The sequence below is a fragment of the Anastrepha ludens genome, chromosome 2 (genome assembly GCF_028408465.1).
Source record: "Anastrepha ludens isolate Willacy chromosome 2, idAnaLude1.1, whole genome shotgun sequence".
Classification (NCBI taxonomy): domain Eukaryota; kingdom Metazoa; phylum Arthropoda; class Insecta; order Diptera; family Tephritidae; genus Anastrepha; species Anastrepha ludens.
Window position 1 is genome coordinate 74,098,040 of NC_071498.1, and position 136,458 is coordinate 74,234,497.

General features: G+C 37.5%; 3 protein-coding genes and 1 long non-coding RNA gene across 7 annotated transcripts; 1 reads left to right on the top strand and 3 right to left on the bottom strand.

Moving 5' to 3' along the window:
* Window positions 1–11,609: 11,609 nt before the first annotated feature.
* On the top strand, window positions 11,610–49,043 carry LOC128858067 (homeobox protein Hox-B7-A). 2 transcript variants are annotated; one of them, XM_054094003.1, is made up of 2 exons: window positions 11,610–12,144; window positions 48,336–49,043. In XM_054094003.1, the coding sequence occupies exons 1-2, from the start codon at window positions 11,610–11,612 to the stop codon at window positions 48,806–48,808; spliced, it is 1,008 nt and encodes a 335-aa protein (XP_053949978.1). In that variant the 3' UTR covers window positions 48,809–49,043. The 2 variants fall into 2 exon arrangements, 1 of the variants encoding a protein (XP_053949978.1); XR_008453978.1 differs by lacking the exon at window positions 11,610–12,144 and adding an exon at window positions 37,821–37,970 and having other exon boundaries at window positions 48,336–48,413.
* Window positions 49,044–59,314: 10,271 nt separating this feature from the next.
* Window positions 59,315–117,043, bottom strand: LOC128871849 (filaggrin-2). 3 transcript variants are annotated; one of them, XM_054113966.1, is made up of 19 exons: window positions 116,165–116,409; window positions 101,247–101,337; window positions 90,118–90,623; window positions 88,270–88,334; window positions 79,126–79,273; window positions 78,478–78,926; window positions 78,335–78,421; window positions 78,096–78,247; window positions 77,564–78,034; window positions 74,060–74,218; window positions 73,682–73,980; window positions 72,908–73,610; window positions 71,740–71,945; window positions 71,395–71,538; window positions 71,131–71,311; window positions 63,444–63,560; window positions 63,237–63,360; window positions 61,339–61,493; window positions 59,315–61,167 (listed from the first exon to the last, which is right to left on the bottom strand). In XM_054113966.1, exons 1-19 carry the CDS (start codon window positions 116,209–116,211, stop codon window positions 60,943–60,945), a joined length of 4,329 nt encoding a protein of 1,442 aa, XP_053969941.1. In that variant the 5' UTR covers window positions 116,212–116,409; the 3' UTR covers window positions 59,315–60,942. The 3 variants fall into 3 exon arrangements, with proteins under 3 accessions (XP_053969941.1, XP_053969940.1, XP_053969939.1); XM_054113965.1 differs by lacking the exon at window positions 116,165–116,409 and adding an exon at window positions 116,417–117,043 and having other exon boundaries at window positions 78,096–78,421; XM_054113964.1 differs by having other exon boundaries at window positions 78,096–78,421.
* A 1,382-nt stretch (window positions 117,044–118,425) lies between these two features.
* Window positions 118,426–119,180, bottom strand: LOC128871851 (uncharacterized). The gene is made up of 2 exons (XR_008456067.1): window positions 118,963–119,180; window positions 118,426–118,891 (listed from the first exon to the last, which is right to left on the bottom strand). It is a non-coding gene; the product is annotated as an uncharacterized LOC128871851 (long non-coding RNA).
* A 10,111-nt stretch (window positions 119,181–129,291) lies between these two features.
* Window positions 129,292–133,171, bottom strand: LOC128871850 (uncharacterized). The gene is made up of 6 exons (XM_054113967.1): window positions 132,862–133,171; window positions 132,512–132,695; window positions 131,156–132,446; window positions 130,894–131,098; window positions 130,652–130,824; window positions 129,292–130,582 (listed from the first exon to the last, which is right to left on the bottom strand). Exons 1-6 carry the CDS (start codon window positions 132,983–132,985, stop codon window positions 129,539–129,541), a joined length of 3,021 nt encoding a protein of 1,006 aa, XP_053969942.1. The 5' UTR covers window positions 132,986–133,171; the 3' UTR covers window positions 129,292–129,538.
* Between the last annotated feature and the right edge of the window lie 3,287 nt (window positions 133,172–136,458).

Genomic DNA, 136,458 nt, shown 5'->3' on the forward strand with positions numbered 1-136,458 from the left:
ACAACATTAATAGCAACATTGCCCACGGGCGTATCTCACGTCAAACAGACGCGGCATAATGCATGGATACTATTAATTGTTAACAATGAAATGGAATAAAGTAACGCAAAAATGATCAATTTGCTGACAAAGTAAATCTACAAGGTGATATAAGCAGAACAGCTGAATGCATACATATATTGGTTGGTTTGAAACTCCAAAAAAATGATTGAAAATTGCGTTGATACAGTTGTTGAAACCTTTTTCTAATCACAATAAACTAAAAAAAACATTCTTTAACATAAAATAACATAGTTAGCGGGGAGAAACCCAAAAACAAAGCTGAAAAAAGTCTACAGCTCTGTTTTTGGGTGATAGTACTTGTGACAAAGAAGGATGGTACCAAACGGTTATGCTGCGAATACCGGGGGTTGTCGTGACCCATTTGCTAACCGTGACTTTGATGGCTGCAGAAGGGACTGGCAAAACAGGCTCTGGGCCAGAGAAGTTGGCCTCAGAGCCCATCCTAGCTAAGGAGTCAGAGATCTCGTTAGCCATGATAGCCACATGGCCCGGGACCCATGTTAACATCAGGCTATTATGTTTAGCGACACAGTTCAGCCTGGATTGACAGGATTCGACTACCCCTGATGTGGTTGGGCGGTTGTCTAAGGCCATGAGCGCAGCTTAGCTGCCGCTGTAGACACATATAGATCTGCCTCTCCATCCGTTTTCCACAACAAAGTTCATCGCTTCTTGAACAGTATACACCTCCGCTTCAAACATAAATGCATACATTCCAAGAGCAAAGTGCAGTTTTGTCCTGCTGGATTCCACGTAGACCCCAAAACCGGAGCCGTGCTTGGTCCTGGAGCCATCCGGGAAAATGGGAAAACAGTGTTTGCCGGGCTCATTTCCAGAGTTTCACCACAACTGAGCCTCTGGCAACACTACACTGTATCTCTTATCAATCACGACTCTGGATGGCATAGAGGCAAGGATCATTGGATCGAAGTCCATGCCTTCTCTATTTTCCAATGCCGGACAGAGGCCATACCAATTCCCATTATGTTTCAACCTGCAGATGGTCTTCAAGGCCTGTCCTTGGATGAAAGCGTTAAGGTGTGGTAAACCAATTAGAGCATCTAATGCCGGGCCTGAAGTAGCGGAAAAGCTCCGGTGCAACAGATAGCCACAGTGCACTTTAGTCTCGATAAGGTCCTACTATGCATAGTACTGATGCATAGGTGATAATAGGTCTTATCATAGCCGTGTAGATCCATAGGCTGGGAGAAAGGCCCCACGTTTTCTCAAATACCTTTGCACTGCCAGAAAGCTGTCAGTGCTTTGGATTGCTTTGTTTTAACGCATGTCTTCCAAGAAGTTTACTATCGAGGATTGCACCAAGATATTTGATTTATTTGGATAGCTGGAGTGTGGCTCATTTTAGCTTAGGCAGAACGAGTCCATCAAGCTTCCTCCTTCTGGTAAAGAGGACAATACCAGTTTTGGTGGGGTTTGCCGATAGCCCATTCACACGGCACCAAGTGTCAATCATATTCAGAGTTTTCTGCACTTTTCTACAGATTTTCATAAGCAAACACTCAACAATTGAATAAATTCCCAGAATTACTCGTATCATCAAGAATACACTGGAAGAAAAAAAGTCTGTTCTGCCATATTTCTCCATGTCTCTAAAGCTTTCGATAAAATATGTCATAGAAAATAAAAAAATTACTCCCATTAAAATTTTTTAATATCTTGAAACCCACCTGTCCGAGCGCTATTTTCGCGTCAGATAGCAAGATGAGTTCTCTGAACTGAAAGAAATAAAAGCTGGTGTGCCGCAAGGAAGTGTGCTTGGCCCCCTTCTTTATCTAATTTTTACTTACGACCTGCCGAAAAGCAACAATTGCTTAACAGCAATACAGGCATACTAACTGCCGAAAAGACAGAAATAGAGTCTACTACACAATTGCAGCTTGCTATTAATGACATACATATGTAGGTATATGTATGTAAATTTCGACATTCGAAGCTACTAAAATTCATAACAAGCTGAAAATGGATGAAATTGTTCGAAATATATGTAAAAATAAAATTTTAAAGCTCCCAATCGTTCCGACCGGGGGAAAAAATTGACTCGAAGTCGAAGGTTAAAAAAATGGGTCACAAAATAAACTCAGACAAAAATTGTAGATCATAAAATTATACCTAAATACCACCGTTTCTAAGATATAACAAAGTAAAGAGTTGCAAGTGTCATAATATACACATATTTCCACGCCACCTCGGAGGTAGTATACTTAAAGCTTTTTTTTAACGTGGCTTCCCCAGTAGGCCTATTCCACGGGTCTGTTGTTATTAAAACAAAAGAACGGAAGTAAAAAATTAATTTACCGGATTTAAAACGGAATTAAAATTAAAAAATCGTAGGTAAAAAATTTATTATTCCGGGTTACAGTCATATATGTTACAATCTTCTTCTTCTTCCTCTTCTTCTCGATCTTCTTTTTCTTCTTCATCCTGCCTGCAAGTAAATTGCGTCAACAAGGAAGTATCGCATGCCAGTTCGTCGGAACCGAACGAATATTCAGCTGTTGGTGATTCAACATTAGAACAACTAAATCATATTGAAATTCTATTCGCGCGGCAACAGCTTCTGCTATAGCATCGGCACGATTCCGAGCTATTTCCAGAATTGAATCTTTGAATTGAAGTGTACTTACATGGCTAATTCAACGCCGACGTCCCACTTCTTTTTTCATCTCGCGCTACTCGTTCGTTTCCAGACCACAAAATATGCATAATTTTTTAAAACAAAATTCGGATGCACGTGATCTAGTACGAGGAGGAATTTCTTCAGTGGTATTAGCTTCTTGTTCTTCACGTTGTCTTTTTTAGCTGACGCAATAGAAGATTTTCGAGTATAATTTTTACAAGTATCGTGTAGTGTCACTGATTTTTGTTTTTTATGATATTCCAAATATTCATCTGCTCATTCAATGCTTGCATTGATTAATGTCGTCATACCACGTTCGACAGTAACAGTTGCACTTTCAGTTAAAAGTTTAGCATAAATAAAACAATATTCCGACATGTTTATAATAAAAATTAAGCAACATAAAATAGGTTGGAATAAACACGTTTTTTCACTACGGAGTGACGCTGAAGATTAACGGTAGCTCATTTAGGGGGAATTCTCACACAAAGCAGGTATACGACCGTAGCCACGCACACAATTGAACAGATGGGGAGCTGTCGTTTCAAGGTTACACTAGCATATAAAATAAGGGACTGGGTTTCATTATACCTAATATTCTGAGAATTATACTTATGTGTATGTTTTATATTTTAAATCTCAGTTAAAATCACCGATAGAAAAGGATGTTTACTTATATTACAGCTACAAAAATGTATGTACATATATACGTGGCGTGCTTATGCATATTATTACACTTCAACTTTTTACTTCGTTATATCTTAGAGACAGTGGTGTTTACCTTTTTTGTAGATAATTTTATGATCTACAATTTTTGTCTGAGTTAACTTTGTGATAAAACTGACCGTTTTCGAGAAATTCACGAAAACCCCATGTTTTTAACTTTTGTCAACTCGAGTCAATTTTTCACCCCCGATCGGATGGATTAGGAGCTTTAAAATTTTATTTTTCAGCTTGTTATGAATCCAAATAGTTTCACCCTTACGTTTTGGCCTAATTTGACCGGACTAGGAAGGAGTTCTTAGGTTGCAGTTGTTGACCGTTGCTAATAGTACGTTTCCTTAGGAAAAATAGAATTATCATGATTGTTTTAATTGCTGCCATTATTAGGCTTCCAACAAAGAATGTAGCCTTTTTAATATAATTGATTTGGTCAGCATTTTCGATATGTAGATCTATCAATGCTTCTAAGGAAAGGAGACCTATGTGGTCTTTTTCTAGTGGGATTGGTTTAAGTATTGCGAGATGGTTTCGATCGGACTTGCTTCAATATTGCTGAAATAGTATCAACGATTGAACTATTAAAATAAATAGTCAACAACTATTTATTTTAATAGTTCAATCGTTGATACTATTACATGTATGTCACCAATTATTTGGGATATTTCGTAAGCTTCTAATTCCCCGTAAAACTGATTTAGCAATATTACTCCTGGTTTTATTTCTTCTTTATTCCGAAAATTGCATATTTTCCTTTCAATATTTCTTTACAACATAGTTTTAATTACAATATTATCTCACCTTTTTACAGGTCTTATAATTATTCCTTTAAATGTTTCTTTTAGATTAAGATCTTCATGATCGGAAGATCCAGCTACGTATTTCCATACCGTTCCCAATATATCAATTGATCTTTTTATTTTATTGGATTCGGAAGGTTTTAGTGCGTGTAGGAATTCAGGATGCGATATAGGAAGTGATCGTTAGGGCTTTGGTTTGTCTCCGTCAAAAATTGTTCGCATTTCTCTAAATCGTTAAGATGAATAAATTTGAAAGTACCGTCCTGTATTTTCACTTGTCCATTATCTATCATTACTGGCTGGGATTTGCTATAGTCTAAAAATTGTACGTCCGAAGAGGAAGTTGTAATAATAATACAAAGGATAAATAATGTGTGGTGGGCCATTTTAACCTAAACGAAAAGGGGAGAAAAGACTTATTAGAGACTTGTGAATTGCTCGTCCCGATACTGTTTTAACCGTTGCTCTGTGATTTTAGAACCCGTCTCCTTTTTATACTTTGGAGTTATCTTGGAACCTAGTCTTTTATTTATTTAACGTAAATGACTATTTTTGTTATGTTATATGAGATCCAGTTCTTGCTTTTTCTTAAGTAAGGCAATGTTATCCTGTCTTTGTTGTTCTAACTGTTGTGAGTCACTATAAACTCTATTTCCAAAAAATGTATTTATTAGTTTATTCTTTGTCATTGAATGTATTGAGGAATTGTATTCTTGTACTGATTTGAATAGAAGTTCTTCAAATGTTATCGCCGTTTGATTTGCTTTCAGGCATCTCATGATTTCGTTGTCAATTATTTCAAGTTCTGGTATTCTGGATTGGGTCTTTAATGTAAACCACATTGCTCTGGAAGGTATCACTTTCCCCTGGGCATATTTAGAAAATTTGTCAATGACGGTAGGAATTAATTTTTTTTTTTCGTGGAATATATGTCGATATGAACTATTTCGCCTAGATACTGTGAAAAGGGGGTCGGCTGAATCTGTGTTTTTGTTGGATGTCTATTGTATTTCTGTGCACGACAAGTTCAAATTTTTTTTACAAATTGTTCAATTTTCGCATGCATTCTTGGGAAGTAGAATTTGGGCTTTATTTGCACGGCTATTTCTATGATGTTCTTGGATGTTAATTTGTTCCTTTTCAGTATCTTAAGTAGAGCTTGAGTATAACGAATTTTAATATTACTAAAGTGGAATGGTAATATTTCTTTGATTTTCCCCATCAGTCTTTCTGTGGTGTACAGTCCGTTGAGGAGTGCTGGGACGAGGTAACGTTTGAAAATATATGTGGTGCCTTGGTGAGAATAACTTTGTTTTGAAATAGTGTGCCTGTGAAAGCTTGGAAATAGTAGCTGGAACATAGCCTTCGTCCCCAATCATTAAGAACAGTTGGTTCTTGAAAGCTTTTATGGGGGCTTCAGTGGCAGGAATAAGAAGGTGAGAGGAGCTTTCGTTGCTGTGATATTTAGTTGTAAGATTATTAATATTAGTTTGTGGAGGTCTGGAGGTCAAGACGCACACCACAAATAGGAGGAGGAGCTCGGCCAAACACCTAACAGAAGTGTACGCGCCAATTATTTATTTATTTTTTTTTTGTGGAGGTCTGGATAGCGCGTTTGCGACGACATTTGTTCTGCCGGGCTTTTACTTCATCTCGTAGTTGTATTCCTCTAGGATGCTCTTCCACCTTTTCATTTTTCCATTGTGGTTTTTGTTACTTAGTGCAAAGGTGAATGGTTGGTGATCTGTGAAGATTACAACTTTAACGGATCCATATAGGTAGTTTCTTAAGGAGTTGAAAGCCCAAATTATTGCCAGCATTTCTTTTTCATTTGCAGCATAATTCTCCTCTGTTTTATTGAGTAATCTGGATATGAATGTTATAGGTTTTCCAGATTGCTCAAGTACGGCACATAGGGCATAGTTTGAAGCGTCTGTGGTAAGATGAAACTCTTACTTGAAATTGGATGTCAGTGCGGATCTGATATTATTGATAGCAAATGGCTTTATGCTGGATGAATTTTTTGACACGTGTCCATCTTCCCCTCTCAAAAGCGAGGTCAGGGGTTTTGCTGGCTTAGTATAATGGCCAGGGAGGCCAAGGAAAGATCTTATGTCCTTCAAAGTTTTTGGTCAAGGGAATTCCTGAATTGCCTTTACTTTCACAGGATTAGTTATTATTCCTATTATTCCTGTGGGGGAGACAATGAAACGTAGAAATCCCACTTCTTTCTTGAAAAACTCACATTTGCCCAGCTGGTCCTTCATGCTTACATTTTCGAGCGTATGTAAAATCTTAGTTACATTCTGAAGGTGGCTTTGTTCTTATAATTATATATTTCATCTATGTCTACACAAATTTTAATTTAATTTTAGTTAAATAATTTATATGTTCTACATGTATGGCTGTCATATGGTCAGTTCTGATGTCTATTTTATTAACTGTAGGGGAGAACTCCTGCCTAATTTTAATTCGAATGCCATTGCCTATTGTCAGGGTGTCGTCATGTATGTTAATAGTAGGACGAAGCTCTGCAAGACTGTCGTTCTCTATAATACCGTCAAATGATTTCAATGTAGGAAGTACGAAACATTTTAAAAAAGATTGATAATTGTATGATGAGTAATTTGGATTTGTCCTCTAATGGAATTTTACAAAAAATGTTTCGTCATTAGAATTTTTTTTTGTGATATGGCAGGGTTGGACATAATTTATGCTTAACCCAGTATCGATAAGCATTTTAAGAATTTTACAGTTCTTCGTTTTGCATTGTACGTAAGGCAACAAAGAATGATGAACTATGAATGTCGATATGACCTTGGGTTTCAGGAAGTGAATTTCCTTCAGCGTATATCTGAGCTGATTGTCCGTTTTCTTGAGCTGTCAATGCGGTTTCATACTCCTGAGGATTTGGAGTTTAATCTTGTTCATAGATAGTTATCGGTGTTATACTGTGGGTCCTGCTGATAAACTTGGTAATCACCCGTTTCTATGTGAAAGTTTCGCTGTTGTTTTAGCGGCACTTGTGAAAAATTTTATGGTATTTTTATTTATTTATTCATCCGTTCATATAATTAACCGCTCTTGAATGTAAGGACATATCGACGTCCATTGGTTCTGGACGAGAGAGTTGCGGTTTAGTAGGAGGTTGTCCTAGTGATCTACAAGGTTGGTAATTGCGGTAATTATTAATCGGAGTCTGAGGGCGGTAATAATTCGAAATGCTGTACTTGCAAGTCGTCGAAAGTCGTGAGGCTTCTTGTTTTGGCTATTACTAGCCAGCGCGTAGTGTGAACGGAAGTTTTGGTTCTCTAATTTTAGACAAAGGAAGATCTACTGGCTCTCTCATACCCAGAAGTCTAGGTAGGTCGCCTTTCAGTCCTCGTATGAAAGTATAGAGGTCTTTATCACAGTATGTTCGGCTAAGTAATGCATAGATTCTACACCAACTTCCATGCATCTAAGCTTGTTTAGAATAAGGGAGAGATGGGAATAAACGCGTTGGTAGAACTCTTGAATAGTGAGGTTTCCCTGCAGTAAGGAGAGCATTTGCTAGTCCCGGATAGTTAGATTTCGCTTATCGGCGTAATAGAGTGTAAGGTCCCTTGAAATAGCCTTCCAGTCCAATGGTGTATTATAGGATTCGAGGCAATTTCGGCGTTGCCTACTACTTTATTTCTTATAACATTAGGGATGGAGAATGCGATTTACGCTTTTTTTCCAAGAGCTGTATTCTCCTGGTTTTCCGGAAAATTCCCGCAAGCATCTAACTACGTCTGGTAATCTGTCGAATTCACCGCCGTATCCCCCAGACATTGCACCTTCGGATTACCATCTGTTCCAATCAATGCAGTCAGCCCTTATTGGAGAGCGGTTTACTTCATACGAGAGCATCGCAAACTGGCTCAATGAATGAATCAAGTCAAAAGAACTCGACTTTTTCGAGAGAGGACTCCCTATGCTGCCTGAAGGTTGGAGTAAAGTTGTAGCTTCATACTTAACATAATATCATGTATTATTTAATTGTTTAAATAAATCGTAACTGAAAGTTAAGAAAGGGCGGAAACTTATTCCCATGCCCAATAATACTCGTATACTGACAAATTGCATACCAACAATTTTTCTCAAAATTCTAATAAAAATTCATGGAATTGTGATCAAAACTTTGTGGATTTTTTCTTATTCTTGGGTAAAGATTTAAACTTGAATCTATATAGTTTTGTTAGACAATGAGACATACTTTTATAAAAAAAAACGATGAACATTAAAAAAAAAATGCAAAATAGTCAAAATATTGATTTAGAACTCCTTTCGTTTTGTCGCGGGGTGTTCATGTATTGTGATCGTACAACTTGGAATAGTGTTTTTGAGAGTCTAAATGGTGATCTCTCATCTGTATAAATAGGAATAGCTTCACTTCGTCAATCACCTAATTTCCCTTTGGACTACATTTTCACACTTTAAGACGAATTCCCTCTCAATGATACCAAAGAAATAAAAGTTAGTTGCAGAGTGCTATCATCAGAAGGGGAGATTAAATATTTAATTAATTTGCCACTTAGACCACGAAATGGGTAGGTGTGAGCAATTTTTTTCCTAAATATAATAATAATTTTTCCTAAATATTTCTATATTTATGCTATTAAAAATTATTCCCAAACAATGAAATCATTGAACACAAGAAAAAAAAATAACCGCGTCGGACACTATACGTGATCGTATGGTATTCTCCGAATCCCCTGGTGGAAATAAGTTGTAAGATGGTATTTTTAACTTTAAGTACTTTATTTTAGATGGTAAGTTCTTGAAAATATATATACGTGTCTGAAATTAAGCGAAGTACTTTTATTATATACATTGCAACAAAACTAATCAACCACTCTGCATAATTTTGTTGATATTTGTTTTGGTTAAGAAGTCATACTCAGTTAAAAGGTGTTGTGATCAATCGTTCATAATAAACCAATACACATAGATATATGTCTACATATTCATAAACGTAAATAACTATATATGTACATACACTCATACATACATATATTGTAATAAATACCTATAAAGTGTGTATTCACTGTATTTATTCAATTCTCAATTTTTGGGTAGGCGGCATTCTGACAAATTTGTAGTACCCCACCGAATAAGTGAATGTGAACGCAACGTTTTTGTGTCGGTTTATCGCCTGTACAAAATTCCAAAACAAAAAAAAACATTCTAATATACATTTACGCATGTGTTGGTGATATTTGGGTAAGTGGATACAAATTAAACCACATTTCTTCTTGGCTTACAGTGAAACTAAATATGCAAATTTAAAGTTAAATAACCGAGCAAAAGCGAAAGGTAGTTGATTTGATAAAAAATAATTGTATTACGGTGCATAAATTTGCCTCCGCCGTTTTTTCCTCAATTATATAGACGAAAAATATTATATAAATGCAATGACAATCATTTTAGTGAAAAGCCTTAAAGCGAAACCTTTTTCATGATTTAGTTAAAAAGTTGAAGTAATTCAAAAGTGTGATAAGGTTTGAAATCTTGGGCTAAGAAAGAATTTATTTGTAAGCTATTGATAATTTATTTAATCTCTAATCTTAACTGAAGGCAGAATTATACAATTGATTTTTTAGCCCGTCCAATATACAAAAGATATCCGATGCTAACTTCTAGGCTTAGAGCTCTCCTGTTTCACTTTTAAAACTATAATAATCCTCCAAGAGAAGAATTCGGCGTAAAAAACCGCGTCGATGAAAACGAGCAGGCTATTAAGATGGAAGTGTTGCATGATTAGATTTACATGATATCAGATTTACAAATATCAGAATGAAACTTTAAGTACTCTTAAGAAAATCAAAGAGATTGACCTAATATTGGCTGCATATAAAAAAATAAATCATATTATTTAAAAAACGATAATTCAGCTCTTTATATAAAAGAAGTAGAGAACAATTTTTAATAGTGGGAAATGAAATAAGAACTTAAGGAAGTAAGCCAAAGCAATGCATTTATTTGGATTAAGATTTTTTATTACGAATTAAATTTTTAATATAGTTTTTTGTATTGTGAACTGAGCTTTTTCTGACATTTAATGTTTTTTTTTTAAGTTTACACAACGAATGTGTTATTACAATAATTTAATAAACAATTAAGAAAACGTGTACCCGAAGCAACGAAAATGTTTTACGAGTATGCATTTAAATAACAACGTATATTAAAATTACATTCCAATGTAAGTATAACAGCATATTTTTTCGTATCTCTTCCGCAGGTTGCCGCATAGGAATAGCTTCATTGGTAGTACTCTCTTCTACACATTCCCAGTTCCCTTCCTGACTTGTTGTAACTTCGACCTCGGTAGGGTTCAGCCACTATGGCTGCAAATATTGTATAAGCGGCACAATCATTTTTCATGTTTACTTTTAATTTTTTTTGTCATTTATGGAATTTGTTTCAATATTCAAGTATAAATTTTACTGCTTAGAAAATATTAATATTTTAGCTAGAAAACACTGTCATTCACAATCGAGCGTGTGAAATCCATAATCCGAAAATAAATTTGAAACGGATCGAGTTAAATCAGATCACGAACATGATTGGTTGAAATGCCATATTTACATACATACATACAAGTCTATTTGATTCATAATCAGCGCACCAACCTGACCTCATTTGGTTAAGTAACCGCCGGTAATATTGAAATCGGAAAAATATCGCTTATGGGTTAAAAAAGATTCGAGAACCCCTAATGTTAGACTTGTTTACTTTTCGATTCGACAGACCCGAGATATTTTACTTTTTATATTAATTATATTTCGAAGTAAACCAGTTGTCTCTTAAGACCTGTTAGCAATACGTTGATAGATTTTGCCTTCATATAAAATCATTTAATGTTACCCTTTTAGCTGTAATTTTAAAACACTGTATGCTGTTAGCTCCTACGGTTGTCAGGAGCGTCAGCGTAGCGCGCGCTTTATCAGTAACTCACTTCGGACACTACCATAATTGGTGCGATACACTCGACCATCATGACAACTAATATTATTAATAAAGATATCTATTACTGCACATTATCATTATTGTATTTTATGGAAATCTGATTTAGCACAATTTATTAGTCGTCAACAACTCGTTGTGTGCGTTGGTTAATTTCGTCTATTTTAGGCATTCGGCTAAACTTCTCTGCAGTTAGCATAGGCGATTAAAAGAAAGCGAAACTCTCTGATCGGCAGTGATTGTAGCATGAAATTGTGATAAGGTTTTAAGTGCGCGTATATTTATGCAAATTGCAAAATTAATTTTTTTTTTTTTCAAATTGTACTCTCATTAAACAAAACAACTTCAAGCGATTAGGTATTTTTATTCAATTCCAAAGCCACTTTGCTATTTGCATTATGGAAATTACGAGTACAAAGTCCGCCAACAAATCATTATTTTCAATTGCCCACATACTAGAGGATAAAACGCGTAGTGTTAAGATTCCCACACTGCCTTTGGCGCACAGTAAGATGACAACAGGCACAGAACACTTGACTGCGCATTCGAAAATAATCAGCTCAACCATCTCAGCCAGTGCCAATTCTGTTGCGACCACAATGCAACTACCCAACTGTGAACCAAAACTCGTTACACACTCAAACCCCATTGTGTCAAGCGATTATTCAGCGTCTTCGCCCGATGAGCAATACGCCTTCAAGAATCTATTACTCAAGACTGGTCATGGCGCAGCGGGTGGTTCCTTGACGGCGCCACCTGGAGCATTGCGCTTTGAACCTCTTTATGATCCCGCTTCGCTGCTTTACCAACAGGTTCTGAATATGCAGAAAAGCTCGGCATTATTTATGCCACATTTTCAGGCGGCGGCAGCAGCAGGCGTACTAGCACCGCCGGTATATTGCGAACAATATAATCCATTTCTGGAATGTGAAGGTAAGTAATCAACTTATGCATGGCGAAGTTGTAATAGATTTAAAAACTATTTCTAATTAATATAATATTACATTAAGCAAGTGTGGAATTATTTTTGTGAAGTCAGCACTCAGAAGCTTGAGGTATAGATATTTTTCAGAAAATTTTTTTTAAGAAAATAAAATGCGATCGTTTTGATTATAACATACTATTATTATTGGCATCAAATAGTATATAAAAACAATTTTTTTCACATATTTTTTTGTAGTAGTGTGGCACCAAACTTAGCGTAAGTAAGTAAGTAAAAAAAGATATGTGGCTTGTCAACAGGATTTTGGCTCTTCAGGACATCTGAAACGAAAAAGTTTAAATGATACCATACTACATACAGTCCGAAAACATACCTTTTTTCAAAAGTCCGCCATTTTGTTATTTTTCAAAAACAAATTTCCATTGTAGCACCTGCCAGAATGAAGGAGTACAGAAATATTTAGACACAAGCTGCTTTTACTATAATCGCTAGAATGCAGAAGAATATATTCTGCTTCGCTTTATTATATTCGACTATTCGAAGAATCAGCCAGGGCCGTAGAGAGCATATCCAGGCCCCGGGGGAAAATTGCAAATTCGGGCCCTTTCCAATTGTGTCTAATTCATATAATTCGAATTACTCTCGAGCCCGGGCTCCTCTGAGAACTCCGGGCACGGGGTAAAAGGTCCCCGATCCCCTCCCCACTCGTCGGGCCTGGTCAGCACATGATCGACATTATGTCTTTAATGAACTGATAACAAGATATATCCGGTTGAGTAACAATTATTCTACTTTCAAAGATTTTAATATCGCTTTTGCTAAATTAAAGCTTAATATTTTTAGAATTTTTAATAAATCACTTATCCTTAGTCTGTACGAATTTAACTGTTCAATAGACTACAAAATTGAAAAAAAAATTAATGAAATAGCTAGATATCATTGATTTTAAAAAATTAGCGGATTAGGAAAAACTACTTATATGTCATTGTCGACGGCTTTACATTTATTTTGTAAAATTTCAAAACAAAAAAGCAAGACATGCTGAAAGAGTAAAATTGTTGAATAATTTGCACTTGTCTCGGTAGAAGTTCTAGAATACAAGTGAAGTATTAATGTATATACCTATGTAGGAGCGATAGATTTAAGGATTGTCAATGTCAGAAGCTACAGAAAGGTTGCAATGAAGAGTTACGTTTAAGATACCCCACACGTCATCTTGATTTTGGGTGGTATACTAGTTTCTCCACGTTAGTTCTATATTCCATTGAGTGTTCTTCAGCTGCAAACGCTGAATCGGTAGATGTTGACATTGACGTCTTTTCCCCGGATTTTTATTTTAAAGAACTTTTCATTGCGGTCGATTGCTGTGAACGGTCCCTCATATGAAGGTTGCAAAGGCTGTCGAACGGCATCGTTATGCACGAAAACTGCTGATGTAGAATATATAATTTTTTTGATGAAAAATGAACTAGCAGAGTGGTTTGATTTTTCGTTGGTCTCAGCGCTCGTATGTGCTCTCAAAGATTCCTCACAAATTCACATTCGGTAGTATTTTCCTCCGCAAAAAACTGAACCGAAATACGCACGGTGTTACCATAATCCATTTCGGCGGGCGTAAAATCCGTATTCCACAACGAACGAATTCCCATTAGTATGAACGGTACAACACACTTCCCCGTCATGTAACATTTTTCCGCGGATTTTAGAGATATGTGCCAAGGTCCGATAAGTCCGTTAGATATTGCGGTTGTCCGTAAGTGCTTAATCCACCGAAGTCGGGTTAGTTCGCGAAAGAAAGCGAACTTAAACTGTCGGACTTGATCAGTTGTCACTTTATAAGGTACACAAAATCTTGCCACCCAGTTCGTGTAAAACGCAAACGAAATTGTTTTCGTTGTTATATCTTCGAGTGGATATGTTTCCAACCACCTCGAATAGCGGTCTAAGATAGTGAGCCAATACCAGAAACCTTTATATGTATAGTGATACTAAACTAAATCCAAATTATGGAATCTGTTGTTGGGCAAAGGGATTGATTCCAGTGCGGCACGATTATGTCGTTGTGTTTTTGCTCGTGAAAAAGGAATAACCTGGAACGGCCAAAACGTTACTAGTTTTGTTCTTCTTGCAGGTCCAGTGTGAGAAATATTGCAAATGCTATTGTTAATCCAAGGAAGTTTGCTTCAGGCTACCTTAGAAAGCATTCTGATGAGTTGATGGTTAGACCATACTGGAGTATTTTATTAAAGATTAGCTGCAAGTGGTCGCGATGCTGGTTAAGATCCTTTAATGTGATTAAAATGCCTTGAAGGTATGTCCCTTCAAAATCGAATTCGCCTAACACATGGTCCACAAATCATTGGAAAGTTTGTATGTATGTATATAAACTTATAGGTGCATGCCAAGTGGTGTGGTAATTGCTGTCTTCGGAATGTCAGCAGGCTCGAACGGTATTTGGTATGCCCGGCTTAAATCAAGTGTTGAAAAATTATGCATACCTGTAAGACGAGAATGTAGTCATGCAAATGTGATAAAGGATATACGGAAATCACCACAGATTCTCAATTCTCCATTCGTTTTTTTTTTTTATCATGTGGAGTGGACTTGCTCATGGACTCCGAGACGGACGGCACATGTCAGTGCTCAACAAAAATTGTATTTCTGTTTTAGCAGCTTTTAGCTTTTCAGGTGACATGCGCTTTGTTTGAAAAAAAAAACGGCGGTCCTTTTGTGACAATGTGTTATGTTACGTTAAGAAAGTGGTTTTTATTAGCGCGATTTTCCATGCTTATTTCTTTGAAGTCGTTTCTTGATTTCTGGAAAGGTTGATTTCCGTTAATAGCTGACAAATTTAATATTAATTCTTTGTTTGTAGAACGTCCGCCGATTTTAGCTAGACTTGTAGTAACGTTAATCAGTTTGCGTTGCTTCAAATTCACCGATAAGTTGAAGTGAGATAGAAAATCAGCGCCTAAAATAGGTCGCGACACATCAGTGACAATGAAGCTCCAACGGAAAGGCCGGCGCGGTCCTAGGTTAACAGAGAGAAGGACATCTCCAAATTTCTTGATTGTCGATTTGTTTGTAGCATATAAGAAACAAATTCCATCGGGGTACTTACGTTGCGATTGAGTTGGAGGAATTTTTTTTTTTTTTATTTCCCTTTTTAAATTATAATCTGTTAAATTTAAACAATAAGTAATTATTTTTAAAGTAGTATTGGAATTCTTTGTTCTCCAATCAATGCTAGATAAACATTCAATTTTGCTTCAGATAATGCTACGTTATATTATATTTGCAAGTGTTATGATTATTATTGTTTTTTGTTTTTCCTTTTTTTGTTTTGTTATATTGTGAGTTCGGTTGTAGTTAATCGTTTTCCCAATTTCTCCGATTGTGGTAGTTTGCGCATTTGTTCACTTTGATGATTTGTTAGTCGTTGTATATGCTTGATGCTGTATTTTCTAATTGTGTCATATATTGTGTCGACATTGACGTCGCTGTGGATCACGTCGTTTGGTATATACCAGCCTGCTTTTGTTATTGTTCGAAGTATTTTAGATTGCGTCCTTTTAATTATTTTGATATTTGAGTTGGTGGAATACCGCTGACTTCTGCTCCTGTGTCTACCAAAATTGTATTATTATCGGATACAATTAGACGGCTCTTTTCTTGAGTTAAGGCGCTTTTTTTGAATTAAGGTTTACCGCCATTGACGATAGCATGTTTTGTTTAAATATTTGGAGCACGGTTTACGGCACTTCTTTGCCTCGATTCTAAAACTGCATGTGATACCAGCACAGGTTCTCTGCATTGTGTCCAGATGATAATCGTTCTGTCGAAAGTCCCCTGCTGCGGCCCCTGGAACGGTAGCCATGGTTTGCTTTTAAACCAGCATGCTGGCGTTCGAAGTTGGAAAACGTTTGCGTAACTGCAGATTAGGTTTCATTCGCACATTAGAGGGATAGATTTAAGCATACCGTCGTTAATTTCGTTGCCTGATAGACTATGTATTCCGAGCTGAAGATGTGATTGGTGCAAGTCGCCTTACCCTAGCTCTCGCAGTAGCTTTTTGATACGGATTCGTTCTAAACTAGCACACTGTGTGATCGGACGTTCTTTGAAGTTGAGAATAATATCACTAATTTGTGCATGGACGTTACTTTCCATGGCCGCCCAAACTGTGTGATATTTTGTCTTGTCATTAGTAATGCCTTCAGCAATGGATTGCCTTCCGAATTTCTGGCTTTGCGTGCCAAAATGCTGGAATGTTCACTGAAACTTTTGCAAACTCCGTCACGTCCCTTGGCGCCGTAGTTGTTATACGCATTAGAGGTTCAGGAAGTTGTTCTTTAGCGGTACGGTTTGAATCGCTTATCATCTTGAGACGTCGGGATCACCAATTTGTAGCGGTGCGAATAAATAAATTCATGACTGATGTGTGAAAGATTAACTTTATACTTAATTTTATTAGGTTAAATCTGTTGAATACTTTTCACTTGTCTCGGTAGAAATTCTAAATTACAAGTGATGTAATAATGTACATATGTATGAGCGATCAAAATAACGGTTCCCAATGTCAGAAGCTAAAAAGGGCTGTAATGAAGATTTACTTTTGTGATACCCAAACAATATAAAAGATGGGGGTACTGGAAGAGGAATATTCGGACCAAGGAACAAGAAAACCTTTCCATGATCACTTATCCAACAATTTTCACAAATCGCTTTTGTTAACAACTTTTTTCGATTTTTTTTACCAATGTCGATCACGCTTGTCAATAAGCAACCCAGTTTCTCTTACTTTTTTCGCAAAGTAACGCACATACGCTTCATTCGGTGCTTTTCTTCTTCCCATTGCCGTGCGTATTTTTCGTACACATTCTGCAACATTACCATGATTTTCAAAGTAATGTCGCAATATTTCCCAGCGTTCTTTGAGCGTATATACAACAATTTTCGTTCAGCGGAAGAATAAAACTAATTTTCTGCCAAATCAGATGACAGCTAAGTGTTACCATTCTTTAAATAATACCTAGTTTAAATTCGTAACGATAGATGGGGGTCCCTATATAATTGGGACGTACCCCGTTTTTGGGTATTTGCCCGAGCTGCTATTTGTGGTGTGCGTCTTGATGTTGTTCCACAAATGCACTTAATTTATGTTATATCACGTTATGTTGTGGTATGACGTTCCTCATAAGATAGTGCGCTCTCCTTCGTTTTCACTGAACACGTTCACTAGAGCTCTGGTTTGCTCCCCAAGATTGCCAACGGAAACTTGCTTTTTAGGATCGTTTTTCTTCCCAGATTTGGTAGTGGGTGAGCCAATATCCGATATGCTCTGTGTGTAACATATGTATCATTTGTAATGCAGTTTTGGCCAGGTACCCTTCTATTTTTTAAAGTTTTTATCGCATATTATATTTCAATAGATGTCATAATTTCATTATCAGTTTTATATTTAAATCGAGGACTATTTGATGTGATATTGAGGATGGTTTTATATAACTCCTTGAAATACCTTTCCCGTTTGTCAAAATGAATTTTATAGTATGTATATATTTCATTTATTTTTAAATTTCTATTCTTAACATCTTCCATATTTCTTTTTGTAGCTTACTATCTTCAATATTCTTATTATCTTATGTCAATTCTTTTACTTTTCTATTTTTATTTACGTTTATTACTTTTTATTACCTGTCTTCTTCATTCAAGCATCCTTTTCTCCATATTGTTTGATAACCTATTAGATAGTAAAGCCTTTATACTGTCTTGTTCAAGTAGTTCCACATTGAATTTTTCTTTCCTATCAATTATAGCCGGCTTGAAATGATTGCTGTAGCTCATTCCTAATTTATATATAACAGCAATGACTGTTATGTTATAACAGCAATGACTGTCACTTCCAATATTGTCAAGTCCTCCATTATCATAATATGTTTATTAATTTTTATCAAGTCCAATTTCTTTTGGAATATTACATTGAATTCAAGTCGTTCAAGTCTGACGTGAAGCAAATGTTGATTTATGTAATCTGCTCAATAGATTACACAGGCCGACAGCATCTCAGACCCAGAAACCGGACTATATATTTTCGAAGGATTTTGATGCGATGAATCGAAATCTGGCCTCAAAATTGCTCTATCAGCTCTGGTTTTCGATATATCCTAACCTAAAAGTGCAAAAAACACCGTTTTTGCCCATATTTGAGGTTATATAGCCTTGCAGATGTTTTCTTTCACCAAAAAAATAGGCTGGCATCTTTAAGTACAAGTCTTCTTCTTTCAAATGGCGTTTTGTTTGCTCAAATATCATTTTTTTTCGCAGAGATATCGCATTTTGAAATTTTCATGTTTCGAAATTTTCCTACACCTGAAAATCGATTCTGATAACATAGACATGATATAGTCGATTACTAATTTTCTTGAATTGAGTCTTATTTTTCTCAAAATTTTGCCTCACACCATACTCACCACACCCCTACATTATCTAACCCACGGGTACCGAGTCACACACAGCCCTAACCCCTAGAAACCACCCCTACCATACCGCAAGCAGGCTAACCCACTTAACCCAGGAGACAGTGAGTTTAGTCACATATCTTTCTTGAAAAAAATCTTATTTTTCTTGATGTCTCATAACACAAGTAGGCTTAACCACTTAACTCCTAATTCACCAACCCCCACGTATCTCCTAATCCCTAGAAACTATCCCTACCAAGCCACAAACAATTTAAGCCACCTGACCCTAGGGAAAGCGAGTTAAGCCGCATATTTTTCTTGGAATGAGTGTTATTTTACCTATAATCTCACACCAGAAGCGGTCGAACTTATTAAACTTCTAACTCACCGATCCCCACCTACCCTCTAAACTCCAAATACCACATCTACCAAACCACAAGCAGGCTATACCTATAACCCAACCAGAGCTGATAGAGCAATTCTGAGGCCAGATTTGGATTCAGCGCATCATAAACCTTCGGAAATATATAGTCTGGTTTCTGGGTCTGAATGTTGGTTAAATTTTGTCGGCCTGTGTTATTATTATTGGGTTTTAGCATTTTATGCAGCAGCAATCCTACGCCAACTGTTGGTCTAAGTAGGGGTATCCCCCTATCCTTAACCCGGGGATTAACCCCCCACATATCGATTTGTGTGCCATTAATATTGTTAATCCAACTTTTCCCTCTAATCGATTTATATGCCATGAATACAAGGGCTCCCAGTTCTATCGGTTAGTGATGGAGTAATAAGTTACGGTCTCTTCCTCCTTACAATGTAGGTCTTCCACAAGGATGAGCTATCGCAGGTTCAGTCAGGCAACTACTGGCGTGATTCCAGAAAGTACTCTGATAATTTCCATATTTCGTTTGAACTCCCTTTGAGAGCCCCCACCCCCCCATTTACAGAAATAGAAGGATGACTGACTGAGCAAATATAAAGGCAGTTAAAGATTGGCTAAAGCCAAGAAATGTGACCGAAGAGATATTGTTCCTGGATCCGCAAATGTTTCCCGGAGTCTCCAAAATCTCTTTAAGAAGAATTGCGCTTCCGTGTGACACAAAGAACAAGAGAAATCATTCCAGTATCTGAAAGAGCCTAGGGAAAACTTCGTTGTGAATACAGACTCTGGCGCATACGAAATAGGCGGAATACTGTCACAGATCATCAATGGACAAGAAAAAGTGATCACATACTATAGCAGAGTTTTCGGAAAGCCAAAAATGAATTAATGCCTAACCAGATACTGCTAGCTGTGGTTGAGTGCGTAAAACATATTCACAAATAACTGTATGTACAACGATTCCAGTTAAGAACAAACCAAGCAGCGTTGAGATGGTTACTTGAGTTCAAGCATTCAGAAGACAAATTGACTCCAGATGTAGCTTCGTAAAGGGGAAGAACATGGAAATATTGATGCACTATCTTGACGATCTTGATAGTGAGTATAAAGTATATGCTTTGTTCCAAGGTCGAGAGACCCGAGGAGATAGTTAACATCAGATTAATGCAATTGCAACCCAATTAGCCGAATGGGTTGGTGCGTGACTTCCATTCAGAATTCAGAACATAGGTTCCAATCTCGGCGAAATACCAAAATGAACAAAAAGTGTTTTCTAAAAGCGGTCGGCAGGCAATAGCAAACCTCCGAGTGTATTTCTGCCATGAAAAAGCTCCTCATAAAAAATATCTGCCATTCGGAGTCGGCTTGAAACTGTAGGTCCCTCCATTTGTGGAACAATATCAAGACGCATGACACAAATAAGAGGAGGAACTCGGCCAAACATCCAAAAAGGGTGTGCGCGCGAATTACATATACCGGGTGATTTTTTAGCTATTACCCTTTTAAACAGTAGGTTTACACAGCTTACGCACGTTTCGTGTTTTGTTTCACTGTCAAACATCTTTAGTTTGGTCTATAATTTAACCATGAATCGTCTTACAAACGAACAACGCTTGCAATTCATTGAATTTTATTATAAAAATGCTTGTTCTTCCATTTTATGGAATGACTATTGTGACTAAATTTAGAACCAAATTTAGATTATTAGACATCAAACCACCAACACGCTTACGTAGAGAGCGAGCTGAAGAAATTATCGCAGCTGTATCGGCCAGTCTTAATGATGGCCATCAATTATCGATTCGCCGCCGTTCGCAGCGATTGGGCCTCTGTTACTCAACAACGTGGAAAATTTTGCAAAAGGATTTAGGTGTGAAGCCTTTCAAAATACAGCTGGTTGAAGAATTGAAGCCGAACGACCTACCGCAACGCAGAATTTTTGGTGAATGGGCTCTTGGAAAGTTGGCCGAAGATCCACTTTTTTATCGAAAAAATGTGTTCAGCGGCGAAGCTCAGTTTTGGATCAATGAGTACGTAAATGAGCAGAATTGTCGATTTTGGAGTGAAGATCAGCCAGAAGAATTGCAAGAGCTACCAATGTATCCAGAAAAGGTCACAGTTTGGTGCGGTTTATGGGCTGGAGGTATCATTGGGCCGTACTTCTTCAAAGATGCTGCGAATCGTAACGTAACTGTGAATGTTGAGAGCCGAGTTCGACGAACACTTTATTTCACGTTCGGGACCTGTCAATTGGCCACCCAGATCGCGCCTTTAGATTATTTTTTGGGGGGCTATCTTAAAGCTCATGTCTATTCAAACAAGCCTGCTTCAATTAACGCATTGGAAGACAACATTAAAGCATTTATATGTGAGATACCGGCCGAAACATTGGAAGCAGTATGCCAAAATTGGACTAAGCGGATGGACCACTTGAAGCGCAGTCGCGGTCAACATTTGCAACCCAATTAGCCGAATGGGTTGGTGCGTGACTACCATTCAGAATTTAAAGAGAACGTAGGTTCGAATCTCGGTGAAAGACCAAAATGAACAAAAAGTTTTTTCTGAAAGCGGTCGCCCCTCGGCAGGCAATAGCAAAGCTCCGAGTGTATTTCTGCCATGAAAAAGCTCCTCATACAATAAAAAATATCTGCCGTTCGGAGTCGGCTTGAAACTGTAGGCCCCTCCATTTTGTGCAACAACATCAAGACGCACACCACAAATAGGAGGAAGAGCTCGGCCAAACACCCAAAATGGGTGTACGCGCCAATTATATATATACATATATATAACCCAATGGTGAGTGGAAACGTATTGCAATAAGAAGAATTCACTTGAATGATGCTATAGAGAGAACATCTAAAACTGGAATGGCGTGCCGAAAGCATATTGGATGCAGTGGAGTAGTCTTAAAATTATTGATGAAATTGTGTGCTGCGTATGGGAAAGCGAAGACGGAAATCAGAATATCTGGATATCACTAAACGTTGGTTAGAAGATTAAGCAGCTTTTTTTGGGTATATTGCAGGGTGAGTTGCCGAATGGACTCGAAATTGCATGCAGTGTATGGCTATGAAAGGTCCAAAGCCATAAGTCGTGGGTAACTCCCAAAATTTTGGGGTTGTTTACAGTCGGTATTGGTGTGTCGTCGACTTTGACCTTGAGCTGTAGTTTGAACTCCTTTGTAAAGGTGGTAAAGAGGGTTGCCGTAGACTTAGTGGGGAAAGTTGTAGATTTCTCGCAGTGAAAAAGTGAGAAAGACTGATGAGGTATTGACATTGTCCGACGCCATTAGCATCAACCGTCAGCATAGGAGACCAGTGAGACCCCCTCTGGTGGCTGCGATATGTAAAAGTGGAAAAGCAAGGCTCACCACCCTGCGGAACACCTTACTTTCCGCGGCTCGTGTTTGACTTAAACTAATTGTCTCTCCCGCGGAACCGAATCCCTTTTTCCAACAAAGCCGCGTCCGGCGGGGAATTGAAAAAAACTTAAACATTCGTTGCTTGTGCTCACAATTTAGAACCGCGTACTTTATTTAGATTAAAATATGTATTTTGATTTGAAAAATTCCACTCGTAACATGAAATAACTCACTTTCGTGTATTCGTTTTCACCTTATTCGTAAACAAACCGCTGACATGATATGAGCATTGGCTGTGTCGATGTTTTCATATTACCAACACAATCTTAGTTTTTTTGCTGAAATTTTGCTAAAAATGTTGCCTTTATTGAAAAACAATGGAAAATTTTCATTAAAACTTCGATTATGGCCACTGAAAGATTGTTTGTAACTTTAAGGTAGATATCCAAATGGGAAATATTTACTTATTTGCCCACTGCTCTTGAGGTAGAAGGTGCTGAGGGGAAGAGGTGTGATACCTTAAACAACATAAAAGTACAATCCAAACTTTATGAAAAGCAACCGCTCTGGAAACCCATTTGAGAATGAGGCAAAAACACATTCGCAGAATTTTTTTAAGCAAGGTAGTTTATTTTAATTAATTAAATTGTCATTAAACTCGCGTTTATTTCACAGTTCCAAACAATTAGATGAAATGTAAATAATTACCTACAGCAATCGGTTCGTCTTTGAAAAATGTACTGCACAGTTTCAAGCTGACCGCTTCGCTTGCACTGTGAGCACTTTGCTACTACATTGTTTTTCGTCTTCGGCTGCGTTTCCACTCTATTGTTGTTGTAATAGCATTCCCCATACATGCACGGGGCATGCTGCTGGAGTGGCAGTCCTTGCCCGGATTTAAATGCGGGGCCTGCTGTCTTCAACTTTAGTGTATGAATGTTGCTTGCGAACTCTTGAGCATTCTTTGCGAATCTTAAAAAGTTTGCTTTAGCAAGAGCGCGCAGCCTCATGTGTATGTAGGTTTATATGTATATACATGTATTGGTTGAGGAATAAGTTCATAGCGAATTGCCGAAGCGAACCGAAACATTTGCGACGTGTATGGAGAAGGTGTCATAGGCGGAAATGGTTTGAAAGCTCAAAAATTCCGACATTGACGTCGATGACACGTCCCGCCTTCTGAATTCGATGAAGAACGTCTCAAATCACTTTTGAAGGAGAACGATTGGCAAACCAGTAAGTAGTTGGTGGAAAAAATGGACTGCGATTATAAAACGATTGTCAATCACCTTCATTCACCTAGATGCCTCACGAGCTCAACGAAAAAAACAAAGAAAGCGAGATGCTGAGAAGCAATCCCCGCCCGCCATCGAACTACACGCGGTAATAAACAGCGCTTTTTATACCGAATCGTCATAGGGGATGAGAAATGGTGTATATATATCAATATGAATCAAAGAAAGGAGTGGGTGGCTCCAGGAGATACGCCAAAGCTGAGAGTGTTTGGTGGGACTAAGAGGGATGATGCACTGGAAAATGCCTCGAAAAGAATGTCACGGCCAACAAGGAGCTCTACATTGCCCAGCTACATCACGTGAATGAGGATATGCGACTGAAAATACCTGATCGACATAGTCAAACATACTCCTTCACGACAACACCAGGCGCCATGTAGCACAAATCGTCACAGCCGCCCTTCGAAAACTCGAATGGGAGGACCTTCAGCATCCGTCGTATGCTCCGGACCTTGCACCGACCGATTACCATTTTTCCGCTCCCTATTAAACCATATGAAGAGCGTTACCTTCGATAACAAAGAGGCCCTTAAAACTGGCTCAACAACTTCTTTGACACCGGACCAGGCGAGTTTTGGTGGAGTTGCATCAACAAATTGTATGATTTTTCATATGCAGATATTAATTTTATTTGGTAAAGAAATTAAGTACCTAAAATGTTTGTTTAGCGAAATATGGACAAATGACAGAGAAATTTGCTGTCGGATTGGAGCAGCGAGGGAAGCTTTCTTCAAATACAGGAAATTTCTTTTCAATAGAATCTTGAGCATGAAATTATACCTTCGGTACCTTAAATGTTACATTTGGTCTGTTTTGTTGTACAGTGTGAAGGCATGGACCCTAAAGGTTACGAATATGAATAAATTAGAGGCGTTTCAGATGTGGTGCTATCGGCGGATGATGAAAATATCGTGGGTAGACAAAGTTAGTAACGAAAAAGTCTTAACGAAACTTCGAAGGGATAGAGAGCTGTTACTAACGATACAGTGCCACAAAACCGCATATTTGAATCATATTATGCATGATCCTAAATATGAATTGTTGCAACTGATTGTGCAACGTTAAATCGAAGACAAACGAGGAATCGGAAAAAAGCAAATGGCTTGGCTACGTAACGTAAGAGAAAGAACAGGATTAAGGATTATTGGGCAGTTGGTTGAAGCAGCACAAAGCAGAGACAATTACTATAATATTATATCTACTATTTTATAGTTTTGTTAAATGTAAAAAAGAAGAAAAAACTATTTATCATATTTGTATTAAAATTAACCCTATTATTATTATTAGAAGGCCATTACGCACTGCAACCAGAGTTGATCTATTAGAGTTTCAGGCTTTTTACAAATTTTAGCAGAATTTTGGGTATATTGTTCCAAAGATTGTATGGAGATACTACGGACCCACCAATGTAAGACATTCACAAAGCACATGTTCTGAGCTTTCTATGTCCATTTCGCAAAAGCGGAAGAAATTGGTCTCAGATAGACCAATATTATTTAAATGATACCCCAGACTGCAGTGACCTGTAAGATATCCTGTTAAAAGACGCATATCTACTCTGCTCAGTGAGAGTAGCTTGCCAGATATTGCTTTGCTGGGACTTACAAATTGTTTGGCTTGACGTTAGCCGCACAGTCTAGCCAGGGTGCAGGAAATTTCCTTTCCTACCATTTTCTAAGAAATTCATTAATGTGGCCTTTTGTGAGTCCAAAGAAAGGCTCAGGACCAGTAAGTTGCATATTTGCTCCTCGTTTTGCAAGGTTATCAGCCATTTCATTTCCCTCATGCCCCTCATGTCCCGGAATCCAGCCTAGTATTACAGTGTTAAGATTTAAAAAAATTGACCCTAAATCCATGTCGCTCCATTAATGCCGCGTCCGTCGCTTATTTCTACTATACAACGCCAACAGGAAATTAGAAAAATGCATAAGGTAAGTCTTAAGCTTTAACTAAACATATCTGAAGAGATCTTTTCAAACTTTTTATTTTAATAAAATTTTATCAACAAACAAATGGTATGAAACATGCACCGTGCAGTAGTTTCATAAAAAATTCATGATTTCTGAACGAATAGACAAAATTAGAAAACTTTAGCGCTAAGTAAAAGTTAAAAGAACATAGATTATGAGAAAATTATGAGATAGAAATATTTTTTATTGCAATGCTTAATTACGCAAACCGATGTAAACCAATTGTCTGTGACTTTTCCTATATACGGAATGGCATTGCATAAGTAAAAGTTTTGGTGTCGTTTATCGTCACAATTTTTATGGCATAACGATCGGGCTTGGATTTAATGAAAACTTTCGCGTTAAATCTCCACGAAATCCCAAAAGTTGTTCATCGATGGTACACTGTTCTGATGGAATATAATTATTTCGACAATTTTCTATGAAAATATCCCAAATTTCTCTGAGATTCTGCTTCTTCTTCATCTGAACTGGATTCAGATAATTCTTCTATATTAAAATCTTCAGCGTCTTCTTTACTACACGACTCTTCTCGTTCTTCATCATCATTTGAATCGCTTCCGAAATAAAATAAAATAAAATAAAAATATTTATGTTTGGTAACGAAAATTAGACAATATAAGTTAAAATAGCTTCAAATGGCATATTTTTCACTTACCTACCGAATCCTATATCGATGGGTCGTAGGCGTCCGTTTGTAAATTTCTTGCTCTGGCTGTTCAACACAAACTGTACTACGAATTCGAAATTTTGACTAGAGTATCCTTGTGACGAATTCTTTTTTTTAGGAGTAGAGGGGTTATCCCAACATGCTTAGTTCTCTCGGGGAAAACCCAAAAAGTAACTGGCCGGACACGAACGACCCATGGACATGGGATTAGGGTTAATGAACAATTTATCACTTTTATTTGCCGTATTCTTCTTTTAATTTTCGTATTATTTAGTATTGTTTGCTGTATTTCCTAAACAGGTTCTATTCTTCTCTAAAATGAAGAACGGGCCAGCTGCTATAACTTAATGAAAAATTGGATGTCGTTTTCACAGAAAAATTATATATAGCTAATAGTCAACTTGCACAAGTGTGAGTGTATTGGTAAAAGAAGTGAGAGTGCACAACCGAATTTGCAACAAATAAAATTGTCTGAAAACTTATCCATGTAAACCTCAAGTAAATAACAGGGATTTGACCAGCAATTCAGCAAATAAGAAAAATACCGTCAGTAATATGATTCGTTCCAAAAAGAAGGGTTCTTCTCCTATGAGTTGCGAAACTGACGTTGACCTGGGCTTCACAATCGGTTTCTAAGGCCAAAGAGTAATATTGATAAAAAAAATGTCCCTAACTTCACCACACAGCCTAAAACACAGCAAATGTTTAAACTCTATTGCAAACAATATATAAACCATTGCTATCATATTTCGACAATACTCGCTCAGTTTTTTAAATTATCTACGTTATTTAGTTCTGAAAAGTATTATTTCCATTCAACTCTGAGACAAGCAAAATCAAATGCGTTATCACCCCCTAATACCAAACTTCCGTCACTCGATTTAATGAGCGATTATAAATGTTATTTTTAATAGCTGGAAATATAACGAATTACTGCTCGCTTTTTGTAAAATATTTAAGAAGTGTAGCTCTCTGCAAAATCGAAAATTCAAACAATACGAGTATAAAGGGGGAAAATTATCATAATTTAAAATATACGAAAAAAGAACTGCATGTGTTCATATTATTTATTAAAAGATATTTCGGTCAAGTGTGCAGATATGTAAGTTGGCAATAAAAAGTTATTGAAAATATCAAATACGCATTTAATGCATCAAACATTTTAGTATTTAGTATTTATTTATTAATCAAACACACAACCGTAAGCTATTTTACAATGTTTGAATTTAATTGTAAAAGATTAAAAATAGAGGTGTTTTAGGGGAAAAGATTTGACAAGGGGAAATAAAGGGTGATTTTTTAAGAGCTATAGAAAAGTTTTTCAAAAACACACACGTAAAATTCCGAAAAATGCATGTAATTTTTATTTAAATCGGTAGTACAGTCCATATAATTTAATCAATCATTTGCAAGCGTTGTTCGTTTGTAAGAAGATTCACGCCACATTTTACAACATGGGGATCTGATGACACTAAAGCATCCTGATATTCGTTGACTTGCTTGCTTGGACTTCATTGCGTAGTTGTTGTACATACTATCGCGCATTCTTTGTCCCGTCTTTCAACTTTCACTTAAAGGTTTTTTACAGACTTATTTCAGTTTGCTAACCCCGCCGTGAACTCACCAATCCTCTGCATAACACGTTCTTCAGATTGAGATAAACGAGCTGTTAGCTCAGAGATGATGCTCTCCTTTTGTACTTCCATCTTTGCTTCTAGCCATGAGAGCCAGCTCGGTGTCGGTAGACTGTTACACTTTGCGGATTTATTCTGCATATTTGGTATTTGAAGCAGATATGGAACTGCTTGGCGGGATGATTTAAGTCTTGTAATCACGCAATAACTGTTCATTTCGCACAAATACGTGATAGGTATTTAAAACCTTGCTTTTATTTATGATTATGGAGAATTATGAAAATAGTGGTAGCGAGAAAACCACGGAAGTTTATCATAGCACGAGATCGTTCACCATTCACTGTTACATTGGCACCAGCCTATCCGTTGAGAAAATATGGGCCGATGATTACTGCAGCTCATAGGCTGCACAAAACGGTTGTTTACAATGGATGTAATGCTGTTTTTGAATAGCTTCGGGTTGCTCTTTAACCCAAATACGGCAATTTTACATATTGACATAGCCATTAACCATAAGTTGGCAAGAGCGTGCGATGAACACTTTTCACAGAGCGTCGATTTTCGTAATACAATTGAAGGATTTGCAAACCTTGTTGAGGCGTAGGTTTTCCATTATGAAATATCAATGAAGACTAAAAAAATTATGTATTTAGTTTTACAGTAGTCACGCGTAACAGCAGCGCGGCACGATTTTTCAATGCGGAAAATGTAAGAGAATAAACAAAACGAAAAACGTTAAAAGTGCTACGTAACCAACTTTTCCCTCAAATATATATGTATATATTACGCTTATTACGTGATCTGTAGTAATTCGGGGCATTTTGTCGACAACGCCAAATCAAATCTATTTCTAATTTGGCCAGCGTAAATGAGCGGCGATGATTTTTGAATAGTAAATCAATTTATTTTATTTTTTACCGAAAAATATCAATATGTTTATTATGCTGCCACAGTGAAAATATTAAAAAAAGGGGCTTTAAGACGACATTTGAGGCAAACGAATTTTTTCTTCGTTACGTCGAAGTACTGTTCATAATGCTTTAGCATGTTTGTTCTGTTTACCGACTATGGTGGCCCCAACTGATGATTAATCGCTGCAATTAATAGCACTTTTTATGTGCCGAATGGGTTTGTGCTTGACTATTCGGAGTACATAGGGTCGCAAGAAACACCAAAACGAAAAAAACGTTTTATCTAATAGCGGTCGCCCTCGGCAGGCAATGGCAAACCTCCCATGTATTTCTGCCATGAAAAAGCTTCTCATAAAAAATATTTGCCGTTCGGAGTCGGCTTAAAATGACTCCTCCATTTGTCACCCATACGCATATCACAAATAGGAGGAGAAGTTCAGCCAAGCACCTAAAAGAAGTGTAGGCGCCAATTATCATATGTATTTATTTTTTATGTGTATTTAAGAAATAAAGAAACTCAAAGTATTATATTTTTATGCTTTGCTTAGATTTTGTTTACTTTTTTGTGTTTGAGTTGCAGTTGCTTGTTTCAAGTTATTTAGATATACATATAAGATAAGTCAAGTGCATATATAAGATATAATATGTAGAGATAAATAAGATATTAAAGTCATAAGTCAACAATTGATGGCCATAACTCAACCATCATCACATGGAGAATGTATATTAATATAATATAATGTTTTCTACAAAACAAATTAATTGACAATTCACATGCCTGGACAGCACATACTAGAGGATTCTGCTTTGATGATGCCACTCACTAAAGCTTTGAAAGAGTAAGCAGCGATATGTAACCATATGTCCATGCTTAGTTTTTCTGAAGCACCAGCTGTTTGCTGATTTAATTACAGGAAACCATAAAAGGGCGAATGTATGATGGCGTCATATGCAGCACCGCTGATGATTTCACTCACGTTAGAATAGGAAGAAATGAGCAACGAAGAAAATTTGTGTTTCAACAGTGTAGATTCACATTGCTACAAGAATGTAAATAACTCGAGAATTGAAAGCAATGCCATCCTTGATGAGAAAACTTCAATGAAGGAATAATGAATTTGAGGAATAATACGACATAAACAAAATTGTAAGTGCAACAACTGCGGAAAAAATATCTCCTCATGGATCTACCACCAAGATCACACGGGTTCAAACAATTAGATGTACAGAGAAAACAAGTTATATACGAACAAAGCATGAGAACATTGATGAGTTATTATAAAGCATTTTATAATATATTAATTTAAATTTTTTTTTTGATTATTATTTATCCTTATTACCAATCAATGATTCATCATATCCAAAACTGTGACTTAAGCATGTACTGTGTCATAAATTTACAAGCAAGTTATATCATCAGACTGCAACAAAAGTTGGAACCCCATCCTAATAAGGTAAAGTTGGTTGATGATTGGCTTCAGCCTTTCACACAATACGCTCACAGGACTTTATACGCGATATTTAGGGGACCAATCCGGCGGTAATTGGCACAGATTACAGTATTACCCAATTGTGGGTTGGGCAGAGCACACCTAAATTACAATCGGCAGGCAGGCTTTCATCCGACCATATTCTTCATAAGAGCTGGTGCACGAATCTTATCAGCTAATTGAAAAGAAAAATGTGACGCGCTTTTGGTATTCCATAAAGTTGCATTGATATGAAGTGATCGGAATCGAATGTCTTGTGTCTCACCCATATCTATTTCTAGTTTCCCCTTTGTATTGTATTGAATATGCGCTGCATCTCTGTTATTCGGTTTATTGTCGGCATTTTTATACTTCTTGTGAAATAGAAGCATATCCCCGAAAAGAGCATTTAATTCGTGCGGGTAGAGTGTCATTTGGCGCCAACACTTGACTTGAATCAACAGATAAGTAAATAATCAAAGTAACGGGCAGGCAAACAGAACGAATGAAAATCAAGCGAATAAATAAACATAGGCGCTAAGGCGCAACATAGTTTCGGTGGGATTGGAGCCACTGCCGACAGGAGTGCAAACAAACAATGCTCATTAATCAATTATAGCCGGTGTAAGTTGACAAAGTCTGCTACCTAATAATGCATGTGTTAGTCAGTTGGAGTGTGTACACATGTGTGTAGATATTTAGAAAAAGAAATTCTACATTTTTAAATATATACATTTGTACATACATATATATATGTGGAAGTATATAAATTGGGTATTTATTGCATTTGCTGTATTTATGGAGGAAAAAATTTAGTGAAGAAAAATTTATTAATTCATTGCTTTGCACATAAAATATCACTCACCTCGCCCCGTTCTGGTTGGTTCTGTAAGCGCCTAGTCTTCCTTCACTTCTTATCAATCGATAACTCCCAAACAAGGCAATTATTAGACAATTCATGTACTTGGGTTGCATTCAGTAGCAATTAAACTTCAACTATTATTTTTTTTTTTACTAACATGTTTTGTTGGGATATATTATTTTTATAAGTTTAGTCTTTATAGGAGAAATTGAGAATTTCATTGTATGATTTTGGGGAGAAACACTCTAATAATGAGTAAAATGACATAAAGAGGATTGTATACACGGGGAGCCGAATTGGTGATCAATTTTTCATAGTTTCATGCGGTATAAATTACATACATATATCGTTTATATATATTATATAATAGTGTTTAACAACAGCCGAACGAAATCACGACGGACATCTTGACACACATATAATACACTCGGCGGCCTAGGGCCCATTGTGATACCCGCTTTTAATTTCCATGCCCTAACTAAGTTGCTTAAACCACCTAGATCTTTTTAAGAAGGTAACTAGTCCCTCCAGTGAGACGTTTGCAAATTTTCCAGGTCTTCAAAGAAATTATCGCGAAGATATTTGGCACGGCTTCTTTGAAGAGCAGGACACTCACAGATAAAATGTTGTACCGACTCAATTTCTTCTTCAACTCCTGCAGTCATTGTGAGGTTCGCCTATTCTACTGGCTAGGGTGCCAAAAGTGCAGTGATGTGTTTAATATCTGTGAGGACGCTGGTAGTTGATCTGTTGAAACTGAGCAGATATTTTGCCCTTTTACGATTTAGTTTTGGCCAGAGCGTTTTGTAGACCCATGGAGGTAGTAGTCAGAGAGCCCCTTCTATTGGTTTCCGCGATTAGTCTCAAGTCATTCGTAGTGTTTTTGAGGAACGTTTATGCCTTCTACCACTCGCTGACGGCCAAGCTCAGAGCCTTTCCTTCACTCATTATGCCAAGATACTTGGCTTCATTCGATAAGGTTAGTGTTACTCCATCTATAAACGGTAACTGAAATCTCGGTATCTTATATCTTCTAGTAAACAGAACAGTTCGGTCTCGGCTGGGCTAACCCTTAGACCGTTTGAAGTCGGTCACCTAGAGAGGTCCCTTAACGCAGATAGTCGAGAAAAACTTCCGTGCCATCAGGATGCCTACATCGTCCGCATAAGCTACTATCTTGATCCTAATAAGCAATTCATTCAAGACTAGGTTGTACATTAACGGCGAAAACTGTTTTCCCTAAACTAGTGATAACTAAGTTCGAGGTGATTATTCTGTTAATATAAATAGCATATTGTCTCAAATAATCGAATAATCTTTTCGTTCATACCTATGTTTGTAAACGCTGAATTTATCGATTTCACATCAACATTGTTGAACGCTCCTTCGATATCCAGAAAATCCGCCATAGAGAAGTGTTTAAGAGATTGTTCGTATTGTTCCAACAACTTCGAGTAGTGCTGTTTCTACAGATTTACAGAGTGCTCTTGTTATGTAGATCAATCAGTATTTCTAATGTTTTGAGTAAAAATGAATTTGGTCCCAAATCTTTCGCAGTATCATGGCCCAACTTCTGCGGCTGTGGTTTCATTGCTGCTCTTGTTTGCTTCTACGTGTAGGACCACTTTAAGATGCTCCATCCTGTGCACGTCTTTGAAGATTTGCTCCGACCGTTGGCTAGCCTTAAATGTTTGCCGTTTCCCTTATCCCTTGCACGGTCTCTAACTATGGTCCAATCTTCGGGATGTACCTCTTCGTTTTAATCTTTTATCACTGTTCACGGAGAGGATACCCTGAATGTAAGGACTGCGTAAAAGTGGTTTTCAGAATTTTGAAGTGGTAATTTTGACAGTCGATATGATAGCTCAGAGGTTAAATTCATCGCATGGAACAGTTCACAGGCACCTGGTTCAGTTGGGAAAGGTTTCAAAGCTGGGAAATTTTATATAAGATATGAAGACGAATATTCCGATATTTTACCAATGACAGCTGGAGTACCGCAAGCCAGTGTATTAGGTCCTCTTTTATATCTAATATACACCGCAGATGTGCCAACTCCGACAACAGATAATGCAATGATAGCAACGTTCGCGGCTGATACTGTATTAATGACATCAAACAATGACGAAAAACTGGCGACCTTTACACTTCAAAAATTATAAACTATACAGTAAATTGGTTTGACGAATTGGGTATAGAAGTTAATAAAGACAAAACTATACAAGTTATATATACAAACAAAAATACATCAAAATATAATCTTACCTTAAAAAACAACAAAATAAAAATCTGCCCACCAGCAAAATATCTTGGAATAACTATTGACGAAAAACTAACATGGAAACAGCATAGCAGCATAAGTACCGGCAATTAAGTTGGCTAATCGGCATCAAAACTATCACTTTATAATAAAGTGACTATATACAAAACAATTATTACTCCTATCTGGAAATACGGAATAGAAATATGGGGAACGGGTAAAAACACAAATCTTCAGCTCATACAGCGAACACAATCCAAAATATTACGAAATATAACAAATGCTGGTTGGTTTATTTCCAATGAAGCCATACATCGGGACTTAAACGTAGACACTATCCAAGAAACAATCACAAAATGTAGTCCACCAAGACGAAGAAATGCGTAAAATAGTACCGGCAGAAAATATCAATCGAAGATTAAAGCGACTCACATCTAACTATAAGATTTACAATTTAATTACAAAAAAAAAAAACAAAAAAAGCAGTAATAATAATAACAGATTCTTCTTACTTTGGTAAAAGAACATAATAGACCCTAATTGTACAAAAATTACATATTGTTAATGCATAACAGACTGTAACAAATTAAGGGAAAATATAAAAAAAAACTGGGAAAATGGGTTCCGCATAGACTTTCCGTCACCAACCTTCCGCAGAGAGTGAATGTGTGTTCTCAGCTGCTACAACGGCTTGAAAATGAAAGTTTTTTCAACCGTATCGTTACTGGTGATGAAAAATGGGTCCTTTACCATAATCCTGTTCGCAAACGCCAATGGTTAGATAGAGATGAAACACCAGAATCGAACCCTAGAGATGGCCTTCACCCCAAGAAGATTCTCCCGTCTATTTGGTGGGATATGGCCGGTATTGTTTATTATGAATTGCTGGAACCAAACAAGGCGATAACTGCTGATTATTATTCGCTTCAGCTATCAAACCTGAATGAGGCACTTAAAAAAAATCGACCGTCTTTAGTGAATAGACGCAGTGTTTTGTTTGACCACGACAACGCAAAATCTCATACCGCAAGGCAATGCAGCAAAACATTAGGCAAGCTGAACGAGCTCGGATGGGAGCTAATGCCACATCCTCCATACTTTCCGGATATTACACCTGGTGAATATCACCTTTTCCGTGGACTTCAATCCCATATGAGTAACAAGAACTACTCCTCAAAAGAAGCTATAAAAAGGGATATCGAGGCGTATTTTGGCTTCAAGGACAAAAAAATGTTTTGAGCGGGGAATTAAAAATTTGCTTAAACGTTGGGAAGACATTGTAAATAATAAAGGAAAATATATTATTGATTAATAAATACTTTAAACATCTTTTTTATTAATTTTAAAACCACCTTTAAAAAACGCACGAGCTTATGGACTGACCTGATAATTGCAGGTCATGATAGCAATCCATGTTTTTTTATTATATTAGTTAAATACACTTTACAGCGATAAGTTTCATTTGAAATTTAAGAAATCTTAGATTTGTCCAGTACCACACTGTTTCTGAGCCTCTGCAGCGTCATAACATCTTTTAAGCATTGTTTTGCTCTGCCCAATCCAAGCATAGGTATATTGAAAGCTGATATTGTCTCCTCCGATGGAATTTTATTCGTATTTACCATCATATCGTTAGTTCCTTCGCCTTCATTACAGTATTCTTCATTTCTTCTTCGCCTCGCCGCCAGACCCTAACATTTTCAAAGAAAGTGTTCAACAGTCTCTTTCTCTGCCTGAACCACATAGCTTCAGTAATTGGGGCTATACGGAATCCAGGTTTCTTCGCATAAGTTCTGATCACCCAGTGACCGATGATCACCGTAATGAGCTTGGAAATTGAATGGGGGGGATCCCTAGCACTTTAAGCCTCCTGCTTCTATCGTACTGAGGTGATTTTGAAATAGCACGCGATAAGGTAGAACCCATCTGTCTTGCCATTTTTTAAGAAATAAATTTGCAGTTTCCCTTCACTGATTGCACTGATTTCTGAGATGAGGACAACTGAACCGGTTCTGCCGACCCTTTCTGGCAAGCTCATCAGCAATTTCATTTCCCTCTATGTCCCTATGGCCTGGAACTCAGATAAGAGAAATGTTTCCTGCACATTCGAGACGTTTGACAAGAAGAGAGTTGCAACATGGCGACGACGGGACCTTGATCGCAGCTTGACTATCGGAAAAGATATTTATGTCTCCCTCCCAACAGCGATCACTAAGCATGCTTTATAACGTTTTGATCCATGCGCTGTATTATAGTCGCTTTCTATGTTAGCATATCACTTGTAATTGGTAAGCGTTTGGCGTTTTCATACGCAAACCAAATGAACAACGCCTTTTCCATTTTTGGATTCAGATCGCGTAACAAACTTCTTTATGGACTATTTTTTTCAATACGAGTTAATGTTGCTCTATGCGCGTGAAAGTTTTTAGCTGATGCATTAATGGCAATTCACGCATTTAGTTTCAGAATATCCGCTTTTTGTTTTATTGTAAACATCGTAAATTTTCTCTTTGCCATTATGAGACCACACCATGCAAAAGTTAACGAAAAACTGTAATTTCGTAAGCAAACGAATTAGACAATACTTCCCCTAAATTCATTCAGCTGATTCAATTAAAAAAATGTCACTACCAGAATGACATCGACTAGGTACTTCCCCGAGCTTGATTCTCAAAAATACAACGTAAAAAGAGCAAAAGAGAAACACAAAACCAAAAATATTGCAAGTATCAAGGTAATGTTGCAAGTACTGAGTACGCAATTGAGAAAAATTGTGTCGCAAGTATCGAGGTGTGCAAGAATCGAGATTCTACTGTATGTGTATATTTTAGTATGCTCTTTATGAATCTTTTACGATTTAAAAAATTTTGAGCGATATCTATAATAATTATTATTAAAAATCACATTTGAATATTTAGCTAATGACTCAGAAAATGTAATCGACTCATATTTTTAATTATATGTTTTCGCTCTGAAATAATGATAATATTTTGAGTTTAACCCTTTCCATCACAAATAATGTTAATTTTTTCAGTTTTAAACGTCACAACTCACGTCACCTCACCTCACCACAACTAATCTTAACTCATGTCAATTCCGTTCAGCGAGGTAAATCATACACGTATTTTATTTTATCATGGGCGAATGTTTGTAAGCATAATACTGAAGAAAATATTTGTTCTTCACCGAATAATGAAACTTCGAATGTAAAAATATGGAATGTAAAAATCTAATATAAATTTTTGCAAAACTCTATTAATGAAATTTAAAGTTATGCACCAAAAAAGGTTAACTTACATGTTTCCATTATTTCCAGTGTTGGAAAAAAACAACGCATTCATCCCTATGTCCCGATTTACACGAGGAGACATCTGGAAGGGAGACACTGGAAATTCTCTTTTGATGTTTCATTCGCGTACACACGGGCAAAAATGTTTTCGGCAACATTTTGACATTTAATACTTTAGCATCTGTAAAGCAGAGAGCGTTCGACAACAGTTTCTTAAATATATGAATGAAAAATGCAAACTGGTTAAATAATAAATAATTTGTTGTTTTTTTATTGAAATATATTTATAAATTCTTGTACTTGAATAAAAAAATTAAATTAAAAATACTTCATATATAAATAATTAACTTAAAATTAACTTCAGTATCTAGAAATGCAGGGAAAAATTAGAAATCAACATAAACATGTCCCATAACTATTTTAAATTATACCTACTTTACTAGCAAAAATAATCGTGCATTTCCCAAGCAGCGTTCGGATGTTTGTCATCGTTGTTATCTACCGTTTGATTGAAAACCAACACATAACTTAGAACTTTCTTCCACAAAAGAAGAAAACGAATGAAGCAACTGTCAAAAATTGCTTTAAGATAAGAAATACGAATAAGAAGAGTAAAGCGTGTCGCCGAGTACGGGAGACAAAATCCCTTCTCTCTTCCCCGACCGTCCTTCGCCCATGAACAAAATGTTTCCCTTCCAGATGTCTCCTCGTGTAAATCGGGACTATCTGTGTTCGCTAGCAAGAGCCTTTCACAATACTCTAGCGGCACAAACACATTGACTGAACTCTCTTTTTCAGCGCTAAAACTCCCAATGGTAAGATAACCACTTCGACTAGCACTTTCTAATGGTCCTGTTACCTTGCCCATTACAAGCCCTCAGGACATAGAAAACGTATAGGTTAAATTGGAGGTGACACACCATAACACCATAATCATACGGATATTTGCTGCATGTAGATGTGCATATAACAAAAGCATACACTATTCATGTAAGTAAAACCGCCGTTAGCTTAAAACAAGTTTATACCTTCGACATTTCATGCTATTTTTTCCTTTTTGTTCTCTTATGTAAACAGAAGACGGGCAGTATATTTGAGTGAAATGGCAGCTCATATACAAAATAATTTTAGTTCGAGATTATGGCTACATTATTACTTACTCAACGTTGGAATCTTTGTGGTTTTTCGTTAGTATTTTTGGTGGAGCTAGCTGCAGTACCACATAGTTGTAGTTTTAACATGCCTGAGTAGAGTAAGTAGCCAGTATAGATTTGAAGTTTGAGTCCAAGTGCCTTACGTTTAATGAAAATATGTGGTTTCCGTGTAAGCTTGCATGTCTTGCTGTTACCAAGATATTTCGTAACATTATTTTAGGGTATGATTACATTATTGAGTTTCACGGGAGGGCAAATGCTTCGATTGAGTGTAAAAGTTACTTCAACTAATTTTGTCTCATCCGATTTCATTCTCCAATTCTTTAACCATTGAGTTAAATAATCAAGTCTTTTTTGGAGTTTAAGTGAAGCCTTCTGGGCGTTAGAGTCAATTGCGAGACCAGCGGTGTCAATTGCAAAAGTTCCGATGATACTGGTAAATCGTGGGTGGAGAGCAAGTACTGCCCTGGGGTACTCCAGCTAAACATTCACAGAGTTCTGAGTGTTCTGCGTTTTGCTTAACAAAGAAATGCCGGCATTTGAGGTGGACTTGATAAAAGTGTAATAATTTATGTATGTATTTATATAGTGTATTTTATTTTGCATAGCAATGCGTCGTACCAAATGCGTTCAAAGGCTTGGAATATGTCGAGAAATGCAGCTGTGCAATACTTTTTCTGCACAAAAGCTTTGTGAATACTATTTACGAGTATGTGTACCTATTCGATGGTACCGTTTGTGTTTCTAAAGCCGAATTATTGATTTGGGATTAATTTTCGGGTCTCAATTTTGGGGCTGCAAAAACTCGAGAAAATTGGCGAGGAAATGTGTGGACTTTTTCCAGATCCGATTTCGCCCATTTATTATTTTCCATTTTAATGGCTGATTGTGTTAAAGCGAATATCCAGTGTCAGGGGTTACATCGAGATTGGAAAATATTTTTGAGCTCTTGGATGAGTAAGTTTAATGTTCTACTACTTGGTCTTAATGGTCTTATGGTCTACTTCCTTGCCATGTTTTTCCTGCCTGTCGTTTTTCTTTTAATTTATCTTTAACCACCAAAGATGCTTGTGTGTGTTGAGGCTTGGTGAGGGAGGGTGTTGAGTTTCGTGCCGCCCACTGTAGGGAATTATTGAAGTGCTCGACAGCATTTATATCATCTTCATTACACTTGAGTGGGTACTTAAGGGGTTATATACCTTGTGGTCCGGTGAAATTAGCGAAAGTTGGGTTTTTTTTAAAGATATGTAGCAATAATTTTATTGTATAAAAGTTTTTATTATTGGATATTACAATGTTTAAAGAAAAAAAAAAGGCTTTGTTTGTGTAAAAATATTTAAAAATGGCGGAGTTATGGCGTTTTCCCCCAAGACCCTTTTTTTGGAAGAGGCTTGCGGTGGACGCGATTCAAGTCCACCAAGTCAACTGAAATCAAAAAATCGAAAAGATTTCATTAGTATAGGGTTATATCTTCTTAGTGAACGATCAATATATTAAATATTTTGATTTTTGTGAAAATAGGAACATGTTTTTAAAAAACTCCACTTCTACAGTCCTAAAATTGGCATTAAAAAATTCATATCTGCAAAATAAAAATTTATACATAAAAAGTTGATCGTTCACTAAGAGGCGACATCAATTACGAACAATTTAAAAAAAAAATTCTAAAAATCGGTTGAATACTTTTTTTGCAATCGCGTCCACCGCAAAAGCATTTTTGGAAAAACACGTTTTTGAGATAATCGCGTTTAAAGTTTCAAGCGCCGCATGAGGCCGTACGCTCAGGACGTGACGACGCACAATTTAAAACGCTGTAACTTTCGATCTATTGCTCAGATCTCTATGAAATTTTTGGAAAATGTTCTCAAGGGATTGTACTTTACGATAAAGAAATAAAATTTATTTTGATTTTTTTGAAAAACACAAGGTATTTAACCCCTTAAGATTAATTGTTGAGGTTTGAAAGTAAAACCAACCAGTGAGAAAATGAGTCAACTGATTTTTTATTTAGAGCGATCATTACGGGAGAGTGATGGAGGATAGTTCATAACGTGATTTGCAGGCTATGTCACTGGCTGGAATGCCTTTTGCTACGCAAAAGTTGTTGAGATCGGGGTATTTATTTGTGTCAGTTGGCCAATATGTTGGGGAGTCTCAGGAGGCTGTGGTGAGGTTCAGTTTGGTTATAGCTGCTAAGAGTTGGCGACCTTTTGAGGTAACGAATCGGGATCCCCATTAAGTGTGTTTTGCATTGTAGTCTTCTCCAACTTGTGTCCAAGGGTTTTGAAGAATTTTTCATACTCTTCTGCCTTGATAGTATATTTGGGTGGGCCGTATACTGATGAGACTGTGAGTTGGTCTTTCGACTATTCTACAATAATTTTGTGGCTTGAATTGCTTCCATATAGCAAGAATTAATGCTGAAATACCTACCCTGGCTTTTAATGAGAATAGCAAAGCCAGCATGAGCTTTTTTATCGGGGTGCATTGTGTGATATGGAGTTCGGAGTTCGGAAATAGCTTTTATCTGTAAAATGAGTTTCGGATAATAAATATTGTCTACCATTCTCCGATTGTAATTTTTTGATGCATTTATTGAATTGATTTTCTACTAAAATTTACATACTCTATAAAACAACTTGCTGCCTCTGATTTATTTGAATATATTTTATATATCAATAAAGGTTAAGAAATACTTTTCTCCGCAATAACCCACAGTTTCCTAGGGCCCGTTCAAGTCTGTATGTAGCAACCCTAAGATTTCTATTGCTCGTGTTTTCTTATTTTCAAACGGTGCATTAGCCATTTTACTTTGTATACAATTTGCGGATTTCGTATCGTTTTTTTTCTAATTTATCTGGTAAGCCATCTCCCAATTTACCATTGACTAATTCATTTAAATATTGAAAATTTGCGTGACACTATTCCCTTTTTCTTTCTCTGCCAATTTTACTGAATTTATATAAACATTATTATTATTATTTTTGTAAATATTTATATTACAAAAACTTTTCATATAATACAAACCACTTATTACGACTGCAACAGCTACAGTATTTTGTACTTATTGTAAATTTTAGCAGCAGCATTTATCGTTACAACGCACGAAAATTCTACTAGAAAGTTTGACGGCTTATAGAAGGTTTTAAGACCGGGGCGTTTCCCTGTAAGAGCGACGTATACAGAGTATACTTAAATTATGGAGGGACCATTTCTCGAACCTGTTAAATAGTGACAGTTGCACAAGTCACAGAAAATGTAAAGATCCCGATACCCCAATCGTTGCCGACGGAACTGTCTTTCCGCCACCCGACCATGACGAGGTGAGAATAGCGATAACGCGGCTAAAGAACTACAAAGCCGCGGGTGCCGACGGACGATGATATTGATATCATCGGCCATAACAACCGCGCTGTTAGTTCTGCCTGCTCCAAACTGGATAAAGAGGTATAGCGAATGGGTCTGGGGGTGAACGAGGACAAAACAAAAAACAAAGTACCTCCTGTCATAAAACAAACAGTCAGCGCACTCGCGTATCGGCACCCACGTCGCTGTTAATAGTTACGATTTCGAGCTGGTAAAAAACTTCGCTTATATAAGAACCAGCATTAGCACCGATAACAATGCCAGCCTGGAAATCCAACGAAGATTCTCTCTTGCCAACAAGTGCTACTTTCAACTAATGGTGCTCCCAGTCACCAACTTAAACGCAGACCCGTATCAGCTGACTCGATGTAACAAATGAGCGTCCCATGTAAATGAATTTCCACTAACCTTCCGTTCCGTAGTACCGTAGATTTTATCGTAGAATTTTAGATAGATCCCGTAGAATCGTGTCAGCTAATTGCTCTCTCACCACACAGTGTTACCAAACAGTGATAGATAAATGAACTATTTGCATTTGTTGGTTTTTGGCTTTGGTTTGTTATACAATTAAAAATTGTAACTAAAAACGCGGATGTGTGAAAAAATGTGTATGCAAAAATGCTCAACAAACCGATGTATTGTGTAAATATGTAACTAAAAGAACGCAGTTATTTTCTACGGGATGAGTTTTGCTCAATTTTGTATATACTACGGGGAGTGGAAAGGGACTACGATCCGTTGGTGAGTGTGAGCACCATAATGGTGGTGATTTTTCATTTACATGGCGTTCTCATTAGTTTCATCGTGTCAGCTGACACGGGCCTGCGTTTACTTTGGTGACTGTGAGTGCTTGGAGTGTTTGAGAGAAAGATTCTGTAGAAGATTTTTGGACATTTGCACGTTGGCAACGGCGAATATCGCAGGCGATGGAACGATTAACTGTATGAGCTTTACGACGCCATAGACATAGCGCAGCGAATAAAAATCCAGCGGCTACATTGGCTGGGTCATATCCTTCGAATGGATGCAAACGCTCCGGCTCTGAAAGTATTCGATGCGGTAACAGCTGGTGGTAGTAGAAGAAGAGGAAGGTCTCCTCTGTATTAAAGATTTCAGGTGGAGAGGGGCTTGGCTTCACTTGGTGTGTCCAACTGGCGCCGGTTAGCAACTGGCTTCCGCTTTATTGAACTCGGCCAAAATCGTGTAAGCGGTTTATCGCTCACAATTTTCTTATTAAGAAACTTAATAAATTTATTTTTGTATCTTTTAAATAATACACATTTATTAAATCGACTTCTACTTTGTCATAATAAGCTTTGAAATAAGTCTTATTGAACCTATCTTAGTCGCTATTAAAGGTTTATTATCCGGTAATTTTACATCAATCGGTTTTTCTAAATTTATACAGCTGCAAAGGTATTTATATTATTGCTAATGTGGTCTGTGCAGCCAATATCTATTAACCACTCAATTTCATCAGAATTGTGATTCTCACTTCGTTTTATTTTAACTGATTCATATTTGCTTGTACCACTTGGTTCCCAATGCTCCACGCGTTGACTCATACTCCTCGTTGCTTTTTGCCTTTTTATATTTTGCATCTCTGCCTCGAATATTGCTTCGATGTGTTCCAACCCTGCTATAGCCTCTGTATAAGCCGCGCCGGTGTATATCTCATTTGGTTTCATTGCAGTTTTTCTTCTACATTCATATTTTGTTTACTGTCTTTTATTTGATGTCCAATTTTTCGGCACTGATAACACTTTCCTTTGGTTTTTACACTAAATGTATTCACGTTTAGTCTTTTCTAACTTTCATATTTACTTAAGTCTTTTTCTTGAATTTTGGATTTTATTAAATCAACAGGTTTTTGATATTTTGGTACTAAGCCTATAAAATCTCCGATTCAGCTAAAACTGGGAGGCAATGCTTTAATCATATATCTAATTTTGCCTTCTTCATTTCAACTTACACCTGCAGCCTTTAATTCATCGCATGCCTTTTCAAAATTAATAAAAAAATCTTCAACATTAACATCGTAGCTCTTTAATTTCACTTCGTCCAATTTATTTCTCTTTATTATTTGTAGTGCCTTGGATTTAGTGGAGTATATTTTTTCTTGTTTTTGCACCATTTCAACTGTTGTTATCAGAAACTGTACTTGTTAATATAATATTGTTCTTGCCTTTAAATCAGTTTTTTAAGCCTTCCAGTCTTTCAATTTTCAATTTGTCTCTGATTGCAGCATCATCGCATTCTGTATATTCAAGTAAATTCATCAACCTGACTTTCCATCTACTGAAGTTTGTTCCATCAAAAATAGGAATATGAATGTCATCAATCTATGCTAGTCTAGCCGTGATTTACCTCTTTCTTATTTTTTCGTCGATTTCTTTTGTCAAACTCAATATTATTTTCAAATTTTTCAGAACAACTTGTGTCACATAATTTTGCGTATCTTTGTCTGGTTTATTCATACATTCGCCATGTGCTAATTTATCGGTATACGACACAATTTCACTTACATCACTTTGTGCTACTTTTTTAACTATTTTTTAATAGCCACTTTTTAATTGCAATTTTTCTATGGAATTTTCTTCATCTTTGATATTTTAAAGTATTTATTCACTAATTTTTTTTTTAATCTTGAAACTTCACTTTCTTATAATACGTTCACATATTCGTGCTTTTTGACATACAACCCTGCGTCATCGATAATTTTTATTACGAATGAAAGGAGAAACAACAAAATAAAAACTAAATGAAATGCACGCCGGCAAAGAAGAAGGTCTGTAAACATAATTCTAATAAAATTTGTTGTTAAAATTACTAACTATGGATTCATTTTACAGAAAAAAACGCGTGTCCTTAAACGTTTTATCCTCTTATTACTTAGTATAAAATGTAATATAGAATTTCCCATGCGCATTGCTGCCATAATTTTTTGCAACTTCAGTAAACGTCGTTTAGGGATTCCCTCCACCTGTTTATTATTAGCAGCCAATTGCGCAATTATATCAGCGGTTCCTTCTCCTTGTATTTTCGTCATATTTTTAATTATAATTAATCAAACCAAAAATACCGAAACATTCCACCAAAATAATTTATATGAAGAAAAACCTTTCCAGCCTTGACAGCTGATGGTTAATTTTACAAGTAATCTGCCATATGTGAACGGGTAGATTAATTTTGTGGATTTATTGGAAGTTAGTGCATAAGTGAACGTACTTTTAGAACCTTGCTCTGGTACCATGATGACAAGAGTGATGCATTTATTATGTTCAATTGAGAAATATAATATATTATTTTACATACATAAGTGTAGAGCAACTGCTATCTCTCTCTCTCTCTCTAATTATGTTATGCACTTATGTTACAATATGAATGTACGAGTATAGTAACATATACCATACAAGGCGTTTTTCAATAGGTGCGCTTCAACTTTTTTCCGATAGGGAGGGCGAACGACGCAATATTTTTTATTTTTCGCTTGTCATTTGAAAACTTCATTAGTATACATTTCATCATGGAACGCTACACACTTGAGCAACGATTGCAAATTGTGCAAATTTTTTATGAAAATAATCGTTCTGTTGCTACTACTTTAAATCCAAATAATTCCAAAAAATCATCTTCAGTGATGAAGCTCACTTTTGACTCAATGGCTTTCTCAACAAGCAAAATATGCCTTACTGGGCAGAAAGCAATCCACACGTGATTCATGAGGCACCGTTGCATCCCGAAAAAATCACTGTTTGGTGCGGTTTACATGCCGGCGGAGTAATTGGCCCATATTTTTTCGTTGACGAGAACGATCGCCACGTTACTGTGAATGGAAATCGATACCGCGACATGATAAACGATTATTTTTGGCCGCAATTGAATGGTATGGACTTAGACGACATGTGGTTTCAACAGGACGGGGCCACAAGCCACACAGCACACGCTACAATTGATTTGTTAAAGACTAAGTTCGATGAGCGCATTATTTCCAGAAATGGACCGGTCGAATGGCCGCCGCGCTCGTGTGATTTGACGTTTCTAGACTATTTTCTTTGGGGTTATGTGAAGTCATTGGTCTACAGTAACAAGCCGGCGACGATTTGTGAGCTCAGAGCCAATATTGAACGCGAAATTGGTGGAATTTCGGCCGATTTATGCAAAAGAGTGGTCGAAAATTGGGTTCAACGATTGGACTTCGTAAAACGTGCACGCGGTGGTCATGCAAAAGAAATCGAATTTCATACTTAAATGTATATGTTCAAACTCGATAATAAAAAAAAAAATAGTTAAAAAAGTCAAACCGTTTGTGTTTTATTCAAAAAAAAAGTCCTTTGTGAACCTTTTTCTTATTAACATCAGAATCCTCTGTACCCAAAGGCCTTACTAAATGGGGTATGCCTATTCTCAAAGCCTAGAGTCTGCAGTATCTGAAAGGTTACCAGAAAGTGTAATACCCTTTAAACAGTCTTAAAATGTTATCTTAATCGATCGCTAATTCATAGAATAAATAGAAATCTTTCGTCAAGGGATGGCAATGCATGGTTATCATGGTTTCAACGCCAGAAACAACAACATAATTCATAAGGCAGCCGATGTCAATAATAAAAAGTTAAAGCTCTTCCATTCTTCAAATTTCATATTGTGTTCAGACATTAAAAAAGCCATGTAAACAGAATGCAGCAATTCAAAATATCTGCTCATCTAAAAAATAAAAGGAGACTTATTTACTTATACACTATATATTTATAAGTACACTATTAGTCATGTCGCCAAAAAATTCGTTACATAAACATTTCTTCTAAGAAACATGCATTCTAGTACGCATATGGTAAGTATGGGTATTTGTGCAAATTACTGTGATATACTGCCAGCCTTACTCCCTCAAACGTGTCAATAGACAGTTTCGTTGACCAAAGAGTAATATTTTTTATAAGATATAATACGCATTTTCTACTCGCTTCGCGTGACTTGAAACTCAAGGGAACCATGCTCCAATGAAAGAAGTTCCCAAAACGTTGGTTGGTTGGTTAGAGTGGTGATTCATCCTGAATCCAACTAGCGCTTCCGCACCATTTTGTTGCCACATCCTCTTTACCAACTTGTTATTTACGGCATGACTATACCCAGTCTGTGCGGTTCAGGAACCTTATTAGGTTGTTGACATCTAAGCCAGACAGTTGTTCGAGCTCCTCGAACAGCGGTTTGCCCAGGGTTAACATTCTGTCCTTCCATAGGGCAGGGCATTCACAGAGGAAATGGAAGATTGTTTCCTTTTTCTCCGGTTGTTTGCAACTGTGACAGTATGTGTTGTGAGGGATGCCCATTTTGGCTGCCTGTTCTCCGACAGACCAAAAGCCAGTTATGACTGCCGTTAGTCTCCAGGCATCCCGTCGTTTCATGTTTAACAATATTGATGATTGTTTAAGGTTGTAGGTGGGCCATAACGTTCTGCTGATTTTGCATTTCGTCTGGCCCCTCCATCTACACTCCGCCATTCGGAGGTATTTTAGGGAAATTGTACTCTTGACTGCGCCTAATGGTGTGAATACCGGTTCTGCAAGAGCGTTATTCATGGCAGATCCCCCTCTTGCCAGTTCATCTGCTTTTTCGTTACCTTCAATATTCCGATGTCCTGGGACCCAGATTAAGGTAACATTATGTTTTTCGCTCAAGGTGGAAAGGCTATTCCTACTTTGTTCCACCACCATTGAGGTTGTAGTCGCTGAATCCAGTGCCTGGATTGCAGCTTGGCTATCCGAGAGAATAGCGATATTGCTCTTAAAAGAGAAGTATGTGATTAGTAGCCTACAAGCTTCCCCAATTGCCAGTACTTCCGCCTGGAAGACACTGCAGGTATTGGGGAGGCGCACAGATTTTTCAATTTTAAGTCTATGAGAATATATACCAGCTCCAACACCACAATCCATTTTAGAACCATCTGTATAGACTGTAGTGTCGAAGTTGTTTAATGAGAATCCCTTATTCCACTCTTCCTTAGATGGAAAGAGAGTGGCAAAATTCCTATTGAATGTTACCGTCGGAACGATGTAGTCAGTCCTCACCGAGGTTAACTGAGTTTGCCGCAATAGTAGACTGGCATGACCATAAGTGTTTTCTTTCCAGCGGCCCGCTTCGTTTAACCTAAACGTACTCATGGTTGCTCCCAAAACGTAGTTAGCTTAAAAATTAGTTTTCATTGCCAGATCAGCTTCTTATTTTAATTTTCTCATTCATATCAATCATAATTGAATTTTGTTTATCAATATCGTCGTTATATACACGAGTATTATCTGTGTTTCTTATCTACACTTTGTTGATTTTGTTAGTTATTGCGTAATGCCGATAGCAATTATGGTTGTAATTGGCGTTATATTGCGTGTATTCCCTTAATGGTACTTGCAATTTTTGCAATGGCGGAGCACGAAAAATACTATCGCCAACGCGTAAGGGAGAGCAAGAGGGTAATAGAGTAACCTGAAAAGAAAAGCGTTTGATTTGCGCTTAGCGTAAATGAGATAGAATGCTTGAGATTTTATATCGCCTATATGTACATAACAGTGCAAACACCAATCAAGTTGCAGGAACAGGGCACGGTTAACTGTAGGGTGCTTCGAATGAAAAGGTTTTAAAATCGGGTTTATGTTATGTTAGAAACATTTTCTTCATTCTATTTTTATTTCTTTATATTTTATTTAACTTAATTTTCAATTTAATTTAGCTTAATGCAAAAATTTGTTACTTTTTAATCAAGATATTTAGAAAACTTCTGTGTATGCGGCGTTATAGTATTTTAGTATAAAGTGTAAATTTGAAGTCGCTCAAAAATCACGTTTAATAAAAAAAAAAATTTTTTGCATACGATGTTAGCCCTTCGTTCCATATAAAGCGCATGTTCTATCATTTGATCTTTCGGAATAGTAGTCACGTACAAACTCAATCCGCAACAGCGGCCGCCTATACTATACTTTATATTGTATTATATTTCGTTTACTAATAATTTTCCTGCACTACTGTTTTCTTACTTTAATGCAATTCATCGTCGATTTTTTATCAATAATACAATAAAGTATTTTCTTTTTTCCGTTCTCTTACAGGTTTCTCAGGTAATGCCGCTGCCACTGCACTCTATTGTAATGCTACCTATCCCGGGTTTTATCTGCCCAACTTTGGGGCTAAACGCAAAGGCGGTCAAATTCGTTTCACTTCTCAGCAGACAAAAAACCTTGAGAATCGTTTTGCCAGCTCAAAGTACCTATCACCTGAAGAACGTCGTCATCTGGCCCTTCAACTCAAACTCTCCGATCGTCAGGTGAAGACTTGGTTTCAAAATCGCCGCGCTAAATGGCGTCGTTCCAATCAAACCAAACGTGAAGCACCCGCACATATGTTGGGCCAAGCTTTAAGCGGCGTTGCTAGTGGTACTCTCGGAAGCAACAGTTCGAGTTGTACCGTGCCGCATAGTAGTAGTAATGGTAATGGTCATAATGATAGCAGCCGTAGCTTGTTGTCAGAAGAAGAGGATGATGATATTGATGATGTGGAAGGAAGTGATGACGAAAAAGAATAATGTAAAAAAGAAAACATATATATATATATATATATACATATATATATATATATATATACATATATATATGTATGTATATATAAGAAGAAACTAGTTAATATAAAAATTAGGGGCGGGAAAATTGGTAAAGGATTTGCGCTATTTTATATTTAAAACTATTACACTTAAGTGCTATTAATTTGTACATTTATCTTAAAATTATAACGTGAAATCTGCGTTTAAGTGTCTAGTATAATTTCAGGTTAAAAAAATAAGTTAAAGAAAATACTTAAAACTACATAAGTTCTGTTTTTTTTTTAATTCCTTTTCATTCGTTAAAGAGGTGAGGTGCGTTGATTCCCTTTTCACAGTTCTTTCCAAGATGTGAGTATAGCGAATCCGGTCGTTGTCAGATTTGCCAAGTCTAATTCCTCACTATCAACCAACTGATTGGAACATATCAGTGTGGCAGTGTGGCGCAGAAGCTTGGACGATCTTTGCACATTAGCCACTTCGAGTATCGTAGACGATGGAACAATGAGCTGATGACACATATTGGCGAGAGTTACCATGATACCTAAGCTTGACAAATCACCCAACGAAGTGCCCTCTTACAGGCCAATATCTTTGTTACCAGTAATGTCGAATGCAATACTGCGAGGGGCTCTCGTGATATCTTAACGATGGGTACTTTTGCATAAAACACGAAAATGCATATTCGTCTCTAAAGCCATAATATAAACGTAGACGAATACAGTGAAGCATTTCGTGCCCTCTGCTGTATCTCCTGTATACCCACGACCTACCAACGGCAAATCAGCAATTAATTGCAACATGCTTGCAGTCGATAACACTATCGAAAACGCAACGAATAAACACAAGAAGCTGTTAACGTTATTACTACATGAGCTAGCAAATAGACAGTAAATTAAAAAACGAGAAGAGCTTGACTTAAAATGAAATAAGCTATATTATCTCATTGGTAAGCGCTCAAGATTATTACTTATTTTCAAACAAACGCTAGGGGATGAATCGTACGTTACTATATAAAGAGTGGTTAAGTTTCAAGGGCCGGTGTTGATTTTGAATAAAATACAATTTTTTTAGGAAATTATTGCCATGTCTCTTAATTATGATAAAATTGGTATGGAACAAAACATGGGCCGAATGGCCGCTGCGGCCTCAACGGCACACCTCCATCCGATGGTCCAAATTTTCGATTACGCTGAGGCATACATGAGGTTAATGTGCCGAATTATCTCATCCTTTAGCTCTTGAATTGTTGCTGGCTTATCGGCGTACACCTTTTCTTTCAAATAACCCCAAAGAAAGAAGTCCAACGGTGTCGTTGACGTTTAGGTGTGGCCCTTGAAATTTAACCACCCCTTATCTTCATCATGATCTTGGCATACCAAGTGTGGCTAAAGTAACGAAGCAATTTGCCATAGCTCCCTAACGGCGACTAAAAATGCATGTCAACGATGCAGCATCCAGCTTACTTCGGCTAGATTCTTCTCGCAAAGGATTGAAACGCACAACGGTAGCAGACCTTTTGCAGGGCGAATAGCGATTATATTTATTATAAAATGTTTTTTAAGGCAGCTAAATTATCACAACTCCGACAACTCTATTGGCTACTAGGAAAACAATCAACCCTAAGCTTATTTAATAAATAAATGATATATAAATCAATAATTAGACCGACGTGGACCTACGGTAAATTAAACCCACAAATTATACAGAGAAGTCAATCAAAAATGCTAAAACCAATCACAAACGTAAATTGGTACATAAGAAATGACGATATTCACCGCGGCCTCGGCATAAAGTACGTTCACATATGCTGTAATTAGCAATAAATCCAGAAAATTAATCTACCCGTTCACATATGGCAGATTACCTCCAAAATTGACAATCAGCTGTCAATACTGTTTTGAACGGTTTTTCTTCCTAGAAATTGCTTTGGTGGAATATCTGGATTCTGGATTTGTTTAATTATTATTAAAGATATGAAGTAAACGACGTTTACTGAGGTTTCAAAAAAATATGGCAGTAATACGCATTCGAAGTTCGATATTACATTTTATAATAAGTAATAAAAGGGCACTCGTTTTATGGACACAAGCTTTTCCCTGTTATATGAATGCACCTAACAAAAATTTAATTACAATTATGTCTACAAACCCATTTTCTTTGCCGGCGTCCATTTTATTTAATTTGTACTTTGACGTATGTATGTAAAAAAGTATGACAATAATCTAGGATTATTTACAATCTCAGATTTCGCGAGAAAAATTGTATATGGGTAATCTCGCTTTTTAATTACGGATTGAGAATTAAGCACGAAAAAGTAGATAATCTCCTTATATGTGAACGTATTATTAGACACTATCACTGAAACAGTAAAAAGACACAGCAGTACGCATATCTTGCGACTACTAGAGCACAAAAACTATGAAATGAGACTGATGCCGTAAATGGAACTTCAACCCAGAAGACTAAAGCGCAAAACACCCACAGATCTGGCTCGTACGGTAATATATGTAAATAAAATTATAGCAAACTATGTTATGTTAATAAAATTATAAGTAAAAACTACTAAAGAATATTGTTCTCTTTCAAAGGGAAGGGATATTTTCATTGCAAACTCCAACACCAGTTACTTATTTTTAATATAATATTAACAGATTGTAATGGCGGCCGCCATAGCCGAATGAGTTGGTGCGTGACTACCATTCGGATTTCAGAGAGAGAGCGTAGGTTCGAATTTCGGTGAAACACCAAAATGAAGAAAAAAGTTATTTCTAATAGCGGTCGCCCCTCGGCAAGCAATGGCAAGCCTCCGAGTGTATTTCTGCCATGAAAAAGCTTCTCATAAAAAATGTATGCCGTTTGGAGTCGGCTTAAAACTGTAGGTCCCTCCATTTATGGAACAACATCAAGACGCACGACACAAATAGAAGAAGGAGCTTGGTCAAACACCCAAAAAGGGAGTACGCGTATAGTTTGGCACTTCACTTAAAATATATACTCACACGCGTGTTTCTACTTATTTTTTTACTTATCAATATCATCACATTCTAATTTTAAACGAGAATATCAATTCATTGGAATTGACAACAGTATAGGGTTGCCGGACGTTTGCAAATAGAAATAAAAATATGAACAAAAATTAAGTATTTCAGTCCAGTGTTGTTGATGGAGATGGGGGTTATTGTGCCTCCGAATGCCGCCCATGCGTAAACAATTTCTAAGCAGAAATTCTACAAATTTGCAAAAACCCTTCTCGTCGACGCTACTGCAAAATTCAATTTGACGTGTTTATATTTTCGAAAATGTTTCTCAATTCTAAACTAAAGCAAAAAATTATTGCACATTTACACACAACCTTCCAGTAAGCGTCTCTACGCGAGCTTCATTCTTATTTGAGGTGTCTGGCAACACCAACTTTTCGCTAAATTATACAACTTTAACAATAAATTACTTAAAAACTATAAGGTCCCGGAGGCTTTAAGATCGAGATAAACCCCTCTATCCCTCCTTTACAACTTTTTTTTCGAAGCGTGTTACATTATACTACAGTTTTGCCATAAACATTGAACATGTAGGTTCACGAGTATATTTTTTACGCCTTCCACTAAATATATGAGGTGTGTTCAAAAAGTATCGCGAATTTTGTGTTTTTTCAAAAATTATTTATTTATTCATTAATATCTATTTTGTCCCCTTCAAAGTAATCCCCATGAAATACTCGTATTATGCACTTGTGGAAACGCCTTTTCCAATCCTCGAAGCACTTCAAAAAATAATTTTTTTATCTTGTTGAGCTCCTCCTTCGATGCCGTCTTTATCTCTACAATCGTAGCGTAGCGTCGTCCTTTCATGGGCCTCTTCAGTTTCGGGAACAAGAAAAAGTCACAGGGGGCCAGTTCTGGGGAATAAGGTGGTTGTGGCATCATTAGTGTGTTGTTTTTGGCCAAAAAGTCGCACACAAGCAACGATGTGTGAGCAGGGGCGTTATCGTGGTGTAAGAGCCAATTTTTGTTCTCCCACAAATCCGGGCGATTCTGACGGAATGCTTCTCGCAAATTGCGCATAACTTGCAGGTAATATTCCTTAATGAACGTTTTACCCTGTGGCAAGAACTCGTGATGCACAACGCCACTGCAATCGAAGAAAACGGTAAGCAAAACTTGTACATTCGACCGAACTTGGCGCGCTTTTTTCGGTCTTGGTTCGTGCGGCAGCTTCCATTGAGATGATTGATTCGTCACCAGTTATGATCCTCTGGAGCAAATTTCATGCGAGAATGCTTTTGGTCGAAATTGAGCAGTTAGGTACGAATTTTGCGGGGACCCGTCTCATGCCCAAATCATTGAAAACAATCGAATGGCACGAGCCAATCGATATGTCTAGGTCCTCAGCAACTTCTCTAACGATGATTCGACGATTGGCCAATACCACTTTCTTCACTTCATCAATTTTTTCGTCTGTTGTTGAAGTGCTCGGGCGTCCGGCCCGCTTTTCGTCGTTCACATCTTCTCGGCCTTCTGAGAACATTTTGTACCACCGATAAGCGTTGCTTTTGTCCAAAGTAGCTTCTCCGTATGACACAGTCAACATTCGGAATGCATCCGCGCACTTAATTTTGTTTTTCACACAAAATTTTATACATGTTCTTTGATCCATCTTTTTGAGTAGGTAAAAATCGAAGACGAGCCGAAACACGTGCAAGCAAAGCAGATGTCAAGAATTAATTGAACATTCAAAATGGCCGAACTCGTCGGCATGAGTGAGAGACATGAGTACCAACATATCGCCACAAAAAAATCGAAATTCGAATATACGTAAGCTGCGAAAATTAAAAATTCGTGATACTTCTTGAACACACCTCGTATAAGAAATTTGGTTCATTTAGAATTGTTAAAAAGAGAACAACGTTAAGAAGTCATTTATAAAAATCATAACGTCGAAATAATAAGGGGTATTAAATAAACAATTTTCTAAAACTTACCTGCAGAAGGCAAGAAAGAGAGCAACTTGCCAAACCATTGAGAAGTATCTGATACAGACCCCAAAATAGTTTTAAATTATTAGAATCTAGTAAAGCTGGTCGCGATAATGTGTAAAAACAACTGGAAACATTTTTACTTCGTGTTTGTGGGACAGAGCAAAAAACACACATGATAGGAGTATAATGGTTTAAAATTTATTATAAATAACGTTTTTTAATATATTATACCAAAGCTAAGACTTTTTAACAAATTAATTACAAATATCCCAACATACCTTAATAATTGGAGTGTATGTATGTATGTAAGGTTGCCGCGGTTGCAGAAACGCTGTTCTAAAAACCTATATGTGAAAAGATTTAAAAGAATTTATGCAAGTGACTGATCGGGATTTATGTACGACCTACATTGTATGTAAGTAAAAAAATTAGTGATTACAAAATAAGTCGTTCTTAATACTTAACTGAACATTTACCATCATACAAACGATTTTAAGGAATAATAAGAGGGCAAAGCGTCAAAATGGAAATACTGTTGCCGACCATATAATTTGCATCAAAAGTTTAATTATTTTTCTTATTAATTTTTTTAAAGAAGTTAAGTTGATCCTGTTCATACTCGCATGCTGACTTTGATGTGAGGACATTCAATATCACTTGAGAAACGAGAACAGAGTGGGCACATCCATTTTAGTCGCATCCATTTTCTCGAATTGTGGTAATAATTTCATTTTAAATTTTGCAATAATCAACAAATTACGAAAACTTTTACTGTAAAGCGCAAATTTGCAAATCACTTAAACAAAATTTTTCAAAAATAAGCATAAAATAACGGGAGAACAGAGAAGTGCCACATTCGTTCCACCAGACAATGTTAATGCAATGAGAAGGTGCAAATGTTACTGTGAGCTTTTTTTAGTACAATTGAGATTTGAAAGATTTGTAGTAAGGAAATTCAGCACACCGAGTTTATAGACACCTCACTGACTTTTGCCCACACAAAAATTAGAAACACCACACATCTTTCACCTCAACACGCAACACATTTCTCACCTCGACATTAAACCAGTTAAATTTTTACTATTTTCGTATTTTTGAAATAATAAGCGAATACGTAAAATTTATTACATAATTTTTTTGTTCAATTACATTAAAAAAAACGAATTAAAAAAAAAAAAAATTAATAAAAAAAAGTTTGCGCCGGGAATTGAAATCGAGTCTAACATGTGGCGAGGAAAAATAGGTGGTGCGTTTATTTCTTCGACTGCTTATTTTTTTAACATTTTGTTACTTTTGAAATGATTAGCGGATACATAAAGTTTATTACAATTTTTTTTACGATTACATTAAAAAAACAAACAAATTTAAAAAAGTAAAAAAAAAAAAAATGGCGCCGAGAATTGATGCCGAGTCACGTGGGGAGGATAAATACGCAGTGCGTTTATTTCTGCGCCTGCATTGTGAACCAATGATTTGTGATGTCTACGTAGATATGCATGCGAGCGACGCGAATAATTTTTAATAAATTCTGAAAGTAATTCATCGCGTTTTTATTACATAATTACATACAGAGAACGTTAATGTATAGAGAAGTCTCAATGACAGGAACATATGGAATTTCGAGGGACACTCGTCTCGCGAAGACTAATCACCACAGGCACATTTTTCACCAAAAGGTAACAGTAAGGGGCTGAATTATGTAAATTTAGCAGCAGTCAATAAGAATTTGTTGGTGATTAGAAGCAAAGAATGTAAAGGTAGCTTTTTAATATGACCTGATGGCACAGCGCACATTCATAGGCACAGCATTGTATGTACAGTAGCCTTGAAATGTGTGGCACCTTCAAATACTCTGATTTCAGAGTAAGTTTCTAACTTTGCAGATATATGCATATGTTTTGTGCACTTTTTATCAATTCAAGAACTACATACGTAAAGTAATATACTAATTAACTATTTACCTACTATCAGAGAACATAAAATAATTGTTTCGAAATTTACTTCTAGTATTCAAATGTCCGACACAGAACTTTTTTATAAGCTACTTATGTAATTTTCTGCAACTTGCTGTATGCTAATGCGCGAACTTACTTTCATCGCTTAACAGGACATTATTTCAGAAACAAACATCCCGATTTTCGTATTTTTTTTTGCATAATCAAAACGTTTTTTTTGATTAACTGTCGGTATTAGCGGTTTTTTTCGTTGGAGACGACCATGTAACCCATTTGCGTGCAACGCTCGACGTATTGTACTGGCACTTACGCTAGTATCTGATGCAGTTGAAACTTCTTGAGATATTTTGACCGCACTTTTAAAGAGATTTTTCTTCACATCACGCACTATAGACCTTACTTCAATCTCATTTAAAATTTTTGGACGGCCTTCACCTGGGCGATTTTCTACTTTGCCGAACTTTTTGTATTTGTCTACTATTTTTTTTTTGTTGACAATAGAGCCAATTTCACAAAAGGTTTTACCTTCATTGCGAAGCTTTAGGACCAGTTCTCTAACATCAGTCGAAGTTTGTTTACCCATTATTAAAAAAAAGTAAATAATAGAATTTAATTTACTGTAGACAAAAACTTTTCACTCTGCCGATTGCAACCAATTAAAATACAATATGAAAAAAGTTTCAATGCATCGAAAAAGAAAGTAAACAACCAAATATAATAGTATTTTTTACCGTACAACATCGCTAAAATGGTACTGATGTACGCTGTACACTTTATTTTGACGCGTAAAATATGCACTAAATTTTGTTTTTGTCTTACAACTTTTGTTGTTGTAATTTATTTTTTTGTTGTTTTCTAGTAATTAGTAGAGAATCAAATACTAATTTAAAAAACATGAAATTAAAATATATTGTTTTGTTATACAAGACTGAAATAAAATCCAAATTATAACAAAATGCTTTGTACACTTTATTTTGACGCTCACAGTACATACATACATATACTCAAGGTTATTTGGGCATTCATGCATATGTACTTATGAAAGGAGGATGCAGTTGTTGCCCTTGTGCATTATGGTTTTTCATATATAAATGCACATGCATAAATATGTAATTTGCCGTTGAATACATAAACTAGAAATGGACATGCAAAATAAAATAAGTGTTGATTTATCTTAAACCATTATTTTATTTGTGAATGCAAATGCCTCCATTGACATGCACATATTGCATATTATATTGTCATATGCCATCATTTATGTATATACATATGTAGTACGTACGTTCATTTATGTAATTACGTAATAAAAACGCCATGAAATACTTTCGGAATCTATTAAAACTTATTTGCGTCGCGCGCATGCATATGTACATAAACATCACAAAACCTTTGTTCACAACGCAGTCGCAGAAGCAGACGCGCCTTTATCCCTTCCAAATGCATGACTTGACATCAATTTTTTTTTTTATTTTTTTTTAAATTTTTTTTAAATGTATTCTTTTTTAATGTAATCGAAAAAAATTTTGTGTAATAAATTTTAGGTATTCACTTATTATTCCAATTTCATGAATGGCAACTTCGATTTCGTGTTTTAAAGCATCAATCGTCTCTGGATGGTTCGCATAGCATTTGCCCTTAACGGCTCCCCACAACAAATAGTCCAACGGGCTTAAATCACAGCTCCGAGGCGGCCAATTGATATCGGAATTTCGGCTGATTATTCGGTTTTCAAAAACGATAGCCAAAAGTTCGAGTGTAACTTTGGCAGTGTGACAAGTTGCACCGTCCTGTTGAAACCAAATGTCGTCCATGTCATCCTCTTCAATTTGTGGAAATAACTCGTTGAGCATGTCACTGTAACGCTCGCCATTTACTGTAACCGCGGCTCCTCGCTCATTTTCGAAAAAAAAACGCCCGATGATGCCGCCAGACCAAAAACCGCACCAAACAGTGACTCGTTGTGGATGCATTTGCTTCTCTACAGTAACATGTGGATTTTCTGAGCCCCAAATCCGACAATTTTGTTTATTGACGTAGCCACCGATGTGAAAATCAGAAAAGAAGAAGACTCACCACTTTGGAAATAGGTTTTCAATATTTCCCAATTTTGTTCAAGCGTATAGCGTCCCATTTCGTAAATGTCAAACCTTTAAGTAAATTATGAGCACATTTGACATGTCATTTGTGTTACCATTCTCAATAAAATAGGTGGTTCAAAAAGCAAACGCTATATGGCCCACCCTGTATTAGAACAGCGTCTCCTCAATACCGGGCCGAATTGAAGAATAACGTTGGCTTTGCCGGGGCAAGGAGTGGATGCGCCCGATAAATTTAGAGAATGCTGAGCTTGCCTTGTCGAGCAGGTAGTCGTACGAACAAGTTGAACAAAACTGTAATAAAAAAAACAACAGCAAGTAACAAGTAGGCATCTCTCAGGAGAATCGGAGAGTGCTGACTGGGATTTTCACAGCAGCTATCTACACAGGCTTCGGATATACGCTCAACTCAATCCAGTTCCATATTGAGTTTATCAATAGAGCTGGTAATTGATGCGATATTGTTTGGAGCAGAGTGCTCAAAAGAGATTTAGGTCAAAGTGAAAACCTCTTCCTCTTTTTTTCCTTTTTATTAGCAACGGTTCGACAATTGTTCGTGCCCGTTTTCATGAACATAATCCTCAGGTTTCAAGAAAAAACATTAGCATACCGGGAGTTTTACCTTTACTTGAGACCTGGGTAATAGCAAAGGAATTATAAAGACAATAATTTGCACGGTTCACAAATTCCAACACACACGAATATTACCAGTTCTAAATTCATCATATGCTTTTGGTTCCAATTTTTCCGTTACAATTCCAATTGTGTTAGTGGAAAAGACCTATTGCAGCTTATTGTCTTAATACGTTATTTGGTCCTAAGCTCAAAATATATTTTTGAAAACAATAAAATTATATTCTTTTCTTTTAATTAATTTATATTCTATTTTATAATTGTAACAATCAGTGTGTTAAGCAATAGGTTTGTTGATGTTTTATCGAAATTTTTCCTGACGGTATTAAGACATTATCGTAGCCATATTTTCAGCGGCGATATGTGCTTTTGTTTTGATATCAATCATCCTATTAACGGTGACTAATATAGGGTATATTCAATAACGCATTATAATGCGCAACGTACTTTTGCAGTGTTGGCAATGCGTTCAGAAATGCAAATATGGCAGTACTGCAAATGCATCGCGTTCCAAAACGCCATTTTTGTATCAAACGTCGCGCATTATTTGCAGGAAAAATTTTAATACTCCCAATCTATCAATTGCAACACTTTTCACATTGGCAGTGCTGCCAGCGCTGCAATTACTGCGCATTTATAATGCGTTTCTGAATATACCCATAAATTACCGCATTTTGCAAAATTCTTTAGACTTTAATTATAAACGTGTGTGCGCATTTTCCTTTTTTCTTCTTATTGTTATGGTTTATTTGTTTTTGAGTTCATTAAATATATTGCTGTTTTTTTTTATCTAATTGTTGGTTTCGATTTTTTTCCCAGTTACTTTTACATATCAGATTTCAACATGAGTAAATTTTTTTTTTTTTTTAATTTAGTGCTGCTTATTGAGTGTCATAGTTTGATTTTAGTAGGTTTATAATTTCTTTTTTTTTTAATAATATAAGTAGTTATAAATGCTAAGCGTATAACTAAAGTATACTGAGTAGAAATATTAAAATTAGTCACTAAATACAAATATGTTTGGTTGGGCATTTTTACATATTAAAATTCGAACATAAATTCAATAACGTTTGCATTTAGTTTCAGGAGTAATGATGTTGCCTGAAATAGTTTTTGACTAAAGAAAATCGTATCTCATTGCTTAACATTCATGCCGAAAATTCAATGTTGTCAATTTATGCCCATAAATGCTATGTAGCTTTTCATTATCCTGTAATGTTTTCATTTACTTGCTAATTGCTCACATAATCTTATCATACAGTTGCGTATGAATAAGGAATATTATTTGGTTTTATAGTTTATAGTAGAGAAAGCAGAATAAAGCATTTAGTCGTGATAGTAATTAGTATCATTTTCGTTAGGTTTATTAAATGTTAAATTGCTCTTGGGTTATTTAAAGTTACCAGCGCTAAAATTACTATTTTCATCATTAAATACATTCAATATTTATATCGTCTAGCCGAATGGTTTGGTTACCATTCAGTAGTGCCCGGGCATGAAACACTAAAGGAGAGAAAAAGTTTTTCCAATAGCGATTGCTCCTCGGAAGACAATGGCAAACCTCCGAGTGTATTTTTGCCATGAAAGAGCTCCTCATAAAAAACCCTTTTCCCGTTCGGAGGCGGCATAAAACTACAGGTCTCTCCATTTGTGGAATGGGTTGGTGCGTGACTACCATTCGGAATTCAGAGAGGAACGTAGGTTCGAATCTCGGTAAAACACCAAAATTAAGAAAAAGTTTTCTCTAATAGCGGTCGCCCTCGGCAGACAATGGCAAACCTCCGAGTGTATTTCTGCCATGAAAAAGTTCCTCATAAAAAATATCTGCCGTTCGAAGGGGACATAAAACCACAGGTCTCTCCATTTGTGAAAAAATATGAAAACGCACACCACAAATAGGAGGAGAAGCTCGGCCAAACACCCAAAAAAGGGTGTACGCGCTAATTATATATATATAAGTGGTCCTGTTTAATTATGTATCTATGCATGCGAAAACACACATTTGTATATACATATATATGTACATTTATGCACGAGTATTGTGCGTGTGACCCAATTGTAAATACAACGCTTTACTAGTTACTATTTATAAATTTAAGTATGCTATGAGTATATAATACTAAGTATTTTATAATGCTAATGTACTGTATACACATATAACTATTTAACTATTTGATTAGCTGTTTTTTGGCTTTTTTTTTTTTGAAAATCCTGCGGTGTTGCTTGCCAAATGAGTATTTCATATTACATTTTTAAATACATACATTATAACACGTTGTTATTAACAAAAACAGAAACAAAAATACAAAAATCGCAATACTCTTAACATTTGCTTTATTTTGGTTTTTCTCTTTTTTACGCTACTACTACTCTTTCCCCTGCTTTACAATCGATCACTTATTTGTTTTTTCTTTTTTTTATTATTTTCTTGTTAATCTAAATTCAGTCCTCATAACGCTCTCAAGTGAGATTCGCCACATGCGTTGTATCCATGTTTTGTATGAGTGTGCGCATAAATGCCATCTCTTTGCGCGCATTTTCCAATATCACTTTCGGATCATCCGAGGTGCAGCGCAAGCAATTCGGTGCAAAAACCATTGCCAGATTGGATGAGTCCATTTTGGTGCAGCTCACCACATCGGCATGAGAGAATTGTTGTAAGAAGTGCACCAGGTAGGTTAAAACCTGGAATTAAATGGAAAAATTATAGTAACTCATGTTCAAGTAATAAATGAGAAATAAGTGTTTGAGCAGAGAATGCATAATAATTAAAATTAACCTAATCCAATATAACCAAAACGAAAAATAACTTTTGCTTTAAGTAAATATAATATATTTTCTTATCATCACACTTACCAACTTATTAAGTTCAGGCAGCTTATCAACAATTTCTTTGGCCTTGGCCGGATCCTCCGTATTAACACATTCCTCATATAACTGGTCCGGTATGAGAGGATCATACAATTCTCTATACCACAGTTTCAATAGACTAGCGGGCGTATGCGCATCCACTGTAAAAAGCGAAAGTTTAAATTAGAAAATAAATTCATTTCCAAAAGTAAGTCAACTAATATCCTGTTAGTGGAGAAATGGAGTTAATAAAGGCAATTTCAAAAGACGCGCCCAGATGTTTTTTTAAATAAAATACGTAAAAATTTAGATTCTTTCAGATTTCACTAATATATTTTTATTCAAAATACGGCTCATATAAATGTCCACCATGAACACGTCTACAGGTAAAATTATCTAAACAGTCGATTCATGAATGCTCAATTGTTGAGAATGTCGAGATATTGATGTTGAAGGTTGTTTAGCAACACTTTGCCCTATAGCAGCAATATTCTCAACAGAACGTCCAGTTTTTGGTCTGCCAGTCCTTTTCCTATTCTCCCCTCGACAGAACTAGTTTCTTACCTTTTTCATCAACCTTTGAATTGTCGACTCATTCAAACTGTTATTTCTACTAAACAAATCTCGAATTTTGCGATATGTTGTCCATTTTCACACAACGTTTCATTAAGTTTAAATCGTTGTTTTATCGTGTGAAATTGTACATTGCCGTACGTGACTAATACCAAAAATGACATGAAAAAAGGTACCGTCAAGGAATTATTCACTATTGACCTCTAGGTGTCACTTTTTATATTCATTACTACCATGACCTCTATCCCCATCATTATCTTCGTGCCTTCAATTCCATTTTGATCTCTACAAATGTTGTGCGTACGTTGTTTTTATGAGTTCCGTGTATGTAAACACCTATGTCCACAGCCTAAAGGTCCGAAAATGTGACATCATCTACAGCATAATATTTGAAGAAGTCGAGGACGGTCATAATAAATGGATGCATACCGAAGTTAAAAACGTTGAAGACTTCCCCGGACGAGGCCCAAAACAGGGTACCTCTCCAAAGCAAGAACAGAAGATTATTGATTTGTTGCGAGAAGCTGAAGCAGTTTTTACGATTCGAGGAAATTTACGTACAGAAGACCTGAAATTCCGAAGCACATCCTTTAATTGGTATTTCCGAATTCCTCTTCCTATTTGTGGTATGCGTCTTGATGTTTTTCCACAAATCGAAAGACCTGCAGGGTTATGCCAACTTCGAACGGTTGGTTTATTTATCAGGAGCTTTTACATGGCAGAAATACACTCGGTGAGTTGCCATTGTCTGCAGCCGGTATTAGAAACTACTCTGTCTATCCTTTGGTATTTCATGCACAGAGATTCGAACCTGTTCACTTTCGAATAGTTTCATGCGACGATCCTGGTACACTGCTGAAAATCGACAACTTCAACAAACTGTGAGCATGCAGTTAAAGTCTATGGTTGGGAAACGTTTATGTTTTGTGTGTAAACGGCAAAATGGGATTGATATGTTAGATTGGCCTGATGTCAACCTTATTGGAAATGTTTGGGCAATAGTTAGCACACACTCAAAGGAAAATAAGTATGGACGGTCTAATAATTGTGAAGACAAAATCGGCTGATTTGGAGCGGATTACCTCCACAATTTGCACAGGTATATTATTGAATATATTGTATGCATTATATTTATGTATTATACACCCACGCAATACAGTTTGCTAGAATCAAATTGGTCAAATAGTTTCTAATATATGGCGATCACACTTCTGTTAGTATAATATTTAGTTAACTATACATTTTGTGCTCGAGCCTCATTCTAATCCTTCTCGCTAATCCATATTACCCTTACCTTTATTATTAAGCTTCAAATTTCTTCCTGAACTTACCCAAGCTATTTTTATAATCAGGAACTTCCCACCGATCTAAACGGCTCTTCAAGCAGTGGACCTCATCCACATCGGCAGATACTCGGAAAATTCCCTCCGTTTGTTTGCCATTCAAAAGCAAAACCTATAATTAAAATTCAACATTTTTAAATTTAAATATAGTTTTAAATTTAAATATGCAAATATATCTTAAAAATTACCACTTACATGTTCTGATAATGTGGTTTGTATCCATGGCAATTTACGGAATGGGAACTTATCCTTTTGCAAGTCCATTACCTCAGCGATGGTATTGCCAAACATGCTAACGCGTAGAATCTGATTCTGAAGGAGAAATTAATTATTAATGTAATGTTCAAGTAATAATGCGTGTCCACCTTGGGTTTGCAGGTTTTGGGGTTGGGAGAGTTGTCAACTGTTTCCACTGCGTGTTTGAAAATTGGAAATTATATTTAAACTGTAATTTGTTTGTTTCATTCTTATGCATGATTCAATCAATCAAGGTTAGGTAAGTAAGCAGGTTCCCTAATTTGAATATATCTTGCTCCTTTACAAATATACGTACATGTTTTGTAAACAAACTAATATAAAAAATAAGCTTTTGATGCAAATTATAATGTCGGCAACACTGTTTCCATTTTATCGAATCGCCTTGTTATTATGCACTGAAAATCGTTTGTCTAAAAACGAATTATTTTGCACATTAAAATTAATTATTTAGGTCGATCGTGTCTTATTTCTAGTAATAATCGACCATTTGAAGCTGCTGTACCAGTTTTTGAATTGTCATACATGTAAGACCAGATCAGGCATTTGCAAAAATTCTGATTAAACTTTTTCACTTTTGGGTTTTCAGTTTCTGCAAATAAAACCTCGGTCACCTTACATACATATACTCCAATTAGTGTTATGTTGGAATATTAGTAAATATTTTCTTTTAAATTTTTACGAAATTTCTTAAATATTTAGTGGAAGACGTAGAAAATATACTCGCAAACCTGCATACATATAGCCTCTTTTGTTTACTAGCTAGGTTTTTTTATTATTGTTACGAACTTGCTACCTTTTTATCCAAATAAAATAATCCCACAATAATTCCTCTGAGTTCGATCACTGAATTTCTAAATAAAAGTCAAAAATTAATGGCAATACAACTTGCTTGCTTTATTGAATCACTTTATTGCTTTACTATTCTTTTAGACACTCACATGCTTAACTTAAGACTGAATACCCTATGCGCATGCAACTCTGCTTACATATATGCGCTTAATTATTATGGTAATTTCTAAATTTGGCAACTTGTGTTTTCTGGCGACTTCTGCTTCGCCATCTGGTGTCAAGGCGAATTTATATTTTTGTTTTAGTATCTCATTTGTGCGGTATTGCTATAATTTCCAGTCGATTTTGTTACAATGCACTCCGCTTAAGTCTGATCGTCCCGATTAGACACTAAGTTCTTCGTTCCAAATGGAGCCAGTTTCTCCAGGTGAACTAATTTGACTTTCCCTTGTCCAGTTTTGCTTTTCTGTATACGATACATCATTCAATTTTTTAATCACCTCCAATAGGCCGATTGACCACAAGTTGCATGTACAGCTGAGCGATAGGCCAATAGGAACATTCGGATGTGTTGGTACCAATTTCGTTAGCACAGGACTTTCTATCGCCATTTCCGTTTTAGGTGGCCTCTCCCCAGTGTCTTTCGCTTCCATGATATTTTCCAGATCAACATCATTCAATTGACTTCTTCTTATAGCACTTGGTTCCCACTCATCATTGGGTTGCAAGTGAATTAGTCTGATATCAACTATCCCTTCAGATCTGTCGACTTTAAACAATGCTTATACTTTATAACACAAGGTCGCCGAAATAGTGCATCAGCCTTTCCATGTTGTTCTCTTTTGCAATGCTCGATCTACAAGTCGTCATTTTGCAGTCTTTCCATCAACACTGCGATTTGCCCTCCCAAATGCTTGAACTTGAGTAACCATCTCAATGCTATATGGTTTGTTTTTAACTGTAATCGTTGTCCGTACTGGAATTTGTGTAAATTTTGTATGCACTCAATCACAGCTAACAGTTCTCGTCTGGTCATGCAGTAATTTATCTCTGGCTTTCCGAGGACTCTGCTATTGTATGTTTTCACTTTTTCATACCCATTTCGCGCCGCGTAAAGTGTCATGAGTGTCATCTATCCGCGATGAAGGGTAACTGTCCTTTTTCTTGACGTCATTCATCTTTCTGTAATCTACACAAAATCGATCGATTTCATCTTTCTTTATAACCAGCACAACCGGTGAGCTGCACGGGCTTATTGATGGTTAAATTACTCTCCTTTGCTGCATATCTTAGATTATCTAATTTGGTTCTTCGCGTTTTTTTAGTGGAACTCGACATTTGATTTATTGGATTTTATTTTAACGACTGCTGTGTATCGGGAGCGTCATTGCCAGTATCAGCGATTCGCTTCACCCCACCTGAGTTCGTCTTCGGTTGGTTGCGTCTTATAGTTGTATTGCAACACATTACTGCTCGAACCCGATGGGCTTTGTGCACTAGCTTGCTCAAAAGAGCTCTTGTTTCCTGTGTCAGTGCAAAATACACTGTTTCAGCAAACGTCCGCTACGGTGTTGAGTATGCTGTCCGTTTAGTGTCCGGGTCTGTATAACTCATTTGAATACTTGGCATTTCATCTTTTCCACGAAATCTGTTGTTTCTTTTCCATACGCCAAATGCGCTAAAGACTCAATCTCTATCGCGTATTCCTGCCATGTCTCATTTATCCTCAGCGATTCGTCTGTTCCATTTGGTTACTCCAGTAACGTCTCTCTATAGCTGTAATCAGACTCTCATAGTTAACCCAATCGTCTTCTGGAACTGCCTGCAGTACTTCAGCGGCCGAACTCTTGAGCGAAAGAACCTATGCAGCAACTTTGTGTGCAGTACTTTAGAGCTTAAATATCGGCAATGTCACCGCTGTGACAATTCCGATGACATTTGCAATGGCATTTGTCATATTGCTGCCATAATCACATAATATCTACTCCTGGTGTTGGTCCTAGATTCTCTGCCTTCTCTTCCATTTTGGTCGATGATTCCTCAGCTGGAACATATACTCGACTACATCGACGCCCTGCCTCCATATCCTCACGTAGCTGTACTTGCAACTCTGCTTTATTTCCTGAAGTTAACATGCCACGCTATTCCAACTCCTGAAGTTGCTGAATATTAAGTTCACTCAGCTTTGCAATTTTTATTTTTAGGATCCCGTTCATGGAACTTTATTCAACAATCCCACTTCTGATACCAATTGTTACGAATTCGTTACGTTTTTATCCAAATAAAATGTCTCACTATTCGTTTACACGCTTAACTTAAGACTGGATACCCTATGCGCAGCACCTCTGCTTGCATACATGTACTTAATAATTATCGTAATTTCTAGATTAGGCAACTCGTACTTTCTGGCGACTTTAGTCTTGTCTTTTGGTATCAAGGCGAATCCATGTTTTTTTTTAGTATCTCATACGCGCGGTTTTACCACAATTGTCAGTCGGTTCACGAACAATCGCATTATTATAATATTGTATAATAAAAACACTCCTTTAGAAACTAACTGATCCCGATAACTACTATATCCTGAGTTTTGTCGAATTTCAGCTAGTCTCAAATCTAACAACAGGCTTGTCGAACATCCCTTCTACAGGATGCGCCATCTTTTATGTCGGTATGAAAACATTGAATAACTTTGAAAAAAGACTGATTTGTATAAGTGAGGTATTTTCATTTGGTTTGGTTATTTACAATTTATTAGAACTATTTTTTGAATACAATATCGACCATGTGCCCACTTTATGCTTTTTTTTATTATTTCCCTTTTTAAATTAAAATAAATTAAATTTAAACAATAAGTATTGTAATTTTTTTTAAGTAGTATTGGACTTATTTGTTCTTTAACCAATGCTAGATAAACATCCAATTTTGCTTGATATTATCCTACATTATATTCTTTTCTAAGTGTTATAATTATTATTATTGTTTTTTTTTTCTTCTTTTGTTATACGAGGTGTGTTCAAAACGTATCGCGAATTTTGAATTTTCGCAGGTTACGTATATTTGAATTTCGATTTTTTTGTGGCAATATGTTGGTACTCATGTCTCTCACTCATGCCGACGAGTTCGGCCATTTTGAATGTTCAGTTAATTCTTGACATCTGCTTTGCTTGCACGTGTTTCGGTTCGACTTCGATTTTTACCTACTCAAAAAGATGGATCAAAGAACCTGTATAAAATTTTGTGTGAAAAACAAAATTAAGTGCGCGGATGCATTCCGAATGTTGACTGTGTCATACGGAGAAGCTACTTCGGACAAAAGCAACGTTTACCGGTGGTACAAAATGTTCTCAGAAGGCCGAGAAGTTGAGAACGACGAAAAGCGGGCCCGAGCACTTCAACAACAGACGAAAAAATTGATGAGGCGAAGAAGAAAGTGGTATTGGGCAATCGTCGAATCATCGTTAGAGAAGTTGATAAGGATCTAGACATATCGATTGGCTCGTGTCATTCGATTTTTTTCAATGATTTGGGCATGAGACGGGTCGCCGTAAAATTCGTACCAAAACTGCTCAATTTCCACCAAAACCAGCATCGCATGAACATTGCTAATGAGATGTTGGACTCTGTCCGCGACGACCAAATTTGCTCCAGAGGGTCATAACTGGTGACGAATCAATCATCTCAATGGAAGCTACCGCACGAACCAAGACCGAAAAAAGCGCGCCAAGTTCGGTCGAATGTAAAAGTTTTGCTTACCGTTTTCTTCGATTGCAGTGGCGTTGTGCATCATGAGTTCTTGCCACAGGGTAAAACGTTCATTAAGGAATATTACCTGCAAGTTATGCGCAATTTGCGAGAAGCAATCCGCCAGAAACGCCCGGATTTCTGGAAGAACAAAAATTGGCTCTTACATAACGATATGAATATGACTTTTTCTTGTTCCCAAAACTGAAGAGGCCCATGAAAGGACAACGCTACGATACGATTGACGAGATAAAGACGGCATCGAAGGAAGAGCTGAACAAGATAAAAAAATGATTTTTTGAAGTGCTTCGAAGATTGAAAAAAAGTGCATAATATCTCATGGGGATTACTTTGAAGGGGACAAAATAGATATTAATGAATAAATTAATTAATTTTGATAAAACACTAAATTCGCGATACTTTTTTAAACACACCTCGTATTGTTAGTTCTGTTGGAGTTAATCGTTTTAATCTTCGTTTCCCCACTTTCTCCGATTGTGATAGTTTGCGCATTTGTTCACTTTGATGATTTGTTAGTCGTTGTATATGCTTGATGCTGTATTTTCTAATTGTGTCATCTATTGTGTCGATATTGAGGTCGCTGTGGATCACGTCGTTTGGTATATACCAGCCTGCTTTTGTTATCGTTCGAAGTATTTTAGATTGGGTCCTTTGAATTATTTTGATATTGGATTTTCTGCTGTGCCCCAGATTTCTATGCTATATTTCCAAATGGGTGAGATTATACAATACATTTATATATCATTGCTTTGTTGTTAAGGCTTAGTTTTGAATTTTTAGCCAACAGTCAGTATAGTTGTCTGAACTTGTTTTTGATTTCATTTCGTTTGTTTTCCGTATATCGTTTCCAATTTAGTTTTTCATCTACCTATAGTTATGCCAAGGTACTTTGTATTAGGAAGGATTTTTATTTCATTGTTTTTTATTGTTAGTTTGTCTTTTTTAGGCTTACTGTTTGTATATATAATATTACTTGTACCGTTTTACCTGATGCCATTAAAACCGTGTCATCCGCGAATGTGGCTATCATGCAATTTTTTGTTATTGGGATGGGTATACCTGCTGTAAATATCAGGTACAATAGAAGCCCTAGGACACTACCTTGGGTACACCTGCTGTCATTTGCATCATGTTTGAGCATTCGTCTTCAAACTTTATAAAAAATATCAATTTTCCAGGTAACTTTTGAGAATGGTGAAGTGATTCCGTGGTAATATTTTACTGAGCTTAAGCAGTAGTCCTTTATGCCACACCCTGTCAAAAGCTTTTACAATTTCCAGGTAGACAGTTATGCAATACCTTTTATTATCCATATCATTTAGTATTTTGTTTATAATCCCGTGGACTTATTGCACAGTTGAATGCTGTCGTCTAAATCCAAATTGATGGTTTGCTATTATATTTTTTCTATACGAATTTTGTCTAATCTGGCAAAGAATATTTTTTCAAACACTTTTGAACGAATGGGCAAGAGACTAATGCGGCGATATGATGTCGTTTCTGATGCATTTTTACCTGGTTTGGGGATTGCCGTTATTTGTGCAACTCTCCAGAGACGCAGGAAGCATTGTGTCTATATGTGTCTATGTTGAATATTTGTCGTATATATGTACATCAGGTAGTTCTTTTAGTATTTCGTTTGAGAATATTGTTTGAAAATGTTCAGCTAGTGTGTTTGCCTTCTCTTTATTGGTCTTTGCCAAAGTTCCGTGTTGTGTTTTGATGGGAGGCTTATGTGGAACTGCTTTGACTAAGATTTTAGTTGCTTTCTATAGAGAATAATTGTTAACTGCCGTGGTCCCCAAGTTATGTATGTAATTCTCAAGAAGCTTTTTATCTTGGTATTGTTTTAATAATGTTTTTAATTCAGTTGTCGATTTGTTAAGTTTTGCGTTATCTTCGGGATGTTTAGTAGTTTGCCACTTTTTACGGAGTTTCTTTTTTTGTTGTATTTTTTGTTTGATATGTTTTGGAATAGACTCTTTTTGTTGAATTTTTATAGTTGGTGTCGAAAGGGTTAGGGCTTTGATGATGGAATCGTTGAATAAAGCTATTGCTGAATCTATTTCATTTTCCGTTTTAAATGAAATGTTTACAGTCAATTATGCTTCCACACTTAGTCGAAAATAATTCCAGTCTGTTTTATTATTATATAGTAATGTAAAAGTTTGTTGCTGCAGAGTTCCAAGAATTGTTATTAGAAGTAACAATAAATAAATCAATTAAATCTGGTTGTTTTTTGATATCTGTAGGCCAGTATGCCAACTCTCCGGTGCTTATGAAATGTCCTTTATTTTCTCTTATACCGTCTAAAAATTTTCGGCCTTTCGAAGTTGTTAATCTTGATTCCCAAATAGAATTTTTCGCACCTTTATTAGCAATCACAAACTGCAAACTTTTTTTCTGCCTCTCAAGCATTTCGGGTTTTATAGCGTCGATTTCGGTTGCTTCGGTGTAAAGCGATCCATGGTTGAAATTGTATTGAATTTGTATGTTGAATTCGATTGATGACAAAGTTATTCAGCGTTTACATACCGACATAAAATATGACGCACCCTGTATAAAGCAATCCAGTTAATTGCAAATAAACAACTACGAACTAATTTAAAACACATATATGTGTAATATCACTTAGTTTTAAATGTTTTTGCAAGAAAATAAATATAAATATGTTTTTTCCTTCTCCATCTTTCTTAAATGCAACCCTTTATAAGACTGTGTCAAACTCCTTTGTCCCTACTTACCTAACCTTTTATAATTGAGTCATGATTATGAAATTATTTAAATTTTAGAAGCCGGCAGCCAATTAAATTATCTCGATATAGCCAAGCAGCAAAATATTCTTTCCTTGCTTCGATTCAAATCAAGATAGGAAAGAAAATGCAGAATATTGCCATCATTGAATACTAAAATGCATGCAAACCCAACACATACGTATGGGATTTTACAAGTGTTTTGCCTCGTGCTTGCGCTTAAACATGCTAACGATAGCAAACCCAAAAGCAAGCTGCGGTGGGCACGATACATAAATTTGTTTAAGATCTGATGTTAGAAGTTTTTGCCGTCAACTCACCCTCGCCTGTTCAACTTCATCTTCGGTGGGCCTCTTTGCCTGCCGACGACCATGGCTGCCGATGCGATCCAAACGTCGACAGCAAACAGTAGCATAGTGAGAGATCTGTACGTGTATGGGCCATTTGCCTACCTCCGGGAATGATGTAGCGAAGGAGGGGTCGCGATGGCGATTCATGTAACTACAAGGAAATTATGGAAATGCCAAAAGAAAAAATAGAATAATGTAAGATAATCTTTTCCATTTGTATATGCATATATATACTTTAATAATGTTGGCTGAAAAGTGGGTGATGGTGGCACAAAAGACAAGCAAATACCCATCAACTCCCAGCCCCGTATGAGAGAATCACGCTTTGGGTTTTCCGTGGTCTGACGGCATAGCTGCACGTATAATTCATCGCGAAGTCTGTGGAATTTGACTTTGATTATTACTTTTATAATATTTATTTTACATTTGCATTTATTTTTATCATTATTATTATTATTATTATTATTATTACTTATTTATTAAATTATAATAAAAATTATTGTATAAATTAATATTTTTACAGCTCTAGCTACCAGAGCTATCGGCTAAAGATTTGCATTTAGTGTTTTGTTAACTCACTGTTGCTGAGGCAGCGCTGCCACAATTATATCAATCACTACCGAATTGAGGCTCATGCCAGCGCGCGCTTTCCGATCGCCCATGTAAATTTGCACCAATTTGAAAAGTTCAATGGCAGTTTTCTTGTCTGCTTTGTCACGTGACAACGCTAACATGGGCCGGCTAATGGGTTCCGCAGTCCAGCTGAGCATATCACGTACGGAAGACTAAAATAAAAGAAAAATACACAAACATCTGATTAGGTATTTTATTAAAATTATTGGTTAATTTTGTTTCAAATTGGTTGAAATAAATTATTGAAATCTTTACGTTTATATTTGTACTTTTGGGTTTTTGGAATCTTCAAAATTCCCTAAAAGCTTTTAGTATACTAATCATCTGCTCATGCCCTGCAGACTTATGAAGTGCGCAGTTTTTCAAAAGCCAGCCTAAATATAAGCCCAAAGTTTTAACTTCAGCATTTTTCTATACTCGTGTAGTGGCACAATTGGGTGGCAAAACCCCTGACTAGGAACGTAAACGAACAGAACGACAGAATAGCGACTCTTTGATTCAAGACATAACTCACTCACTTACTTACTGGGCGCCAGGACAAGACAGTTTCTCCAGCGAACGAAATATACGTAATTAGTATTAGTGTAATTAGATAAATAAACTAATATTGAATAAAGTCAAATAAATAAGTATACTCGTATACTAAAGCTACTAACTAAAAGCTAGAGAGTATCGAAATTCCGTATTCAACACACTTTTTATGCACCATACATATTTACGGCGGCCGCCGTAGCCGAATAAGTTGGTGCGTGAATGCCATTCGGAAATGCGCAGGTTCGAATCTCCGTGCATGAAGCATCAAATAATAAAGAAGGTTTTTCTAATATCGGCCGCCCCTCGGCAAGCAATGGCAAACCTCCGAGTATATTTCTACCATGAAAAAGCTCCTCATAAAAAATATCTGCCGTTCGGAGTCGGCTTAAAACTGGAAATAGAGGAGGATGAGCTCTGTCAAACACCCAAAAAGCGCCAATTATATATATATACATATTTTGAATATTTATTTATTTAACCTTAATTTAATTACTCATTATAATTTATGACCATTGCATTTGATATAGTTGCCTTTCTATTTGACCCATTAAATTTTCTGCTTTTTCACTCGTTCTCTCACCTTTTTACGAAAAATTCCCTTCGAATGCAAATTCAGATTGTCAGCGGCAAATTTCTCAATATCACATTCCTTCATGCAGACCAACATGGTGGGCAAACCGCCTAGATTAGTTGGCGCACACTCGCTGGGGGGAAATATCTGCTGTATTGTCGGCTTTAGCGACGGTGGTGTCAATCTGCTTGTACGCGACAAATTAACTGTTCCTCCGCCCACTATAACAACACTTTCATCTTTAGCATAATGATGCAGGCGTACACTACCACCCCCAGTACCAACAACACCATCATTATTACCATCAGTACCAAGAGCACCGCTGATGCCGCCCAATTGAGCGATGCGTGAAATTTGTCGATTAGGTGAGGGTAGCGTTTGTGATTGCTGTTGCTTTGACTCAGCATCCAGTTGAAGGTGCTGATGTGGTGGCAGCGATGGTTGTAGTGGCAGGTGGTGCTGTAGCGCAAGAGATGATGCATTGGAATAAAGTTGATTTTTCTGTGCTTGTGCTTGTGATTGCAATGCGGGCTGATGATGGGCCTGTGCTTGTTGTTTTTGTTGATATTGCTGCTGCTGTTGTGTAGTTGTACTGTGCGCTGTATCATAAAAGGAGATTTGATATCGCTGCTTTGGTTTTTGTATAAATTCGGAGGCACGTTCAGCGCCTTGACTGCCAATACCCTCGAGGACGGCCTCTACATTGTCCGAACTGCAATAGAAAATAAAAAATTAAGACAATTTCTGTTATAAAAAAATCATTGTATAAGAAAAAACACCCACATATCCTCGCGTCCTGAAGGATCATACGGTGGGTATTGATATCCGTAATAGGACACGCTATCATCCACATTGGCATAGTCATCGATCATGCCATAATTATGTTCCAAATAACCGCCATGTGTGTCCGAGCCACCATCCGAATCTTCGTTGTCTGGTTCATGACCGGAGAGCGAATGTTCAGATTGACTATCTGAATGATAGGAGTCTGAATCGATGGGATCACCGAACACATAGTGCCCAGATAATTTTGCCTGTTCCATTATGTAATTCTTCAATGGTAGAAGGTGTTCGTGCATTTCCTATAAGTTATATCAAAAACAATTAGGAAGATTAATTATTTTAATTTTTGTGAATTAAATGCATTTCACCAACACTAACCTGATCCCAATTGCTGTAAAGCGGTGATGTATTACCGTTGTCATACTCCACATCACTATTATCGGCGTTAAGTAGATTGCTCTGTTGTCGAGCGCCACGTGAACGACGATGGTCATGCTTAATGTAATGCTCATTTGAACGGCGAATTGCGTGTTTATCCTGTGAATTAGATTACATAATTACGGCTTTACATTAAAAATAAACAAATCAATACTCATTCGTTAATATGAGTATTCAAACATTTCTTTTCGATACGAGAACTACGGAAACGCTGGCAGCAAACCAGATCCCCAGAAATTAAAACGAAATTGAATTGCAAAAATAAACAGCTAACACATTCAACCGATTTCCGTCTGAGCTCACAGCTACTAAGGCGACTACATTTTTCAATAGACCAATTCAACACAACAACAATTAAAATTGACGAGGCAAACTGGTCTAAGACAAGCGCCTAAAGCGAATCTATTTGCTGAGCATGTGGAAAAAACCTTAAGCCCTAATAAAGGTACTGATAAAGTAGAACCTATCGGAAACAGCCCTGAGAAGGATGAATACTCCAGATACACCAGAAGAAGTTGGTAAGGAAATAAAAGAAATGACGATTAAAAAATCCCCTCGATTTGATTTAACTACGGCGAAAGTCCTTCGTAAACTACCAAAAAATTTAATTGTCTATTTCACCAGTTTATTTAACAGGTGCCTTTAGGTACGTCCCTCCTATATACTTATAAATTGGAAATTCGCCAAAGTTGCCATGAAACCTAAGCTTGATAAACAACCTAACGATGTGCCCTCATACAGGTCAATATCTCTGTTACCAGTAATGTCGAACCTTTTTGAAAAAATACTTTTAAAACGTCTGCGATCAGTCATTGAAAATAAACGTCTGTTTCCCATTCACCAATTTGGTGTCAGAAAACATCATTCAACGCTCGATCAAATACACAGAGTCGTAAGTACCATACAAAGCGCTTCAGCCATTTTTCTTGATGTATCAAGCATTCGACAAAGTCTGACACCTCCAAAAGCTCAAGTCCAGTTGCCAACTCAATACTGCGTAAAACACGAAAATGCATATTTGTCTATAAAAAATATAATATAAAAGTAGACGAATGCCTCCCTGCAATTTTCGGCCCTCTGCTTATCTCCTGTATACCCACGACGTACCATTGCAAAATCACCAAGTAACTACAACTTGCTTGCAGTCGATAACACTATCGAAAACGCAACTAATGGGTTAGCAAATGGGCAATAAAGCTAAACAAAAGCAACTCAGCACATATAGTTTTTCCTTGAAAAACGCTACTTACAAGTTAATCTTCATCGATGCGCGAATAATCCCATTCGTAGACGAGGCCAAATATCTGGACAACATAACCAAACCGCACTAGAAAGCTCATATAACGAAAAAACGAGGAGAGCTTGACTCAAAATGAAATAAGTTATAATATCTCATTGGTAAGCGCTCAAGCTTATCAATCCGCAACAAATTACTTATTTTCAAACAAACTCTAGGGCGAATGCGCTAGCCAAATGTATATCTTCAAAACAAAATCCTGTGGAGCATAGTAAACGCGCCTTACTATAAGTTACTATAAGAACTGGGACTGAAGTAACGAAGCAATTTGCCACAGCTAAAAACAACGACTAAAGTATCATGTCAACGATGCAGCAACCAGCTTACTTCGGATATGTTACCGGAACAACCCGGATTTATATCCGGAACAGGACTGTCAGGACAGCAGCATTTCCCGTACAACTAGCCAAATTGATAGGATAATCGTTAGATTGTCAAAACAGGGTCCCAGGAAGAATGCTGCTGACATCCATTGAGAAATTTTAGTTCACAAAGAAAATCCAATAACAAAAAGAACAATTGCGCTTCGATTGGTAGGGCCTCACAGTCGAAAGGCACAAAAGAAGTCATTAGTAACAACATCGCAAAGACAACGCTGAATTGAGTTTGCTCGAGAGCACATATCCAGGACTTAAAAGCAGACGCGTGATATTTTATTAAGCAATGAAACGAATATAAATAGAGTTGGTCCATATGGTAGCAAGTATAGGGTGGGCCATGTAAAATTTGTTTTTTGAACCGGCTATAAATAAAAACTAATCAATATTTTTTCAAACTTTTTTTTTTATTTTGAAGATTGAACATTGTCGTTTATGAATGAAAAATAATATCGTTCAAATGACTGTCATGACTGGCTTTACAGTAGGCCATTCGATCTACCCAATTTTTAAGCACATTTTCGATTGTTTGGACTCCAATTTCATAAATGGCAACTTCGACTTCGTGTTTTAAAGCATCAATCGTCTCTGGATGGTTCGCATAGCATTTGTCCTTAACGGCTCCCCACAAAAAATAGTCCAACGAGCTTAAATCACAGCTCCGAGGCGGCCAATTGATATCGGAATTTCGGCTGATTATTCGGTTTTCAAAAACGATAGCCAAAAGTTCGAGTGTAACTTTGGCAGTGTGACAAGTTGCACCGTCCTATTGAAACCAAATGTCGTCCATGTCATCCTCTTCAATTTTTGGAAACAAAAACTCGTTGAGCATGTCACGGTAACGCTCCCCATTTACTGTAACCGCGGAAGAAGAAGAAGACTCACCACTTTGGAAATAGGTTTTCAATATTTCCCAATTTTGTTCAAGCGTATAGCCTCCCATTTCGTAAATGTCAAACCTTTAAGTAAATTATGAACACATTTGACATGTCATTTGTGTTACCATTCTCAAAAAAATAGGTGGTTCAAAAAGCAAAAGCTATATGGCCCTGTACGTGCGGCAGGCAAAACGTGCAGCATTCGACCTCAAGTTCGTTTCACCGATCATAAAGTACGGAGGAAGCTCAATAATGGAGTGGGGTTGCTTTTCGTGGAACAGTATCGGGCCAATTCATCGTATTGAAGGTAATATAGAAGCGATCAAGTACGTTCAGAAACTTCAAAGTGTGTGCTACCTTATGCGGAAGAGAATTTACCGGCGATTTAGAAAACAGACAATGATCCGAAGCTCACTTCTCTTTCGTGAGGCAGAAGACAATTTGTTAACTGTTCTGGATTGGGCATCTTCAAATTTAACTCAATTCTTCAAAAGAATTACTAAGAATTGTAAAGGTGGGATAAGTGTATCATTTCGATTTTCATCTCGACTGAATGCAGTATAGCACGGAACTATAGGATGTAAATCTCCTCACGTATTGTTAAGGAAACATTTGACATATCAAAAATAATGATGTTTTTTACTAGTATGTAAATAATTAGGAATAAATTGATTAAATTCAGAAATTCCAAAACAAGTTGTGAATATTTGAACGTGGTAAAATGAGAAAAGTGATTCCCCTCGATTCGCCATTGTTCTGAGATAAATATTAAACACTCCCAAAACCTTGATACAAAAATATGCATAAGTATGCCTTCAAGATCTTTTAATTTGGCACAAGCACTGCAGCTCGTGGCCATAAGTCACCAACAAATCCTAGTTAGAATACTCACCAGGCTAGTTGAGTTATGACGCATCAAACCAGCAGAACGATTATCTTGACTACTCTGGTAAAAATGATGCGATGGCTGCTGTTGTGTTGGTGTTTTCTTGTGATGGGTGCGCGCATTTGTTGACAATGGCTGCTTGCTGCGCGAATCATTCGAACTGCGCGAAGAATGTGTCAGCGCGCCACCAATATTATCCGATGACGGAAAATTTTCCATACCCACCGTGGTGCTTATAAGGTTATTTGGCGATGTCGAGGAGGAGGCAGCGACAACATCACTTAAATGCGGCGATGTGGATTTATTCAAAGTCATACGCTCCAAATTCAAAAGTTCTAGGCTACAAGAGAAATCTTGCTTGCTGTGTTGGGTATGTGAAGAAGCTATCGGTGAATGACCGGGAGAGTGCAATGTACTATTCGTGACAGAACCGCTGCCGAGCACATTATTCGCGGTTTTTGAGGGTTTAGATTTTATCTACAAACCAAAAAATTTTTAGAGAATTATATGGACTGATAAATTTGATAAAGCAACACACCTGAGGACTAATTGGACTCTGCGGACTTGAATCACTCGAATGCTTCTTACAACTTCCGATGCCACTAGTTCCAAGACCACCACCTCCAGTACCATCGCCACTCGCCGACTTGACGGCGGCAGTGTGACGTCTGCGCGACAAAGGCGTATTTTCTACGGATTTGAAATACTTTTCATGCATTGAATCATCGCTAGCCGCTCCACCATTCGCTTCGCCGCTGGACTTGCGATATGACTTACCGTGGTGGCCAGTAGCTGTGGAGTTAACGGATGATGACATGAAACTGCCAGAGCGCGCCAATGACACCTTATATTCTCGATCATGTTCTGTAGTAAAAAAAAAAAATTAATTAATCTCACAAAAAACAAACATGTATACTTACCGCCTGCATATTCTGCCGTACCACGGTGCCGTCCCCCCGAACTTCCACCGCCACTGCAACGTTGCACGCGTTGTGTCTGCTGCTGCGAGTGTCTTTGATGCGCATATGCCAGTGGCGGATATTGACCAGCCGGGTACTGGCCGCTGCCGCTGCTCATACTTGAGCCCACCACGCTGCTGCCACTTTCGGGTGAGATTTTCCTCTTTGGCTGCGGTGTATGCGCCGAATGCGTTGGCGGGGCAATGTCCGACGACTTGGACGAGCAGTATCCTGGAAAATTATGTCCCGGGAAAAGTTGTTGCTGCTGCGGTGAATGTGTTTGCGTTGGCGGCTGTTGATAATGACGATCGAAATATGTATCGCTTGCAACACCACTATTACCGCCGCCACCGTAGGATGATGTATGCGGTAAATTATGTGAACTACTACTCTCTTGAAACAAATCAAAGCTATAACACGTGTTTTCAAGCAAATATGTAGTAAGTATGTTGATTATTGTTGATGTGGGCGACGTAGTTTAATGCAAGCGATATAAGTGGATTTTCGATTAGTAGACAAAATTCGGCATTGTAAAACCATGAAATGAGATGAAAATCGCGTTGGGAGTAAAAAAATTTGTATCAATAAAAACAGAAATATTGCGCTTACCTGCCCTCTTTACGTGTACGCTGCTTCTGTAGTGAACTTAAGAGTAAGTTCTCACCAACGCCAGCTTCATTAAAGCGTCGATAACCATGCATACTAGACAGACTGGAATCGCTGGACTTTCCAGACTCTTTGTAGTGATTTGATGAATCTGCATTTGTTTGTGGAGGAAGTGAACAACAAATTTAATAACAAATGTATGTAGAAAACATGAATCATTATTTCGAATAAATAATATCAAACTTTTCGTGTGGTTCAGTGTAGACACCTTTCAAACTATAATTTTATTTCCTCGCATACTGCATTTGCGTAGTGCGAAGCTTAGCCGAATCGTTAACTAGACCTTATCAATGGGTCTTGGTGTATATGTGTAAGTACGAATACTGAAGAATTACACCTCATTCCATTTGGGTTGCTTTTTGAACAATAAGCAATACATTGTACGATTTCATTTTGTAAGCCAGTTGAGAGGCGCAGAGATTTGCTAACCGAATGAAATCTTAAACAAAAAGCTCAACTTGCTGCATACCTACAAACATCTGATAGTGTCAAAAATTTTAGATAAAGACTACAAGGTACGTTTTAGTTGGGACGAGATAAAGCCATGAAAAGCGGAAAACCATTACTCACGGCGAAAATAATTCGCGATTTGTATTGCGTTAACACTGTGCAAACAACCGCTACTATAGCTGCTGATGAACAAAGGTGTATTCACATGGGACATCTCATCGAGAGAGAGAAATATTAAAGACATTTAAAAATTCAGTTGATACACTCAACTTAAGGTGACAGATACAAACATATAATAGGACTATGAATAAGTTCGTGCGGTTTTACAACAGATGGCGTAACTTGATTATTATTCCATCGATCCACATTTCCAAACATTCATTGGAGAGCTACTGTCGTAAGGCACAAACGTCAGTATAAGTTTTTTATTTGAAGCGTAAACAACAATATTTTTACCACACTTGAAAATGTCGAATTTCGTGCCAAATAATGTGTTTTTGCGGGGAATTCTTCTTCATTATTTTAATATGAAGAAAAAAGCAGCCGAAAGTCATCGTATCTTGGTGGAAGTTTATGGTGAGCATGCTCTATCTGAGCGAACGTGCCAGAAGTGGTTTGCACGCTTTAAAAGTTGTGATTTTGGCTTGGAAGACGAAGAACGCGAGGGTGCGCCGCCAAAGTTCATGGATACCGAATTGGAGGAATTGCTCGATCAAGATCCGGCTCAAACGCAAGAAGAGGTTGCAAAAACTTTGGGAGTTGATCAATCAACCATTTCCAAACGTTTAAAAGCCATGGGAATGATCCGAAAGGTAGGCCATTGGGTGCCGTATGAATTGAAGCCAAGAGACGTTGAACGCCGTTTTATGGCATGCGAACAACTGCTTCAACGGCACAAAAGAAAGGGTTTTTTGCATCGAATTGTGACTGGCGATGAAAAGTGGGTCCATTACGACAATCCAAAACGTCGGGCAACGTATGGATACCCTGGCCATGCTTCAACATCGACGTCGGCGCAGAATATTCATGGCCTGAAGGTTATGCTGTGTATCTGGTGGGACCAGCTGGGTGTTGTGTATTATGAGCTACTGAAACCGAATGAAACGATTACGGGGGATGTCTACCGACGACAATTGATGCGTTTGAGCCGAGCACTGCGAGAAAAACGGCCGCAATACGCCGATAGACACGACAAAGTTATTTTGCAACATGACAATGCTCGGCCACATGTTGCACAAGTGGTCAAAACATACTTAGAAACGCTCAAATGGGATGTCCTACCCCACCCGCCGTATAGTCCAGACCTTGCGCCATCCGATTACTATCTCTTCCGATCGATGCAACATGGCCTGGCTGACCAGCACTTCCGTAATTACGATGAAGTCAAAAAATGGATCGATTCGTGGATTGCGGCAAAACCGACCGAATTTTTCACAAAGGGAATCCGTGAATTGCCAGAAAGATGGGAAAAAGTAGTAGTAAGCGATGGACAATATTTTGAATATTAAATTTGTAACCATTTTACGTCAATAAAGTTTCAAATTTCGAAAAAAACCCGCACGAACTTATTCATAAACCTATTATATATATATTTTTTCATAAAATGTTAATATAATCCTTTAAGAATATGTCCAAAAAGTTTTTAGATGGTAAATTTTAGTATTTCTTATATTATAGAAGGCAACCGTGACGACTCTATTCTTTGCGCTCGAACGCTGGGAGAGGTATACAGCGCACGCTCGATAACGTGAACTAATTCAAACCAAGGCAGTTCACGTTAACAAAAGTGTTCACGTTTTGGAATGCCCAAAAAGACTAAGTAAATATTTTTTCACATTCAAATTCACATTTTATTCTGGTTTTCGTTACATATTAATTGAAAATTAAGTCATACGATGGCTTTATTTAAAAAAATCAGTCATCCTTTTTTGTATCTTCTGTTTTTCTAAAACTTGAAGCACAGTTTTCTCCCTTAACCGTCTTAGCACACTCATATCATTTTGATCAACGTCTTCAAGACCAGCCCATATTAACGCGTTGTTGAAAATTTCAACTGCTTCAATCGGCTTAATTTTCTCCAGTTGCTTTGATACGCTGTCATCATCGGATTCGTCCTCTTGTTGATGATCCTCATCTGCATTGCCCTCCTCGATATCTTCGTTCTATTCATGAATGGCTGGTAACGTGAATTCAATCCGAAATTTTTAATAAAAAAAGTTTTTTCAATAACCCACATACATATCTTTGAGCATATCTGCGAACACGGACGAACCCCAGGATTTAAACTACTAAGGAGATCGACGGTGTTGCTCCTCAAGGAGCGAAGTTCACTTCCCATTTTTCTTTTAAAGCCGCCAACGGAACATTATCTTCCTGATCATCATTGTTTACCGCAAAATTGAAAATACTGTTCCAGCTCTTAGCTAATGTTGCTTCACCAACACGAAACCAAGCTGCATCCAAAAGATTTATAGCTGTTTTTAAGTTCATTTTTTTCAGCGACTCGAACAAATCAGACTTTGTCGCTGCTATTGAGGCTAGAAGGCATTCTGATCCATCGGTTGAATGAGGGGAGTAACGTTTGGTGGCATAAGCATTGCCGAAATTTGCCCATTCTCAGTTCAGCTTCATTTGGGTGAGAAGGAGCGTTGTCGATTAGGAAGAGAGCTTTATTTGGTACGGCTTTCTCCTTTAAAAACGATGTAACCTTAAAAAACAACCAGTTAACCTTAAAAATCGGACAAAACTTAATAGGAATATTCACCTGTGGAACAAATGACTCATGAAAGAAACCATTGCTTGAAAATAGCCGACGTTATCCAGGCGGATTTCGAGCTCTAATAACCGGTGGGACACTGAAAGTTTTTAAAGCGGCGTGGATTCTTCGCCTTTACAATTACCAAAAGCTTAAGCTTGTGGGATCCAAAGGCGTTTGAACAGCATGAAAACGTGATTCGCTGCTTCTCGGACTTTACCCCTGGGTCTCTCTTCTCCAAACTTGACGCGTACGTTTTCTCTGGCAAAAGTCTCCAGAATAACCCCGATCCATCAGCATTATATAACTGATCGTTGCACAACTTCAATTTGGCCATTTTAGCTTTAAGTTTTTCTATAAACGGAGGTTGGGAAGACAGTTTTTCACCTGATATTTTAAGAAGAGGAATACCGTACCTCTTCTTGAATCCTTGAGGCCATTCATCACTAGCGAAGAAGTTTGTTTCATTTTCTTTAAATTTTGCATGCAGTGTTTTTGTCTTCTCTTTCAACAATAGAGCACTTACTGGGCCAGTTTTTATCTCGCATTCGGATAAACCAACGATAAAGAGCTCTCTCCATTTTGGGAAACTCTGAAGAACGCAGTGTTTTTCTATTTCCAAGTCCACAATACGTATTGTTTACGCATTTTAAAATCACTTGCTTTTTCGCTTTCATGTTACAAATTGTTGATTATATTTCTTTGCTAAAATCGTCATGAGCCTTTTTTTAAAAAGCCGAGAATTTTAGCCTTTTGTTTTAATGTCAAGCACACGGGTTTTTTAGAACTCATTTTCACCAGAAAACATAAGACGAAACACTCTTTGCAAAACCAAAACCGCGGCTGAAATATTTTACTCCTTACATGCAATTACGAATAAAATGCCTATTTTATAATTAGGGGATTCCCCAATTTCAGAATTACTTTAGATCAATGTAAACTACATTCAAATAATTGTAACGTTTATTGTTCATGTTATAGAGCTTTTTGGGTTTATTCACGTTTTAGAGTAGTCAATGCACAAAAATGTCTGTTCACGTTTAGGGGTGTTCACGCTTTAGAGCGTTCACGTTATCGAGCGTGCGCTGTAGTTACGTTGTATTCAAACTTTAGACACGATTTTCTCACAACTACAGGGTGGCCGATATGAAGTGTTACCTATTCAAATTAGTTTGTATTGATTTCAAAGACAAAATTTTTCAAAAATGATCACAATTTTAACATATATTCACTTTAGCTCGATATGACCACCTTTGAAATGAGTTGCATGCTGCACGAATGTGATCTTGAGGTATTTTGGCCCATTCTCGTATAATCGCTTTATTCAGCGCATCCATACTGGTATATTTTTTAATCCTCACCTTGCTCTCCAAAATGGACCAGATGGAATAGTCCATGGGATTTGCGTCTGGCGAATTCGAAAGCCACTGTGTGGACGAAATGAAGTATGGAACATGATTTTTTAACCATTCTTGGCTCACACGAGCTTTATGAGACGGTGCCGAGTCCTGTTGGAGCGTCCATGGTCTACGACCGAAATGTTTGCGTGTCCACGGCTCTAAAACATTTTCCCGATAATAAGTCGCATTCACTTTAACACGATAAAAACGATTGACTCGGTAAAAACGATTGGAGAGCATCCGTCAGCGGTCACTGCGGCCCAAATCATTACTTGTAGGCTCAAATTCTCGTATGAGCGTTCGGTCAAGTAAACACGATCGTTTTGAGTGTTTATGAACTGTTCAATTGGGAAATTTTTTTCATCAGAAAATACAATGTTAGGAAATTCGCCTCGTTCGTGCAAGCGCAACAACTACTTTGCTCTTTCGCACCGAACTTTTTTTTTGCTAGGGTGAAAGATCGTGTGCTTTTTGGAACTTGTAAGTCTTGACCTTGAGCTCATTTTTCAATATGCGTCGAATGCTGTCTTGCGATATTTTCAGTTCTTTGGCCATTTTTCTTCCACTTCGACGTGGATTTCGTTCAAGTCGAGCCTTCACTTTCCAAACCATTTCGGCGGTTGTTGCGGTTTTTTTTGGTCCCCCTCCATAGCGTTTTGCAATGCTACCAGTATCATTCTAACGTTTTATAGTGCGATACACAAACATTTTATTCATTTTGAGGTGACTGAGCTCACGACCAATGGCTGGTTGTGATTTTCCAGCCAAATATAAAGCAACCACACTATTACGTTTGAATTCCATCACAGAAAAAAAAAATTCAACAAAACTGAGACGCAAATGCTTCCGATGGCTTATAAACAATATATTGAACTGTCATTAGAAGAATTTTGACGTTGATGTCATGAGTTGTTGTATAGATACAGGGTGAGCCATATAGCGTTTGCTTTTTGAACCACCTATTTTTTTGAGAATGGTAACACAAATGACATGTCAAATGTGTTCATAATTTACTTAAAGGTTTGACATTTACGAAATGGGACGCTATACGTTTGAACAAAATTGGGAAATATTGAAAACCTATTTCCAAAGTGGTGAGTCTTCTTCTTCTTTTACGTCAATAAGCAAAATTGTCGGTTTTGGGGCTCAGAAAATCCACACGTTACTGTAGAGAAGCAAATGCATCCACAACGAGTCACTGTTTGGTGCGGTTTTTGGTCTGGCGGCATCATCGGGCCATTTTTTTCGAAAATGAGCGAGGAGCCGCGGTTACAGTAAATGGCGAGCGTTACCGTGGCATGCTCAACGAGTTGTTTCCAAAAATTGAAGAGTATGACATGGACGACATTTGGTTTCAACAGGACGGTGCAACTTGTCACACTGCCAAAGTTACACTCGAACTTTTGGCTACCGTTTATGAAAACCGAGTAATCAGCCGAAATTCCGATATCAGTTGGCCGCCTCGGAGCTGTGATTTAAGCTCGTTGGACTATTTTTTGTGGGGAGCCGTTAAGGGCAAATGCTATCGAACCATCCAGAGACGATTGATGCTTTAAAACACGAAATCGAAGTTGCCATTCATGAAATTGGAGCCCAAACAATCGAAAATGTGTGTAAAAATTGGGTTGATCGAATGGCCTACTGTAAAGCCAGTCATGGCAGTCATTTGAACGATATTATTTTTCGTTCATAAATGACAATGTTTAATCTTCAAAATAAAAAAAAAGTTTGAAAAAATATTGATTAGTTTTTATAGCCGATTCAAAAAGCAAATTTTACATGGCCCACCCTATACTTGCCACCAAATGGACCAACTCTATTTATATTCGTTTCATTGCTTAATAAAATATCACGCGTTTGCTTTTAAGTCCAGGATATGTGCTCTCGAGCAAACTCAATTCAGCGTAATATATGCACTAAATCTTGTTTTTGTCTTACAACTTTTGTTGTTGTAATTTATTTTTTGTTGTTTTCTAGTAATTAGTAAAGAATCAAATACTAATACTAATAAATACTAAATACTAACATGAAATTAAAATATATGGTTTTGTTATAAAAGACTGAAATAAAATCCATATTATAACAAAATGCTTTGTACACTTTATTTTGACGCTCACAGTACGTGTTCGGAATTTTAAATCGTGATAGGCTTTGCAAAGGCACCGTTATCCAAACGAAAACGTGTAATTTAACATTCATGCTGTTAGAAAAATTCGATGGTTTCGGTCGTTTTCACTTTATGTGTAATAAAATAGTCAAAATATGCTACTTTTGAGGAAGGAAAATAATATTTAATTTACGGAATGAAGGAAAGATATCAAATTCCACAAGAAGATGCATTTAAGCAATCCACAGCATTTTGCAGAGAAATTCCAGAAATTAATAGGAATATCGCTGATATTAGCAGAATAAACGTTAGTGATCAAACTGTGCGAAGAACGCTTAAAGCTGCTAGGTATAAGAGCGAACTCCTCGCATTAAGCCGCTTATAAGTAAAAAAACAAAACCGAAAAAAGCGTTTGGAATTCGCAAAAAAGTACAGTGATCGTAACAACGAGTTTTGACCAAAAATATTGTAATATTTAGTGATGAGACTAAATTTAACATTTTTCAAATTATACGATGCATTTGGAATTCACCTTTCGCCAAACTTTCTTACCACAATCTGGCTGAAAAATGTTAAATTTAGCACCGTATAATTTGAAATTCACCTTTCGCCAAACTTGAGCCTTCGGGTTATTGTATTGCATTGGATCTTCCATCAAGATAATGGATCAAAGCATACAGCGCACAATACGACGCTTTGGTATTATATAACACCCCGAATATTTTGGGGACACCACCTCAGTCACGGATCTAAATTACGCAAATAATGGGCATAGATATCAGATATGAGAACGCGAAAGTTAGTTTTCTCAATGCAGAAAATAAAGGGTTTTCCAATAACAGGTGTTATTTTGAATAGCCCGCTATTTCGGTAGATGTAACTTTTGAAGCAGCCATTTTTTGATATCTGACAAGTAGAAACTACGTCATTAATAAAAATGGAACGATACACGCTTAAACAACGCATTGAAGTAATTAAAATTCACTATAAAAATGGTGAAAATTTGGGAGAGACGGTTCGTAAAACTCGAACCTTGTCGGTCCGCAATACAGAAATTGGTGAAAAATTCGAGCTATTGGGACAAGTTAGTGATGTGAAGAATAAAACCCGTGCACGTTGCTCAAGGTTTGTCCATTGCTCGTTGTTCTTTAGAATGAGGCATTCCACAAACGTCATTACACCGTATTTTGCATAAAGAATTGGGTCTTAAGGCTTGTAAAGTCTAGTTCACACAAGAACTGAAGCCGGCCTATCATCAACAACGTCGTATCTTTGCTGATTGGGTCGTTGAAATGCATGAAAATTATCCGGAATTCCTTCGAAAAATCATCTTGAGTGATGAGGCCTATTTTCACCTCGGTGGCTTCGTCAACGTTACGGTGAATGGATTGCGCTATCGAGAGATGATTAAACTGATATAAACTGTCTGACGGGTTACCGAAAATATTTCAGACAACTCCTGAACACTTTTATCTAAGTGGTATTATAATATAATATGTATAATAATTGCGTTATATCAAAGTATAATCTTTTGCCAGGCATTTTAAAAACACAGTTTTTAAATATGAAGTCCAAATAAAGACAACCTTTTTCACTGATTGATAAAGGGTTTTTCAATAAGGGCGGGTAGATGTTGAAATGGAATAAAATGGCGTTTGCTGTGTGACACGTAGCGCCGTCCTGCCGGAACCACATGTCGTCTAGGTCCATATGGTTCAATATGGGCCATAAGAAATTGGAAGGGCCACCACGTCTACCGAAAAATGGGCGCAATGCGCGCAACGTTTGCATTAATGAACACTCATTTTGATAATAAAGTTTTATCATTTGAACGTGCTGTTCAATCGTGTAACTTGCCATGATGATTTGGCATAAACAACTGAATAATAAACAAAAGATTTGACAGATGTCACCAAAACAAAATGGCTGCCACAGGGCGCCAAAATCGACCCACGCCAATTGAAAAACCCTTTAAAACGAAAGCATCAAAGTGATCCTTACAAAGCAGAGATAACGGTAAATTGAACTTAATCGCGGAACACATTCTAAAGAAATTGAAAAATCAAAACGTAAAAACAGTTTATTGTCGAAATAGTGTGTTATTTGTTTTTGTTGCTTCAGTTGTTGTTTTTCCAAGGAATTTAAGTTTTTTTATACGTTCCCTTTAAATGCTGTGAATAAATGGGAATCAGTACAAAAAAGAAGTCAAAGGTAAATAAGGATTGCTATTTTTCAAACTCAAAACTCATTATTCACATACTGTATGTATGTACATAGTATATATGTACTATACTTATATGTTAATTTGAATCCGAATGTTTGAATTCGTTTACATTGGTTTATGTATGTATTTATTTATATAGAAAATAGCTTACCTTGTGAGCGCCTCGAGGCGAATGGTTTCATGTCCGTAAACGAAGATGAATCACCCGTTCCAACGCTGCAGAACGAATCAGCGAATTCCATGTTTTACCATATGTGGGTATGCGGTCGTGTCACAAAAATGGAATCACATAATTTCAACAAAGTTGCGGATGGCAATGAACGTCGCGAAGTGCAAAGTAGTGAGTTATGCGAGAAAGGTGATATATGAAAATAAAAAATAGTTTCAATTAAGTTTACCCTCCACATACTTTTTACATACATACATACATACGTATGCAACTATTGCTCTATTATACTTTTATTTACTTTCTTCAAACTATAGAAACAAATTATTAAATTTTTTATACAATAACAGCAGCTTTTCGAAAACAAAATGAAAATTATGTTACACCAATACCAAAGAACGTTAATGTATAGAGAAGTCTCAATGACGAGAACGCGTGAAATTTTCAGAGGTACTTGTCCCGCTAAGACTAATCACCACAGACACATTTTTCACCAAAAGTTAAGAGCAAGAGGCTGAATTATGTAAATTAGCAGCAGTCGAGTAGAATTCGTTTGTGATTAGAAGAAAAGAATGTTAACGCTGTAGGCTAGCTTTTTAATAGACCATTAATATAATTGAATTTTTTTTCCAATCATCCAAAATAATACATATAATCCTTCATAGAGAGATGATTCATTACCAGGCACACAGGGTGATGGCATATACAAATATAAATATGTATACCTATGTATATGTTACCGTGAATGTCCGAAATAGGCGAATGTCGACTTTCACCGGTGAATGTCAACAGATACCAAATACGTCGGCGAAAGATCGAATCATTACATTGTTGTACATTCGGACACTCTCCGGTGTGTGCCGACAATCACAGATGTGCTCTGGTGGAGGTCCGAAACAAAAGAGTCAAAAAACATGTGACTAGCTCTCTCCCGCCAAATCATTTATTCTGCTCGGGGTCAATCAAACTGTGTCAGTCGTATGCAAGCTTTGATAACGCGAGCAACGTTTTCTTAATTTTTTCCGGTACCCTAATCTATATATATACAAATGAAATGGTGTTCGTTGTTCCCATTTTTTTTGGGCCGATACGAGGCCAATTTTATTCGTTCTTTTTTCATATTATAGGGATCCACTAGGGGAAGGTTTTTAGCAAAAAAAAATTTTTTTTTTAATATTTTCTTCATATAAAAAAAAGAAAAAATCAAAATATTGTACAAATTGTGTTTTAGTGAAAATTGCCGCAGAACTTGCTCGATTCTTAGATTAAGTTTCGAATTAACATTAATTTTATGTGTACAACTTTTTTTGAATAAATATACGAATTTTTCGTTATTGTGAAACGATTTGTGTCGTGTTGCTAAGTTGCAAATTTTTTTCGACGGAGAGTAAACATAAACACAGAGGTTTGTCCGCTCTTTATGAAGAGAAATGCTTTAGTACACATACACGAACTCCGAACTACTGATTTGTGTTTTGTGTGCAGTTCATTTGTGAGAGCAACAAGTGTGTTGACCAAGGATAATAGATTTACCAAGATCCTTTTCCCTAAATCTTGATGAACCTGCAGCAGCCGGACCAGGCGCTAAGAAATGGTTGTAGAGAAATACAATATAAGAGATTGAAAACTGTTCACAGTCGCTGATTTATCGAGCGATCGATACTCACAATAGCATCGATAATCCATAATCGTTCAATAGTCGTTTATCTACTGCCAGTCCACATTCGAAATAGGGATGATTATGTATTTACATAATACAGAAATACTTTTCAAGAAGGCAATCTATCGTACAATAGAATAACTATAAAGGGCACATACATATATACAACTCACCGAAAGCTATGACGACCCCGTGGACTAGAAATTAATTCTGCGGAGAGCTTCTCCTCCGAACTTGCCTGCAGCGGCAAACTGTTGACGTTTGAATCCCCCATGCCTCCTCCTCCCCGGTCTTCCACACCCGCGCTGCTACGTTTACCCGCACTTCCGCCACTACCACCAGTATTCGTATTATTCATGGCTACCAATCCTGCTGATTCACGTGCAGCGCTCCGTTGTGTACGCAACTTTCCGACCGCCGCCAATGGTGACTGTGATTGCGATTGGGATTGTGACTGTGAACCGGCGATATGTTGCGTTTGTGTACTGTTCTCCTTTCGATCACTCGGATCCGTATTTTGTTTGAGCGTTTGCAATTTTGCCAGCGGTATGATATCACATTTACTCGGCCGATGCCATACGGTCTTTTGTGTTGCCGCGTTGTAGTAGTAAAACCGTTGCGTATTCGTATCGAATAATTCCCACCACTGTGATGAGTCGGTGCGCTTAATTGGTACATCCTGTGGCACAATGAAAACAACAAGAGATGTGCAAATTGCATATATTAAAGTGAATTATAAAATTGAAAAAATTAGAAATGAGTACAGAGGCAACAATAAAATCGTAAAAAATGTAATAACAATGCTAACTAAATAGTGTTAGGTATTTACAGTATGTCAAGAATGAGTTTTGACATAGAAAATAAATTCGATTTATCGCGTTCAATAGCAAAAAATAGCAGACTCTACTTACAGTCGAAGTGTAACCAACTTCAGACCGCTCGCGCAGCTGATGCACGGGCATTTGCTGTCTGTTAGTTGGCTAAATGACAGTCCAGAGTATTGTTTACAAGTGCGTGGAAGCATTTTGCCGAGAGTAAACACGAAACAAGAAAATCAGTAATGGATTTCAAAAGTAATAGTGATATTGAATTATATTTGGCTGGAAAATTGTATCCCACTCAAGGGCTACGACGCCAATGCTAACTCAGGTTAGTGTCGTTCGAAACTTTCCGGTAAACGCAACCAAACAAAAATGAGTGAGAAGTACGCGAAGCGTTTTGAGGCGGTATTTTTATGTACGCGTTCGAAAGGGCCGAAATTATCTTACGCCGCGGCTGAAAAAGTAAAAAAGTTTGTTGTGATGTGGAATCAGCGGTATAAGGTGAACAAAAATGTTGATGACTTTCTGTTGAGCGCGGCTTGAAGCAAGTGATGACAAAAAAGCAGGATAAAGTGATAGTCCAACTTTTTAAGCGGGACCCTTCTTTGTGACTACGCCAAACACGATCAGTTCTTGCTAAAAAGGGAATAGATCTGAGTATCAACACCATCGAACGTCGACTGAAGAAGGCGAACATATCCTACTGTCTCACATCATTAAAACCATCACAAAAAAAAACACATCAGAAAAACACATTGAGAAACAACAAAACAAGAAAATGGTGTCACAGTATTGGACTGGCCTTCCCAGTCCCCAGACGCCAACCTCATTGAAAATTTGTGGGGAACTATGAAGCATCTTGCCGGAAGGCCAGTCCATGATTTAAAGCAACTCGTGGGTCAAGTTCGCAAAATCTAGTCCTGTTTGTCGACGAGCTACGCATGGTTCAAAGTATGAAGAAGATGCCAGGCTATACTCGGCAACGATGAGGACTACACGGCTTTTTGAGTAATTGTGACTCATAGTTTTGTACACACTTTCATGTAAAAAAATGTGAAATACATAACTTTTATAAAAAATAAAAAAAATAAATAATTGGCGCGTACACTTCTGTTAGGTGTTTGGCCGAGCTCCTCCTCCTATTTGTGGTGTGCGTGTTGATGTTGTTCCACAAATGGAGGGACCTACAGTTTCAAGCCGACTCCGAACGGCAGATATTTTTATGAGGAGCTTTTTCATGGCAGAAATACACTCGGAGGTTTGCCATTGCCTGCCGAGGGGCGACCGCTATTAGAAAAATGTTTTTATTAATTTTACTTTTTGCATTCACATAAGTTTTATACTTCATGAATAATCGCGGTTCCTTTTTTATGACACAGACTGTAAATTTATGGCCTTTCAATTGGTTACACTTCGAGTGCCGGACTCTGTATCCTTGACTTCTTTTTTGTATTGATTTATATTTATATATATTTATTCGCAGCATTTATAAAAATATATTTATTCACAGCATTTATAAAAATATATTTACTCACAGCATTTATAAAAATGATTAATAAAACATAATTTTTATCGATATTTATAACTAATCCAATGCAGATCCGCAAAGGTGGCCATCCAAATTTGGCCGCAATTAATTTTAATTAAAATGTAATTAATTATTTATTTTTGAACAATCACGTTCCCTTGTAATTGTTAAAAACTATATATATAATTAGAAAGAAATATACCTGAGTTACCGAAAAAGTTCAATATGCCATCCCTCACTTGGCCGCAACCTAATGTCAGCCAGGTGAACAGGTATAATGTATTATCATGTTATCATTTATGTCATCATACCAAATTTAAGATCAATTTTTTCTCTACATGATAAGATATAGCTACGCAAAAATGCCCGCAAATAGTGGTTGCCAACGATTAAAGATAAATAAAAGCGAGAGGAACTTAACACGTTCGCGGAAGTGAATGCTATAGCATTCATTTTTATAGTGATGCAAAATGACGTGAACACTACTTCAAATTTTAAAGCCAAGTTTTGTTCATTTAATTTCATGTAACTTTAAGTTTTTGTAATTAATATACATTTCAAAGTAATGAACTATTGATTCATTAAGTACTTTCATATAACAGTTATAATACGATGTTCTGACTACTCCTTTAATATACTGTGAGCGTCAAAATAAAGGGTACAAAGCATTTTGTTATAATATGGATTTTATTTCAGTCTTTTATAACAAAACAATATATTTTAATTTCATGTTTTTTAAATTAGTATTTGATTCTCTACTAATTACTAGAAAACAACAAAAAAATAAATTACAACAACAAAAGTTGTAAGACAAAAACAAAATTTAGTGCATATTTTACACGTCAAAATAAAGTGTACAGAGATATATTTTTTTTTTAAATGATATCGATTTAGTATTTTGTTGATTTCCCTTTTGCTTTGATAACGGAAGACAGTCTTCGGGCGACTCAACTAGTTTTTTTGGCACGTCAGATGAAATTTTATCCCCCTCTTCCTTTATAGCGAGTTTCAGCATATCCATATTGGTTATTGTCCTTTTCCGGATGTGGTGGTCTAAATGCTCCCACAAATGTTCAATAGGGTTTAAGTCCGGTGACTGTGGAGGATGATCCAATATTTTAGGAGTACAATAAAGCAGCCATTCTTTTACTATTTTTGCTGTGTGCTTGGGATCATTATCTTGTTGAAAGATCCAAGATCCCTGCAAGTCTAATTTCTGCACACTGGTTAGTAAATTATTTTGTAAAATATTCAGATAATCTGTTTTGTTACCATGAACAATAAAAACCAAATTGCCAACTTGCAGCCAGGCACTGACCAGAAACTAATTAAATTGTTAAATAAAAAGTTGTGGAAAAGCTGTGTGAGGTAGAAAAATTAAAACGTTTTAAAATGGGCATCAAGCTAATTTAGGCTTAGAGGTCAGCCAATTTAAAAGAGGCCATACAATATTCCGATTCCAAAACAGTAGGTAGTGGACAAGATAGTGGCACAATTATTAGCTTTAGGGATAATTCGAGAATCAAAGTCTTTGTATGCATCTCCCATCGTCTTAGTGCGAAAGTCAAACGGTGAAGATAGGCTTTGCGTCGATTTCCGAGAACTACAATAAGTAAACACTGTTACTGAAAATCAGTTATGGTTGATGCCAACAATAAACGGAGTATTGACCACGCTAGCAGATAAGATGTTCTTCACCACACTCGACGTGATGTCAGGTTATTACCAGATCAAGCTGGAAGAGAACTCGAGACCTTTTACCGCATTGGTCACTTACAACGGGCACTGCGAATTATCCAGGAAACCGTTTGGGTTGCGTAATGTCCATATTCGTTTCAACGAATGATGCCAAATTTAGTAGCACCCCTTAGCAGCAAGTGGTCAGCTACGTTGATGAAGTGATAATCGCCAATCACACTGAAGATGAAAATTTATTGTATTTGAAAGAATTTTTTCAGATTATTGAGCAAGAAGAGTTGACGCTGGGTAATACATAGATGAAAATGGCGCTAGGTCAAGCGTGATGAAAATAGACGCAATTAAAAACTTTCACTAACCTGCAACCAACTGGAGGTTCGCCTATTCCTTGGGCTTACGGTTTTTTTCCACAAGTTTATCAACGGGTCTGCATTTACTGCGAAGCCACTAACGCGGACTTGACTAAAAAGAATATTGAATTTATATGGAATTGAACATGAGAAGATCCGTTTCGAAAACTGATTGGACTAATTGCGAGCTCACCAGTTCTTGCTATTCACGATGTAGCAAAAGACCAGAGTCGCACACTGATGCTTCGAGCATTGGACTTGCTGCGATTCTTCTACAATGGTAACCTGAGAGCGGTAGCATATTTAACAAAGCGTGCATTGGCAATAAAGGCAATTATCGGTGGCTTAAGGGGTGCGATACAGTCTGCGCATAGGGCTCAAATCAAATCATCGGCTCTTCAAATTAAACAGGAATGATCAACCACAACTTGTTGTGCCAAAAGGAATGAGATGGCGAAAAGTGAAGCTATCCCTCACTAAAAAAAACACACTTTATAAAGAATCAACCACTTATTTTTAAACTTCAAAACCATATGGTCACACTTGGCAGGTTCGTTATGTTCTGTTCCCCTCGCTAGGTCTAGAGATACGCCAAAAACCGTGGTCTTGTATTTTCTCCCACTGCGGTTCATTTGCATAAGAATACTAACGAACAGTGGGCTATATGGTTAATAAAAAGCTCAAAAAGCAAAAAAGGTAATTGTAATCCCTTTTTTGCCAACCACAATCTCCAATTCTCCTTAATTCTGGCTCTATACTTGTATACGTGTAAACGGTTCAGTGGGCACGCTATATAAATATTAGAGCATTAACAAAGTTATCGAGCAAGATTCGCCAATAGCGAGACGGGAAAGGCAAAGCAGCGAACTGAAGAAGAGTTAAATTAGAATGTAATACAAAGATACTTGAGGTAGAGGTGGTAAGAAAAATAACAGATACATGGTTGAACAGCAAATAAAATAACGTAGAACAAAATGATGAATGTGGCTGGTCGTTCAATGGATTGGTAGATGAGTTGCTCATAAATACCACAACTACTAGCTTACTGAGTCAATACAGGCAAAAATATGCAAGCAGCATATTAACTCTTGTTTGTTTCGCGATATAAAGGGTAATCAATTTAAAAGTATCGGATTTTAAATTCAAATAAAACAACGAAAATTCAAATAGATTGGATAATCCTTATTATTGTTGTGTAGAACCATTCATGCCATTTGTTTTTTTAAAGATAATCACTGTTAAAAGATTGCCGCAACTGCATCGTAATTCAGTCATCCAATTTTGAATGATTCTCTGGAGGACTTCGGTCGATGTCTCGTGAAAATCTTTAGTAATGTTGTCTTGCAATGCCTTAATCGAAGCTGGTTTATCCACAAAGCATTTATACACAACTAAAAGTCCAAAGGAGTGATATCAGAGATAAATTGCTCACTAAAACGAAAAACGCAGCAAATCCCTTGCTTCATGGGCTGTATGGCAAGGAGCTCCGCCTTCTTGGAACCAAATGTTGTGAAGATCAAATGCTTCAGTCTAAATATGACAATTTTGCTTATTGTGGTAGCCATTAAGCCAGAAACGTAGGACGGTTATGTTCACTATAACGCGATACACACTTTCCACAGAGCGTCGAATTTTGTAATACAATTGTACGATTTGTAAACGTTATTGAGGCGTACGTCTTTCCATAATGAAAAGACAATAAATACTAAAAAAAATTATGTATTTAGTTTAAGAGTAGTCGCGCGTTATCTGTCAAAAAATTCCCATTGGAAAAAATAGCTCCAATCTGATCAACTTTTAGAAACGAGCAGCGTATGGCGACCGAGTCTTCTTCTTCTTGATTGACGCGATAAACGCTTATGCGATTTTTGGCAAGTTTCTTTATCGAGCTAACCGGCGCCAGTTGGACACACCAAGTGAAGCCAAACCCTTCAGAGCCGGAGCGCTGGATCTTTATTCGCTGCGCTACGTCTATGTCGTCGTAAAGCTTAAACAGCTCATCGTACCATCGCCTGCGATATTCGCCGTTGCCAACGTGCAAAGGTCCAAAAATCTTCCGCAGAATCTTACTCTCAAGCACTCCAAGCGACGCTTCATCGGATATTGTCATCGTGATTTCACATGATTAGAATCTTGTAGAGTGTTAGTTTTGTTCGTCGAAAGAAGGCTTAGTTAGGACTTAGCTGCCTACTTAGTCCAAAGTAGCACTTGTTGGCATTGTTATAGGTTAAATGCAGGTTCCTAAATAAACGAAGTCTTTTACAACCTCGAGATCATAACTGTAAACACTGACGTGGGTGCCGATACGTGAGTGCGCCGACTGTTTGTTTGATCACAAGAGGTACTTCGTTTTGTCCTCGTTCACCACCAGACCCATTCGTTTTGCCTCTTTATCCAGTTCGGAAAAGGGAGAACTTACAGCGCGGTTGTTAAGGCCAATGATGTCAATATCAGCGACATACACCAACAATTGCACGGTCTTATAAAAAATTGTGCCTGAGCGATTAAGTTCTACGGCTCGTACGATCCTCTACAACATAAGGTTAAAGCAGTCACATGACAGCGAGTCACCCTGTCTGAAACCTCGTTTGGTATCAAACGGGTCAATTCTGACGGCGCTGCTCGTATTGAGCAACGTCATCTTGCATAGCCGTATTAGTTTTGCGGGGATACCAAATTCAGACATCGCGGTGTTCAAGTAACTCCTTTCCGTACTGTCGAATGCAGCTTTCAAATCGACGAAAATATGGTGTGTGTCGATTCTCCTTTCATGGGTCTTTTCCAAGATTTCGCGTATTGTGAATATTTGGTCCGTTGTAGACTTTCCAGGTCTAAAGCCACACTAATAAGGTCCAATCAGTTGGTTGATGGTGGGCTTCAGCCTTTCACACAATACGCTCGCTAGAACCTTATAGGCGATGTTCAGAATACGAGTCCCACGATAATTGGCACATATTGCAGGATCACCCTTCTTATGGATTGGGCAGAGCACATTTAAATTCCAATCGGCAGGACCATATTTTGCATAGGAGCTGATGAATATTTGAATAGCTAAGCCGGCAGTCTCTCGGCGCCCGCGGTCGATCGCCGCCTTTGTTCTTACAGGAAAACGAACCGGTCTTAAAACCTTCTGAGTGCCGCCGAACTTTGTGGTAAAATTTTCGGGCGTTGTTCCTATTGGCCAGCATCTCAAGCTCCTCGCACTCACGTATTGGCCTCTCATTTTTTCTATCTGATAACACGTCTGTCTTCCTTTCTTAGCCCGGTAGCGATCCCATATGGCTCGCGTTGATCCCGTTCGCAGCATGGTTTTATAGGCAGCATGATATTCCTCGTCGTACCAACGGTTTTTTTAGGTTCACCGGAATTCGATTTCTTCTTCGGTGGCGGTACGTGGAGAGCGAAAAATGTTGTTCCATTGCTCGTGCATGCCGGATTTTTGGGCAGTACTCACTGAGGACAGGACTGAGAGTCGAGTGGCGAATCTTTCGGCTGCCTGTTGTGATTGTAGCTTTTCGATGTCGAACATTCTTTGCGTAGGTAGATGCACGTTTTTTGCCGCACAGAGGCGTGTGTGCAGTTTGGCTGCAACAAGGTAATGATCCGAGTCAATGTTGGGTCCTCGGATCGTACGTACATCTAATACACTAGAAGCGTGTCTTCCATCTATCACAACATGATCGATCTGGTTTCGTTTTTCCAAATCAGAAGACAGCCAGGTAGCTTGGTGTATTTTTTTATACTGGAGTCTGATAATGCAGACTATCATGTTTCTGGCCCCTGCGAAGTCGATCAGCGTCTGTCCGTTACCGGATGTTTCGTTGTGCAGGCTGCAGTTTTCGACTGTGGGACCAAAAATTCCCTCCTTGCCCACCCTGGTGTTGAAGTCGCCAAGCACGACTTTTATGTCGTGGTGGGGGCAGCGCTCATAGAAACGTTCCAGGCGCTCATAGAGGGAATATTTGGTCGCATCGTCCTTCTCTTCCGTCGGGGCGTGGGCGCAACTGAACGATATGTTGAAAAATCTCGCTTTGATGCGGATTAATGCGAGACGCTCGTCCACAGGAGGGAACGACAGTACTTAGCGACGAATTCTCTCTCAGACAACAAATCCCACCGAATTTGCGCTCCTTACATGACAGCTGTAGTAGACGTCGCAAGGTCCTATATTTCTTTGCCTTTTCCCATCCATTGCATCTCTGAAATGGCAGTGCAATCAGCCGGGCAGAGGCACTTTCCCCACCGAACATTCCAGGTGCATGCCCTCAAATCATTATCCGTAGTTCGTTTGCAGGGATTTTTACGTGGCGGGTCACAAACCCGGCGCACAACCAGCAATCCTTCTCACGTTGGCTCCTTCCCGAACGGGTGCTCGGAAGCTACCCAGAGGGTAATTGGGTTAGTCCAGGAAGTTGTGAACTGCTTGAACCATATGTAGGAGAATCGTCCTGGCCACTCCCAAGTGAATGGCGATCAGTAACTTTCCCCACTTGCGTGGACTTCTACATATGGCGACCGAGAGTGATCAAGAAAAAAAGCAGTATACTCATAGCAGCTTTTGATGCTTTGACGCAAGCTAAATAACTATCAACAACAATGGTCTATAATAATTAGTATAAGAACAGCAGTTGTTGAACATTCTTTGCTACGCATAAGTATACCTATCCTTGACTCCTCTATGGCATTGCTCACACCAGCACCCCGAAATGCTCAATAATTCCAAAAATAAAAAGATTTTTAAGGTGCGTTGTCATTCTGCGTAAAGAGAACTTCTACGTTAAAATACTACCGCCGGGCATTTCTTATATGCACATATCGTCATCAAAATAGGTACCCTCCACGTTCATATGGAAAATGCATGTTTTTTAAATTACTAATAACAGGTGCTCAACTGTATTTGGTTTTTATTTAATAAATAATAATTAATGCCAATAGGAACAAAAAGGAAACATTCATATGGTCATTAAAATAGGTACAAAATAGAAATTGATACGATACAACAAGAATTTAGTGATATTATTAAAAATGCTTTTTAAATTATCGAAGTTTAATCAATAACTACTGTGTCCACCGTGATTGCTAACGACTTTTTGTATTGGATTTGGCATAGATTTGATAATCATATGTTTCTTCGGGAGTGGAATCCTGGATATTTTTGAAGGTTTCCTTACCTATCCGCTTCCTTAAATTTCCCAAAGGTTTTCAGTGGGGTTTGGGTTGAGTGAATGGCTTGGGGACCCCATATCATTAACATTATTTTGTAAAAACCATTAATGTACTAACATTGAGCTGTGTTTTGAGCCATTATCTTAAATAGAAAACCACCGAAGTGGCATATTCTCCTCAGCAAATGGTAGCAACACTTCTTGAAGTATGTCCTTGTACACAAATTTGCCAATTTTATTGATTATGAGGTGAATGGGTCCATACCAAGAGAAGCATCCCCAAAATCATTATGTTGCCGCCACCGCCCTTTACTGTTGTTTTTTGTGAACCGTGGAGTAACTCTTGTTTGTTTGAAATTTGTTTTTGTTTCATCGCTCCAAAATATGTTATACCATTTTTTCATACTCTCTGGTCCACACCATATCCGTTGTCACGCAAAATTACATTTTATGAAAATGATCGAATATGTGTAACCAATAATTAACGGGACTTTTAAATTCACAATAAAGCATTGTCATTAGCGCAAAAAAAGCGAAATTTCAATAGCGGCCTTAAATTTTTCCGAATGGCACAATCGATAGATAAAGGCAGTCTACCACCACTTGACGTTTTGATCCAAGGAGAGGCCTTGAAGGTCATCTGCAGGCTGATACACAATGGGAATTGGTACAGCCCCTGTCCGACTTTGGACAACAGAGAAGACATGGACTTCAATGCAACGATCCTCGCCATGCCTCTTGACTCCATGCCATCAAGAGTCATGAAAAGAGATCAGTGTGGTGCTGCCAGAGGCTCAATTGTGGTCAAACTCTGAAAATGAGCCCGGCAAACACTGTTTTCGCATTTTCACGGATGGCTCCAGGACCGAGCTCTGGGGTCTATGTGGAATCCAGCGGGATAAGACTACACTTTGCTCATGGAATGCACGCATCTGTGTTTCTAGCGGAGGTGTATGCTGTTCAAGAAGCGATGAACTTTGTTGTGGAAAACAGATTGAGAGGTAGATCTGTATGTTTCTACAGCGACAGCAAAGCTGAGCTCATAGCCTTAGACAGTCCTCCAACTCCAAGGGTAGTTGCGTAATGTAAATCCACTGAACTATGTTGGTAGACATTATACTATTCTGATGCTATCATGGGTCCCGGGACACGTGGATATCACGGGTAATGAGATCTTTGACTCTATAGCTAGTATGATGCCAAAGAAATTGGCCTCAGAGCCCGTTCTGCCACTCCCTACTGCAGCCATCAAATCCACGGTTAACAAACCGGTTACTTTAACCCACAAGCGAGCCTGGCAGGCTGAGGGAGGCTACAGATGGACAAAACTGATGTTACCTGTCATGTCCGACAGACTGTCGCAGATCCTTCTGTCATCAGGCAGAAGGGACTGTAGGCAGCTAGTTGGACTGAGGGCGGGAAACTTTCTATGGGCGAAGCACATGGAAAAGGTTGCACTCTGCCCAGCATGTGGAGAGGAGGATGAGACGGCGGATCACTTTCTGTGCGTCTACCCGGCCTTCGCTCGAATCAGATTTGAGATCTTTGGCGCTGATGTGTTAATAAGCAACCACCTTGGCTCCTTGGTATCACAAGATCTACTCAGATTTCTTCGGAGTTGACTATATGTGTATGTATATTGTATATGTGTATGTATATTGTATATGTGTATGTATATTTACAAATATATGTATGTACGCGTGCGTATTACTGCATTGTAATAATGCGTGTCATACTTACTTGCGGTGGATCCCAAACGCACTCGCCAGTTGTAAGATTGGCATACATGTGCTCCTTGGTGCGTGGCTCGATGATTTCCACCCATTCTATCCTGTAAGAGAGAAAACGCCAACAAATACATTAAAAGGATAAGCATACAAATTTTGGATATAAAAATCGTAGCAATATTCATGTGGGGACACCACAACTAGATTAAGCTTATTACATTCTTAATAATTATCCTTTAATTTGTTCATATACTTGTATTGATTCTTAATACTTTGAAATGCAACCATGTGTGACTTTTCATATGCCTCTAACTATTAGGGGGCGTGATGTGCTGAACACTGTCACCTGTTACCGCCACTCGGTAACGCCGAACCCGAAAAGGTATATTTATGAGTGGGTCCAAACTTGGTGGTCTTAAAGTGAGCGTTACGATGCATTTGGTTAGGGTGTTGACGGTAGCTCCAACACCTTCATATTACATTTACGACGATATAACTTCAACAAGTTTTCCAAGCGATCCGTGACAAAACTAACCTGCGATCCAGGATCGCACAATAAACTAGCCACGTTCTGAACCGATGCTTCTCCAAATGCACATGCAAGCGATGTTGCATGAAGAGTGATGGCTGGGAAATGGAAGTTTGCTAAGACTGTACACTTATTACCGTCGTTTTGTTCCAGGATTCGCAAATGTTTCCCGGAGTCTCGGGAAAAAAGATAGTTGTAAATAAAGATACTAGCGTATGCAGAATAGGAGGAATACAGGGGCGGATCATCAATGGGCAAGAAAAAATTATCACATACTACAGCAAAGTCCTCGGAGAGGACTGTGTGACCAGAAAGGAGCTGTTAGCTGTGATTGAGAGCGTGAAGCATTTCTACAAATACCCGTTCGGACAACGATTCCAGTTACGAACAGACCATGCAGCATTGAGATGGTTACTCAAGTTCAAGCATCCGGAAGGACAAATTGCACGGTGGATCGAAAGGCTGCAAAATTATGATTTCGAGATTGAGCATGGAAAAGGAGAACAACATGGAAATGTTGATGTACTATCTCGGCGGCCTAGTGCTATAGAGTGTAAGGATTGTTCCAAAGTAGATTTCTCGAAGGGATAGGACATGTCACATTAATGCAGTTGCAATACGATGATCAGTCGGAAACAAGTGCAATAAGAAGTCAATTGAATGATGCTGACCTGGGAAAGATCATGGAAACGAAAGACGCCGGAGACAGACCATCTAAAAATGAAATGCCGAAAGAAAGTCCTGTGTCTAAGGTGTATTGGGTACAGTGGAATAGTCTTAAAATAATTCGTGAAGTTCTGCAACGGGTATGGGAAAGCAAAGATGGAAATCATTTCCGTGATCTGTTTATATTTCCTAATTCCAGAATTGCATCTGGGTTAGAGAAATTCCACAATGGGTCAAGTGGAGGTAATCTGGATATCACTAAAACGCTGGAGAAGATTAAGCAGCGGTTTTACTTGGTAAATTGCAGAGAATCAGTAGCTGAATGGATTCAAAATTGTGCGGAGTGTATGGCAGCAAAAGGTCCAAAGGAGAGAAGTCGTGTAACATTACAGCAATACAACGCAGATTCACCATTTGAGCGAGTGGCCATGGATGTGGCGGTCTGTTTCCAACATGTGACTCCGGCAAGAAATATGTACTCTTTGTTATGGACTACTTCAGTAAGTGGCGAGAAGTGTATGCTCTACCAAACCAGAAAGCCAAAACCATTGCTAAGGGTTTTTGTGAATTAAATTCAGACGAAGGAAAGTACTTCGAATCCGCAGTATTCAAAGAAATGGGAATTAAGGAAATACGTATGCACCACCAATCAGATGGAATGATCGAAAGATTCAACCAAAACAAACACACGAATTCGCCTTGATGGAGACAGCAGATAGCAATACAGAATTAGCCATAGGATACGAGCTGCCAGATCTAGAAATTACGATAGTTATTAAGCACATGCATGTAAGCAGAAACCGCCGTAGCCGAATGGGTTGGTCCGTGACTACCATTCGGAATTCGGAGAGAACGTAGGTTCGAATCTCCGTGAAACACCAAAAGGAATAAAAAGTTTTTTTAGCGCCCATCTGTAGGTAATGGCAAATCTCCGAGTGTATTTCTGCCATGAAATAGCTCCTCATAAAAAAACCATTTGCGTTCGGAGTCGGCTTAAAACTGTAGTTCCCACCATTTGTGAAACAGCATCAAGACGCACGCCACAAGTAGAAGAAGCTCGGCCAAACACCCACAAAGGCCAATTATAATATAAGGAGAGGCGCATGCGCATAGGGTATTCAGACTTATGTTAAGAGTGGGAGGGAGCATGTAAACGAAAAGGGATAAAGTAAGTAAATTGTTTTGCAATTAATTTGTGACTTTTACTTAACAATCTATTGATCGTACTCAGAGAAACTACTGTAAGAAATTTATTTAGATTTTAACGTTACACAATTCGTAACAATATTTCTGCATGTACTAATACATTTCATTACACTTTATGCCATTTTACGAGAACAACTTATTAGATCTACAATTTTTGTTTGTTTGCACCTTTTTCGTAAAGATCCAATATATGGTTATTTTTAATTAAATAAAACATACCTATATACATGTATCTATATAGGTATATACATATACATATATACATATGTATGAATATATTGTACAATAACATATCAAATATTAATAATATAGTGAAAATTTAGAATAAAAAATCGCGCGATTTCCCTAGCGGCGCTATTTATTTGAATAAAACATATATATATGTATATATAGTATATGAAATATTAATAATATAGCGGAAAGAACGATGCACAAAATCGGTCAAAATTGGCCCGACTGGGGATTGTAAAAGATCATCATTTTCTGACAGCTTTGACCTCGCTGAATCGAAAAATGACACTTAGAATGTTGTAAACCCTGGGGAAAGTGTTGAAAAACCACCCTCATCCCTTAATCTCAAAATATGAATATAAACTGTAAAACATTTTAATACAAAAATAGCACGAGTTTTATTCTCATATATTATTTAATTTTATAAGCAATTATAAGTAAAAAGATGTAAAATCAGATACACCCTTATCAGTTTTAAAAAACCACCCCTTTGCACCCTTACATTGAGTGAAGTAATTATCTATTGTTTTAATCATTTTTTTCATCCCAAGATTATTGTCATTAATAATATTTTTTCTCTCAAGCGAGCTGATAATTACCCCATAGAATTTTAATACCCCCTGGTATTTTTGAAACCACCCCTATTATATCCTTCTTACAAAATACAATCAAAAGTGTTCAAAAAGCCGAAAGTTGTTTCTTTTTCTAATTCATATAATCTTTGTCCTATATGAATGTTAAAAAGACTCTAGTAAACTTCAAAAACCCCACACTAAAAAAACTCACCCCCTTTACACCCCTTATATAAAAATAAATCATTAAAATTCCCAAAAAAGCGTAAGAAATCTATTCTTTTTTGCTTTCGTTACTTGCTTCTTGACCTTATTTCAAAAACATTCTAATCAATTTAAGGAGCACCTGATGGCTTAAAAAACAACCTTTTTTACATCCCTTAAAAATAAGTAATAGTCAAAACTTATATACTGATAAAAAAATAGTGTTAATATTGTCAATTTTTTTAGCAAATTAAATAATATATGAGAATAAAACTCGTGCTATTTTTGTATTAAAATGTTTTACAGTTTATATTCATATTTTGAGATTAAGGGATGAGGGTGGTTTTTCAACACTTTCCCCAGGGTTTACAACATTCTAAGTGTCATTTTTCGATTCAGCGAGGTCAAAGCTGTCAGAAAATGATGATCTTTTACAATCCCCAGTCGGGCCAATTTTGACCGATTTTGTGCATCGTGCTTTGGAATTAAAAATCGCGCGTATTTTTATTCCAAATTTTCGCCTGCGACTCAATTTTTTTTAATAAAATATATATATATATATATATATATTGTCATATAAATGGCATATTTAGACTTTAAGAGTTTAATATTATATTATTGCTCAGAGTACGCTTTATATATATAATATATATATAAATGAATCAAAAATGAATTATAGATGGCGCAAAAACTCGCAGACGAAATTGCTTCGCACTGTTGCATTTTTCCAACAAATATGTTTTTAAATATTTATTTTTTATTGGGAAAAAAGCAACATAAAAAAATAAAAAACTTATTTACTTATTTACAGATAGTTAACTAATATTGTTTTACCAGATTAGTATTTTGTACTATCATATATCCACAGTTTTTGATTACTTCTTCAAGCCGTCGCTCCATGCTTTCTATAAGCTTGCGGCATCTTTCCTTTGGAATCGAGTACCAAGCCTTCTCAACTGCGGCCCACAACTCATCAATATTTCAAAAAATTTTTTTAGTGATTTTGACCTTAACGTCATTCCACAAATTTTCTATTGGATTGAGATCAGGGCTCTGCGCCGGCCAATCCAGTACATTAATTTTTCTCTTCTGAGCCATTGCTTCACTGTCTTTGCAGTATGCTTTGGATCATTGTCCTGCATAAATGTCAAATTTAATGGCATAAACTCAAACACAAATACCTCCATTTTATTGTAGAGTATATCCAGATACTGAAATATATCTATTTTACCAACCACGCGAACATTCGGCCCAACACCATGCCAGGAAAAAGCTCCCCTAGGATTTAGCACTTGATTTTTTGGACGACGTACAATAGTTTTCTCATCTCGTCCCATCCTATTTATTTTGGTTTTGTCGGTCCAAAGTACGTTTTTCCAAAACTGAATAGATGTGTCTTTGTGGGCTTTTGCAAAGGCAAGTCGATCTTCGATATGTCTTTTTGAGAGGCTCTTTTCTCCGGCGTGCAATGTTTTCCACGTCCCATTTTTAGTAATTACTTCAAAATTTTATTTAAGAAACAAAAAAATATACTAAAATCGCTGAAATAATATTAAAGTTTTACTCTCCGCTGCACAAGTTAAAATGTGCTATTTTGTGTCCACTTCAAAACAGCAATAAGCATAAATAAAATAGAACGCAAAAAATTCTATCGGAAAAAAACGGTAAATTCCTCGCATAAATGTAAGCTTAATAAGGGTAATAAATGTAAACAAACAAATTTATTTGATCAAAGCAGAGTTCGTACTAAAAACTTAACTTAACATACAGTGAGTCAATTGTCAAAAGTCATTGCCACACTCTAAAAATCATAGTTCTCAGTGCTATAACTTTTCTTCTAATGAATATATAAAAAAATAGAAAACGGTATTTTCTAAATGTATTTATTTATTATGTATCTGAACAAAAACTAATAATTCCGACTTAGGTTTACAAGCTCAACCTTGAAAGGTAAAATAAGGCACAAATTCACATCAAAAAAAGTATTGGCACAGGCAGCGTAATCAGCTTGCTCTATTGCAGCTGTAACGCGCTAATACTTTGTGGGTCCTCCTTTAGACTGAATAACGGCCTGCAAACGTCTCTTCATACTATTTACCATTTGAAGCTTGAAGTTTCGGAAGGTGCTATTTTACTCCATTCAGCAATTATTCCCTCTTTTAGAGGATCCTTTGACGTTATGTAGTGAGATCTTGCATTCCAGAAGATGCCACACATGGTCAGGGGGGGGTAAGGGTTTGCCCTTTCAAAAACTCGATTCGGTTTTTGTCTTATCTTACTGTTTAACATCTGTAACAAAACTTTTGGAGTTATTGTCGAATTAGTCTCGTGCCTTAGCTCTGACAGGGAAGGCAGCGCGTTTTTTTCAAAACCACTTTTTGAAAGTCGGTGATCACTGCCATTTTTAAACAACTTGACCGATTCATTCCAAGCTTGGCACACATTTTCTTCATATAAAATGCCTCCCCCCAACGTTTAGTTTATTTTTTTTTTTTGACATGAAGGGGGTGTCCCGCCCAAAAAATGGCGGACATTTTCGTCTAAAATAGAAGTTTTCACATTAGACCGCCGCCAAAAATTTTTAAACGAAGAAAAAAATAAGCGGACAATGTTGGGGGGAGATTTAATGATACTTTGACTAAATTTGAATTGGTTTTGGTTTCAGATAATTTCCGACCGAGATACAGTGATCACTGCAAAATGTTTTTTCTTCAAGACTTTCCCGGTTTGACACCGGCTTATTTTTAAGTATTTCCCCATGAAAAAATTACAGAATATAGTTAAAAGTATGCTTAATAATGTACAAAAGGTTTTAATAAATTTGCTCAATCCATATTTAAGAAAAAGATTCCCAAAAATAGTTTTTTTTCGGTGATGCCGGGAAACACCCCCAAACTATCACGTTTCTCCACCGTGTTTAACTGTTTTGACGAGGTTGTGCTCTTGAAGCTCTTTATTTGCTTTCGCCAAATGTTTTGTGCTCCATCTGACCCAAATAAATTGAATTTTGATTCATCACTAACTATGGTGGTGTTCCAAAAAGCGTCGGGCTTATTTAAATGCTGTTTAGCAAGTTCTAGCCTTTTTCTTATTTACCTTTGAAATGAAGGGTTTGCGTCGAGGAACCCGGCCATGATACCCAGCCTTATATAGGGTATTTCGAACAGTTTGGGATTGAAATTGATTTCAAATGAATTTTGGAGGGTCTCACACAATTTGACAGCAGAAGTTTTTGGATTTTGTGCCACCGTGGACATCACAATTTGCTCCTGTCGTTCGGTTAATTTTTCTGGCCGGCCAGGTCTGCTCTCCGGACCTTTTTTGCCGGTATTGCAATGATGCATACCGATGTTTCGAACGCTGGACCATGATTTTTCGACAAGTTTGCCCATTTCGCGATAGGTTTTTTTTTTTTCTAAATACAGTTTTATCATTAATTGACGTAGTTCTAGGGAAATTTCAGCACCATGGCCCATTTCGGTCTATGTCCGTTGAAATCGGGATCAAAAGTGATTGCGACCCTATGCAATTCCCAAAACGTAACAGTAAGTAAAAAGCAAGAGTGGAAATAACGGAAGCTTACCATTACGACGCCAAAAGCATAAGCTAACATAAAGAATGTGCCAATACTTTTTTGATGTAAATTTGTGCCTAATTTTACCTTTTAAGGTTGAACTAAGTCGAAATTAATTTTTTTTGTTCAGATACGTAATAAATAAATACATTTGGAAAATACATTACTTGCATTAGAAGAAAAATTATAGCACTGAGAACATTGATTTTTCGAGTGTGCCAATCCTTTTTTGACTGACTGTACATATAAGGTTCACCCCCCTGTCACCTACTTCTTAACGTGATATCGCCCTGAAATTGGTGCGCTCATTAGAAGTGAAAAACGATTGGTAGTAATTGACTTTAACGCGCACCACTTTCTTCAGCACTCAAGCCTACCAAACCTTATACCTATGACCCATATGTATCATAACATCAACATCGCCATCTGGGTTGTCAATAATAACGTATTGGGCTGCTTCCCTCCTTAATAACGTCTGATTGATCTTCAGTAGTTTCTGCAGTCTATTTTTCATCTGTCTAATGGATTTCGTCCTCGTCAGTTTCTCCTTTTACGATGCTCAAGATGGTCTCTCTCCAGCTGCGCATCCATCTGCGACGACAACTCTGTGAACATTTGGGACATCTGTGCTGATATTTGTGATCATATTTACGATGCCATTTGCGACGGCATGTTTTTAGTAAGCTGCTACAACAACAACAACCATGATGATATTTGTAGTGATAATTACGATGACCATGATGATATTTCCGACGCCTTTTGCGAATACCGCGATGAAATTTTCGATACTGCAGCCATCATTGATTTTCTACCATGGTTGATGACTCTTCAGCTTCTAGCTGAAAAACATATTCATTGGCAGCGGCGCCCTCTGTCTACATAGCCTCACGCAGCTGTACTTTTAATTCTGCTTTGTTGTCAGCCATTAGTAGGCCATGCTATTCCAACTCTCTCTTAAGCTGCTGAACCTTGAGTTCGCTTAACTTTGCCATTTTCACGAATCTGTTTTTAGGACTTTGTACAACAATCCCAATTCTGACACCAATTGTTTCGAATTTTCTTACGTTCAAATCTAAATAAATTTCTCACAATAATGGAGCGATATTCTTTGCTGATTGCATAACGCTTTTTTATGCGTTTATGTCTACATTTAGAGGAATATTTATAACAATCGAATTTTAATGAAATACAAACTATTATTAAGTAGCAAAAGCTTTAAATCAAATGTGAATATTGTTCTTTTTTGGTGTTTGTACATATTTCAGTAAAATAAGCGTGTGTAATCGATCACTTTTTGAAACTTGATGAAGCCGACGATCTCATCTATCTCGTTCGTAACTCCGTTACAGTCAAATTGTAGAAGCTTGAAGCCTCTCGGTAGGACTGTTGTAACTCGGGATTTGGGGAAGCGTGGGGTTGCCTGTGAGTTCCGCTATACTTGTTACGACCTGGTGAAAATGTGCCACCGCGCCTCGGGGGCAGTTGCGGTTGCGGGTGCAGGGCTCTTCAGCAGGGGGCAACGTAGTCAGTTGTCCACCCACGGGTGGAGCGCAGGCCAAAATATCTCCGAAAGTAGCTTCAGCCATTGCACAAATTGCATTTGACGGTCTATAATACCGGCCGAAACATTGGAAAGAGTATACCAAAATTGGACTAAGCGGATGGACCATTTGAAGCGCAGTCGCTGTCAACATTTGCATGAAATAATCTTCAAACATTAAATTATATGGACTGAAAAATTTAATATATTTTTCTGAATTTTACGTGTGTTTTTGAAAAACTTTCATATTGCTCTTAAAAAATCACCCTTTACTATAGTTTCAGGGTGCAAAGCGGATCGGTGTCATGTTTGCAACCGTTTGCATCACACGGTGCTGCACCAGTACGTTGTATCCTTCCCAACTGCACCACAACTTTCGACCTTGCACACGACGAGCGCGCCAGATTGCGTTATGTTTATTGCAGGCTTGTCGTGCTTTGTGGTTCCGTATATACTACATTAAAAATACGCGGTAGACCCCCAGTAAAAACATATATCGCAATGTTCGTTTGTTTCACTTTAAAGGCAGTACATTTAGAACTAGTAGCAACACCCTTGTTCTCTGATTGTTTCATGTTCGCCCTAAAAAGGTTCATTGGATGCCGAGAGATGTCGCAGAAATTCTACAGCGACAATTCCACCAACTCCGTCGGATCCAATCGCAAGCTTCCCGAGCTTGGGGAAACATTCATGGCCCAACAAAGAAGTAGAGAAGTACGCAACGTTCGAAGGATTCACCTTCGCCTTTACACCACACAGGGTGCCGCTCTTGGGTGGGTAGGTGGGAGGCGGAAGTAAGTCCGCCAAACATCTTCTCGTGAGCGCAACCAGCAACGCGCTGCTCACCGCCAAAGAACTACAAACGCTGCTCGTCGAAGCGATACTTAACTCGCGACCCCTGGTACCACTGAGTCAGGGCCCAACGATCGAGAGGCCCCAACGCCAGCGTATCTACTAATTGGATGGCCCCTGCGAGCGCTGCCACCAGCACAGGTGTCGATGGACCCAATGCGCGTTTCCACGACAGTCGGTTCTACGTTACCAAAACGACCCGAATTTGTATCCGTCCAAGGACTGTCACTCCAGCAGCATTGCCCGTATGTAAATATGGGGAATGTTTATGCTGCTACACCAACAACAATGGACCCAATGCGCGACAGTTAGCAACTTGTTTGCTGTCTCAAGCTACAGTTTTGGCGACAGTGGTCCAAGAAATACCTGTTGGGCCTCCAACCTCGTCCTGGTCCAGGAGGACAACACACCACCGCAGCATGGGTGCTCGACCGCGTCGCCGCAATCGTACCAGGCCAAGACGACAACGTCCGCGTAGGAGACGTGGCAACCAAAACGGGCGTAATTAAGAGCCCCGGTCAGAAGCTCGCCGTGTTGCCAACAGAACTTGAAAGAACCTAATCCTGTCAAGGCTGGCCAGTGTTGGGCAAATGGCGTTTAATATTAACTTTACTTTAGCAATTAATTATACATTTAATTCATAACAATCAAATATGAATTTTTATAAATTATTCAATTTAACTGTAACTTTAAATTTTAAGTTTTGCTGTGATTTACTGTGGAATTTCATAATAACACTACATATATACATAAGATAACATAACTTAACACTGCATTTTAAAAAACATAATACATATTTACTCTTAATTAGATATAGGCCGTTAGTTAAGTTTAAGCTAAGAAATACTATATAAACCCGAAATTAAAAATAAAGAAATCAATTGTAAAGTATGCGAATGCGGTATGTATTTTCAGTAAACGAAAGTAGTATAATGTAACACCCCTTTAAAAAAAGTTTAGAACCAAGGATAGAGGGGTGTATCCCCATTTAAAGCTGATAGTTTTTAAGTAATTTATTGTTAAAGTTGTGTAATTTAGCGAAAAGTTGGTGTTGCCAGACACAAAAATAAAAGAACGAAGTTCGCATGCAGGCACCTTCACTGGAAGGCTGTTTGAAAATATGCAGTAGTTTTTGCTTTAGCTTAGAATTGAGGATTTTCGAAAATATAAACATACAGGGGTCACACAATTTATTCGTACACCCTGTGTGTAGTACGTAAAAAACTGTAGTTTTGCGCAAAATATTTGCTATGACAATATATTCTATTAGGTGACTGTAAGAATGTTCCATTCCCGATGAATTGCCACAAACAAAACTCCCGTTATTGCAACTGACACTGAGGGGTTCAAGGAAAGCAGGCAGACGTATCAAAATGCTGCAAAACATTTATTCGTGGTTTAACTAATATTGCTGAAAACGAAATAAGATACGTTTTTCTTAGTTTTTCTCACCGATTCAGTTTCAGTTGCGCGTAATATCTCGATTGAAAGTAGCTTAATGGATTGTCAGCGGATTAATTGTCAATGAAAATTGCGAGAGAAATGCGTAAAATTGTTATTAAATTGTACTTGGAAAACAAGTCTCTGCGCGAAGTTGGCAAATCGCTTATACGGTGCAAAGCGTTATTGCTAATTACGTTAATACTGGTAAATTGGAAGCTAATCACCACCAAGCCGGAAGGCGAAAAATATTGACTCCATGTGAAGAACGCGCAAAATCCAAAAATAACCTCCACGATACTATGCCGAAATATTCAAGAGTCTTTGCATAAAAAAATAAGCCCACAAGAAGTGAGTAATTGCCTGCATAACGTTGGTTATGCGGTCAGAGTGGCACGCCGCAAGCTCTACATTTCAGATATTAACAGAAAGAAGAGTTTGAAGTTCAGCAAACGCTATTTAAATGAGCCAGATTCTTTTTGGGAAAACGTCATATTCAGTGATGGGTTGAAATTTAATGTTTCCGGATCAGAACTGAATGAAAAAAAATCGTATTCCTACCGTTAAGCAAGGGGGTGCATAGCTGCATCTGGAGTAGGAAAAATGGTTCGGATTGATGATAAAATGGACAAACATTTGTATTTAAACATTTTGAAGAATAATTTGTATGATAGTGCCGTTAAACTTGGACTGGATGCTAAAGGGTTCTTGTTTCAGCAAGACAATGACCAAAACGCTCAATCACCGGATCTGAACAAAATTGAGCATGTATAGTAGCTCTTATAAAGGAGAATCAGAAAGCACAAAAAAACGTCAAAGCCGTCAAAAAAAAAACGGCTAGGACTCCTTACAATGCCCCCTCACTTGTTTTGAGAGAAATATTACGAATTTTCCAATGAAATTCACAAGAGATGTTGATTTTGGAGTTATTATGCTAAAACCAGCACCAACACTATTCAGTTAATAATAGTTTTTAAGTTACTTGTTAATAAAATTTGTCTTTTACCTTCACCAAATTTTGATACAATAAGTGCACTTATCACATTTATTTTAATAATTACACTGTGTGACAAAAAAAAAAAATTAAATAAACTTTTATGGAGACCTAGCACAACTTATGGCTACAGAAAAACTAAACAAAATGGTATAGGAGAAATTTCCAATACACCCCCAAAATCTCATTTTATGGCCATAAAACCGTTTTTCAGTAGGTTGATGTGAAGAATCACTCCTAACTTCGCCAATTTCCATCCGATTTCGAATTTGTTTTTTTAGTTCGAAAGAACAAAAACAAGCCTTTTTGACAGTGTGTTGACAATTTTTCTGAAATGACAACTGCCGAGACTGTAGACGGAAGTAGACGGAAGCATTTGGAATTTTTTTATTTTTTCTCAATTTTTTCAACTTTGACATAATTTTTACGATATTATCCGATATTGAGGATTTTTTTTAGTACACTACTGTAATAGTAAATTTAATTTTGCGTCGAATGAGCTATATTTGACTGTAATTGAATTAAAATTAATAGAGTTGTGTGAGTTTTAAGATTTTATTTTTTATTTTTGTCACACAGTGTTATTAATACTACATTAACATACACACACGTTTCTAACAGTTTTTATTTATATGTACCATAAATTAACATTTTAAATTGCATTTATGTATAACTTGCAAACTCTTGACGCGCCAGCTAAATCTATATATATAAAAGAAAGTCATGTTAGTTACACTATTTATAACTCGAGAACGGCTGAAAAGATTTGGCTGAAAATTTATGGAGAGGTAGCTTAGAACCAGGAGAAGGACATAGGATACTTTTTATCCCATTCGAACGCGTTTCCGTGAAGTCACTATAAAATGTGGTATAACAAAAACGCATCTGATATGGAATAACAAAACGCAAATAACAGCTAAACGTAATTTTGTCTATGGTTAAGTAGAAAATTTGATAATATAAATTTTGTCGGAAATATATAATCACAGTAATTTGTATTCTCTTTGAATCATCATTATCAATGCCGCGACCAAGACGATCGAATCTTTCCCGACAAAGCCGTAATGCAAGAAGGATACGAAATATTGCGAATGAAATGACTGAAGAAGCTCAAGGAATTGCCGGAAGAGCGCCGCGTTAGTAGGGCTCGACTTCGTGCTTCTCAATCACAAGAGCAAAGCGAGGCAGCCCGTGAAACGGGCCAATGAACGTTGTTTGCGAGTATTGTGGCGCATTACTCAGCAATGGCCAAAGTTTTATCAGCATCGAAAATCATCATCTGGGACGAATGCACAATGGCGCGTGCATTAAAAGCACTTAACCGAACATTGAAAGATATACGCAATGACTCGATATGTTTTGGAGGCGCAATGATTTTACTGTCTGGCGACTTCCGCCAAACACTTCCAGTAATTCCAAGATCAACAGCTGCTGACGAAATAAACGCTTGCCTCAAATCATCGAATCAATGGCGCTATGTGAAGAAACATCAGCTGACAAAAAACATGAGAGTTGCAGTACTTAATTATACATTTACTGAAGATTTCTCTGAGCAATTACTGACTATCGGTAATGGTCGAGTACCTGTCGACGAATCGAGCGGATTGATTTCATTTCCTCAGAATTTCTGTAACTTTGTCTCATCGAAAGACGAACTTATTAATAAAGTATTCCCAAATCCATTGACTGTGTAACAAATGAAGATGAAGCCACCAACTATCCAATTGAATTTTTAAACTCTTTGGATGTGCTTGGCTTACCACCGCACAATTTACGCCTAAAAGTTGGCACCGTAGTAATCATGCTTCGAAACATAAGCCCACCAAAACTTTGCAACGGTACGCGTTTGGTGGTAAATAATTGATGAACAATGTAAAGGTGAAGAAGTTCTCATTCCGAGGACCCCGATGATCCCAGCCGATCTTCCCTTTGAGTTTAAAAGACTTCAATTTACGATCCGTCTTGCATTCGCCATGACCATTAACAAATCACAGGGCCAATCCTTGAAAGTTTTTGGTCTGAATCTAGAAAATCAATGTTTCTCACATGGTCAATTATATGTGGCATGTTCACGGGTCGGAAAACCATCTGCGTTGTTTGTTCTTGCACCTGATAATAAAACAAAAAATGTCGTATATCACAAGGTGCTTAACTGAATAGTGCAATCTATTAAAGCTTTATTGAACTACTTGATTAGTAAAAAAATTAACTTAATAAAATCAAAAATCTGTTCGCCGGGTCAGCTAGTTTAATATATAAAAAAGAATATATATCATATATTCATAATATAGTGAAAATTTGGAATAAAAAATCCCGCGATTTTCGCCTGCGGCGCTATTTTTTTTTTAATAAAATATATGTGTATGTACATATATACATATATATCATATATTCATAATATAGTGAAAATTTGGAATTAATATTTGATATTTTTTCAAATACAACATATATATAATATGTATGAAATATTAATAAATTTGTCTGAATACAAATCTAGATACACGCACCAAATACAAATGTAAACTCAAAATGCATACAATCAAACAAACTTTACTAAAAATCACAAACTTTACTATATATATATTTATTATCTTCTAAAATTGTTTATTTATAAGATGTCTGGCAGCACTTCTTGTTGAAATAACCAAAATAGGAGAATTCTTGGTCAATTTTACAAATTTTGAAATGAAATAACTTAAAAACTATAACACCTCGCCAAGTGAGGTTTTCACCTTTAGATAGTAGAATGCCCCCTATAACCCCAATCAAAACCCAATCAATGTTTTTTTGCATGCGGCATTACTGACGAATTATAAAAAACATGCACATTTTGAAATCGCTCTCACGAGAAAGAGTTTCGCAGCTAGTTATCTATGGCATAGTTCGCTTTGACATCAATTACTGCGATATTGAAAACTAAAGGGGATGGGCTACCAAAGTTATATATGTGTACATATATTGTTTCAACCGCAGCTCCAGCAACCATGTACAGATTTGGCAACACTTACAAAAAACCCGCTTTCCACCAATCCAACCCAACAAGCGCATCCCCTTACATACGTATTTATATTTACTTCATAAACATTTCGTTTTCTTATACACTATTCTATTTAACAGCATTACCCATCCTTTGTAAATTGCTTGCTTTGAAAATTAGCACTGCCGTCCATATCAACCGCCCACCCACCCACGGGAATACAGTGTGCTTTGAGTTGGATTGCAATATCAGCTAATTTTCGACAATCGAACACTTATTTCCTTTCCATACACTGGTGAAAATACAGTACATTAAAAAATTTCCTGGCATATACTATAACTTCGGAATATGTATGTAAGATATTCACTAATTTTCACAAATATCGTTGCGGTATACACCTTTCACTGCTGCAACTCGAACTCATTTTCGCCTTCCACCGTGTAGCAGAATTTTCCAAAGGTCGCTATTGTAACTCGTCGCCTTCTGCCTTGTAGCGCCCTTATAAATTTTTACGTACTGCACTTTGAACTAATTTTTATAGCTTTTTCCACATGAAAAATTATATTTTCTACGCACGCACAGACACTTCAAAATGTTTTATAACAGCCTTATTTACACATTTCTAGTGAGTGAACTGAGATTTTCCTCTATTTTTCACTGTGGGAACACCACTACACTCGTTTCCACTTCCTTTTTTCTTCATCATCCCTACATTTCAAATCTAGACGAATTGTGCAATTTTCTGTTGCACTACGCCATGAATACAAGGTATTGTGAATATAAAAGCTAATGAATTTTTGTCTTCAGCGAGGTTTTTATTCAATATCGACCAAGTTGAATATTTATATGAATGAAATTTTTCGCGACTAACGCGACTTTTGTTGCTCACTCACACGCATGACACAAATGAAGCAACTTAAGAAATAAATCCAAATGTCATGAAAGAGAGCTAAATAACCGATTTCCTCAGAAAATTGAGAAGGTTGAGAACGGAATGAATAGGCAAAGAATAAAAGAAAATGTACTCCTAAATCTGGTTCCGTATTAGCAAAAGAAAGAAACTATCAGAGTCTTATCGATAAACTAGTAAAAATCAAAATCTTTGTTTAACATTTCAGATGCCTTAAAGCACATTTACATATGCAGTGAATAGCAATAAATCCCAAATTAATCTACCCGTTGACATATGGTAGATTACCTGCAAAATTGACAATCAGCCGTCAATACTGTTTTGAGAGGTTTTTCTTCATAGAAATTATTTTGGTGGAATATTTCAATGTTTTTGGTTTCTTTAATTATTATTAACAATATGAAGAAAATACAAGGAGAAAGAATAGCTAATTTTATTGCGCAATTGGCTGCTAAAAATAAATAGGAAATCCGTATGCAATGTTTACTGAGGTTGCAAAAAATGATGGCAGCAATACGCATGCGAAATTTAATATTAAATTGTATAATAAGCAAGAACAGACCAAAGCGTTTATGGACACACGTAAGTAAATGTGTTTGTTTTTGTTTTTATTAGTGAATATAATAAGTGTTCTAGTTGAGGCATGGCAAGTTCTGAGAGCTAGACATTCCTTGCAGCACCGACCAGTTTTTTAAGGAGTGCTTTAGGATGAGCCGGGATTCCTTTGCCCTTTTATGTAACGAAGTCATGCCCATTGCAAAAACTGATACAACGTATAGGAAATGCATCCCTTTAGGACGATCGGCAGACCGCTCGGAGTATCAAAAGGAAGCGTGTGCAACATTTTGCAGGATTTTTTTTCAGTTAGTATTTACGCAGCAGATTTCTTACCCAAGAGAAAATTGAAGAGTGTGTTAAGGGATTTGAGAAAAAATGATTTCCACAATGTTTGGGTGCTGTCGGTAAGTGTATATATTTTACTTAATGCTCAAAGATCTCATATACTTACGTTTAATTAACTTCAGATGGATGCTATATTGAAATAAGACCTTCAGCCAGTGATGCTGTAGACTATTATAACTATAAGGGTCGGTACTCAATGGTTTTGTATATAAGATCGATGTAAATACTGAACTTAATTTTTCATAAGTATAGGTTTATATATTATATATAAAAGTTGGAGCACCCGGCCACTGCAATGATTCTCAAATTTTCGAGCCGTCGTTATGTAACAGAATTCTTCAAAGCCCTCTTCTCAGCGAGAATACGAAACCAATTTTGGTACAAATGTTCCAGTCGTTGTGCTAGGAGACTCAGCGTTTCGCTTTACAGAGTTTCTAATGAAGCCTTACCCTTACAACTCTACGGCCGGATACAGGGAAAAGATTTTTAATTACCAACATTCCAAGTCTAGAAGAGTAGTAGAGAATGCTTTCGGTCACTTGAAAGCAAGGTTTAGAAGAATTAGTAAAGGCATTGATAATGACATCAAAAATGTATCGTCAATAATAAAATATTGCTGTATTTTGCACAATTTTGTAAATGAACATAATGGTAACATTAAAACAAATGGATCCAAGGCCAAACAAATTTCGAATTCGTTAATCAACGAGAGCAACCAGAGCCTACGTACTATACTCAGGACCACAACGTCAGCGCAGAAAAAATCGAGAATCAATCGCTTCGTTTTTATCTTCCTTTTAAATTTCACATTTTTCTTTTTAAACTAAGTTTTTTATTATTAAATTAATTAAACCTACTTAAAGTACTAACAATTCCTTCTGCAAACTTAAATAAAAATAATTCATTTATCACCTGACGAGAACACAAAGCCTTTTGTCGCTATTTCCACGGCCATGTCTGCATATACATGCGTATTTCTTTTGTAGCCTCGTAGTTGCGGCAGCTTCTCTTCCCACAACTTCAAAAGAAACTCGACCGCCTCTCTATACCAATGCTATCGCTTTTTTCCATAAAATGAACCCATAATTAATTATATTTAACAAACATTTTATTAGAACTATGTTTGCAGACCAATTTCCTTTGGCGGCGTCCATTTCATCTAGTTTTTATTTTGATATTTCTCCTCACACTCGTAATAATAATTATCGATGACACAGAAAACACAGGGTTGTATGCCAAAAAGTATCGTTATTATCTAGGATTATTTTATAATCTCAGATTGTGGGAGAGAAATTTTTTATGGGAAATCATGCTTTTTAATCTCGGATTTTGAGCTAAGCGAAAAAAGTAGATCATCTACTTATATGTGAACATATTATAAAAATACGTTCATATATCCAGTAATTAGCAATAAATCCACAAAATAATCTATCCGTTCACGTATGGCAAAATTGACAATTAGCTGTCAATACTGTTTTAAAAGGTTATTCTTCAGAGAATTTGTTTTGTAGAATATTTTGGAGTTTTTGGTTTGTTTAATTATCATTAACGATATAAAGAAAAGACAACTCGAAGGAATAGCTACTCTAATTGCGCAATCTTTAAAATACGTCTACTGAGATTGCAAAAAATTGTGACTCCAATACACATTTTGTAATAAGCAATAACAGGCCAAAGCGTCTATGCACACAGGCTTTTTTCTGTAAAATTAATGCACGATAGAAATATTTGAAACAAATTTTAATAGAATTATATCTACAAACTTGTTTTCTTTGCCGGCGACCATTTTATTTAGTTTTGACTTTGACGTTTCTCATTACATTCATAAAAATACTTTTCGATAACACAGAGTTGTATATCTATGATTACTTTATAATCTCAGATTTCCGGCAAGATATTTTTTATCGGTAATCTCGCCGTAGCCAAATAAGTTGGCATGACTACCATCCGGAATTCAGAGAGAACGTAGGTTCGAATCTCGGTGAAACACCAAAATCAAGAAAACGTTTTTTCAATAGTGGTCGCCCTCTGCAGGCAATGGCAAACCTCCGAGTGTATTTCTGCCATGAAAAAGTTCCTCATAAAGAAACCATTTGCGTTCGGAAGCGGCTTGAAACTGTAGGTCCCTGCATTTGTGAAACAAAATCAAGACGCACACCACAAATAGGAGGAGTTCGGTCAAACACCTAAAGAGGGTGTACGCGCAAATTATATATTTTATACATATATATATATATATATGTAATGACTTATTTAATGAAATTTGGTGGATATGTTAGGGAGTGGTTCAGGAACAACCTTTATAACTCCCAATTATTACCAATATATTTGCTTTCAAAGTACCCCCGGGAACTTTATATAGCTTGCCACATTATAAAATATATTTTTCTAAACTTCACATAAATGCATAATATATATATTTTTTTTTACTTGTATTCGAAATATGTTAATGAAAATGAAATGCAAATGCATTTATCAATAACATCACTTTTCAGGTTTGAGCAAGAATAATAATTTATTGAAATTGACATAGTGTTGCCTGATGCCTGTAAATAAAAATAAAAATATGAAGAATGTGTGCATACATGCATATGACGTTTTAATTTTTGGTTTAAATGTTTTAACATGAAAAGAAATTCTACGCGAAAATGCAGTGAATGGCGTAGCCGGATGGGGACTGATGATGGTTTATATGCAAAAATTCTACAAATTTACAAAAACCCTTCTAGTCGACGCTTCTGTAAAATTCAGTTTTATATTTTTAATGATGAGGAAATAAAATGTTGCGGGGAGAATCCTAAATCCTTAATTGTTGCGTCAATAAATGTTGCAGAAAAAATTCTAAATCTTTAATTGCTTAAAATGTTTTTATATGTTGCGAGAGGATCCAGCTTATAGAATTAATAAATTACGCAACGAGAGGGGCCAATGATGATGATGTGATGAAAACCCAAAATCCTGTTGGTTATTGAAACGAGGATGTTGCGGCAAAACTCCAAATATAGGTAAACTTGTTGCTTCACCTTAAAAAATAAAATGTTCTACCTTTATTTTCCAAAATATTTCCCTTTATATATAGTATATATTTATGTTCATTCAAAGCCGATCTATTTTCACAAAAAATTATTACAAATAACAAGAGTTGATAAGCCTAAAAGTGTTCAGAGTAAAAACATATGTATTTCACAAAAGCGGTAAGTTTCAGGCAAAGTGAATTGAGTGTATTTGAAGAGCGCTATTAAAAAGCAGTTACTTTACTTATCGCGATTTTGACAAGTCTGACATCAGCTCCCTTCGCAATACAAAAGAAACAAAAGTAGGAAAAATTACGTATTTGTGAAAATTCAGTGAAAGACTTGGTAATATAGTAATTTGTGAGATAAACTAATGAAAGAACAATTACATAAAGCCTCCAAATTCAGTTTGTTTGCGTTTTTATGCGGAAGACGCTTTGGGGAAAAAGGTATGCATGTGTGTGTATAATTTCTTATGTTTAGTTGTTTCCATTGCTTTCGCCTACGCCTTCTCTTCACAAACAAGTAATTCCGCCGTTGAACTATTTTGATAAGTTCAAAAATATAAATGGAAAGCTTTGAATAACATTTACGAAAAGTTATTAGTTTCTTCATGAAATAAATATCTTTTCTTTGGTTAAAGGCAAAATTTTACTATAGGCCGAACCAATTCGCCATGTGGTGTTTTCAATGTAACTACTCATACACGTCCATCGGTACCATTATGGCATTTGATAACTCGTGCCAGCGTCTACTTCGTCGGAAGATTAGACTCGTTCAAAACCCCAACCACATCTCCTTCTTCAATGTCGCGTCGTCCAGTAACCTCCCATATGAGTTGCAGCCGGTGGATTAAAGCTCCATTCGATATTCATATCCGCAAAGAAAGAGTGAAGTTTAGTTTCAGACATGCATTGCAACGCGCAACTCCTCCTCGGGTCAAACGAAATTTGCATCGTTGTCATTACCTTACAAAAACCTCTGCGATTTGTGAAACTTTTAAATGCGCTTAGCAACGCTGACGTTGACATGTCACACACATACAGACGAACGAGCAGATGTAGCCCTTGGTAGCCATAGCTTCTCTTTCTTGGGTAAACTTGTTGAGGTAAGGTTCAACGAAATCGACCGCAGTGTGAGTAAAAAGATGGACGTAAGTTGTGCGAATGATATGTAAATCATCCATGGCTTGTGTAGTAAGATTGCGGTTCCAACAAGTTCACTTCAAATATTTATGGTACATATTACAGATCAACCCAATAACGTCGTTGCAAGACAGTTTGCATAATGTTGGGTCCGGCGTGCGAAGTGAGCTTGTGTATTTCGCAGACTATTAACTTGGCAAGCGGAAAATTTTTTAGACGAAATAACGGGACGCCTAACATCGCACGAGGTGCCGTGTGTTAAGTTGTTAAGGCATAAATAAATATAAAGCCTCCAAATGCAGTTTGTTTGCGTTTTTATGCGGACGACGCCGTGGGAGAAAGTATGTGTGTGTATGTATAATATCTTGTGTTTAGATGTTTCCATTGCTTTCGCCTACTCTTCCTGTTCACAAATAAGTGATTCTCCTTCCTTTTGTTATATATACATGGACTCTTACGACACAGCGAATTCGGAAGGCGCAATCTATTTCTCTATCAATCTTGACCAAGGCGAATCTATTAAAGCTGGTATCGGTAAATCAGCTGATATGTTTTTTTCTTTCCCCGCGTCCATGTGGCTGTCAGCCCAGAGCGAAACAAGGCAAATTCGCTCGTTGTTTTCTACTTTGCCAATACTTTGCTTTGACAATCAAACGTACAAAACACTAGTGCCACCACCCTTAATGAATGTGCCTTGACTTGGACTCTGGAACTATTAATGTTCATTTGTAAAACCTATAAAAGGAAATGTACAATAGAGGAGGTCATCATTTGCCGTTCGAAAGGCGTATACACGCATACAAAGTTCTTTAAGTAGTTCAATAAAAATTTGGTGTTTTGTTTTCTTTAAATGGGCATTTTAGTGCGTTTTTATATCCAAAGCTAGGCAACACTGCAGTAGCGAGAGCGAAATTTGACTGCCTGAAGAAAGAACTAAAACAAAATAAAAAATTTGCAACTACTTTTTTGCTATTGATTGTACAAGAAGTTGCTTGTGCAAGTAATGACGATCACTTTGAACCCAGAATCATTAAAATCCGTTCATTTTTGACTAAGTTATGGGTTAGGTTAGGGTTAGGCTAAATGGCTGCCCTAGTTAAGGGCTCACTTGGACAAATGTTAAGGAATTCGTCCGTTGTGGTGCCATACATGGGAGAGGAGAAAGGAGATGGGAAGGAAGAAGGAGCCTTGGGATTAGAGACGGTGATGGCCATATGGGGAATTAAAAACAAATTTTTATAAATTCGCTTCGTCACTTTTTTTGGTCTGCCTGTAGATCCGTTCAACTCGAGTCTTTCTTCATTTTCAGTACGGTTATAATATAATAATTTACAATTCTAATTTTGAGGGAGAACATATCGGCGATTTCTCTGGCTGACTTGCCTTTATAGTGATTGAAATACACTAACTGAATAATATTTTTTGAAACTCGTTTTCCTGGCATTTTTTTATTTAAATCTAAGATCACTTGTAGCACTGAAGACAACTAAACTTACAACTAAATAATTTCTTTCCCCTTTCACATTGCATACCATTTGCAAAAAAATTCAAATGAATGAAATTCGCGGAAAATAACTGCATTTTTTGTTGTTTTTATCAGTTATGCAAGATTTTTTTGACACTTTTTAAATAGAGTAAACTTTTTTTTTTGTTGTTGTTTTTGAAATGTGTGTGTTTATTTAATAACTGTTTTCGCCGTACAGTCGTAGACAAGTACAGTAATGGAATGTGCGTAAACCTTTTTTGTTTGCTTTTTTATTTGTTGTTGGAATTCGCGATCAAAGCTAAAATTTTAAATTTTTCTTCTCTTTGCAAAGATATTCTTGACAAACTGTATGTATATGTAAACGCATACGGTTTAGATGAGTTTTTTTTTGCATTTGCTAGGAATGTGTTTGCAAATGTTTGTCTGGGTATGTTCAACAATGCATTATAATGCGCAACATACCATTTCAGAGTGAGTAGTGCGTTCAAAAATGCAAATATGGCAGTACTGCAAATGCAACGCGTTCTTAAACGTTATTTTTGAATCAAAATTCGTGCATTATTTGTAGCAAAAATTTTCACACTGCCAATAAATACGTTAGTACAATGTCTGATGAAAAGTGGGTATTAAATTATTTATTTTAGCTTTTAATACAAAAATTGATGAAAAATACGATATTTAAACTTTCTTTTATTATACTTTTCTTGGTTTTAGTGATTACTTTAGTACATCGGAGATAAAATTACTGCTCAGAGTCCGACTGATATTAAACTTTTGACAAGATATGTCCTTCTTTTAAGCTTTACACGGTTTTTTTTTCTTAAATTTAATAAAAGACTATCGGTTTTTTCTTCACATACATCGTCCATGACCAAACTTAGTAACAATTCCATTTTACTGCACAGCGCGTTCATAAATGCAACAAATCTATTTGGAATTTTTCAACAAATCTATCAGTTGCATGAATTGCCACATTGACAGTGCTGCCAGCGCTGCAAGTACTGCGCATTATAATGCGTTTCTGAACATAGCCTCTATTTGCTCTTGAATTTTTTATATGTACGAGTAGATATGCATATGAGCTGTGTTTTGAGGCAGGTCAACATTTTTTCTGCCGAATAGATATGGATGGTAGATGTTATATGTATTCAACACTTTGTAGTATATGAATATACATAATAGTTTAAAAATTACAACATCTATATATATAAATAATTTGCGCCTACACCCTTTTTGGGTGTTTGGCCGAGCTCCTCCTCCTATTTGTGGTGTGCGTCTTGATGTTGTTCCACAAAATGGAGGGACCTACAGTTTCAAGACGACTCCGAACGGCAGATATTTTTATGAGCTTTTTCATGGCAGAAATACATTCGGAGGTTTGCCATTGCCTGCCGTGAGGCGACCGCTATTATAAAAATGTTTTTATTAATTTTGGTTTCACCGAGATTCGTACCAACGTTCTATCTGTGAATTCCGAATGGTAATCACGCACCAACCCATTCGGCTACGGCGGCCACATTCCTATGGCAGCCGGTTCTGCGTTACCGGAAGGACTCGGGGTTTTCCCGACCAATGGCAGCCGCCCCAGTATACTAGCCCTGTCTAGTGAACCGTATATCACCCCACCCCTTACGTCACAGGAGCAAATCCCCGCAGCAATCCTGCTCCAAATGCTTCTCCTCAGGGGTGGAATCGAATCCAACCCTGGGCCAGAAGTATTCTATTGCTGCGTCTGCCACAAACGGCTTCCCCCGAACTCCACCTCGGTTAGGTGTAACAAGTGCAACGGGTGGAGCCACCTTAAGACCTGTTCAGACCTTAAGTCACACAGGGAGTGGTCCACACGGTATGTGGCCACGTGTTGCTCCCGCCAGCAGGCGTCTGATGCCTCCACGGCTACTACCCCCCCTGATAGGCCGGCACTACCAACCGTCACCAAACCCACACCTCCACGTTGAGGAGCCTATCGGAGCAACACAACTCCACCTCAACCCGTCCCCTACCTTCCTGCTCCAACCCCAGTGCGGGGACAAACCAGCAGCTCCTGGTCCCCCGCACAGTCTGTTCCGTGTGTCAGACCGTAATACCTCGGAATCTGATATCAGTCCAATGCAATTCTTGCAATGGCTGGTGCCATTTTCGGAGATGTTCCGGCCTGCGCCCACCTGTGAGTGGACAACTGCCTACGTTGTCCCCTGCTGCTGAGCTCTGCACCCACTACCGCCCCCGGAGGCGCGGCCGCCCACCACCATCAGGTCGCAACAACCACAGTGGATTGCGCAGCAGGTCCAACGTAGACAACCCCACGCGTCCCTCACCCCCCGAGTTACACAGACCTTACCGAGAAGCTTCAAGCTTCTACAATTTAACTGCAACGGACTCACGAGTAAGGTCGACGAGATAGTTGACTTTATGAGCCGGCACAGTATTAAAATAGCTGTGGTCCAAGAAACCAAGCTGCACGCTAGGTCATCTCTGATCACCAGGGATGGCTATAACGTGCACAGACACGATCGCGAGCGAGACAATGGTGGTGGCCTAGCGTTTATAGTCCACCACACAGTGCAGTAACGTGTCATCGATGAAGGAATCGACCGCAGGGACAGCACCTTAGAATGTCAAGGCATAGCTGTCCGGTCAGGCGATTCCGAGCTCGAAATATTTAACATATATATACCCCCTGTCACCTGCTACCCGGTAGGATATCACCCTGATATAGGTGCGCTCATCAGAGGTGAAAACCGATTGTTTGTAGGTGACTTCAATGCGCATCACGATCTTTGGCATTCAAGCCTGCCAAATGATCGTAGGGGACAGCAACTGGCAGAGCAGATAGACGGATCGACATTCAGCACTGTGAACGTCGACGCCCCCACCAGGGCAGTGGGCAATTGCAGCAGCTCGCCTGACGTAACAATAGCTAGCGCGGGTCTGATAAATAGCATAACGTGGCGACCTATGCTACCGCTTGCATCAGACCACTTGCCCATTATCGTCTTGATTGAGAGACCTGCCAACTTTGTTTCCGCGAATCACCGGTCCTACTTTAACTTTAAAAAAGCTAATTGGGCCGGTTTCACGGAATTTACCGAGGTCACCTTCGCCGCTCTTCCCATCCCCACTGAAGTGCGCGTAGGCGAACGCGCATTTCACAAGGTACTCACAGCTGCTGCGGCTCGCTTCATTCCTGCTGGAAGTTTTAAGGACATTCGTCCCCATTTCCCAGCCGAAGCAGCCAGCTTAGCAAACGAGCGTGACCACCTACGCCAGGCCGATCCCGGGGATCCCCGCATAAGGGATCTCAATTTGGAGATCCGGCAACTGGTAAATCAACATAAGCGGACCAAATGGGTTGAGCACCTGAAGACCTGTAACCTCACCTCTGGGGTGAGTAAGCTCTGGTCCACCGTTAGGTCCCTGTCGAACCCGACGAAGCACAACGACAAGGTGGCTATCACCTTCAACGGTTGCACTTCGTCGGACCCGAAGAGATGCGCGAGCTATTTTAGCCGACATTTCATACTGCATCCTCCGGTCGACAGAACCAAACGTCGTGCTACCAGAAGGCTGCACAAACTGACGAACGACAGTGCGCCACTTAATTTCTCCGGTGATGAGGTTCAGGGGGCCATCAACAAATCGAAATCATCAAAACCATTGGCCCTGACGGACTTAACGCGCTGATGCTGAAGCATCTGGGACCTCTGGGAGTAGGATTCCTCACAAGGGTCTTCAATCTGTCCCTGGCCACTCTCATCATCCCTGACAAGTGGAAAGCAGGGAGAGTGTTACCACTACTGAAACCTGGGAAACCCACCAACCAAGGGGAATTTTATCGGCCGATAACTCTCCTTTCCCCAGTAGTGAAGATACTTGAAGCCCTCCTACTCCCACTCTTCACGAAACACCTGGCCCCAGCCCCACATCAGCACGGATTCCGACGAGTGCATAGCACCACCACTGACGGTCTTAGTAGCGTTGGACCTAAAGAAGGCTTTCGATACAGCCATTCCACTCTACTAGATGATATTTATCAGTCGACACTCCCGCCAGGGCTGAAGAGGTGGTCCGCGAACTACCTGAGCGGTCGGCACTCGTCAGTGATTTTTCGAGGTCAAACTTCAAAGCAGAGAAAGATTAAGCAAGGTGTACCGCAGGGTGGTGTCCTTTCTCTCTTGCTGTTCAATTTCTACATCCCGAAGCTCCTCCAACCACCAGCGGGAGTTTCCCTGATCTCATACGCTGACGACTACACGATAATGGCGTCGGGCAATGACATCGATGGCCTGTGTTCCAAAGTGAACAACTACCTCACCGACCTTTCTCGCTTTTTCACTGCGAGGAATCTCCAACTTTCCCCCACCAAGTCCACGGCGACCCTCTTTACCATCTGGACAAAGGAGGTCAAGCTGTCCCTTAAGGTAAAAGTCGACGACACACCAATTCCGACGGTAAATAACCCCAAAATTTTGGGTGTAACCTTTGACAGTTTGCTCTCCTTCTCTGCGCACACAACCGCAATTGCCACTAAAGTCAAAAATCGCAACAAGGTCTTCAAGAACTGTTGCTTTCGACATTTAAGGCAATTGGTCGGCCGGTTCTGAACTATGCTGCGACTGTCTGGTCGCCTGGAACTAATATAGTGACACGCAGTGGATAAAGCTACAGACATGTCAAAATACCGCCATTCGGACAGCGACCGGTTGCCTCCTAATGTCTCCCATTCAACAGCTGCATAACGAGGCTCAAATGCTCCCAGTAGGGGAGCATAACAAACTGCTCAGCAAGCAGTTCCTGCTTGGATGTTACCGCAGGGTGAGCCGCCTCCCAGGCACGTCAGGAGACACCTTTTAGACTACGCTGACGAAATTCAGGACAAAACTGACCGCAACCTACTGGACCGGACAGTATTTAGACAGTCAATAAACGACATCCACCGGGAGACCGTCACCACCTTCATGAACTCCCGTCCTGTGAATGCCCTAATCGGAGTCCAACCACCACCTATCGCAGATGAAGAGCTCCAGCTTCCCCGTGAGACTCGTGTAACACTGGCACAATTACGCTCTGGATACTGTAGCAGGTTAAACTCCTACATATCCAGAATCGACGCCGGCATACCAAACACATGTCCGGCATGTGAAGGTACCCCGCACGACACTAACCACCTCTTCACATGCTCCCTTAAACCGACTCATCTAACACCCCTCTCCCTCTGGACCCAACCTGTCGAAACAGCATGTTTCCTGGGCCTACCCCTAGATGAGCTAGACGAAGATGAGACGAAGATATGCCTACACAGACAGGGCTACCAATACTGTTAAAACAACAAAACAACAACAAGCTACGGCGGCCGCCGTATTAAATTACAACATATTGTTGAATATTAACCCTTGATGCAAATGAATGGTTTAGAAAGTTAATTTTTTAATATTTTGAAATATTTTGATAATTGCCTAACACCAAATCATGGCATTTTACATTTCAATGCAAATGCTATATTTAATTCTGTTGACTACCTTCCGCTATGTTAACTTTTCCAAGGCCGTTGTGAAATAATAAAAATTTCTTATCCGCGTTTTGTTAGCATTTGACATTTAATCTGCACATTCGTTCCTGACTTCTCTATGAATTTACGTTCTCTGGTAGTAGTTTACTAAACCCCGTCTGTGCGATGAAGTGTGCTCCGTCTCGGTAACTGTTGTTGCCATAAGGCTAATTCATGTTTTTGTTTTGGCGTCTCGTTTGCTATTGTTGCTACAATATTAGCATTTCATAATATAACTATCTGGATGACATAATATAACTATCTGGATGAATTGGAAAATACCGTAAACATTTATTTTAAAATTTTGTTACAAGAAGGCTCTATTTCCATCTAGCCTAACGAGTAAATATCCGAGCGTCAATAAAAATTTGCATAAATTTATTATCTTGATTTACCAAAAGAATCAACTATAGCATATCAACTGTACAATATTACAAGAAACTTCGAGGTTTCATATGAGAAAATAACACTATAAATGGCATATCCATATTTACGAGTTACTGCCTAGTATAGATCAATAGCAATCAGCTGATATTTTTTCACAATCTTTTTCCGGTTTAATCATATGTAAAATTTCATTCAATAATGAGGTGAAATTTTCATCGCTTAAAAACCACTCGTCTTGTTTACAAATTTTCTCTTCGAAATCAGTGCGTTTAATCGTTGAAAAGAACTCTTTTACACTTACATTCCCGAAGCGCCGATAGTACAGTGGATGAATTATTCGTCGCTCATTGTCTGCGCACAGCTGACTTGCCGCAGAAGGCTCATACTCACCTCCCTCCCCATTTGTCTGTAATTTCTTCTCATATGCTTCCGCTAACAAATTTATGTCCTTTGAATCGAGTATGGATTCAATAATCTCATCAGAATCGAGAAATTGCACGACCTCTGCATCACCACTTACAAATACTTCAATGTTATCTTCGATTTTCACAGATATAGGTGGAACATTATTTAGTGTTGGACTATTCTGAATTAAGGAATCCTGATTAGAATCCGATAACAATAATGGTGATGTTGGCACGTTTTCATTATTGTCCCAATTAGTCAGGTCGCTGCGATTTTTCGTTACATCAGTTTCTGACGTAGATGCATAATCATATTCATCCAATTTATCTACTAACTTCTTTACAAGACATTTTGCCTCCCTGATTACAACCACATCACAATCTTCACTAAGGCACTTTAGTATAACACCGAGACAACCGCGCTGAGAAAGTTCATTTAGTACTTTAGAAAATCGTAAACTTATTTCCTTTGCATTTAATTGAACGATTTTCCTTTTCTCTTTCGAGAATGTAACTGGGGGGAAAATGCCATCGATCATACCCTCATCGCTTAACATATTGCGGATTTCACTTTTCCAACAATTCAGAGCTTCAACTTTTACCTCCCAATGCAAATCGCTAACTACACTGTACGCGAGCGTCGAGTAAAAGGTGTCTCTAAAGCGGCTGGGTATTTTACGTAATTCGTTCAATTTAGTTAGAGTGCGCAAGGCTTCCTTACGGACGATGCCTTCCGATTCGTTGTAGAGTACACCGAATAGGTGATCCTTCGAATTAATATTGTAAGAAACACTATTAACTAATTTGAATAATTAGTTTGCTCCAATAGAACTTACAGGCAAATTCTGTTTGCAAAGATCCAATTCCCATATTCCATTAATAGCTACAAGTTCCGCAATGCATTTTAGTGCAGAAGCGCGGACATAAGGCTCGGAGTCCTGTTTGGCCATATCATATACAATACGGCACATCCAGTTTTCGGCTAAGAATTTTTGAAATGCTGGATATTCTGTGAAATTTAAATGAATTAAATATATCAAATATAATGAAAGTGAGTAAGTATAAGTATTTGTCTTACTTAGACGGGATATATCGGCGATTGAGATAACAAGCTCTAAAATGCTATCTCGCACCTCCCAAGCGGGATCATGACTACGTTTCATGATAACTGGGCCCATTACTATTAAACCAGAGCCTTTGAGGTTATCTACAAGTAGCGCCATATTCGGTGAAAGGTAGTGTTCTATTGAGAGCTGTAGCAATTTAAGTGACTGGACAGTTACCTGTAAAATCCATAGTTACAACAGGAAAAATATTTATATTTAATTTATAAATTATACCTTTGTTGGTAAATCGTCAACCTGAAGCAGATACAGGACACAATTGACCAAGCAAATTGTCTCGATTGAGTCTTTCCATGTGATTTTATACCGTTCTATCAACGTTTGCATTGAAACTAAAATAGCGTATATAACATTGTCAAACTCAGAAATAATTGAGAAGCTAGGAACATCTTTTAATGTGTAAGAGCAACCCTCTTGAAATTCGGTAAAACTATTTGGATACATTGTCAACACGAACTCCTTAAGCGCATATATACAAGCTTGAAATACAAGCACTGCCTGATCACGCTCCAATATACCCACCACTGACATTACTCCATTTATTGCTTTTAAAGATAAATCTGCATTCATTGCTGGCGACATGTTAAAGAGTAAGTCGCGATAGGCGTAACTAATGCGCAGTGTAAGTTCGCATATTATTTCGAATATCTTTGTCACATACTTCTCAAATATTTCTTCTTCGAGGAACTCATGGGAACGTAAAAGCATATGCAGTGGCAGCAATTGAAATGTAATGAGCTGGTTCTCGAATCGTACTAACTCGTTTTCGATAAAAACTTCTTTAGGCACGCGAGTACCGAGTTTTTTCCACAATTTATGATTGATTTCAGCTATTTTCAAAAAGCTCACACAGTAATTTCGTGCAACGCAGAACTTCATTTGATTGAATATCGAAACACCGAGCTCATTAAAACCATCCCGGGGAATCTGATCTCCACTGCATTTATCATACATCAATATAGCAAAATAATATGACGACAATGTTGTTAACATTTTACGAATAAAATATTCGTTATGAGACATATCGCTTAACTTCCAAACCGTGATATCAATATCATATTCAAGCTTGCAGTACTTTGCAATGTTAGACTTTTCTTCGGATACTAGTGTTTGTTCAAATATAAATGATATCAGCTCTAATGTTGAGGACAGCTTGTGTTGCAATTCATGATCATCAACACACACCATAATGCTCTCATTGTGACTGTCAAATACATTCTCGTTGAGAGGTTTTAAAATTTCCTTCAGTATTTCTTTAACCACCACGGCATCCTTCGTTTTGACATCGAATTTATAGAGGATTTCATACAGCAAGTGGCGTGCTTCACGCACCACATATAATGTATGATCCTGATTACAATATTCTATAAGAAATTGCCATACTTTTACGGAACGTAAATATGCTAAGCCAATGCTGTATTTTGATACTGCATGCAAGAGCCTAATAATCGCCAATTTAATAGATGGACTAAATCGGTGCGATTCACGATTTACTATGACTAGTACTCTAAAAAGAAATTTTTATTTCATAAGTCTTTTGATAAATAACATATCGTAAGTAATGATGCTTACTTGTCCATTAAACGCCGTTCTCTTATTTCGATTATGGTCCATTCGTTGGTCGTAAGTAAACCAAAAAAGTTAAAAACAAATGAAATTACTTTAGGATTCAACTTGCTAATATCCTCACAGAGTATGTTTAAGCATCGACCAACCCATTCCAATGCAAATGGTGCTTGCAGTATATAAGCGTTATCTGGAAATTTTTAAAGAATTATCGAGCAGGTTGTTATTCACTTCAGAGTGAATTTCAATGCACTTGCCAGAAAATTTCAATGAAATTCTCTGAGAAATGAGTTACAGAACCTACCCGATTACACAAACATTGAACAGCAATAGAAATTTCACGTGCAACCTCTTACCTTTGGCAGCCAGGTGCATGATGAGCTTTTCGAAGTATACAGTATTCGTTGTGACGAAATTTTCATCAAGGAAAAATTCGAAAATGCGCTTTAAGTTTGAGATTATTTCCAATTGAGTTTCCATCTTGCAACTAAAGTATGCTCAATTGCAGTATCTGATTTGTACTTGCCAAATAATATGCAACGGCGCCATGCAATGGAAATTTAATATTTTTTATAAATCTAAAAATTTGTTTGCATTTTGTTATCACCAAAGGGACAATATAAAAGGTGTTAATTGATAAAGTACGTTAAGTGAATACCAAAGCGAATTCAGAGAAGGTAATATCATATCAAGGCAAGAAATGATAGAATACATCAAGGTGGATTTAAGGTGATCGCAACCACCCAGCTGAATTTTTCGCTGTAGATATGAACAACGTCAAAATGACGTTTTGTTTGTGTGTATGTGCTTATATTTATGTGTTTGCAAATACTGTTACGTATTAATAATTTATCTCTTTTTATTACACATATGACCTGTCTGGTTCAATTTAATATTTGGTGATTGAAAATTATAAGTCAAGATTATGTACGTTTGCTAAGCTACTGGTGCAAATGGAACATTTATTCGTGTATGCCAATTTATGGACTCGAGGTTGTCCTTTTATTTAATTCATTTAAAAAGTTAGGGTAATTTATTGTGGCTGTATCATTTCAAGACCGTGGGGTTCATTGCTAGACCCGTTAACGCTCATGCATGCATGTCCAGGAGCTTATATGTGTGCGCAAACGTTCATGCAAAAAATGTCATGCGCCATTTGAATTGAGTTCGTAGAGTGCGCACCTAAATATGTCGTCTTCGGAAGATGATTTGTTGTTGCTTGTAACTGCAGCAGTTTTACTTGAATTTCTTCCACACACCTATTCGTCTCGAATGTCAGCACAAAGTGAGACACTACTGCATGTCATGCAGACTGCGACACGGTCATGCAAAGCGAAAAAATCTAAAATTTTTGATTTTCATTATGCAAAAGCCGACGACAAATATGTGTGACACGAAGCAAGTACGTGTGTTACCCGACACGCACACATATAAGCTGCTGGGCATGCATGCATGTGCGTGCGCCGGAGCTAATACAAAGCACTGGTTCGACTCGCTGATTATGGAAAAAACGTAGAAACACTTAATAATGCAGGCCCACAACAGTTGGCAATATATTTATTTGGTGGTGGTTTATATACTGCTGCTTTGAAGCTGGTTACTGGCTTCGAATTATCACCTCTTTCCATATGGGTAAGCCAGCTTTTCCATATGGTATTACCAAAGAAGGCGCCAATATAGCATGGTTGTGGTTACAATAAAAATGGCTGGTGAGAATAAGTAGTTTCTATGCAAGCATCTTGCTTGCTATACGACTTTTTCTGTAATTTAAATTTGTCTTATCACAAAAAAAGGTGCCTATATGACCCGGTCACTGTTACAAAAACTCATTTATGATAATGAATTAGAAAATTTGACTAGCGTACGTAAATATATAGCAAACAAGCCTCTAAGTCTCAACGCTTTTATACCGCAATGGCTATATTATGACTACAATTTATGCAGTTTTTTTATTCAATTTAAATCATTTATTAAAAACATGCGTACCAACAGTTGGTGAATTGTCCAGAGCTGTTGTATTTGTTCGTCAAACATAATCCTTTAATTGAAGCTGCCGAATTACCACATGCACTGTTGGAAGCCGGAAGCTAATATTATAAACCAGGAAATTGTGTCTGCCAGTGAATACATAATCTTTTTTGTCGCACGGATTGAAATTGAATGCTAATTCAAATATCGAGTATAAGCAGGTGTGCATAATAATAATTCGAATAATAGGCATAAACAATCAAATTTTTTATATCATAAGGGGGCGTCCATAAATTACGTGAGGTGTTTTTTTCAATTTTCTATACCCCCCTCCTCCCCTGGTGAGATGTAGGCATAAACAATCAAATTTTTTATATCATAAGGGGGCGTCCATAAATTACGTGAGGTGTTTTTTTCAATTTTCTATACCCCCCTCCCCCCCTGGTGAGATGTAGTGAGATTTTATTCAACCCCCTCCCCCATCCCCCAATCTTACGTGAGATTTTTCAAAATGTGGGTTTCTTATGTAAATGCGTTGGATTGTTATTGTAAAAAGAGAAAAAAAAATTGCTTCGTGCTTTTATTTACAATTAGTTAAGATTAGTAATCAATATTGTTGAGAGTTATAAGTGCAATAAAAATTTAACAATAGAAGACTTAAATCGTAACTACTAATTCAGTCCATGGAAAATCATGCGCGGTTTCAAGAGAGACTATTGGGACCAACATGTCCATATGATTTTCAGTAAAATCATAACTCATTAGCTCGTCTTGTGACAATCCGTGAGGGTCGCACTTTGCGGAACATACGCGCTTGCTTAGCTGGTGCAATGTGAGCTGCTCGCCTGTGATCTGCAGCTCTTGTGATAAATGCGAAGTAAATACCGCATGTACTGCAGCATCTTTTCTCTAAATTATCACGTATACTTGGACAATAGAGATCATAAGGCGTGCTGATGAAGGCATTCAGTGGTTGAATCGGTAGGCGTATTCGAAATGGAGCGAATGACTTTCCGTCATGTTCTTTAAAGTCCGAAAATGTCCATCAACCTGAGTGATAGGGTATGGAGGTGGCAGAAAACGGTCGTGAAGAATCATATGCAGATCACTCCGGCGTGCGCTGCAGCACTTAGGTCAAGCTCCCTATGCAGCTTAGCAATCTGTTTCTTCATAGTCTCTAGATGGTGTAGTGTTCGACATAGCTTCATCCTCATCATCGCTGATCACAAGAAGCTGATTTTGAATTATGTGAAAACAGTGAAGGAAATGACCGCGCTAATATTTTGTAGTTATGATTTTAGCATATTTTATCAAGAATTTTTTTTTGCTATTAATTGTAACAATAAACTTTATATAAAAAAAAGTATTTTCTTAAAAAATATATATTTAACCTACCTTTTGAAGGAATGCTTAAGTAGACCGAACTTTTCTCTCAGTGGATTCCCCCTGAGAAGCCGTTCAAGCTCATGTTTAATGTGATGTATTAACTCTTCTTTCTTCGGGAATTTTTTTCTACGCAGTATTCCATAATTTTATCACATCGTCGTGGCAGGACTTCTTCGCCTTATAGACGTATCTTTTGACGTATGCGTTATAAAAATCTTGATAACTCATTTTAAATTAGTAAGAGCATGAACTGAGTCGAGTAAAACATTTACAAGAATAAACAAAGAAGGTTGGAACCTGTCCGTGTGTCGCTGCCACTCAGCTCGTACGCTCTTGTTCATCGAGTCGCGCGTTCGGCTGATAGTGGCGTGAAAACAAACAACGGGCTACACTGTACCGTAAATTCAGATTAAATTGAGCTATTTGGTATAAAACAAATATGGTGGTTTGACAGCAGTAATTTATAACGTCGAAGTATGAATGAAATTATTTTCCTTCGAACGAATTAGTGAATGATCTTAATCATACTACGATTACGCTTAAGATTAAATCTTAAGCATGTACAATCTGGGTAATGGACCAAAATAGTATACTTTTTT

What these genes read in the sequence shown, in the direction of transcription:
- LOC128858067 (XM_054094003.1), top strand. Translation starts at nt 11,610, where the DNA reads ATGGAAATTACGAGTACAAAGTCCGCCAACAAATCATTATTTTCAATT. An exon ending in TCCATTTCTGGAATGTGAAG is followed by an intron (nt 12,145 to 48,335) that starts GTAAGTAATCAA and finishes GTTCTCTTACAG; the next exon opens with GTTTCTCAGGTAATGCCGCT.
- LOC128871849 (XM_054113964.1), bottom strand. Translation starts at nt 116,211, where the DNA reads ATGGACGGCAGTGCTAATTTTCAAAGCAAGCAATTTACAAAGGATGG. An exon ending in AAGCAATTTACAAAGGATGG is followed by an intron (nt 101,338 to 116,164) that starts GTAATGCTGTTA and finishes TCTCTCTTACAG; the next exon opens with GATAGAATGGGTGGAAATCA. An exon ending in TACGGCAGAATATGCAGGCG is followed by an intron (nt 78,422 to 78,477) that starts GTAAGTATACAT and finishes TTTTTACTACAG; the next exon opens with AACATGATCGAGAATATAAG.
- LOC128871850 (XM_054113967.1), bottom strand. Translation starts at nt 132,985, where the DNA reads ATGGAAACTCAATTGGAAATAATCTCAAACTTAAAGCGCATTTTCGAA. An exon ending in TTGACGATTTACCAACAAAG is followed by an intron (nt 131,099 to 131,155) that starts GTATAATTTATA and finishes TGGATTTTACAG; the next exon opens with GTAACTGTCCAGTCACTTAA. An exon ending in CGCCGATATATCCCGTCTAA is followed by an intron (nt 130,825 to 130,893) that starts GTAAGACAAATA and finishes TAAATTTCACAG; the next exon opens with AATATCCAGCATTTCAAAAA.